Below are 111,790 nucleotides of genomic sequence, written 5' to 3'. Positions count from 1 at the left end.
GCCCATGACCTCTTCTCTTCAAACTGTCCTCACACATAATATTTGTCCCAGGTTCTGTCCAGACAGGCAGGACCAAGGGGTTTCACAATTAGCATTCCATCAACCACACAAAAGAGCTGATTGGGAACAGGTTTTCTTTGGGGTCCTTTGCTGGTTCATCCAGGAACCACCAATCTTCCTCCAATGTCGCACAATGCAACCAAGGGGGGATTTTTTTACCATGCCCCTTTTAGATTGTCTACTACTTATCTCCAAATAGGTTCTGGTTTGATACTGCCCAAATGCCAGCCACCAAAATTCATTGGCTCACCCTCTTCTGCTATAGTTGGGCAGAGGAGAGGGGAAAAAAATTAACAAAGGGCTGATGAGTTAGGTAAGCACTGGGAGGAAATCACTCCAAGGACAAAAGAGGTTCAAATTTCAAGTTTTAAAATAAATTTATTATTAACCGAGTCAGAGGAGGGTAATGAGAAGTAAGTCTTTAAACCACCTTTTTTTTCACTCCCAGCCTCTCCCTCTTATTCACTGATAGTGAATGGAGGCAGGGCATTTGGGTTTTGGTCAGTTCCTAACTCAAGATCTTCTGTTTGCTCAGGGACAGGAGTCTTTTCTCTGCTATGGCATGGGGTCCCTCCCACGGGCAAACAGTCTTCCCCAAACTGCTGTGGCACGGGTCACTCATCCATGGGGTGCAGTTTTCTAAGGATAGGCTGTTCTAGTTTGGAAGCAAGGGCTCTCTCCCTCTCTCTCTGGAAGCAGGAGCCCTCTTGCTGTATTTGGGTCTCCCACTGGATCACAGCTTTCTCCGGCATCCACCCGCTCCAGTGTGAGCCCTTTTCCTATGAGTTCCAGTGGATCTCTGCATCCACCGTGGACTTCATGGATTACAGGGGGACAGTTTGTTTCACCATGGTGCTTGCCATGGCTTGCAGAAGAATCTTGGCACCAATGCTTGAAGCATTTCCTCTCCCTCTTTTTTCCACTGACCTTGGTGCCACCATGTTGCTTTCCCTTGCATGTCCTCACTTCCTCCTCTTCTCTCACTAGTAGAACTGCTGCTTTTAGGTACCATTGCCAAAAAGTTCCAGCAATTCAAAGATTCCTAGAGGAGTGCTGAGAAGTCGATTCATCTACGATCTGCATGGGCAAGTTCCTCACCATGTTTTTGCCACCAGCCATGCAGCCCTGCCAACATGCTCTGAGTGCACCAGGCATTCTGTTAAAGAGATATTTTTATCATATGCACTGATTACATATCCGTTAGCTGGCCCAACACACTTGACTTATTTTACATAGTTGCCATCCTTTTCACATGTCCTTCTATACTTCTTGGGAGTCTGTCCTGAAGCCTGATGTCCTTCTTAGGTAGCTGGTGCTCCACTGCCACATTTTAGTCAGGCCAATATTGTTCTTTAGCAGAACTTCTGCTTTGTCAATCTTGCAGAACTGAGCTGCCCCCCTACATGCCATTTGCAGGACTTCTGTTTGCCTAATTTACATCCTTAAGGTATTTCCCCAAGACTGGGCTGTTCGTGGATACTCTTCTTATCAGAATGAAATGCTGTTCTTTATGACGGTCCTTTTCAACTTCCCTACCTCCACCCCCCAGACATGGCTAAACTCTTTTCCTCAAATGCCTCATTCTCTTTAAGAGAAACATTTTCCCAGAGCTCCTGGCGGAGGACAAAGGCCAGTGTGGCCACAGCACTCCTCCCAATCTGAGGAGACACCAGAAGCGTGTCACCTCAAAATTTCTTCATGATTCAGGAGCAATGACCGTGGGCAACAGCTGAGGGCCCCAAGGCTGCCTGGAGGTGGCAACACAGGCATGGCCTGGGTTTGGGATTGTCCTTGAGAGATGTGGGTGCTGTGGGCCTGTCCAGGCTCCTGCAGAGAAGCAACTGGGGGCTGAGTGTGTGTCAGTGGCTGGCACTGCTGGGCAGGGAAGGCCCTACAGGCCGTGCAATGGCTGGGCTGAGAGCTCAGCTCAGGCCCAGCTGTGCACACACAGCCAGGGCACTGACACACTGCCAGCCTGGCCAGGTGTGCTCAGAGATGAGCCCAGAGCACAGAGCCCAGCACACGGGCACAGGCACACGGCCAGGGCGCTGCACACAAGGGCCCTGCCCTGTGCACAACCATCCCCGTGCAGGCCAGAGGCTCTCAGGGGCTGTTCCCAGCAGGGCACAAGCACAGGCATGTGCAGACACTGGCACACACTGGGGCCACAGCCACACTGCCACACACATGTCTGTGGGGGAGCACATGGGGCAGAGGCCTGAGGAAGGGATGGGACTGAGGAGATGCTGGGGAGCTCCCAGCCAGAGCAGATTCTGGCAACACCAAGCAGGACAGAAGCTCAGGCAGCACTGCTACAGGAGTCTCATGCACTGTGTAGGATGAGGAGGAAGGCAAAGAGGTTTTACCTCAAATGCAAGGCATGAAGGAGAGCTGTTGGCTGATGAGCCAAAGACTGGAGGCCTGGGAGAAGATGAGGCACTTCCAGTCAGAAGGAACATGAAATATCCCAAAGAATGCCTCAGGCAGCCATCACCTCCTTCCTTGTGATCCTTTCTTCACCTAGTTCATGTCTCTTACCCACACGGACACATCCTTGGCCCCAGGAATCATGGAATCTTGCATACCAGCACTCAGAAGAAGTGTCCCTGAGGGATTGGGAATGAGGTAAGCCAGGAAATGCAAAGTCATTGTAGAGGGAAAATCCAACTCATGCCATTCCATTCCCAGAGATCTTTCCATTCATTTGGGATCATGCAGGAATATCGTCACCTACACAGCACAAACTGTGGGCCCTGAGGCACTGTGGGGCCAGGATAAAAGGCAGCCCAACTGGGGGCTCTCTCCACCTCTCCTGTCACCTCCTGCTCCTTGGGAACCAGGTGAGTTGGAAGCCCCTTTCTCCTGCACCCTGTGCATGGCAGCATTGACCTTTGTGGCCCTTGTTGCTGCTCCTTGTCCTTCTGGGGCTGTTCTGCAATGGTGCTGGTGGGGGCAGAGGGGAGAGCGTGTGTTCTGTGCAGAGGCTGAGGCTGGGCTGAGGTGCTGATTTTCCTCCAGGTTAGGCAGGAGCAGAGCTGGGCCTGGCTGAGCTGGGCAGGAGCGTGCTGGGCTGAGGCAAAGGATGCCCAGGTTGGGGCTGGCCAGGCTGGAGCTGTGCAGGCAGCAGGGGCCTTGTGCTGCTGGGGGTGCCTTGCGGGCTGTGTCTGAGGTGTGCGTGTGCTCTGCTTCCTCCCTGCCCTCTGTGCCAGGTGCAGCGCCAGGCTCCAGACATGTCCTGCTCTGAGAAGTGCCAGCGTTGCCGGCCCTGTGACCCTTGCTGCCAGCCCGGTGGCCCCTGCCCGCTGGCCAGCAGCTGCAATGAGTGCTGTGTCAGGCAGTGCCAGAGCTCCCACGTTGTCATTCAGCCGCCTGCTGTGCTGGTGACCCTGCCTGGGCCCATCCTCAGCTCCTCCCCCCAGAACACCGCCGTGGGATCCTCCACCTCTGCTGCTGTTGGCAGCATCCTCAGCTCTGAGGGAGTGCCCATCAGCTCTGGGGGCTTTGACATCTCCTGCATCACCAACTGCTATGGTGGCAGCAGGTGCTGTGGTCCCTGCTAAAGATGGTGCCGCCAATGTCCTCAGGCAAGAACCTCCAAGAGCTCGGATCATGGAAATGGACTGAGAAAGGAATTCTGGAATATTGCCCTTAAGGCTTTGGACTATTGTCTCCTTTTCTTCTCCTTTTTTTTTTTCCCTCTTCCTTTCCTTTCCTGTCACCACCACTCAATGCCAGCCAGTGGGACCTGCTGGCTTCCTTCCCTTGGCAGCCCAGGACATCAGACATCCCCACTTTATCATAGTGTCTTCCCTCAGGTGCTTTCTTTGAGCCTTCTCCTTCTCTACTTTTCACTCAATAAAGTTCCTTTTTTGCATTCAAACCTTGGCCTCTGATTTCTCCTTCTTTCTGTGACAACTCTTCCATTTTGCTCACTTGGAAATGGGTGGAGGAAGCACAGCTTTGCAATCCCTGCAGTGCCATTTAGTTTGTTCCTTTTCCCTTGAGGCTGACAAAGATGTCCCTCTATGTGAGGCTGTTGAGGCATTGTGATAAACTGCCCAGGAAGGGTTTTAGATTCCTCAACCCTGGAAGTGTGCCCGACCAGGATGGACACAGCTTGGAGCAAGCTGGTTTAGTGGGTGCCCACCTGTTGAGGAAGGGAAGAGTGGAAAGAAAAGGTCTTGAAGTTGCCTTCCAGACGAAACCATTTCCAATGAAATCTGCTTTCTCAGAGGCATCAGCAGTGGGACAAATGTGCTCAGTGCTGGGCAGCGCTGAGTGCCCTTTGGACACAGCTGGAGCTGACTCAGTCACAGCTGGCTGGAGCCACTGGACTCTTCTCACAGAGCCCATTCCTGCAGCCTTAGGTACAAAGTGTGCCATCAGGAGCAACCATGACACAGGAAGAAGCCCTGCTTCCTGGGAAATTACCAGCCATCACTTCCTGAGGGAAGGAGGCCATAAATTGATTTTCTTTCCCAGTGTACTTGTGCTTGCATAATCTTTCATTTTAGCTTTGGAAAACTGCCTTCTCTCATACTTAGTGTTGGTGTCAGTTTGGTTTTCGCTTGTCTTTCTGCCTGAGAAAGGGGATTGACAGAGCAGCTTGCTGGGCACCATCCATCCAGCCAAGGGCCACCGAGCACAGTTCGGAGTCCAGCCCAGGGCAAGAGCAGGAATGAGCTGCAGAAGCAGCCATGGAGTGCTGACCAAAGGGAGATGCAATAGAGAGGAAACAAGACCACAAAGAACACCTTCTGTCCCCTATCCATTCCCAAAATGGGCCAGGAAAATAGGCTACACGTGAAAACTCATGGGATGTCACAAAGGGATGCAGGAGAGATGGGCAGGGATAGAGGAAGAATGAGAGTGATGCCCTGAGAGCTTTGCCACAAAGAAACCCACAGGAATGACACAGGTTCAGGTCAGGTGCCTGCATGGAATGCCACCAGACCATGATCCAAGCATTCTGCCTCCTCTGACGTGTTCATATCCTGGAAGTTCTGGGATCTCTCATTGCTGGCACTAGAAGGATTCTTTAGATAGGAACGCACAGGGCAGAAGCCAGGAAATAGAGGCTGCAGTGCAGGAAATCAGGACACAGCCCCTACCATTAACTGGGATGGTGCACATTTGACATGAGCTGGTCACAAAATTATGGCTTCCACTAAGGTGCCTGTGGGCCTGAGGCAGGGCAGGACTGCTATAAAAGGCAGCCCAAGTCGCTGCTCTCTCAGCCACTTCTCTCACCTCCTTCTCCTCTTCAGGAATCAGGTGAGTTGGAAGCCTCTTCTCCTCCTCCTGCTGCTGCTTCAAGAGCAGCTCTTGCCTGCCTGGAGGTCTCAGTTGAGAGGGGCTACAATAGCCCAGGGCTGGGAGCTGCTTCTGCTAAAAGAGGGCAGGGGAGAGAAGATCTTGTGCAGACAGAAAGAGAGGCTGGGACTTGGCTGAGGTGGCTCCTGGGCTTTGAGCTGGGCAATGCAATGTGGGCCAGGAGATGCCTGGGCTGCAGGGTGTTTGGGTGCTGTGCTGCTTCTCACGTGTCCTCACTTTGTGCTTCTCCCTGCCCTCTGTGCCAGGTGCACCTGTGAGCCCCAGCCATGTCCTGCTGCAGGCCCTGTGACCCTTGCTGCCAGCCCGGTGGCCCCTGCCCGCTGGCCAGCAGCTGCAATGAGTGCTGTGTCAGGCAGTGCCAGAGCTCCCACGTTGTCATTGAACCCTCCCCTGTGCTGGTGACCCTGCCTGGCCCCATCCTCAGCTCCTTCCCCCAGAACACCGCCGTGGGATCCTCCACCTCTGCTGCTGTTGGCAACATCCTCAGCTGTGGCGGAGTGCCCATCAGCTCTGGGGGCTTTGACATCTCCTGCATCACCAACTGCTATGGCAGCAGTTGTTGTCGTCCCTGCTAAAGCTGCTGCAAACATCCTCAGGCAAGAACCTCCACAACCTCAGAACATGGAGCTGCACTGAAGATGGATCTTTGGAACAATGGATTTGTGCCCTTCACTTACTCCTGTTTCCTTCCACTCTCTTCCCTTCCTTTTCTGTCAGCACCACCCAATGCCAGCCTAGTGGGGCCTGTTTGCCTCCCTCCATCCCTCTGCAGGTCAGGCAAATGGACACCCCCACTGTGCCCCCATGTCTGCTCCTCTTGTCCTCTTTCAGCTACCTCCTTCTCTTCCTTTGACTCAATAAAGTTCTTTTGCATCCAAAGCTGGCTCTCAACTCTCTCCTTCCTTGTGTGGAAATTCTTCCTTTCAGCTCTGAGCAAAAGCTGGAGGAAGCCGAGGGTGGATACTCCCCAGTGGAGTCACTTTACTTTGTGCCTTTCCTTTTGGAGTTCCCAAACACATCCCTGGCTTCCCCAAAAGAGTGGTCATCAGGAGAAGATGTTGCCAAATGGTCACAGGAGTAGGAATGGGAAATAGCAATGCCTGAGGATATTCCACAACCTCCTCTCTTCAAACACCTCCCTCACATTTGCCTTCTGCCCTGCTTGTATCCTGACTGGAAGGGCTGTGTGTTGCCACATGATCAACTCTGTATGGGGACAGAACCAAAACCAAAACCATCCTCCCACCATGCTGGAGTCTGCCAGTGTTTCCCCTTCTGGATATGGGAGAGGAGAAACTCCCTCATCTTTCTGGCCTCAACTTCCCAGACATGTTCAAATGTTTTTCTCCACTTGACTCATTCTTTTTTGACAGCATCATTTTCCCATAGCTCCTGCCTCAGGACACAGGCCACTGTGGCCAGAGGACTCCCCCATCTCCACAGAGACAAAAGAACCCTGTCACCTCAAAGCCTTCACATGAGGCAGGAACAATGAACACTGAGGCAGGAAACACCTGAGGGCTGCAAGGCCCTGGAGGTGGCCCTGGAGGTGGCATGGCCTAGTGTCCTAGGTTGACTATATGATGCTTTCATCCTCAGTTGTCTTGTTCTGTTTATGGTGAATAAATTTTGCACCTTTAAGACTTTTTCTGGGAGTGAAGGAGGGAGAGAAGAAGCATGCAGTTTGTTTTCAGACACTGCACTCACTCCTCCACATTCCTGCTCCTGGACTGAGCTGTCCGCGGACGGACAGACAGCGGGACAGAGCTCTCCTTTGTTTTAGTTAGTGTTAGCTAGCTGAGGCAAAGAAGTTCCCTGGACGGTGGTTTATTCCTTCTTCCCTTTTCTTTGGACCTGTTCAAACCTGCTCTGGACTGAACACCCAGCAGAGCACCAGCAGCTCCACCTGTGGCCCACTGGGCTGGGCCTGGCCTGCGACGTTTCCAGCACCGGAAGGACTGAAAAGAGCCTGAGTGAGCTGAACTGCAGCCCGGGGAGGGGACTTTCTGAGTTTCTCATCTCTTTTGTAGCAACAAGGGGCTTTATTTTTTAATATTCTTTAGGTTTTATTGTTTAATAAACACTTTTTTCACTTTTCTCTAAGGAGGGATTTTCGCCCGAACCAGCTGGGGGAGGAACCAAACAAATCTGCTTTTTTAGAGGAAACCCTTTGGGAATTGTCTCCCAAATTTACCCTGAACCAAGACACTGGGATGGGATTATCCTTGAGAGATGTGGATGCCTTGGCCCTGTCCAGGCTCCTGCACAGAAGCAACTGGGGGCTGAGTGTGTGTCAGTGGCTGGCACTGCTGGGCAGGGAAGGCCCTACAGGCCGTGCAATGGCTGGGCTGAGAGCTCAGCTCAGGCCCAGCTGTGCACACACAGCCAGGGCACTGACACACTGCCAGCCTGGCCAGGTGTGCTCAGAGATGAGCCCAGAGCACAGAGCCCAGCACACGGGCACAGGCACACGGCCAGGGCGCTGCACACAAGGGCCCTGCCCTGTGCACAACCATCCCCGTGCAGGCCAGAGGCTCTCAGGGGCTGTTCCCAGCAGGGCACAAGCACAGGCATGTGCAGACACTGGCACACACTGGGGCCACACTGCCACACTGCCACACACATGTCTGTGGGGGAGCACATGGGGCAGAGGCCTGAGGAAGGGATGGGACTGAGGAGATGCTGGGGAGCTCCCAGCCAGAGCAGATTCTGGCAACACCAAGCAGGACAGAAGCTCAGGCAGCACGGCTACAGGTTGCTCTAGGATTTTGCAAGATGATGAGGGGAGCAAAAAGTTTCATTAAGTAGAGAAATCATGTGATGGGGTGATTGGTTCATGAGCAAAAGAAATGCAGGCTGAGAGCAGAGGAGGCCCCTCCAGGCAGCAGGGATTACAAAAATCTGGCAGCATTACAAAACTTCAGCAGAGTGCCCCAGGCTGGCATCACCTCCAATCCTCTGGATCCATTGTGTGCTTAGTTTATGTCTTATGACTACACTGACACATATTTGCCCCAGGAAACATGGAATCTCACATAACAGCACTAAGAAGAAATATTCGTGAGGTTCTGGGCTGAAATCAAGCATTGCTGATTCCCACTCACCCCCTTTCACCCCCCATTTCTGTCAAGTTTGGGAGACATCTTCCTCTCCTGGTAGTTTTAGTGGAGTACTGAGGGATGTGTTTGTGAGCTCCATGAGAAAAGGCACAAAGTAAAATCCACTCTAGGGAATCCCAAGCTCCGCTTGCTCCACCTTTTGCCCTGAGCTCACAAGAGAAGTTGACACAGATGAGAAGAGAATCAGAGGCCAAGTCTTGGATGCAAAACAACTTTATTGATTCTAAGAAAGAAAAAGGAGGGGGTTCCAGAGAGCACCAGGAGTATCCATTAAGATGCAGTGGGGGTGTCCATCTGCCTGGCCTCCAGAGATAGGGAGGGAGAGAAGCCAACAGGTCCTACTAGGCTGGCATTGAACGCAATTGACTAGAAAGGAACACAAGAGAGAGAAGAGAGGAGAAATAGGAAACAAAAGTCAGAGGCCCTACATACAGTCCCAAAGTTCTGTCTTCATTTCAGCTCCACGTTCTTGGAGGTTCTTCCCTAAGGATGTCACCAGCAGATTTAGCAGGGACGACAACAACTGCTGCCATAGCAGTTGGTGATGCAGGAGATGTCAAAGCCCCCAGAGCTGATGGGCACTCCCTGAGAGCTGAGGATGCTGCCAACAGCAGCAGAGGTGGAGGATCCCACGGCGGTGTTCTGTGGAGAGGAGCTGAGGATGGGCCCAGGCAGGGTCACCAGCACAGCAGGCGGCTGAATGACAACATGGGAGCTCTGGCACTGCCTGACACAGCACTCATTGCAGCTGCTGGCCAGCGGGCAGGGGCCACAGGGCTGGCAGCAAGGCTCACAGGGCTTGCAGCAGGACATGGCTGGGGCTCACAGGTGCACCTGGCACAGAGGGCAGGGAGAAGCACAAAGTGAGGACACGTGAGAAGCAGCACAGCACCCAAACAACCTGCAGCCAAGGAACCTCCTGGCCCACATTGCAGTGCCCAGCTCAAAGCCCAGGAGCCACCTCAGACAAGTCCCAGCCTCGCTCTCTGTCTGCACAAGACCTTCTCTCCCCTGCCCTCTCCCAGCACAAGCAGCTCCCAGCCATGGGCTCTTGTAGCCCCTCTCAGCTGAGACCTCCAGCCAGGCAAGAGCTGCTCTTGAAGCAGCAGCAGCAGCTGCAGCAGGAGAAGAGGCTTTCCACTCACCTGATTCCTGAGGAGGAGGAGGTGAGAGAAGTGGATGAGAGAGCAGAGACTTGGGCTGCCTTTTATAGCAGTCCTGCCCTGCCTCAGGCCCACAGGCAACTTAGTGGAAGCCGTAATTTTCTGACCAGCTCATGTCAAATGCAAACTATCCCAGTTAATGGTAGGGGCTATGTCCTGGTTTCCTGCATTTCTGCCTTTTCATTTCCTGGCTTCTGCCATGTGCATTCCCATTTCCTATCTGAAGAGTCATTTTAGTCTTGGGCCAGCATGAGAGGTCCAAGAGTCCTTGGGCCAGGATGAGAGGCCCAAGAATTTCCGGGATGTAAACAGTTCAGCACAGTCAGAATGCTTGGATCATGGTCTGGTGACATTCCACACAGGCACATGATGTTCCCCTGTGTCATCCCTGTAGCTTTCTTTGTAACAAAATTTTCAGTGCATCAACCTTTCTTTTCTTGTAGACATGCACAAGGGCAGCCATGTGAGATAAGAGGAAACATCCTTTTCTCCTTCTGTACCATCTCTCTCTGGCTTTGTTTCCCTTGCGTGAGCTTCTGCTTGCTGGGCTTTTTCTTCTTGCCATATTTACCGTATCTCAGGGAAATTGTGCTGGTCTCATTGACCTCACTCTATTTCTGTACACTCTCTGGGGCTCCTTTGGGAAGACAAAACCATTTCTGTAGCCAGGTTCCTTCACAGGTGCTTGAGTTCTCTTCTCTCAGAATTGTCCCCAACACCTCAACAGAGTTCTCACTTTTTGATGGTTTTATTTTACGAACGTTCAGATTCCAAGGTCCAAGGAGGTGCCTTCCTAAGTGCATATGTGTCAGTCTGTGCATGTGTGCATCATGAGGATGTAGAAATGTGCCCCCTGTTGATGCATGAACAAATTATCCTTTGTCTCCTTAAAAAGGAAAAAAGCCTAGAAGTTTCTCTCCTCAATTTGGTAAAAAAGACAGCTCATAAGACCTTGAAGATCTCACCTCAAACCTAAGGATACCCAATTGGACAGAAGCCAAAAAGTCCCACCTAAACAGTTCACTAGAAAAAGAAGAAAACAAAAGTACTCACTTTTGTAGGGTGTTTTTACCAGGAGCAAGAACCTCTTACCCCTAACTCAGTTTTTCCCTGTAAAGACCTTTTTTTATTTCGTCTTTTATTAAAACTTTTCTATTTCCAGCACTACCTCAAAAGCCATCCTACTAATTTTATGCCATCAAAGTAGCTAAGCTATCTGAAGTGTGTTATATTTCTCTAAGAACTCATAAGACCTGGCTCGAGGAGAAAATATAACATGAGGGCACATGAAGGTTCTCATTGTCAGTCCCCCTGTGGCATGTCCTTTAGTCCCACAGAGGCACTGGCTGCCCTGGAGAGGCAGAGCCAATGTACAGCTGAACAGTGCTGCTTTGACCTTGCAGAGAAGTGTCTGGAGAACTGAAATGCAAATTCTGCCTCCTCCACGTTCCACTTCTTGCTTTATGTTCATGGAGAAAACTCAGAAATTCTGCCAGCCTCTGCAGGCCTTCATCCCAAATGGATCCCCCTCTGCTGGAGTGTTGCTGGTGAGTGGATGTCATATCCCACTCGTAAGGGGAAGGGAACAGCCAGGATTTGTACATGCTGGTGGTTGAGAGGAAAGAACAAAGTCAGAGAGTCCACAGAAGATTTCATATTTTATTAATAAATTGCACACTTGGCATTGAAATGGAATAGGAACAGAAATAGGAACAGGAAAAGGAATAGAAAGAGGAATAGGAATAGGAATAGGAATAGGAATAGGAATAGGAATAGGAATAGGAATAGGAATAGGAATAGGAATAGGGAAGGGCAAGGCCAAGGCAAAGGCCAGGCCAAGGTGGACAGGGAAGAGAAAATAAGATGGGAAACAACTTGAGGCTTGAGGCAGTTGGCTAAAGCAAAAGTGTCCATAACGACCTTCTGTTGAAATTTTTATTCTTTTGATTGTGCTTCACACTGGTAGGACACTCTCCCTTAAGTAAAAGTGGTAAGGTTTAGTAGCTGGGGCAGAAAACTGTTGGAATGGGCTCTGGGACAAGAGTCCAGTGTCTCCCACCACATGTGCCTGAGCCAGCTCCAGTTGTGTCCAAAAGGGGCTCAGCACTACCCAACACTGAGCACATTTATCACACTGATAATGCCTTTGTTAAAGCAGATTTCACTAGAAATGGTTTGGGTTGGGAGAAAAGGGCTAAAAACAGAAGAATAAGGAGGATGAATGTAGGTTTGCTGAAATGACTTTGCAGCTGAGGATGCCAAAGCCTGGAGGATATCAACGTGGGAAAAACCATAAAGGATGCCTTCTGCTGTTTTATTCTATGTTTGGAGAAGCAGAATGTCTATGTAGACACAGTGCCGGTGTTTGGAGAGACTCGGAGGCCCTCTCATGGACATGCTTGAGCTCCCTGTTTTGAGAGAGAAAAATCAAAACTCAGAGATCACAAAAAGCACAGGGAGATCACAGCATTGGTGTAAAGAGGAGTCCTGCCAGCAAGGACTGATCTGAAGCAGGACAATGTTCCCAAATGTACATCCCTGCCTGAGTGCTGATCGGACCTCCTCTGCAGAGTGAGGTAAAGCGATAAATTTACTCTTTGCCTTTCCACCATGGTTTGTGGCTGTTCTATCTGCTCAACTGTGTTGACTGAAACACTTGGAATAGAAGGGAACTTAAACATTTCTTTGTTTGCAACACTCCACCCAGCCGACAAAACGTGGGCAAGAATAGCCCCCACCAAGCCAAGTGGCTCAAAGTCCTGAGCAACCATGCCTTGAAGATGTCCAAGAATGAGAAATCTACAATTTCTCTGGGCAACTTGTTCCAGTGCCTGATCACCTTCACTGTCAGGGTATCTTTGTCAGCTTCAGGGGAAAGGGTACAAGGAAAACCCATAGCAGTGAGTCAAGCTCTCTGCTTTACCACTTTACTTCTGAGGGAACTGGAAGAGTTCCCACACATAGAAGGAGAAAGAAGAGGCCGAGGTTTGAATGCAAAAAACTTTATTGAGTATAAAGAAAAAAATGGGTATGACAGAGACAGCACCAGGAGCAGCTACTAATATGAAGTGGGGGGCTCCAGAGGCCTGGCCAGCAGATAGAGGGGGAGAAGGGAGGGGGCAACTAAGATGACATTGGCTTGTGTCAACATAAAAGAAAGGGAAGAAAGAAGAGATAGCAGAAGAAGGAACTAATAGCTAAAAAGTCTAAATTCAAAGTTCCAAAATATTGTCTTCATTCCAGCTCCATATTCCGAGCTCGTTGAGGTTCTTGCCTGAGGACGCTGGCGGCACCATCTTTAGCAGGGACGACAGCATCTGCTGCCACCATAGCAGTTGGTGATGCAGGAGATGTCAAAGCCCCCAGAGCTGATGGGCACTCCCTCAGAGCTGAGGATGCTGCCAACAGCAGCAGAGGTGGAGGATCCCACGGCGGTGTTCTGGGGGGAGGAGCTGAGGATGGGCCCAGGCAGGGTCACCAGCACAGCAGGCGGCTGAATGACAACGTGGGAGCTCTGGCACTGCCTGACACAGCACTCATTGCAGCTGCTGGCCAGCGGGCAGGGGCCACCGGGCTGGCAGCAAGGCTCACAGGGCCGGCACTGCTGGCACTTCTCAGAGCAGGACATGTCTGGAGCCTGGCGCTGCACCTGGCACAGAGGGCAGGGAGGAAGCAGAGCACACGCACACCTCAGACACAGCCCGCAAGGCACCCCCAGCAGCACAAGGCCCCTGCTGCCTGCACAGCTCCAGCCTGGCCAGCCCCAACCTGGGCATCCTTTGCCTCAGCCCAGCACGCTCCTGCCCAGCTCAGCCAGGCCCAGCTCTGCTCCTGCCTAACCTGGAGGAAAATCAGCACCTCAGCCCAGCCTCAGCCTCTGCACAGAACACACGCTCTCCCCTCTGCCCCCACCAGCACCATTGCAGAACAGCCCCAGAAGGACAAGGAGCAGCAACAAGGGCCACAAAGGTCAATGCTGCCATGCACCGGGTGCAGGAGAAAGGGGCTTCCAACTCACCTGGTTCCCAAGGAGCAGGAGGTGACAGGAGTGGTGGAGAGAGCCCCCAGTTGGGCTGCCTTTTATCCTGGCCCCACAGTGCCTCAGGGGCCATGCAGCAGTCTATGCTGCATAAGTGACAATTTTCTTTCATGATCTCGATGAACGGAAACATGCCCCAGGAGGTTATGACATGAGTCGCTGCTTCCCTCTACCATGACTTTGCATTTCCTGGCCTATATCATTCCCATTCCCTCACGAACACTCAGGAGGTTATGGCATGAGTCGCTGCTTCCCTCTACCATGACTTTGCATTTCCTGGCCTATATCATTCCCATTCCCTCACGAACACTCAGGAGGTTATGGCATGAGTCGCTGCTTCCCTCTACCATGACTTTGCATTTCCTGGCCTATATCATTCCCATTCCCTCACGGACACTTCTTCTGAGTCATGTTATGTGAGATTCCATGATTCCTGGGGGCAAGGATGTGTCAGTAAGGACAGAAGACATGAACTATGTGCAGAAGGAATCCCAAGGAGGCAGGTGATACCAGCCTGGGGCACTCTGCTGGGGTTTTGTAATGCTGTCAGATTTTTGTAATCCTTGCTGACTGGATGGGTCCCATCTGCCCCCAGCACTCCAGTCTCTGTCTCTGCATCCAATGCCTCGCCTGACTACGGGCCCTGCACCCTCATTGAAACGTCTTTGCTCTCCTCATCATCCTGCACAATCCTTGAGACCCTTGTAGCACTGCTGCCTGAGCTTCTGCCCTGCTTGGTGTTTCCAGAATCTGTGGCCACACTGGCCTTTGTCCTGACCCAGCAGCTCTGGGAAAATGTTTCTGTCAAAGAGAATGATGCATGTGGGGAAACGAGTTTAACCATGTCTGGGTGGTGTAAGTAGGGAGGTTGAAAAGGACCGTCAAAAAGAATAGCATTTCATTCTGATAAGAACAGTATCCATGAACAGAGAAATACCTTAAGGATGTAACTTAGGCAAACAGAAGTCCTGCAAATGGCATGTAGGGGGGCAGTCTGAAGTCTGACAAAGCAGAAGTTCTGCTAAACAACAATATTGGCCTCACTAAAATGTGGCAGTGGAGCACCAGCTACCTAAGAAGGACATCAAGCTTCAGGACAGACCCCCAAGAAGTATAGAAGGACGTGTGATAAGGATGGCAACTATGTAAAATAAGTCAAGTGTGTTGGGCTAGCTAATGGATATGTAATCAGTGCATATGATAAAAAAATATCTCTTTAACTGAATGCCTGGTGCACTCAGAGCATGTTGGCAGGGCTGCATGGCTGGTGGCAAAAACATGGTGAGGAACTTGCCCATGCAGATCGTAGATGAATCGACTTCTCAGCACTCCTCTAGGAATCTTTGAATTGCTGGAACTTTTTGGCAATGGTACCTAAAAGCAGCAGTTCTACTAGTGAGAGAAGAGGAGGAAGTGAGGACATGTAAGGGAAAGCAACATGGTGGCACCAAGGTCAGTGGAAAAAAGAGGGAGAGGAAATGCTTCAAGCATTGGTGCCAAGATTCTTCTGCAAGCCATGGCAAGGACCATGGTGAAACAAACTGTCCCCCTGTAATCCATGAAGTCCACGGTGGATGCAGAGATCCACTGGAACTCATAGGAAAAGGGCTCACACTGGAGCGGGTGGATGCCGGAGAAAGCTGTGATCCAGTGGGAGACCCAAATACAGCAAGAGGGCTCCTGCTTCCAGAGAGAGAGGGAGAGAGCCCTTGCTTCCAAACTAGAACAGCCTATCCTTAGAAAACTGCACCCCATGGATGAGTGACCTGTGCCACAGCAGTTTGGGGAAGACTGTTTGCCCGTGGGAGGGACCCCATGGCATAGCAGAGAAAAGACTCCTGTCCCTGAGCAAACAGAAGATCTTGAGTTAGGAACTGACCAAAACCCAAATGCCCTGCCTCCATTCACTATCAGTGAATAAGAGGGAGAGGCTGGGAGTGAAAAAAAAGGTGGTTTAAAGACTTACTTCTCATTACCCTCCTCTGACTCGGTTAATAATAAATTTATTTTAAAACTTGAAATTTGAACCTCTTTTGTCCTTGGAGTGATTTCCTCCCAGTGCTTACCTAACTCATCAGCCCTTTGTTAATTTTTTTCCCCTCTCCTCTGCCCAACTATAGCAGAAGAGGGTGAGCCAATGAATTTTGGTGGCTGGCATTTGGGCAGTATCAAACCAGAACCTATTTGGAGATAAGTAGTAGACAATCTAAAAGGGGCATGGTAAAAAATCCCCCCTTGGTTGCATTGTGCGACATTGGAGGAAGATTGGTGGTTCCTGGATGAACCAGCAAAGGACCCCAAAGAAAACCTGTTCCCAATCAGCTCTTTTGTGTGGCTGATGGAATGCTAATTGTGAAACCCCTCGGTCCTGCCTGTCTGGACAGAACCTGGGATGAACATTAAATGTGAGAACAGTTGGAAGAGAAGAGGTCATGGGCTTTCCCCAGGCCCCCCTGGTTTCCATTCCCTGCCATCTTCACCCTGAGAGGCATTTCAGTTGAGGAGCCATGGATGTGTTTGATAGCTACCACGTAAAGGGCAAAAAGTCAAATCGACTGTAGGGAGTCCCACCCTCTACTTCTCAACATTTTCTCCTGAGCTCCCTGGAAGAACATGCCACAGATGAAAAGAAAATCAGAGGCCAAGGCTTGGATGCAAAACAATTTTATTAAGACTAAAGAAGAAAAGGAGGAGGCTCACGGAAGGCATCTGGAGCAGCCACTAAGGTGCAGTGGGGGTGTCCATTTGCCTGGCCTCCAGAGATAGGGAGGGAGAGAAGCCAACAGGTCCCACTAAGCTGACGTTGCATGGTGGTGACAGGAAAGGCATGCAAAAGAAAGGGAACAGAGTTGCAGAAGGCTACAGTAAGCTAAAGGATAAATTTAACATTCCAAAACATCCATCTTCATTCCAGCACCATGTTCTGAGGTCTTGGAGGTTCTTCCCTAAGGATGTCACCAGCAGATTTAGCAGGGACGACAACAACTGCTGCCATAGCAGTTGGTGATGCAGGAGATGTCAAAGCCCCCAGAGCTGATGGGCACTCCCTGAGAGCTGAGGATGCTGCCAACAGCAGCAGAGGTGGAGGATCCCACGGCGGTGTTCTGTGGAGAGGAGCTGAGGATGGGCCCAGGCAGGGTCACCAGCACAGCAGGTGGCTGAATGACAACGTGGGAGCTCTGGCACTGCCTGACACAGCACTCATTGCAGCTGCTGGCCAGCGGGCAGGGCCCACAGGGCTGGCAGCAAGGCTCACAGGGCCTGCAGCAGGACATGGCTGGGCCTCACAGGTGCACCTGGCACAGAGGGAAGGGAGAAGCACAAAGTGAGGACACGTGAGAAGCAGCACTGCACCACCCAAACACCCTGCAGCCAAGGCACCTCCTGGCCCACATTGCAGTGCCCAGCTCAAAGCCCAGAAGCCACCTCAGACAAGTCCCAGCCTCTCTCTGTCTGCACAAGACCTTCTCTCCCCTGCCCTCTCCCAGCACAAGCAGCTCCCAGCCCTGTGCTAAGACAGCCCCTCTCAGCTGAGACCTCCAGCCAGGCAAGAGCTGCTCTTGAAGCAGCAGGAGGAGGAGAAGAGGCTTCCCACTCACCTGATTCCTGAAGAGGAGAAGGAGGTGAGAGAAGGGGATGGGAGGGCAGAGACTTGGGCTGCCTTTTATAGCAGTCCTGCCCTGCCTCAGGCCCACAGGCACCTTAGTGGAAGCCATAATTTTGTGACCAGCTCATGTCAAATGTGCACCGTCCAGTTAATGGTTGGGGCTGTATCCTGATTTCCTGCATTTCTGCCTTTTCATTTCCTGGCTTCTGCCATGTGCGTTCCTATCTGAAGTTTTCTGTTAGGGCCGGGATGGGAGGTACAAGAATTTCTGGGGTATAAACACGTCAGCGTGGGCAGAATGCTTGGATCATGGTCTGATGGCATTTCATGCAGGCACGTGTTGCATTTTGATTCCTCTCTACTAGGTCAGCCTAATTGGTCAACAATCCTTGCTCGTTTCTCCACGTCATTCCTGCTCTTTTCTTGTGCTGTATTTTGTTCCTTTCCAGTAGCCACAGTAAGGACACTTCTCCCAGAAAAGTGCTGCCCTGCCTCCCTAGGGTCTCTTCTCCAGCCACATGCTGGTCTTTCTCACCACATGTTCTTACCAACAATCCTTGAGTGTTATTACCAGCTGTGCTGGGTTGACCTTGGCTGGACAGCAAGTGTCCTGCAGCCACTCTATGATTCTCCATTCTGAGGTGAACAGAGATGGGAAAATAAGTAGGAAATCATCTTGAATATTAAGATTTGAATGTTTGCCAAAACATGCTCAAAAGATTGTGCATGCAGTAGTAAACTGGAAGAAAACCCCACTTTTTATGCTCTACTTCCAATCAGAAAGTTCTATCTGGCCCCTTCCCAGGAAGCAGGGCTTGAGCACATGTAGTGGTGTGACTTGAAGGTAAACATTGCAAATTACAATTGCCCACCCTTGTGTCTCCTTTCCTTAGCTCTTGTGTCTGAGCTCATGTCATATGGCACAGAATATCCCTTTTACTCAGTTTGGGTCAAGTGTCTGAGTTTTGTCCACTCCCAGGATCTTGCCACCCCCCCCAGCTCCTGATGGGGAAGGGAATGTTGGAGAGACAGTGCTGGTGCTGTTTGAGCAGGGCTCAGCAGGAACCAAAGGACTGGAGTGTTACCAGCGCCTTTGTAACACCCAGTGCACAGCACAGCCCTGCCAGGGCTGCTGTGGGGAACATGAACAAACTCAACACACCCACAAGCCTTGGCTGGCCCCAGGGGCATCCAACTCTTCGTGTTTGAGACATACACATCAGTCCTTATGTCCTAGACTTGTCCCCTGGGATGGGACACAGTCTCATCCTCTCTAGGCCCAATGCTACCACTCAGACTGGTGAAGTGGGTGCCAAAACCTTACAACAAATGTGCAGATGGAATGGGAGCAATCAGAGTACAGATACTGTCTTGCTCTGAGATGTAGCATAGATGTTCTGGGTGGCACAGGGACAGTCAAAGAGCTGTGAACTCTCTTTAGTGTTCAAGCACCAGGATGTCCATATCTCCCAAAAATAGTGCTCCCAGCTATTTCCAGGATAGCAGTGATGTTATTCAGGACCAAAAGGCCAAAAACACAGCTTCTCTTTTAGGGGGAGGTCAGGAAAATTCCCTCTTTGCTGCAAAACCATTTATATAATTTTTCTTTAGGTTATGGAAAGTTACATTCATCCCTGTCTTAAGCCTGGACCACTGTGCGGCTGTTAAAAATTTTATTCATCCAATTGTTTTTCACACTGTAATGGATCTTCTCTCTTGTGCTGAAGTGGCAAAGTTTGGCAGCTGGGGAAGAAGGCTGCAGGAATGGGCTCTGGGACAACATTCCAGTAGTTCCTGCCACGTCTGACAGTCAGCTCCAACTGTGTCAAAAAAATCCCCCATTAATTATATCTTCTGCTGTTTTATCCTCACTTTGAAAAAGCAGAATCTGTATAGAAACCACGCTGGTGTTTAGAAAGACATGGAGGCCCTCTCACAGACATACTTGACCACTGATCAAAGGGGAGCCTTGCCAGGAAGGACTGAGCCTGCGCGGGACAATGTTCCCACTTGTGCATCTCTGCCCAAGCATTGTTTCGACCTCCTCCATGGAGTGTGGTATGGAAATACATTTACTCTTTGCCTTTCCACCATGGTTTTTGGGTGTTCGTTCTGCACAACTGTGTCAACTCAAGGGAACCTCAATAACATTTAATTTCATTTTCAAATCCACAGCAAACCCACAAAAGAGGCATTGACTGCATTCAACAAACCAAGTGGCTCAAAGTTCTGAGCAAGCATGCATTGAACATTTCCAGGAATGAGAAACCTGCAATTTCTCCAGGCAACTTGTTCCAATGCCTCATCACCCTCACTGTCCACAGATGTCTTTGTCAGCTCAAAGGGAAAAGGCACAAGGAAAATCCATAAGAGTGAGTCCCATTCTCTGCTTTTCCACTGTACTCCTTAGGACACTGGAAGAGTTGTCATAAAATGAAGGAGAAATCAGAGGCCGAGGTTTGAATGCAAAAAACTTTATTGAGACTAAAGAAGAAGAGCAGGTATGTAGGGGACAGAACCAGGAGCAACCGCAAAGATGCAATGGGGGTGTCCAGAGGCCTGGCCAGCGGATAGACGGAGGAAGGGAGGGGGGGAAGACAGTTCCACTAGGCTGGCATTGGATGGTGGTGAAAGGAAGGGAACGGAAAGGAAGGGAGGAGAGAGGAGAAGATGGAATTAATAGCAAAATCTAAATTCAAAGTTGCAAAATTCTGTCTTCATTCCAGCACCATGTTCTGAGGTCTTGGAGGTTGTTGGCCGAGGACGTTGGGAGCACCATCTTTAGCAGGGGCGACAACAACTGCTGCCATAGCAGTTGGTGATGCAGGAGATGTCAAAGCCCCCAGAGCTGATGGGCACTCCCTGAGAGCTGAGGATGCTGCCAACAGCAGCAGAGGTGGAGGATCCCACGGCGGTGTTCTGTGGGGAGGAGCTGAGGATGGGCCCAGGCAGGGTCACCAGCACAGCAGGTGGCTGAATAACAACGTGGGAGCTCTGGCACTGCCTGACACAGCACTCATTGCAGCTGCTGCCCAGCGGGCAGGGCCCACAGGGCTGGCAGCAAGGGTCACAGGGCCTGCAGCAGGACATGGCTGGGGCTCACAGGTGCACCTGGCACAGAGGGCAGGGAGAAGCACAAAGTGAGGACACGTGAGAAGCAGCACAGCACCCAAAAACCCTGCAGCCAAGGCACCTCCTGGCCCCCATTGCATTGCCCAGCTTAAAGCCCAGGAGCCACCTCAGACAAGTCCCAGCCTCTCTCTGTCTTCACAAGACCTTCTCTCCTCTGCCCTCTTCCAGCACAAGCAGCTCCCAGCCCTGGGCTCTTGTAGCCCCTCTCAGCTGAGACCTCCAGCCAGGCAAGAGCTGCTCTTGAAGCAGCAGCAGCAGCAGGAGGAGGAGAAGAGGCTTCCCACTCACCTGATTCCTGAAGAGGAGAAGGAGGTGAGAGAAGTGGATGAGAGAGCAGAGACTTGGGCTGCCTTTTATAGCCATCCTGCCCTGCCTCAGGCCCACAGGCACCTTAGTGGAAGTCATAATTTTCTGACCAGCTCATGTCAAATGTGCACCATCTAATGGTAGGGGCTGTGTTCGCATTTCCTGCATTGATGCCTTTTCATTTCCTGTCTAATTCCATCTGAATTCCTATCTGAAGACTTCTGTAAGTGCTGGGATGAGAGGCCCAAATATTTCCAGGATACAGACATGTCAGCTCAGGAAGAAGGCTCAGATGGTGGTATTCCATGTGGTCAGTTGATGTGAACCTGTGCCAAAAACTCTGTGTGGGTTTTTGTACTAGAATTGTCCGGAATGTACATTGCTCTCATTCCTGCATGCTCAGGACTGACATGTGAGGGTACATTAAGCATCCTTTCCTGTTTTTCTCCCTGATTCTGACAGTCAGTCATTGCTGCACTGACTCCATTGCTGCACAAACATTGCTCACAGGAAAATTCAGCTGGTCTCATTTGCCTCATCCTCTTACTGTGCAGTCTCTGTTGGTCACCTGTGAACACCAGCAGTGTGTCTGTGACCCGGTCTTTCCGAGTCCTCTCCCCCAGAGTTGCTCCCAACATGTCCTCAGCAGAGTTCTGAGTGGCTGGTATTTTTATGGCCTTTTATGAATATATAGAGTTTTGCTTAGCTCCATGCAGCCGTGCATGAGCACACATGAGTCAGTCAGTGTGTGGTGTGTGTGTGTGCATTTGTATGTGTGTGACCTTCATCGTGAGGGCACATGAAGATTCCCTCAGTCAGCCCTGCCCTTGGTGTGTCCTTCAGCACCACAGAGTAGCCAGGTATCATTGCCAGAAGAAGCCAATCTACAACTGAATGGTGCTTGCAGAGAAGTACCCACAGAACTGAAATGCAGCCTCTTCCTCCTTCATCCTCCGCCTCCTTCATCCTCCATTTCTTGCTATATGTTCAGGCAAAAAGGCCAAGAATGTCTTCCCACCTCTGCAGATTTTCATTCCTTAATTGAAAATTAAGGGATAAAAGGGACAATATCCAGCACTAGGGTGCCTGGCAAGCTGCCAGAAGCTTAAAACAATTTTCATATATACTTTTTCATTTAATTAGTTACATACATATTCATGATGATTATACATATTCAACCATTCCTGTGAGTTCTTTTACATGTTCTGGGAACTGTTTAGCTTTGTTCGACTCTTGATCTGTCATGCAATAGTGTAGATTTGATTTCTGGGAGTCATGTATATCATTTCTTCCCAATGTATATGCCATTTTCTCACAATATGTATGCCATATCCTCACGATGACAAACAGGAAATTATTGATCACCACAGGGTCATTGGCAGGAGTCTTTTCACATCCCTTCTTTCAATGTTATCTATGTGATTCCTTCTATGTTATCTAATCATACAGACAGTTTTAGCTATTTCCATAAACTTATCTGAGTTTTCTCACTATTGTCAGCTAATTACAAAGATAAAAACGTTCTGCAAGAGTTAATATTACAGTCTCTATTTTAATATTTTGCAAAAGCCAAAACTATAATATATTTATAACATTAATATATATAAACTACACATGGCCAGAGCATTGGCCACAATGACAAATTATACTATATCCAAAACCAGTAAAAAGTGATTGCAGATTGTACTACATCAAAATTGTTGTGATTAATAATAATCTTCAAAAACTAATACGTAACAGCAAAAGCCAACAACTCTCCAGTTATTTATAACACACCTAATTCTCCAAGGCTACATTATTCCATTAAATTGGTAAGAGCAAAATGCTGTTCTCTTCTGCTGTTCTTATAAGGCATTCAAACATTTGGCCTTGATTTCAGGGCCTCATGGCCTCAGGGAGTAGCGGGGGACTCCAGCATAAGCTGGCATCACCCTACAGGGAAACCACCCACTGTCTCTCCTCTTGAAGGGTTTTCATTAAAAGCAAGCTTCCTGGCAAAGTGGTTTGGCCTTTGGCAGATGCAGCCTTTCACCTGCAGAAGCTGCAGCTCCCTGCTCTGACTCCTGCCAAGTTCAGCTGTTTGCTATCAGTGTTCCCAGGCAACCTGCAGCTTTCCTTTCCCCAGAGGCTTACATTCCTGGAAAGGCCACTGCCCACATCTGAACACAGTCTCTAAGCCAATTCCTTCACTGTATTTGACCTTGAGCATTTTAGAACCCTGAGTATCGCCCTCTCCTTAATGAAGGCAAGGTGCCACCCCAAGTGTGCTCAACTTGATTGGCAGATGCGGATCCCAAATTCTGCATCACCTCAGCCCTGCATGTCTGGACAGCAGCTGGGTCCTGCCAGTGCTGAAGGACTCTATGAGGTACCAGTCTCATCTGCCTTTGACCACATGTGCTGCTCATGGGCCTAGACTGGGTAATGCAGGGGAGGAGAAGGAAGAGATGAGGCTGTGGGCTGGTCCCAGACATTGCTGTTTCCCTTCCCCATTCCTGCCACCCTTTGGAGCTGTCTTTTCCCTGTTTGACATTGGCTGTGGAGTAGCCAGGGGTTTTTTTTCATCAACTCCAATGGAAAAGGCAGAAAGGAAAATCCACTACAGGGAGTCCAACGCTCTGCCCATCCACCTTTTACCCTGAGCAGACTGGAACAGTTTCCATAGGAAAAAAAGAAGATTTGGAGGCCACGGCTTGGATGCAAAACAACTTTATTGAGCGTGAAGTGGGAAAGGAGGTGGCTCACAGAGGCCAAGAGGAGCAGCCACTAAGATGCAGTGGAGCTCATGCAGAGTGTGCACCTGCCTGCCCTGCCAAGGACAGCAGGGCAACATGTCCCCACTAGACTGCTCTGGGGAGACACAGACAGCAAACAGAGGAGAAAGAAAAGTAGAAGGGAATAATGGCTTGAAGAGGTAAATACAATGTCCCAAAGCTCTATCTTCAGCCCAGAACTAGGTTCTGAGGTCTTGGAGGTTCTTGCCCAAGGATGTTGCCAGTAGATTTAGCAGGGACGACAGCACCTGCTGCCACCATAGCAGTTGGTGATGCAGGAGATGTCAAAGCCCCCAGAGCTGATGGGCACTCCCTGAGAGCTGAGGATGTTGCCAACAGCAGCAGAGGTGGAGGATCCCACGGCGGTGTTCTGGGGGAAGGAGCTGAGGATGGGGCCAGGCAGGGTCACCAGCACAGGGGAGGGTTCAATGACAACGTGGGAGCTCTGGCACTGCCTGACACAGCACTCATTGCAGCTGCTGGCCAGCGGGCAAGGGCCACAGGGCTGGCAGCAAGGCTCACAGGGCTTGCAGCAGGACATGGCTCGGGCTCACAGGTGCACCTAGAATGGAAGACAAGGAGAGGGACAAAGCGAGGACACGTGAGAAGCAGCACTGCAACCAAACACGCTGAAAGCATGATAACTCCTGGCCCCCATTGCAGTGCCCAGCTCAAAGCCCAGGAGCCACCTCAGACAAGTCCCAGCCTCTCTCTGTCTGCACAAGACCTTCTCTCCCCTGCCCTCTCCCAGCACAAGCAGCTCTCAGCCCTGGGCTCTTGTAGCCCCTCTCAGCTGAGACCTCCAGCCAGGCAAGAGCTGCTCTTGAAGCAGCAGCAGCAGCTGCAGGAGGAGAAGAGGCTTCCCACTCACCTGATTCCTGAAGAGGAGAAGGAGGTGAGAGAAGTGGATGAGAGAGCAGAGACTTGGGCTGCCTTTTATAGCCATCCTGCCCTGCCTCAGGCCCAGAGGCAACTTAGTGGAAGTCATAATTTTCTGGCCAGCTCATTTCAAATATGCACCATCCCAGCTAATGGTAGAGGTTGTGTCCTGGTTTCCTGCACTGCATCCTTTTCATTTCCTGGCACATGCCATATTCTTTCCCCCTTGAGGACTTTTGTAAGTGCCAGGAGGATGAGCCCAAGGATTTCCGGGAGGTAAACACATCCACACCTGTTGAATGCTCAGATCAAGGGCTGTTGGCATTCCATGCATTCAGCTGATAGGCACCTGTGTCATTCTTGTGGGTTTGTTTGTGTCAAAGTTGGCAGGAAATGGGTACCACTTTAGTGCTTCTTGCCCAAGGACTTCCATGTGCGGGGACATGTTGTGTCAACAGAGACCCCAGGTGCTGACTTCCTCCTGTCCTCATATGAACACACATAATTTTGAGTTGTTCCAGGCAGACCACTGAACTGAAGTCCCTGAATGGATCTTCTTATGCTGGAGTGTTTCTGGTGACTGGGATGGGACACAGGTACCTCTCTCCAGACCTATGCTGGATGCACTTGTACAGCTCATCTCCCTGGTGCTGAGTGAGGAAGTGGTTGCATCTCACAGCAAATGGGTGTTGAACAGAATGGACTGGGACCTGAGTTGTGCTCTGCTGTGAGATGTAGAACAGACTCTCTTGTGTGGTACAGGGGAAGTCAAACATCTTTGAGTCAAACTCCTTTCATGTTCAAGGACCAGGACTTCCATAAAATTGCATGTCTAGCAACTGTGTCTGGAAGGGTAGGAAGGTGTGATTTTTTTTTAGGCTAACTCCCAAAATCCTGCTTCTTTTTCATGATCAGTTCTGTTGAAGTCAATCTTTCCCCAGAAAATAACTTGTGTTCTGACTGCAACCCCTCATTCTCTATCTTGCTGTGCTGCTTAAACATGAAGGAAATAGAAGAGAACCAGGGATGAAGAAGAGCAGTTGCATCACTGTAAAAGAGTTGGAGATGGAGTGAAGTTATTTTAGTGGTTTTTTGCACAGTCTTGCTTTGTTTTGTTTGTAAAGTGTACTATCAATGTTCCCCAAATCAAGCCTTGTTTTTTTCTCTTGGTGACTGATAAGAAATCCCTCTGTCTTTATCTCAACCCACAACATTTTCTCCTTACTTTTTTTCTGAGAGGGAAATACCTCTTTCTCTCAGATGAGTCAGATACTGCTCTTCCAGCACGGCCTTGCAGTGCCCTGTGCAGCTCCAGATGTTCATTGCACACATTTTCAGAGCTGAGGCATCTTGCAGACAGCACATTCACAACTCTCATCACACAGAGCACCTCTGGGAGAGGAAAGGTTATTCACATGGGCTGGCAAGGTGGCACGGACAAGCCACCACCAGTTCCTGCCATGGTCCTGGAAAGAGAGCACCAGTCAGAACAACTCTTGCTCTCTCACTGCAATTGCAATCCCATCATGGGACAGTTCCATGGCAGAAGCTCTTTCCTCCACCATTTACTTTTTCTTCAGGCAATAATCCCAGCCCCTCACAGCAAGAAGATCTTTTTCCCATCTCTGGCTGCGTGGGGAAAATTGGGATGCCAGGGGAGATCTGAGGCCCCTTCCTGCAGAGCTCAGCCTTGCACCAAAGTGTGCGGGGTCCTCCTGCCTGGATGCCAACACAGGAGAATTCTACTTTGTGTCTATCCCTCTCTCCGACCTCTCCTGAAGCGTGGAGCTCATAGGGAACACCCTTTAGTGCTCAAACCTCAGAAATCTGGGACCACAAAAGACAGTTGAGATCTTCTGAAAAGCCTGTCTGGAAAACATACAGAGTGGACTGGCCAGAAGAGAGAGTCAGTGAAGGATAGATGGTTGGGAAAAGGCAAAAATAGAGTTGAGTTGGGAAACATTTGTTTAAGACACTGACAATGAAAAATTAAAACAGGATATTGAGAAACAGCAGAAAAGAAAAAAAAGCAACCCCTTCTCCCCCAAAACAGCCCTTGAATTAAGTTCAGTGTCCTTGCCCATGGCAGGGGGGGTTTGGACTAGGTGATCTCTAAGGTCCCTCCCCACCCTTAACATTCTATGATTCTTTGATTGCATGATTCAGTTCATCCACACCATTTTCTTAAAGGTTCAACTTCCATCCTTCATTAATGAATCTTCTATTTGCTCCAGCCCTCCATGGCACTGTGGGCTGTGGAATGGAGGAGTTTTGGTCAGTGCACAACTGTTCTTTTCTGCCTCCGCACATTTTTGTCTGTGCCAGGATGAGCTCTCCCTATAGGCTGCAGTCCTTCAAGGTTGGCATGGATGCCAATACAGAACTCTACTTTGCAACTACAGCTTTGCCATATTTTTGTGTGAACAAACCCATGGAAATTACACAACTTTACAAGTGCCTGCATGGGATGCCACCAGCCCAGGACTTTGGGCATTCTGCCTGTTGTTATGATCCTGGAATTCTTGGGCCTCTCATCTCAGCACTTACAAAAGAATTCACATAGGAAAGCACGTGGCATGTGCCAGGAAATGAAAATGAGGCATTGTAGGAAAGCAGGACACATCCACCACCATTAACTGGGATGGTTCATATTTGACATGACCTGGTCAGAAAATTATGACTTCCACTAAGGTGCCTGTGGGCCTGAGGCAGGTCAGGACTGCTATAAAAGGCAGCCCAAGTCTCTGCCCTCCCATCCACTTCTCTCACCTCCTTTTCCTCTTCAGGAATCAGGTGAGTGGGAAGCCTCTTCTCCTCCTGCAGCTGCTGCTGCTGCTTCAAGAGCAGCTCTTGCCTGGCTGGAGGTCTCAGCTGAGAGGGGCTACAAGAGCCCATGGCTGGGAGCTGCTTGTGCTGGAAGAGGGCAGGGGAGAGAAGGTCTTGTGCAGACAGAGAGAGGCTGGGACTTGTCTGAGGTGGCTCCTGGGCTTTGAGCTGGGCACTGCAATGTGGGCCAGGAGTTATCACGTTTTCAGGGTTTTTGGGTGCAGTGCTGCTTCTCACGTGTCCTCACTTTGTCCCTCTCCTTGTCTTCCATTCTAGGTGCACCTGTGAGCCCAAGCCATGTCCTGCTGCAAGCCCTGTGAGCCTTGCTGCCAGCCCTGTGGCCCCTGCCCGCTGGCCAGCAGCTGCAATGAGTGCTGTGTCAGGCAGTGCCAGAGCTCCCATGTTGTCATCCAGCCGCCTGCTGTGCTGGTGACCCTGCCTGGGCCCATCCTCAGCTCCTTCCCCCAGAACACCGCCGTGGGATCCTCCACCTCTGCTGCTGTTGGCAGCATCCTCAGCTCTCAGGGAGTGCCCATCAGCTCTGGGGGCTTTGACATCTCCTGCATCACCAACTGCTATGGTGGCAGCAGGTGCTGTCGTCCCTGCTAAATCTACTGGCAACATCCTTGGGCAAGAACCTCCAAGACCTCAGAACCTTTTTCTGGGCTGAAGATAGAGCTTTGGGACATTGTATTTACCTCTTCAAGCCATTATTCCCTTCTACTTTTCTTTCTCCTCTGTTTGCTGTCTGTGTCTCCCCAGACCAGTCATATCGGGACATGTTGCCCTGCAGGGTGGGCAGATGCCCACTCTGCAGAAACTCCACTACTCCTTAGTGGCTGCTCCTGGTGCTCTCTGTGAGCCACCTCCTTCTCTTCTTTCAACTCAATAAAGTTGGTTTGCATCCAAGATTTGTCCTCTAAGTTCTCTTTCTTTCCATGGCAACTCTTCCAGTCTGCTCAGGGTAAAGGTGGAGAAGCAGAGGGTGGGAGTCCCCAGCAGTTGATTTTCCTTTCTGCCCTTTAATCTTGGAGCTGAGGAAAATGTACCTGGGTACTGCACAGTCAATGGCCATCAGGAACAGCCATTGGCTCCAAAGGGTAGCAGCAGTGGGTTGGTGTGTGAATTGATACATCCAAGTCACGAAACCACAGCTGAAATGCAAAGAGTAGATTTATTTCATTATCTCATTAACTCAAGGGTCCTAAGGCACTGCCAGGCTGCAGAGACACATAAGAGAGGAACAGCGGCACCATTAGGGTCAGTCCAATCCTGCATCAGAAAGCTGACGTTACTTTATTAGAGAGCTGGATGCATGGGGATGTCTCCTCTAAGTATGCCCACTAACCTAACAGACCAGGTTGTATTCCAAAAACCAATACATATTCATCCTTTTTTTTGAATAATGTGCATATTTTAATTATGTCCATGGACTTGTTTGGATATGATTCCAAATCTTCTGATGAATCTTTTCTTTTTGAGAGTATCCCAAATATGTGGTCAGGTCATAATCTACTTCTCTCATCATTCTTCACTCTGACACACAATCCTTGTTCTCATGTTGGGGTTTAGGATTTTTCCTTTTGCTTCTATCTCTCAAGGAATTTTCTCCCATCTATTGCCAAGAAACCATAAATACTGATACTTGAGAGAGACAAAAGAAATTGCCACAGGAAGGGTGCAGCAGGCTACTCTCTCAGCTGGGGAGTTTCTCTTGGAGGGGCAGAGATACGGCGAGATTTTGTCTTGGTCAAAGGGAGCTGGGTGCAGCTCCTAACTCTCGTACTCTCCTGGCATTGAGAGGAAAGCAGGCTATGATTGCTGTGTGGGGAGTTCACCAGAACGGTGAGGCTCCATGTCCTGCTGGCTTCTCCTACCATGTCTGAAGCTTTGCTTGTGGGGGTGGCCATTGCACTGGGACCTCCATCTCACTAGAGGGAGACCCTTTTCACCATCTGCTCACGTGCCTCAGGTAAAACTTGATCCCGGGCCCTTTTCTGGGCCCTTTCCCCCTCCAGGAAAGCCTCTCCTGGCTGTGTTTAGGAGCTGGGCTGCTGCTGCTGCTGAGTTTCTGCTGTGTCTCACTTGCTTCCCTGGTTGAGCCCGCCCTGCCGTTCCAGCCGCCATTCCGAGGTTCCTGCTGCAGCCCATTTCCCCATCCAGCCCCATTCCAAGGTTCCTGCTGCAGCCCATTTCCCCATCCAGCCCCGTTCCGACGTTCCTGCTGCAGCCCATTTCCCCATCCAGCCCCATTCCAAGGTTCCTGCTGCAGCCCATTTCCCCATCCAGCCCCATTCCAAGGTTCCTGCTGCAGCCCATTTCCCCATCCAGCCCCGTTCCGAGGTTCCTGCTGCAGCCCATTTCCCCATCCAGCCCCATTCCAAGGTTCCTGCTGCAGCCCATTTCCCCATCCAGCCCCGTTCTGACGTTCCTGCTGCAGCCCATTTCCCCATCCAGCCCCGTTCTGACGTTCCTGCTGCAGCCCATTTCCCCATCCAGCCCATCCACCATTATTACCATGTGAGGGAGCCGAGCTCGCGCCACAGCGCCCCCTGCTGGCGCGGGGGAATCACCGCACCCGCCCTGCCCGGCCGGGAGCCAGCAGCGCCCCTGCTGGCTGTGCCCGGAACTGCACCGAAGGGGAAAGCGCCTGCGGCCGAGAGAGGCCGGGCCTGGGTGTCTGGTTCTGTTTGGTGCTGTTGTTTGTTTGAGTTGTTATACATGTATTTATTAGTAAATGTTATATTTGCCCAATTTTCTCATCATCAAAAAAACCAAACAATATTAAAGGTAGCAGCGATTTTAATTGAATAGCTTAGAAAATGTATAAAATCGGATACACTTGAAATATTTACCATATAATTTGGTTAAAAAAAATAGGGGATAATTTGGTTTCAATAATAGCGCATAAGCAAAAGATAACCGTGCAGGGTACAGAGTGCAGGGTTCTGGTCCCTTGCCATCTCACGTACAAGCTTGCCAAGTGAAAATTCCCCCTCATATGCCATGTGTCAATGCCATCTCCTCCCATTTTCGATTCATCACACTTCTACCTCCGCCCTCATCACCGCCTTTACTGCGCATGCTCCACCACTCATTTTGGTGGTCGCACCACTTTTTGGGGGTCGTCCCTGATGAAGGCTCTCCTCTTCCTTGATGTCCTTCAACTCACTCTTGGGTTACACATGCACACCAAGCTAGTACAATGTAAGCCAAAACTAACATAATATTATATTTAAGCATGAAAGCAATAAATCTCTTATAACTGGCATTTTTCCTGGGAGCCAACCAAATTTTCCTTTCTTTCTATTAATTTTTAGTAACTGTTATCTTGTTATCTCTTGCTTTTTCCTGCCTTGAACATCTGCAGGAAAAGGTGGTGGGGGGGGGGGATGGAACTCGTCCTCTCCCTTTCTTTCTTGGCATTACACTTTTTAACTGTTTTATTATTTCCAAATATTAATTACTGTATCCTTATTGATTACTGTTTCAATTTTGTCAGTACGAATCATACCTATTTACCCCAGTAAATGACTGTTATTCCTTTTCCTACATCTTTGTCTGAAATCCCCTTACTTTCAAAGTTAACATAAGTCGGAGGGAAGGGTGTCATTCACAAATGTTACGCATTGCTTTTCTCTGCACAGCCTGGTTGTGGCAGACACTGATCCCAGCTTGTGAATCACCTCAAGCCCTGCATGTCTGGACAGCAGCTGGGCCCTACCAGTACTGAAGGATTGTACAGATATCATAAGGGTGTCATGTCTTTGATCACATGTGCTGCTCATGGACTGTCACTCGTGCACCAGGGTCGGGGCAGGAACAGGCGAGAGGCAGGATGATAGAAAAGGCAAAGAAGGCTTTGTTCAAAAGAACCACACGGTTTTTATAGAGTGGTACAATAGATTCTGTTCTATTGGCTAACTAACAGAAACATCTTTCTCACGCACTGTCCTTGAGAGGAACAGAAAAATAAAGTAGAAAAACACCACCTTCCAATTGTTTATAGTCAACAAGTTATCACATCTTTCCAGCTCCCTAAAACTTCTCACAAGCCGCTGTGAAAAATGCTTGCCGTTTCTGTGTCACATGGCATCCACAATGGACCAGGTAATGGAGAAGAGGAGAAGGAAGGGATGAGGTTGTGGGCTGTTATCCCCAAAGTGAAGATTGTTTCTCATGTTCACTGCTGCCACTCTTTGCATCCAGGATCTCCCTGATGGCCATTGGCTGCAGAGTAGCCAGAGATGTCTTCATCACCTGCAAGGGAAAAGACACAAAGTAAAATCTGCTACAGGGAAATCCCACTTAGAGCTTCTCCACCTTTTCTTCTGAGCAGACTGGAAGTGTTGCCACAAAACAAAAAGGATGAAAAAGAGTCCCAGTTAGGGATGCACAAATAATTTGGTGAGTCTAAGGAAGAAAAGGAGGTGGCTCACAGAAAGAACCAGGAGCAGCTGCTAAGATGCAGTGGAGCTCCTGCGGGGTGTCCATCTGCCTCTCATGCTGAGGGAGAGAGGGCAACACATCCCATCTAGAGTGGCCTGGAGAGACACAGACAGCAGGTGGAAAGAAGGAGATGAGTGGAAGAAGGAAAAAACATGCCAAACTTCTGTCATGTCCCCTCACGCTGCAGTTCTTGGGCATGTGACCAAGAAAAACAATACCAGAGCCCCTTTCCTGACAATTTTGCCACAAATTAACTACTCAGAAATTACACAAGAGAACATCACCTGCCTACAAAGGATGCTGCTGGCACTTGATCAGAGATTTCTGCCTGTGCTGACGTCTTTCTGCCCCGGAAATCCTTGGGTTTGTCCTGTCGGCACTTACAGAAGTGGCCTTTCATATAGGAAAGCAAGCGAAATTACCAGGAAATGAAAAGGCAGCAGTGCAGGAAACCAGGACACAGCCCCTACCATTAACTGGGATGGTGCATATTTGGCATGTACTGGTCAGAAAATTATGACTTCCACAAAGGAGCCTGTTGGCCTGAGGCAGGGCAGGACTGCTATAAAAGGCAGCCCAAGTCTCTGCCCTCCCATCCACTTCTCTCACCTCCTTCTCCTCTTCAGGAATCAGGTGAGTGGGAAGCCTCTTCTCCTCCTCCTGCTGCTGCTGCTGCTTCAAGAGCAGCTCTTGCCTGGCTGGAGGTCTCAGCTGAGAGGGGCTACAAGAGCCCAGGGCTGGGAGCTGCTTGTGCTGGGAGAGGGCAGGGGAGAGAAGGTCTTGTGCAGACAGAGAGAGGCTGAGACTTGTCTGAGGTGGCTCCTGGGCTTTGAGCTGGGCACTGCAATGTGGGCCAGGTGTTATCATGCTTTCAGCGTGTTTGGTTGCAGTGCTGCTTCTCACGTGTCCTCGCTTTGTCCCTCTCCTTGTCTTCCATTCTAGGTGCACCTGTGAGCCCGAGCCATGTCCTGCTGCAAGCCCTGTGACCCTTGCTGCCAGCCCTGTGGGCCCTGCCCGCTGGCCAGCAGCTGCAATGAGTGCTGTGTCAGGCAGTGCCAGAGCTCCCACGTTGTCATTGAACCCTCCCCTGTGCTGGTGACCCTGCCTGGCCCCATCCTCAGCTCCTTCCCCCAGAACACCGCCGTGGGATCCTCCACCTCTGCTGCTGTTGGCAACATCCTCAGCTCTGGCGGAGTGCCCATCAGCTCTGGGGGCTTTGACATCTCCTGCATCACCAACTGCTATGGTGGCAGCAGGTGCCGTCCCTGCTAAATCTGCTGGCAAGAACATCCAAGACCTCTGAACCTTGTTCTGGGCCAAAGATAGAGGTTCTGGACATTGTAGTTGGAATGTTGGACCATCGCTTCCTTGTTCTACTCTCCTTTTCTGTCCCTCACACCCCAAGGCTTGGGACATTCCCAGTGTGGACCTGCCATCCTTCCTACCTTTGCAGAGCAGTGCAAAGAACACCACATGGGAGCTCCATCTTAGTGGCTGCTCCTGGTGCTCTCTGTGAGCCATCTCGTTTTCTTCTTTCAACTTATTAAAACTGTGTTGCATTCAAGCCTTGGTCTCTGAGTTGTCTGTTTTTCTGGGGCAACTCCTCCAGTCTACTCAGGAAAAAGATGGAGAATGCAATGTTTGGGGCTTGCTGCAGTGGATTTTATTTTGTGCCCTTTTCCTTTGGAGCTGATGAAGAACATCCCTGGCTGCTTGGCAGCCAAAGCCATCATGGAGACTTTGGCTCCACAGGAGTGGGAATGGGAAACAACAATACCTGGGGACAGCCCACAGCTGATCTCTTCCTATCCTTCCTTCATTGCCTGGCCTAGGGCCTGTGGCCAGCACTCCTGGGAACAAGGAGATGAGATCCAAACCTCATACAGTCCCTCAGCACTCGGCAGGGCCCAGCTGCTGCCCAGACATGCAGAGCTAAGGGGATTGGTAAGGACTGGTAACACACTCAATCTGTGCAGTGGAGTCTCCATCAATGTGAATCCAACACCTCCAAAAGGATCTAATGTTTTGTTCCAGGTGTCCGTGTTCCCTGTCCAAATGACTTGTGGCTTCACTACTAATGCCAACATTTACGAATGTTTTCAGGTCTACTTGAAAATTTATGGTTAATCCTTGGCCTTTAGCTCCAGGCAATGGTCCAAATACCATCCCCTGGGTATTCATGTCCTCTTGGGTGCAGAAAATGAACTCCTGAAGGCTCTGCTGGGCCCAAATACCAGCTCGGGTTCACAGGTCTCTGTGATGTATGAAACCTTCCTCCCGTGCTCCTCCTGCCTGGATCTCCAGGCAGAGACAGAGGCTTTGTCCATCTGATGGGATATTGGCACACCTTGCTCTGTCCCAAAACCAAGGCTTCACCTGCTCCTATGAGACCTGCTGCCCAAGCACTGGTCTCAGTTGCCAGAACCAAACCATCTCCAGTTCCATTTCGCTCTGTGTGTGACCACCCACAGGCAACCCTTCCACATGGCTCCATTACCAAATCCTTCTGCCCTCTGAAATAATCCTTATAGCCAAACTGGGGAGATACAAGCTGGAGAAGTGGAGTTTAAGGTGGCTGAAAATTTCACCAGATGTCCGGGATCAGAGGATTCTCGCCATAGCTAAATACTGCATCTCCCACACAGGTACCTTGATCCACTAAATTTGCATCACCAGCATATCTTGATTTTACCAGAAACAAAGGACAAAGGCTCAGACAAAAGAATACAGAAAGAAATGCCACTGTCTTGAGAGTTGATTAAAATCCTCCTGTTTACCATCTCCTGTGCCAGTAAAAACAAACAAGGCAACAAAACTAGAAAAGCTCCCTAATTAACCACAAGGGAAGGATTTACCTTCCAGTTCTTAATGAGTGGTGAGAAACATTCCACACTTCATTAGGGCCAGGGCCATGTGATGCCTTTAGGGGGATCACAGGTTTTAAAACCATTGCAGGCAACCCAGGCAGCAAGAGCTCTGAGTCTGATGCTACTGTACAAAAATTGTTCCTCTGGGATCTCTAGATGGACCCATCCATGCCAAGGGGATTCATTTCTATGTAATATTTACTCAGGATTGCAGTGAACAGCACAGATTCAATACTCATATAACACCTAAGGGATGGATGAATAAAGAAGTAGGTAAAGGATGTTGTTGACTTCTTATGAGATTTAAAGATTATTTGCATGACTTTGTCAAATACTTCCCATCCTTGCTCAGTACCCCTCATTCATCACAAACATTTCCCTGGCAATCAAAACCAAATCTCCACCTGCAACACAAAGCCTGCAATCAGGTTTTCACACACAGGATGAGTTCTTTTCTACTCAGTTTTTTCCAGCTTGGGCCCTCACACCCTTACTTCATCCTGGAGCTCTGTAGTCACTCTAGAAACACTTTTGGACATTATCCCTGGAGCCCACATCAAAGAGCAGCAAATGGTGTTGCTCCAAAGGCAGGGCAAGCTCAGCAGCCTTCTTCTGCAACAAGAAACCTCTCGAGACATCAGGTCAGGCTAGGAGACTGCTGCTTAAGATTCCTAAGAGAGGGAGAGTCCTGAAGATGTCACAGATATTTTCTCCTTCAAGGAGGAAAAATTGTTTGAGCACAGGTCCCTCTGGCAAATTCCCAAATGTGTCTTTTTGTCCTCACCAGTGTGCAGGTGACAGCACCTGCTCTGAAGTTAAAGTCCACAGGGGAGCAGAAGCCTTTTTTCTATTGTCAAAACTCAGTTTTCAGCCTTCCTCTCCCTGACCTAGTTGGTCCTGGTCCCCATCTGCCCTGCCGTGCTTGCTGTGTGCAGCTGAAGCTCTTGGCTCCATGGGACAGGCACTGGAAACAGGTCCACTTAGGGCTTCCATGCACAAGCTGGGCAGGATTTCTTGGCATTTCTCCTAATGCTCTTTGATGCTTTTTAACATGGAGAATGCAAGAGGCAGCCCAGCCTGCAGGGCCAGGCTGTGGGGATGGCCATCACATCCTGTTGTGATGAGTGCCAGAAATGTACAAACTCATTTGAGCTCATCTGCAGAGCACTGCATGCAAATTTGTCCATGCCATGCATTCAAAGGAATTTATCATCCACCTAAGTGCATCCATCAAGCAAAAATGCCCTTATGTGACCACTGTGGGTTCAACAGGCACAACCCTGGCTGGGCTGGAGCACACCAAGGCACCTCATGGACCAAAGATGGATTGGCTGAGGATCTCCAGTCATGGCCTGAAGAGTGGAGGAAGCCAAACAACCTGGGAAATCTCTTCCAAGGCTGGTGAATGAAGGAAAAATATTGAAGTTCAGCAGTGTAGTTCAGCTGCCTGGAAGAGAAAGACCAGTTGCAATCAGGTGCTGGGAGGGAGAGAGGGAAAAGGACATGATGTGTCCTCACAAATGGGATCCATTTGGTGTCTAGACAAAGATTGCAGGGCTGAGAGGAGCTTGGCCTTTGGTCACTGTGATTGAAAACACCATCCCAGGACTATCCCAGGCCACTGGTCCTGGTCTGTAGAGAACTTTTCCAGCAATTGGTGTGAGTGTTCTGCCCACAATTACATGCTCCTGTCCCAGAAATTTTAGGAAATCTCATTTTAACCTCAAAACAAACATCCAGGAGGGAAATATCCTAGTGTAAACAAGGAAGTGAAAGGCACCAGGAACCTGGAACACAGCCTGTATCATCTGGGATGCCTTACATTTCAGAAGAGCATGTCAAAATTTTTTTCTGTCTGCTTGGGCAACCTCCCGAGCCTGGGGCAGCATAAAAGCCAATGCAGGTCCTTGGTCTCTCATCCACTTCACTCTCCTTTTTCTCCTTAAAAACAATGCGAGTCTGCAGGACCTTTTCCTTCTGTTACTCCCAGAGGATGAAGCCATTACTCAGTGGACTGTTATTCTTTTTCCCATCTCTTTGCCTGAAAGCCCCATAATTTCAAAGCTACAATAATTTGGAGGGAAGGGGCTCACATTTTCCATTCCAAGGGAGGTTCCCACCTTCCTTGGCAGACATCTTTCAAACCAGGATATTTTTTACTCCCCTTACCTCCATTCTGCAACAGATGAGATGGAACTCCTGTTTTCTTCCACCAGGATGTGGATTTGTGTGAATGGATCCAATGCTCTGGGCTCAACAGAATGTTCATGGGCTGTTATTTGCAGAGTGCTTGGGACCTAAAGGCAAGGATTATATTTGCCATCTTACATAAATGGGTCTTATATAAGAGCCCTGTGTGCCATCCCACTGCTGGGCATGTCTGTGTGTTCTGTTAGAGGTGCTGGCCCAGTTTGGTTTTGTTGGAATCTTTGCTACATCACTCTTGCAGTTTAGCCAACTGCATCACAGTGCAAGGTTTATCTGTCGTTGTTAGAGTGAGCTCTACCTCATAAATTAATTCAGTTTTTACAAATTGGCAGAGTTTAGGGTGAGGCTTTACTGCATCAAACTTTTCTGACAATGAACAGAGGATGGGGAGGTCATATTAAATGTAGTCTGCCTCCCAGTCTACCTCATTAGCAGGGCTGGAAAATTCCTCCTCATTCTCCAGCTCCCCACTGAGACAGGGAGTTTGAAAATTTAATTCTCTTTCTCTTTGGAGGAAGTCATACAGCTGGTCCTTCAAGTTTTCAGCCAATCTCTTTTTAGCATTCAATTCCCTTTCAGCCTTCTCTCCAAGGTGTTTGACTTCTAATTTGCAAAGCTTTAGTTAAGTAAAACAAAGACTAAATGCCTTGGATTTCATTGCTTGGAAACGTACTTTTCTCACCAAAATGGCAGTGTGTTTTTCCTTTTCTATTCCATGTCCCACATTTTCTTGACTAGATTGTGCCTCTGTGAATATTCTGTTTTGTCTGTTTCTCAAAATTTGCCATCCTGCCAACCCAAATTGTCACTGGTGGAGAGGGAGCTTCAGACAGAGTTTTTTAGAGAAGTCCTGCTGAGTTGAGAGGTGCAGAGAGGACACCCTGGCTTTCTAAATTCCTCCTCAAAGAGGAGTCTGGGTTAGACTGCATCCAATCTTAGCCCTAGACTGTGAGTGGTTTAAATCACTTTGTCCCACAGGATTAATAACGGAAAATTTTAGATACATATATGTACATATATATATATATATATATATATATATATAATTTGTATATAAAATATATATAATAAATTACTATGACAAATTATTAGACAAAATATATTAATCAGAATTATTTACTACACAGTATAAAACCTAAAACTATTAGTACTGTGCAGAATAGGATACTGCACTATATCAAAGCAATTATATTAAAGCAATTACATTAAAGCCAGCAAAAATAAAGAACTGTTGAAATAGATATTGGTGCAACTCATCATACCAATGCTCATGGGCAGATCTCTTTTACTTGATATAAAGGAGCAGTCTTGAAGTCATTTCCACTCCAAGGCAGGAAAGTTCATACACACATCCAAACAAGAAAATGTTAGAATAACCTATTGTCTAAAATTGGACTGTAAATCTATAGTGGAGAGGGATTGACTCTCAGTCACGTGTCTATCATTGCAGCAATGTAAGGATGTTGATTGGGGTTTGGTGAGCCAGACAGAGAGTCTCCAAGTTACTTGACCACCTTACAGGGCAGAATATCCTGCTATAGTGTCTCACCCTTCCATCACTCCAGGAAGACCAAGGGCTCTCATCTGTGCCTGCTAAACACCTCCAGAGCAAGACCTTTCTGTCTGGCAGCTGGAGACAACACAGGGAGAGAGAAGGACCACACAGAGGCACAGGCTGGGATGCAGCAAAACTTTAATGAGTTGGAAGAGGGAAGGGAAGCCCCCTGAGTGGGCACCATAGTGCAGGGAGCACCAGAGGGATGAAGGAGACTCTGTCCCTTGGCCACGGTGCGGTTCACACCTTGGATGAGGCTTAGTGAGTGATCACAGAGAAGAAAAAGAGAGAAAGAAGAGCGGGAGAAACAGGAAATTTAGTCAAGGTTTCAGAAAGCCCAGACACCCCACCTTCAATGCAGGTGGAGTCATGGATGTTCAGTGCCTCTGAAAGCAATGGTCAGGATCTCCACACTCAGTCCATTTCCATCTTCTGGGTTCTGGGGGTTCTTCTGTGGGGCAGTCACCAGCAGCTTCAGCAGACCCTGTTCCAGTGGCGCCTGGTAATGCAGGAAAGGTCAAAGCCCCCAGAGTTGATGGGCACTCCCTCAGAGCTGAGGATGCTGCCAACAGCAGCAGAGCTGGAGGATCCCACGGTGGTGTTCTGGGGGAAGGAGCTGAGGATGGGCCCAGGCAGGGTCACCACAACAGGGGAGGGTTCGATGATGATGGTGGAGTCCTGGCACTGCCTGACACAGGGCTCATTGCAGCTGCTGCCCAGCGGGGTGGGGCCACAGGGCTGGCACCAAGGGGTGCAGGGCTGGTAGCAGGACATGGCTCGGAGTCACAGATGCACCTGAGAGAGAAGAAAGAGACAAGATGGGGATGGTTGAGGAGCCACCTCTCCACCCACCACAAGGGAGCCAAGACACAGCCTGGCCTGGGAGATGCAGCCTGTGCAGGGAGGACCACACGATTCTTTGCCTACTCCCCACCACTGAGCAAGGACAGACAGGCCCACAAAAGCACTTTCTTAGTCAAGAGAACAAGAGTTCCCCCAGCCCAGACACAGCCCCTTTCCACACCAAAACCTCTCTCCACCTCCCCTCCCCAAACAGGCAGCCTCAAGCCCAGTATAGGACAGAGCCTCCAACTCACTTGCTTCCAAAGGAGAAGAAGAGCAGTGGAGTGGATGAGAGAGTGAAAAGCTGCAATGCCTTTTATACTGGTCCTGCACTGCCCCAGGCCCAGAGGAAGTCTCTCTGGAAACAATAATTTTCTGAGAAGCTCATTTCAAGTGCAAAACACTCCAATTACTGATATGAGCTGTGTTTTGTTTTCCTGCATGGCCGCGTTTCCATTGCCTTCTTTGGCCACACACGTTTCTCCCTGAAGGCTCCATTTTAGGGCTGATCGTGGAAGCCCATGGACCTGTGGGACAGCAGCTCATTGGTGCCAGCAGAAGATGAGTCTTGAGTGCCAGAGGCACCGCCTGCAGTCTGGGGACATTGGCTTGGGGCACTCCCATGGGCAGGAAGGGCCCTGAAGCTCCAAGCCCTGGAATGATTGCTCAGATGCTGAAGGGTTAGTGAACGTGTTGATGGGCCACATCCCTTCCTCCCACCCTCCAAAATCTCCGATTGACACTGGCCATGCCTTAGCAGTTTGGTCATCAGCACTGCTCTCTTGTCTCTCTTCCTCTAAATGTTGCTCTTAGGAGTCCTTGGTGCACTTGTTGTGCCTCATCCACCCTATGGAATCTCTCTGACAGTCCCCTACAAACACAAACAACCTCATCATGTCCTCATACACTCCATGGAATCTCTCTGATAGTTCCCTACAAACACAAACAACCTCATCATGTCCTCTCCCAGGATGGTCCAGCCCTGCCCACCCGAGAGGTTTCTCTGAGTCTCCTTTGCCACACAAGCCCAAAGCTGCTCAGGTGGAGGCTCTTTGGTCAGTGGTGTTTTCACCACATCAAGGCCTCTTCTGGTTCTCACACTGCCCCACCAGTTAGTGGGGCACAAGAACTAGGGAGGGGACAGCTGGGACAGCAAAGGCAATGGCCAGTGTCAACCAGAGATTTTGGAGGGTGGGAGGAAGGGATGTGGCCCATCAACACGTTCACTAACCCTTCAGCATCTGAGCAATCATTCCAGGGCTTGGAGCTTCAGGGCCCTTCCTGCCCATGGGAGTGCCCCAAGCCAATGTCCCCAGACTGCAGGCGGTGCCTCTGGCACTCAAGACTCATCTTCTGCTGGCACCAATGAGCTGCTGTCCCACAGGTCCATGGGCTTCCATGATCAGCCCTAAAATGGAGCCTTCAGGGAGAAACGTGTGTGGCCAAAGAAGGCAATGGAAACGCAGCCATGCAGGAAAACAAAACACAGCTCATATCAGTAATTGGAGTGTTTTGCACTTGAAATGAGCTTCTCAGAAAATTATTGTTTCCAGAGAGACTTCCTCTGGGCCTGGGGCAGTGCAGGACCAGTATAAAAGGCATTGCAGCTTTTCACTCTCTCATCCACTCCACTGCTCTTCTTCTCCTTTGGAAGCAAGTGAGTTGGAGGCTCTGTCCTATACTGGGCTTGAGGCTGCCTGTTTGGGGAGGGGAGGTGGAGAGAGGTTTTGGTGTGGAAAGGGGCTGTGTCTGGGCTGGGGGAACTCTTGTTCTCTTGACTAAGAAAGTGCTTTTGTGGGCCTGTCTGTCCTTGCTCAGTGGTGGGGAGTAGGCAAAGAATCGTGTGGTCCTCTGAGACAGAGTAGAAATTCTCCAGAGTAGAAATCCATTTTGATTTAGGTGAAATGTACATCTTTGAGTCTGTGGTTAGAAAACAGAGCCATGTAGCCTGACTGCAAAGCCTAGGCTTAGAGAAACTGCTTCAGTGAAGGACAGAGATAAGAGGGAAGGGAGGAAGGGGGTGGGGGGGGAGACAGAGGCTGATAAAGAGAGACAGACAGGCTGCTGTGAGAGCAGGCCAACCTGACCTAGGAATTCTTTCTGATAAAGAAGAACTAGTGGCAAATGTCACAGAAATTCGTAAAAATGAATATGTATGAACCTATTGTGAAATTGTATTCGTATGTATTTGAGAGGGGGATAAAAAGGGACCTGGAGTTCCCAGAGGTAGCATGTCTTTTAAAGAGAGTAATCTCCACATGGTCCAGCACTGTAATAAACATACCAGCTTTACAAATTTCACAAAGTTGTGGAATTTTGGGTTATCTCCGCAAAACACCTCCCTGCACAGGCTGCATCTCCTAGGCCAGGCTGTGTCTTGGCTCCCTTGTGGTGGGTGCAGAGGTGGCTCCTCAATCATCCCCGTCTTGTCTCTTTCTTCTCTCCCAGGTGCACGTGTGACTCCGAGCCATGTCCTGCTACCAGCCCTGCACCCCTTGCTACTGGCCCTGCAGCCCCTGTTTCCAGCCCTGCAGCCCCTGTTTCCAGCCCTGTGGCCCCACCCCGCTGGGCAGCAGCTGCAATGAGCCCTGTGTCAGGCAGTGCCAGGACTCCACCGTCTTCATCCAGCCCTCGCCCGTGGTGGTGACCCTGCCTGGGCCCATCCTCAGCTCCTTCCCCCAGAACACCACCGTGGGATCCTCCACCTCTGCTGCTGTTGGCAACATCCTCAGCTCTCAGGGAGTGCCCATCAGCTCCAGGGGACTTGACCTCTCCTGCATCACCAGGCGCCACTGGAACAGGGTCTGCTGAAGCTGCCCCACAGAAGGACCCCCCGGAACCCAGAAGATGGAAATGGACTGAATATGGTCATTTAGAGGCACTCAGCATCCATGGCATTTGGGAAGAGCTGTGCCTGGCCTCTCAAACCATGGCCTTTTGTCTAACTTGCCTGTTTCCCTCCTGTTCTTTTTTTGTCTTTGCCCTCATGTCCTCCTCTGGGCTGTGATCACTGGCTAAGCCCCATCCAAGCTGTGACTGCACCAAGGGACTCGTGGCCAAGTCTTCCACATCCCCCTGGTGCTCCCTGCACTATGGTGCCCACTCAGAGGGCTTGCTTTTCTTCTTAATTAAAGTTTTGCTGCATCCCAGCCTGTGCCTCTGTGTGGTCCTTGTCTCTCCCTAGCTGCCAGAGAGAAAGGTGGGCGTGGGTCTTCTGTTTCTCAGCAGGAGATTTAGTTTGGAAATCAGGAAAAGAGTCTTTCCCTAGAGAGTGGTCAGATATTGAACAGGCTCCCCAGGGAATGGTCATAGTCCCAAGGCTGCCAGAGCTCAAGGAACATTTGGACAATGCTCTGGGGCACAGGGTGGGATGGCTGTGGTGTCTGTGCAGGGCCAGGATTTGGACTCAGTGATCCTTGTGGGTGCCTTCCAGCTCAGGGTATGTCACTGTGATATTTTCTAAAAAATCCCTTTGCCAGGATTTCTTCTCCTGGGAAGATGAGAAGCCTCAGCTTCTCCATGTTTTGCTCCTCTGGAATGTGGTCTGGAGATTGTTTATCCAAACATGTGAATTGTTTTTAATTAATGGCCAGTCACAGCCAGCTGTGTTGGACTCTCCTCATCAGTCACGGGTTTTTATTATTCATTCTTGTTTAGCCTTCTGATGTCTCCTTTCTCTTTCTTTAGTATAGTTTTAGTAGATAATTTCTTTTAATATAATATCATAGAATAATAAATCAGCCTAGAAACATGGAGTCAAATTCTCGCCTCTCATCTCGTCCTGGGGACCTCACAACGCCACAAGGGTATTCAGTGATTCAATGAAGGCTGAGCTCTGGGTGAAGCTGCTATTTCACCTCCACAGCCAGACACGTCCAGTCAATGAACCTTCTTCTGACAGCAGCCACTCTTCAGAGGATGGACAAAGGGGTGAAAAGATTCTGTAGTGGAAATTTTATCTCTCCATGTCCCAAGACCACACATCCTTGTAGATTATACTTGCCTACATTGACCTGGTCTCACTGCTCTGTTCCAAGGGCTGAAAGAAACTGTTAAAGACTCCACTAAGTCCAACAATTCAGTGACAAAAACTTTTTTGTCTTTGCAGAGATTTTTATCCCACAAAAAAAAAAAAAAGGAGGGATTGCTGCCAGGTGGAGTGTTTAAGCATAAGTAAAGGGATTCTGGCATGCAGTTTTTGTGTGTAGTGACAAAGAAATGGAAATTTCATGGCATAGAAAGGATTGGCAGATATGGACCAAGTTATCCTGGTGCACTAGAGAAAGAGTGGTGCTCCATATGAACTTTCCATCCATAAAGATTAAAGCTGGCCCTGGATGCCATTAGCAATAAAATCCCTTTGGCATCTGCAATGTCATCATCCTGCAAGTTTTGCAAGATTTAGAAAGCAGAAATTAATCCAGTGTCTGACTAAGCAAACTTGATGCAAGCCTGTGTTACCAGTCACTTCAGAGCCATCCCCAAACACCTCCCAGAACAAAGACTGAGCAACATCTCTTTCCCTGGTTGTCTTGGGAGAGCATCTGCAGGAAAAATGACACAGAGGCAATGGCTCAAATGCAGCATAACTTTAATGAGTCAAGAGAGGGAAATTAGGTCATTTCAAGCGATGGTCATGGTGAAGTGAGCACGAGGGACAGATAAGAGATTGTGCCCCATGGCTGTGGCTGAGAACCCTCTAGAAGTCCGTCTGCCTGCCCTACAGAGGGAGCAGGGCCAGCAGGTGCTCCCCTGGCTGGATGTGGGGGGCTCACAGCCCCGGGGAGCACAAGGGAACAAGGACACAGGAGGGAAAGGAGAGAGTGGCAGGGGACAGAGGCAGGGCTGGGCTGTGCTTGCCAAGAGTCCTTCTGCAAGGGCTGCTGGGCTTGCTCAGCCCCTCAGGAAGCAACAAGCTGCCGCTCCATCCCCAGTGAAGAACCATCCTGCTGAGTCCTTAGGTTCGCACCCTGGAATCATCACCAGCACCTTTAGCAGGGGAAGCATCTCCTGCCACAGAGGCCACTGCCCAGGCCAGAGAGGCCAAAGCCCCCAGAGCTGATGGGCACTCCCTGAGAGCTGAGGATGCTGCCAACAGCAGCAGAGGTGGAGGATCCCACGGCGGTGTTCTGGGGGAAGGAGCTGAGGATGGGCCCAGGCAGGGTCACCACCACGGGCGAGGGCTGGATGGCCACAGTGGAGTCCTGGCACTGCCTGACACAGGGCTCATTGCAGCTGCTGCCCAGCGGGGTGGGGCCACAGGGCTGGCAGGGCTGGCACCGGGTGTAGCAGGACATGGCTTGGGGCTGCAGATGCACCTGAGAGAGAGAGAAGGGTGGTAGAAAAGCACAAGTGAGTAGAAGCCTGTAACACCATCACAAGGGAGAGAAGACAGCTCACACAAAAAGCTGGAAGGACCATAGGGAGGCCCACAAGCTTCTCCTTCTCTGTGGGGGTCCCAGTCATCCATTTTTCTGAGTCTGGACTGAACGCACTTGGGACAGTAGTTCATGTTCAGACTCAAGAGTTTATTATTTCTTATCAGTACAACAGTCTCACTGCTGTGATTTGGGCAGCTTTTCATTAGAAGGCACAAAATAGCCAACAATCTCTTGTTACAAGGTCTTTTAAGACTAAACTATCCAATTAAGAACTGACACCTGTGGATGCCATGGGACAGAGAGAGAGAAATGGCGAGCGTTTCTCACAGCGGCTTGTGAGAAGTTTTAGGGAGCTGGAAAGATGTGATAACTTGTTGACTATAAACAATTGGAAGGTGGTGTTTTTCTACTTTATTTTTCTGTTCCTCTCAAGGACAGTGCGTGAGAAAGATGTTTCTGTTAGTTAGCCAATAGAACAGAATCTATCATACCACTCTATAAAAACCATGCGGTTCTTTCAAATAAAACCTTCTTTGCCTTTTCTACCATCCTGCCTCTCGCCTGTTCCTGCCCCAATCCTGGTGCAAGAGTGACAGACATTTAGATTATTTTCCCTTTTAACCCAATAACTGACCCCAAAGAGCCCCCAGTGTGGACTCTTCTGCCCAATTACAAAATGCCACCCAAACCCATGAAGAAGAAGGAAGAAGAAGCATGAAGAAAAACCCAGGACGACACCCTGTGCCCTCCATCTTGCTTCCATCCACAACATACTAAAAATCCCAAAACCTCAATTTCTCACCAAGTGATACACCTACACTGCTCTCTATAATCTATTTCACACTTTTGTGGATTCCAGTCTATCTTGAAGTTTAGTTTTCTCCATGAATGAGGGTCAAAGTCAGTGCTCCCCTGGGGACCAGGGCACCCCAGAGCAGGCAGAGAAATATTGCCTGGGTGCCTTGGGTTTCTACAGTTCTCCAAAGCCCAAAATAGACCTGCAAAACACAACCAAGCTCTGGGAGATCCCTTTCCAGCCCACACCACAGGAGACACCTAACTGAGCTCCAGGCTCTCTCCATGTCACCCCTTTTGCGTGTTTCCCTGTCCCATAGAAAGCAAGGGAATGGTATAGAAAGCAAGGACCCCAGAATCAGGTATAGGACAAAGAGACAGCTTTGTGCTGAAAAACCTCATGGAAGCACAATGGTGAGAATGAATAAAAGAAGAATAAAGAGCTTCACACTTACCTTGTTCCCAAGGAGACTGGAGAGGAGTGGATGAGACAGTGGGGAGATGGAACAGCTTTTATACTGCTCCTGTGCTGCCCCAGGCCCCCAGTCACTGCATGAGGACAGTAATTTTCCAACAGACTCATCTTCAAAGCAAAACATCCCACCTAATGCCCCAGGTTGTGTTTTGTTTTCCATCACCATTGCCAGTGCATTTCCTCGTTTCTGACGTGCCCATTATGCTATGTAGGCTCCTTTCAAGTTCCAGGATGACAGCTCCAATGATTTCCCAAGATGGATCATGCCCCTGTCACCAGAAGATGTACCCTCAGGTGCAGGAGGGGTCTGTGCAGATGTAGGACATGGAACTGGGGAATCTGGTGATGTTCCTTTCAAACCCCATTACAGAAAGGTTTGACTCTCCCCCTGCCAGTGCAGGAGTCTGTCCTGGGTACCCAAAGGCTCCTGTGACTAATGACATGACTTATACTTCTCCCTCTATCCTTTACAGATTTACTTGGAAGAGTCATCCCCTCTCATGGCAGTTTCTGGGGGTCTCAAATCACTGCCTTCAGTCACCATGAAGAAAGCAAATGTCATCCTTCCTAAGGACCATGATTACAGTTCTGGTAGAGTCTCCCCTCACTACATGAGGGGTGTGTTGGGGCTTGGCACAGCACCTTGTTTGTCCCATTCTCCTCACAGTGCCATGAGCTTTGGCAGCATGCCTTAAACCCTGAGCAGCATGAGAGACTTTTGCAAAACATGTTGACTGTCCTGTGAGCCCCTGAAGCAGTGGGAGTGTTGGCAAGAAGCTCATGCTGTCAGCAATGGCTGTCGTGGCTGCCTGAAGCTCTGTACTTGGGTTCAGCCCAGTGCCTGCACCACCTTTCCTGGGTTATGGATGGATCTGCCCTTGCTGGAGGGCAGTCGTGTCCCTGCAAGGGACATGGGTCTGCAGACATCACACCCTCCTGCCTTGGCCTCACACCAAAAGGCTGACACACAGCCAACCCAAAATTAGAGCGTGACTTGCCACTGGTAGGGAGAGTCTCTCCCTGGAAATTTGCCTACTGAAGGCATTCCCTTGCCCTCTGGGATGCATCCCAGCTGCCTCCATGCCTGCAGGGCAGGGAAGTGCATCACTCCTTGATGTGGTTTGAGAGCAGGTTTTGTAGCCAGGGCTTTTCTGAGCACATCCCCTCCCTCAGTGTTCTGAGGTGCATGGCACTGCAGGGGTTGTCACTGACAGCTCCCATTTATTAGGGAGCTGGACAAGTTCCTGCTTCCCCAAGGGCTGCTGGGTTGCTCTCCAAGCAAGTCTTTTTGGGCATGGTAAACAAGGTGTGCTGAAGCACAGATGCCAAGAGAATTCTCAATGCACAGGAGGAATAGTTGCCTCCTCAAGCCAGGTCTCATAACCTCTTGGAGGTCTATTACTCACCCAGGATAGCTCAGCTACCTTTGGAGACATAAAATCAGCAGCGTGGCTTCTGTTGCAGTGTTGGAAACAAAAAGGTTTTATTAAAAGGCAAAATAACAAACTCCTTACAGAGAAAAACTGATCCATGTGCAAGAGGTTCTTGCTCCTGGAAAAACACCTCACAAAAGCCATAAGTTTCTTTGTGCTCTTCTTTTTCTAGTTAATTGCTTAGGTGGGACTTTTTGGCTCCTGTCCAATTGGCTATCCTTAAGTTTGAGGTGAAGTCCCCTAGGCCTATAAAATGTCTTTTTACCCAATTGAGAAGAGAAACTTCTGGGCTTCTTTCCTTTTTAAGGGACTAAAAGATAGTTTTGTCACTCCATCAACAGTGGGCACATTCCTACACATGGAACCATTGATGAGTCCCAACCAGTGAGGATATTTTTTTCTGCAACCCCTCCTATCCCTCCACAGAGCATTCAGGAGAGCTCCTCAACACAGCATGGTCTCTTTGGCCAGGAGGACGAGGCTTGTGCATCCACTGCACCCTCCAAGCCTCTCCCCAAGGCATCTCTCACAAGAGAAAAGAGAGCTGAGGCTCTAGGACTGTAGCATAGTTCAGTTTCCAGCCCATACTGCTGGAAGAGGTTTTTCATTTCCAAGTGCAGATCTTGCTGTTTGTTCTTCTTGAATGCCAGAGGGCCCCTGTGGCCCAGTTCTCCAGACAGTCAATAACTCACTTTACAGGAGCCATGACCCAGAATGCATTAGCAGGCTTTCGCTGGTTGACCCTTGTCAAACAGTCTTTTTGTTGACACCCATTCACTGCTGGGAAGGCTCTCCCACCTTCTCAGAACTCTTTTAGGGGATGCAGCAGCCTGGGAGATCTTGTAGGTAAAGACTGAGAGAGGCATTGTCTCCTCTTTCTCTACACTTCCATCATCTGAAAGACACCCTCTTCCTGAGCAGCCCAGGATATTGTCAGATGCCATTTCCTCAAGGGCCCAGGGCTGTCCCATGGTGCCCTCCAGAACCCCTGTCCTCTGCTGTGAAGCTCTTTGGCATCCAATCATCTCCAGCCTGTAGAGAGAAGGAGATTTTTCTTCCCCCAGTAGGACCTTGTGCAGGTAAACCTTTCCTGCTGGTGACTTTCCAAGGAGCCCAATCTCTTGACAGCAATTCCTGCCATTAAAACCAAGGCCAAGAATCCCTTGAGTACCTCCACCTTTCCTGTAACCCTCGTCCTCAATGAAGCTGCTCCAGTCAGCCTTTGCAGTTCTCATCTACCTGGAAGAATTTCTTGTGCCCATCATGTATTTTGCCTGGTTCAAACCCAGCCAGGCCTTGGTTGTCCCTAGTCCTGCATCCTCAGACAAACTGGCAAACATTCTCTCCAGAAAAAAAGCTCAATAATAGGAAGACAGATGAAAATTCTTGCTACAAGGGGAGCTGTATACCATTGCAATTCACTCCAAGCCAACATCCCCTGTGTTCATGGGACCCCACCAAACTTCAAACACATCTTCTGACTTCACTGACACAGCATCACCAAGAATATCCTTGGGTGCCTCATCTCAGCACATGAAAGCAGAGCAGGAATGTTGAAAATGAGGAAATTAAATGGCAGCACAGGTTGACAGAAACCAAAACACAACCTGCGCCACTAGGTAGAACATTTTGGTTTTGAGGTGAGTCTGTTGGAAAATTACTGTTGTCATGCAATGTCTGTGGGCCTGGGGCAGTGCAGGAGCAGTATAAAAGCAGGTCCTTCTCCTCACTCTCTCATCCACTCCTCTCGCCTCCATCTCCTTCAGTACAAGGTGAGTCTGAAGCTTTTTCTCCTCTTTCTCTTCCTATTCCTCCAATGCACCTCAGCTCATACCTGCCCCAGTCCTACATGGGGTTGTGAACTGCTGTCATGGGAGAGGGAAGGGGAGGAAGTTCTGTCATCATCAGAGGCTGAAACTTGGCTGTGTCTCATGGCAATGGGCTAGGAAGGAACCTCTTTGGGCTTGGTTGCTGTCCAGGGGGTTCTTTTGGGCAGAAAGGAATGGGATACCTGTGGAGCTCACTGCAAAGTTCCCAGCTCTTTTCTCCAACTTGTGACTTATCTCACTCTTAGTGGAGTGCAAGACTGCTCTTCATCCACAGTTTCTGTTCTGCCTCTCATTTCTCTGTCACAGGTGCACCTGCAGCCCCAAGCCATGTCCTGCTACACCCGGTGCCAGCCCTGCCAGCCCTGTGGCCCCACCCCGCTGGGCAGCAGCTGCAATGAGCCCTGTGTCAGGCAGTGCCAGGACTCCACTGTGGCCATCCAGCCCTCGCCCGTGGTGGTGACCCTGCCTGGGCCCATCCTCAGCTCCTTCCCCCAGAACACCGCCGTGGGATCCTCCACCTCTGCTGCTGTTGGCAGCATCCTCAGCTCTCAGGGAGTGCCCATCAGCTCTGGGGGCTTTGGCCTCTCTGGCCTGGGCAGTGGCCTCTGTGGCAGGAGATGCTTCCCCTGCTAAAGGTGCTGGTGATGATTCCAGGGTGCGAACCTAAGGACTCAGCAGGATGGTTCTTCACTGGGGATGGAGCGTCAGCTTGTTGCTTCCTGAGGGGCTGAGCAAGCCCAGCAGCCCTTGCAGAAGGACTCTTGGCAAGCACAGCCCAGCCCTGCCTCTGCCCTGTTCCCCTCTTTTGTCTCCCTCTCCTTGTTCCCTTGTGCTTCCTGGGGCTGTGAGCCCCACACATCCATCCTGGGGAGCACCTGCTGGCCCTGCTCCTCTCTGGATCAGGCAGATGGACATCTTCTGAGATCTCCACCACTGTTATTTGGTGAAGATTCCTGTCTGCCTCTGTTGCTCCTTTAACTCATAATTATGTAGTTTTCATCTTTTGACTCATTAAAGTTCTACTGCATTTGAGCCATTGCCTTTTGTCATCATTTCCCCTGCACATGCCCTCACAAAATGACATGGGGCGTTATTGGGTATGCTTGTATGGGGACCATTATCACAGGATAGCTTTGACTATGCTCAGAGGGTGATCCTCTGTTTTTCAAATTTCTCTATCTATCTAGGGCTGGATGGAATGATTCAATACAGTTCATTGGCTAGAGCTCCATCAGAGATGCTGTCCTGGGAAAAGGGGAGATTTCCTCAACCCTTAATGTTTAATTTGTCTGTCAGTGCCCCAGAAAAGCTGAGACCCTTGTGCCAGCCAACTCTTGGGACTTCTGCTGATCACAGTGACCCTGAGATGTGTCACAAAGTCTCTTTTCCCAGCCTGGCAGTCAAAGAAGGAGTCAGAACTCTTCAGTTCTCATTCTCAAGGTTGTTTATTATTTCTTATCTATAAAATTCTTTCTCTGGCCTGCCGAGGTCCGTTCAGCAGGTCAGACAGAGGCACACTGGTGTTATCTTTTTATACTAAAAACTACGTGTACATTATTTACGATCACTTTCCAATACCTATCACCTATGTTAGACAGTGAGCTTCTACTCTAAACCAATCCAAAAGTGCCACCATCACAGCAGAAGATGGAGGCCAAGAAGAAGAAGAAGGAGAAAGGCTGGACACGCCCAGATTCCCCATCTTGCCTCCTGAGCCCCCATTCTAAAAACCCTAAAAAATCTATTTTTCACCCCATGACAAACTAACTATTATTCTACTTAGACTTTAGTGGCTTGCAGATCCTCATATAAGGTTGGTAATTTTTTCCATGGGTCACAATCCAAGTCACAGGTGTCTTGGGCTCTGTGCCAAGGTCTCTCAGCCCCCTGGCAGGGGTTTGGGCAATCCAGGAGAGCCAGAGGGATGTCCTGAATTCCAACAGCCACTGAGCCAGTGTCCAGTTAGGGGGGGCCCTGCACTGAGCTGGATCAGAGGGCAGCTCTACTGACTCACTCAGGGAAACACCATCAGCCTCAGGGAGAGCCCTCAGCAGATCTTCCCACTTTTTGACCCCTAAGTGGATTTTCCACTGTATTCAAGTATGTTCCCTGCTGCCAGAGACTGCAAACACCACTGAAGGACTGACACTGACAGTTAATGGAAGAATACTCTGAATACCACAAAATCATGACAGGTTATGGTTCGAGGATTGCCAGTGTGCCAGGGAAGAAGAATCAAGTGGGAAAATCCTCCCACTGGTTCAGATGAATTGATGAAAGAGCTGTGCCATGCCACAGAACATGCTCAGCCAAAAACTGTAGGCAAGTCTCTCCAAAGTAGAGAGCATGGTGCAAGGTGGTGGCTGATTGCATTTGTACAGCTCATGGGTTTTTTCTCTTTTCTCCCCTTCACTCAGTTCACCAGTGCCATGGTCCCATTCACCTCCTTGTCCACAATTTTTTTCCACTACTGGGACAATTACCATAGGTGTTGTTTGGGTCCCTACCTCAGCCCTGGTGTTCTCATGTGTGATTTGGGTGTCTGCCTCCACTGCTGCGTTCTTAAATGTAGTTCAGATGCATGGTGACATTCTCAGAAGTGATTTGGACCCCTGTCCTCTGATAGTACTGGTCAAGCTCCAGAGTTGTGTTAAAAGCTGTCACCAGCCACCTCAGGATAAATTTCACTGTTGCCACAGCAAAAAATTCTCTCTTTTTACACCACCCTGACACCTTGAACACCACATTAAGTCAATAGAGTTAATTAGTATTTTTCAACACCTCACACTAAGATGAAAAAGGACTTTGTGAGCCCGCACAACAAAACAACCTGCATCACTCATGGATGAGAATGGAGAGGTTTAATTGCTCATCCCCTGCACAGTCTCATCTTTCCTGGCCCTCAGGTGCCCATCAAAATATTCAATCACTCCCTCTCCTCAAAGAGTATGGTGGGAGAAGATAAAATTAATATACTGTGTATGGAGATAAAGGTAGTTTAATGAAGAAAAGCAAGGAAACACTGCAAAAACACAGGAAAAAAAATAGTTTTATTATCATCTTCCATCAGCTGTCAATGTCCAGCCTCTCCTGGGAAGCAGGGACTAGTACACTTAGCAGTTTCTTCCTTGACAAACAATCCATTAATAAATGCTCCCCTGCCAGCCCCTTCCTTTCTCTCAGCATTTTTTGCTGACCATGATGTCTCATGGTATCAAAAATCCCTTTGGTCAGCATGGGTCAGGCAGCCTGGCTATGTCCTCTCCCAGCCTCTTGACCACATCCACCTCCATGACCTTATGCAGAGGAGGGTGGAGAGACAGGGTTGATGCTGGGCAAGCACTGCCCAGAAAAACCCAAAATATTTCAGTTATCAGCACCATTCTAGCTCCAACTGCAAAGAATTCATAGCAGGGTTAATTTGGTGAAATTGAACTCCATCTTGTGTAAAACCTACACAATGCTATTATCTGTAGCCATTATATTTTCTGAAAAATCCTTTCCTTAGGATTTTTTCTCCTGAGAAGCTGAGAGGCCTCAGGAACAAAATGTAAACATTGATTATCTGCTGCTGTGGAATGCAACAGGTGCATCTGGGATTGGGCTCATGTGGTTGTTTCTAATTAATGGCCAATCACAGTCAGCTGGCTTGGACTCTCTGTCTGAGACACAAGCCTTTGTTATTCATTCTTTCTTTTTCTATTCTTAGCCAGCCTTCTGATGAAATCCTTTCTTCTATTCTTTTAGTATAGTTTTAATATAATTTATGTCATAAAATAATAAATCAAGCCTTCTGTAACATGGAGTCAGATCCTTGTCTCTTCCCTCATCCTAAGACCCCGTGAACACAGTCACAATTATCCATCACTGCATATTCATCCCAAGCAAACCCCCACAAAAACAGCTCTTAAAAACATATTTTCCCCTGGGCATATTGAGAAAGAACCTGCAGAGGAAAGAATGACACAGACACATGGGCCGGGATGCAGCAGAAATTTAATGAGACAAAACACAGAAACAAGCTTGGTCCCTCTGGAGGTCCCAGTGCAGAGAGCATGAGGGACAGAAGGGAATCTGTGCCCCAGCAGGTTCCACCTGCCTGATCCAGAGAGGGAGCAGGGCCAGCAGGTGCTCCCCAGGATGGCTGAGTGGGACTCACAGCCCCAGGGAGCACAAGGGAAAAAGGACACAGGAGGGAAAGGAGAGAGTGGCAGGGGACAGAGGCAGGCCTGGGCTGTGCTTGCCAAGAGTCCTTCTGCAAGGGCTGCTGGGCTTGCTCAGCCCCTCAGGAAGCAACAAGCTGACGCTCCATCCCCAGTGAAGAACCATCCTGCTGAGTCCTTAGGTTCACACCCTGGAATCATCACCAGCACCTTTAGCAGGGGAAGCATCTCCTGCCACAGAGGCCACTGCCCAGGCCAGAGAGGCCAAAGCCCCCAGAGCTGATGGGCACTCCCTGAGAGCTGAGGATGCTGCCAACAGCAGCAGAGCTGGAGGATCCCACGGCGGTGTTCTGGGGGAAGGAGCTGAGGATGGGCCCGGGCAGGGTCACCACCACGGGCGAGGGCTGGATGGCCACAGTGGAGTCCTGGCACTGCCTGACACAGGGCTCATTGCAGCTGCTGCCCAGCGGGGTGGGGCCACAGGGCTGGCACCGGGTGTAGCAGGACATGGCTTGGGGCTGCAGATGCACCTGAGAGAGAGAGAAGAGAGGAGCAGAGCATGAGAGGTGTTTGAAGTGCAGCCTCACCACACCGTGGCTCCATCCAAGCTGGAGATGCAGGGATGCCCACGGGTTTTTCCTCACATTTCACAGAATTCACAGAATCAGCAGGTTGGAAGAGACCTTCAAGATCATCGAATCCAACCCAGCCCCAACACCTCAACTAAACCCTGGCCCCCAGTCCAACATCGAGGCTTTGTTAAACACATCCAGGGATGGTGACTCCACCACCTCCCCAGGCAGACTATTCCAGAACTTTATCATCCTTTGTGATAAAGGGTTTTCACTTTTGTGTGAAAAACTTTTCCTATTATCCAACCTATATTTCCCTTGATGAACCTTGAGACTGTGACCTCTCATTCTGTCAGTGCTGCCTGCAGAAAGAGCCCAACCCCACCTGAGCAGAGCTACCTTTCAGGAAATTTTAGAGAGTGATAAGGTTTAGCCCACAGGTCCCTGCCAAGAGCAACCAATCTCAGAATGTTCCTGCCCAGACTATCACTCACTTCAGCAAAGCCCCAGCCTCCCTCCATGCGACCCTCTCTCACATTCCACCTCTCACAGAGCAGCCCCATGATGCAGCAAAGGACCAAGTGACAGGTATGCACTGGAAAACAGGAGGAGGAGGAGGAAGGAGAGGAGAAAAGTGACCCAACTCACTTGATCCCAAGTGGACTGAGGCAAGAGGAGTGGATGAGAGAGTTAGGATGAGCTCTCTCTTATATTGCCCCTGCACTGCCCCAGGCCCACAGTCACTGCACAAAGGTAGTAATTTTCCTACAGACTCACCTCCAAAGCAAAATATCTTCCCTAACACCACAGGCTGTGCTTTTATTTCCATCAACACTGCCATTTGTTTGCCTCATTCCTGACGTGATCATTAGGCATCCAAGGATTCCTTTCAAGTATTGAGATGAAAGACTGAAGGATTTCCCAGGCAGGGATAGATCAGCACAGGCAGAAGATGTGCTGGAGGTGTCTCTGGAAGGAAGGGATCATGGGACCAGGGAAAAATGGTGATTTCCACCTTCTTTGGCAGACAGTAAGGTCCTGCTGAGGGCAAGGTGTGAGTGTGGCTGTTTGGAGTTCTGGGCTTGGCTGCAGCCCAGTATTGGAGATGTTTTCTCTTAGCACAGCAGGAGCTGCCCTTGCTGGAGGGGAACTCATCCTGGCCTGGAACAAAACCTGTAGACATCAAACCCTCCTGCCTTGGCCTTTCACCAAAAGGCTGACACACAGCCAACACAAAATTAGAGCATGACTCGCCACAGGTAGAGAGAGTCCCTCCCTGGAAATTTGCCTACTGAAGGCATTCTCTTGCCCTCCGGGATGCATCCCAGCTGCCTCCATGCCTGCAGGGCAGGGAAGTGCAGCACTCATTGATGTGGCCTGGTTTTGTACCTCTTGAGCACATCCCTTATGCTCAGAGCTCCGCTTGGCTTCCTGTGATTTTCCTGAACCTTTCTTAATCCTTGCCCACAGGATGCCTAAGCTGCTGCCAGCTTTTCTAACTTCTTTTACTCTTGAAAGGTGCCTCCATCCTGCCAGATGCCTGACTGGGTGTAAATCAAAGGCAACTCCGACAAAGGGGAGAGAAAATGATGTATCTGACTCCATTGATATCAGAAGACTAATTAATGACTTTATTATACTATACTATATACATTTCATCTAAACTGAATCTGCCAAGCACTCACTCTGCACACACTGCACAGAATCTTGTGACTGTCAGTGACAGTCCTGACACACACACACACACCTGGCCCAGACAGGCCAAGGAAACAAATCACCATCACTGTGGGTAAAAAATCTCCACATTGCATTCTACTTTTAAACAAACACAGGCACAGCAAGTGATAAGAATTGTGTTTTCCCTTTCTCTGAGGTTCAGAGAATGTGAATCTCAGAAACCCTTGGGAAGAATTGTGCCTTGCTTTTCTCTGTGAAGAGAAATGTGGCAGTAGGGCTGTCCCTGCAGAGGCAGCTGCCACCAGGGGCAAGGCACTGCCCTGGGCCAGCATCCCCTGCCTGCAGGGACCCTCCGGCCTGGGGGCACCTCCTGTGCCTGCAGGGACACCTCTGATCCCGGGGGTGCTCAGGCCTGGCCTGGCACACGTGGAAGGAGCTGCAGCACAGAGCAAGCATGTCAGAAATGAGGAAATGAAATGGCAGCCTGGATGGAAATCAAACCACAGCGTGTGGCGTTAGGGCGGATATTTTGCTTTGGAGGTGAATGTGTTGGAAAATTACTGTCCTAGTGCAGTGCCTGGGGGAATGGGGCACTGCAGGAGCTGTATAAAAGGGGGACCTTCTCCTTGCTCTCTCATTCACTCCTCTCACCTCCATCTCCTTGGGATCAAGGTGAGTCTGAAGCCCTTGCTTTTCTTCCTCCTTTGGGCTTTCTGATCACATTCTGTGCTTTAAATCCATGTGGGTTGCTGAGAACTCCTTACTATGGGAGAGTGAAGGGGCAGAAGTTGTTCATGGAAAGAGGTTGGGTTTTGACTGAACTGTCACTTGAGCTGTGGAGGAGCCCAGGCTTGGTCATCCTTAGGGGGATTCCTTAGAACTGAGGAGGAAGTGAGGCTGCTGGGCGTCTCTAAACAGCATCGCGCAGTTTTGCGCTTCTGGCTTTTCTCCAGATGATGGACGAACAGAGTCCTCTCACTCAGCCCTTGCTCTGCTTCCCCCTTCTGTCTCTCTCAGGTGCACCTGCAGCCCCAAGCCATGTCCTGCTACACCCGGTGCCAGCCCTGTGGCCCCACCCCGCTGGGCAGCAGCTGCAATGAGCCCTGTGTCAGGCAGTGCCAGGACTCCACCGTCTTCATCCAGCCCTCGCCCGTGGTGGTGACCCTGCCTGGGCCCATCCTCAGCTCCTTCCCCCAGAACACCGCCGTGGGATCCTCCAGCTCTGCTGCTGTTGGCAGCATCCTCAGCTCTCAGGGAGTGCCCATCAGCTCTGGGGGCTTTGGCCTCTCTGGCCTGGGCAGTGGCCTCTGTGGCCTCCCCTGCTGAAACTGCTGGAGGCTGGAAGCTTCCTTCCCTGGGGAAGGAATCCAGGGACTGCCAGGATGGAACCAGCCCAGGGATAGAGCATCAGTGCTCTATCTACCACTCAGAGTGACTTCTTTCTCACCTTTTGACTCATTAAAGCTCTGCTGCATCTCAGCCTGTGCCTCTGTGTCATCCTTTCCCCTGCACATGCTCACCCAACATGTCCAGCAAGAGAGGTGTTGCTGTGTGGTTCTGGGAGGGTGTTGTTGGAAGTGGTCCTGTCATGGTTGTCAAAATCACATTCATTGTGTTAACATAGGATTGATTACTCATATTTAGTGTCACCTTTCTAATTTACTCTGCCTGTCTCTATCTACAAGAATTACCCCACACAGTTCAATGACCACCAGTACTCCAAAAATACTTTTAGTTCTCCCAACAAATCTTTCAAGTTTTCTCCTGTTGTCAGCAAGCCTGTGTCCTCAGCCTCTCATCCACAAGTAAATGTCCCACTTCTCTCACCACCCTGGTCAATCTTCATGTATTTCACTTCTCCTGCTGGAGATCTTTTTGAGTTACAGTGCAGTAGGCAGCACAGCATGCTTGATGCCATCTGTGGAGTGCTGAGCAGAGTGGGATCTTTGCTCCCATTAATGTCCTGTTCACAGTTGTGCTCCAATAGCCCAGGATGTTGATAATAATCCTTGGTGTCCAGGAACACTCCTAGAAGTTCCACCTGTTTTGATGGTGTTACCACAAAAGCACCTCATCCTTTTCAGAGACTGAACTGTGGGGATTCACAGACATGAACTGATGCCAGCAGAGCAAAGCCAGCTAATTACACAAGCTCACCACTATTTGTAGGTCACTTCATTCGTACAAAATCTTCCACTCAGACCCCTTTGTCCCAGTTCCTTTAGAAACACAATCTTCTGGATTATCATTCTCACACTAGTAATGTCCTTGTTACCTCTTTCACCAGCAAAGTCCTTGTTAATCTTCCCTCATCAGAGTGGTCAGTGTCAGAGGGTCAGAGTGACCAGACATGATGTCTTCCCTTCTGTTCTTGCCTTGAGTTTATCTCTCCCTCAGTTTTCACTGTACCAGGGCCAAAAGGTTGGTGGCACTGCCCAGCTCAGCTTCTGTAGCTGTCTGATCTTCCACACTGAGCCATGTGTCAGGGTTGGCTGCTACAAAGACAACTTCATGTGGAAGGGGCTGACAGCTGGTCTGTTAGCCAGAGAGAGTTACTTAGCTGAAGAAGAGGAGCTGGTAACAGTCACCTCTGGCCCTGAAAGGAGTTCTAGCAAGGTCATTGACATAGAAATCAAGGAGAAGAAAAGATAAACAGGGCGGCCTTGCAGTTGGATATTGGTGGAAAACAGTGGTGGAGACCTCCCTGCACCAATGAACATTCTGTTGATTTATTGGAGCCAATTAATAGGTATAAACTTTGTGAGAAGGTATAAAAGACAGGAAGCTGTTAAAATAAATAGTGAGAAGCCTTCTGAAGTGCATGGTGTTCTCCTGTGTGTTGTGACCATCTCAACAGCAACAACTTTAAATCTGGACTCTCTGAGGGTGTGTGTCACAGTGCCCACCTGCATCCTGCAGCAGTTCAGCCATTCCCCTCCCTCAGCTGCTCCTGCACAGCCCTTGGAGACTCTCAGCCCACACCTGATGCCTCTCCCTGCCTCCCTGTCCCCAAAAACTCTCCCAGGAAAGTTGCATTCTGGAAATCCACAATATCAGAACAGCCTGGGAGAAGAAAGGACTGAGAGCAGACCTTTAAGGAAGGCATGGGGACACTGGAGATTGAAAAGTGGACATGAATCAGCAATGTGTGTTTGCAGATCAGAAATTCCATCAAGTTCAGGGTTGCACAAACAGAAACACGGCCAGCAGGTAAAAGGAGGAGATTCTCCTCTTTATCTGCTCTTCTTAAACCCCACCTGGAACTCTGAATCCAGTCCTGAGTCCTTAATTCAAAGTAGGCATGGACCTGTTAGAGCAGCTCCAGACAAGGGCTGCAGAAATGATCACAACAGATGCATTGCCCCTACCATGGAGAAAGGCTAAGGGACTTGAGTCTTTCAGGCAGGAGAAGAGCAGGCTCTGGGGACACCCTTTGATATGTAAAGGGGATGAATGAAGAAGTTGGAGAGAGATGTTTACTCAAGGCCTGTAGTTATTGGACAAAAAGCAAGAGTTTTAAATTGAAATAGGATAAATACAGAAGGGACATAAGGTAGAATTTTACTGTGATGAGTGTAATAAGAGACTTGGAAATGTTGCCTAGAAAATGATGGGGTGTCCCATCTTGGGAAGGGTTCAAGGTCAGGTTTGCTCCAACCTTATGTGACGCAGTGAAGGATGTTTGTGTCATGGCAAAAGAGTTGGACTACATAAACCTTAATGGTCTCTTCCACCCAGACGCATTCTGTGCTCCCATGATAACAGGGGTCTGTGAGAAGGCAGCCAAATGCCCTCTGTCCCTCTCTTTCAGAAACCTTTCAGATCCATGGGATCTGCTGGAGTCTGATGGGAATCCAGTACCTCTGTCTGGGCAGTAACACATTCACTGCCGAGTATTTGTGTCACGGTGTTGAGCTGAGAAAGGAAAAGAAGCGCAAACAAAGTGGATGTTTACCACCGGAAAAGGTAGAGAAATTCTATCCTCATCCAAAGAGGCAGAGAAACAGCACCCAGAGGGTCCCTCAGTCACACTGAGCACTCCCAATACCAGCCTGTGTTGACAGCCAGTGCAAAACCAGGCCCAACAACACCCCCAAAAACACCCCTGGGGCAACATCTCTGCCTTGGGCAAAGGATGACACAGAGGGACAGGCTGGGATGATGCAGAATTTAATGAGTCAAAAGAGGGAGGAGAGGGGGATCCAGGCGGAGGCCACAGTGCAGGGAGCAGCTTCAGCAGGGGAGGCTCCTCACGCCACAGAGGCCACTGCCCAGGCCAGAGAGGCCAAAGCCCCCAGAGCTGATGGGCACTCCCTGAGAGCTGAGGATGCTGCCAACAGCAGCAGAGCTGGAGGATCCCACGGCGGTGTTCTGGGGGAAGGAGCTGAGGATGGGCCCAGGCAGGGTCACCACCACGGGCGAGGGCTGGATGAAGACGGTGGAGTCCTGGCACTGCCTGACACAGGGCTCATTGCAGCTGCTGCCCAGCGGGGTGGGGCCACAGGGCTGGCACCGGGTGTAGCAGGACATGGCTTGGGGCTGCAGATGCACCTGAGAGAGAAGAGAGGAGCGGACCGTGAGGGGAGTTTTAAGAGCAGCCTCACCACACCAGGAGGGAGATCCTTTCTCTCAGCCCCTATGAGCACCACCATGAAGGCCAAAGCCAGGGACAACCCCTCCCAACCCACAGCTCAGGGGACACCTCAGTCTATATCCAGACTTTCTCCACAACACATCTCCCCTCTCCCAAGCAGCCTCAAGACACAGCAGGGAACAAGGACAGACATATCTGATCAGAAATCCCAGAGAATTACAAGGGGGAAGAGAAAAGGAAGGAGAAAGAGCACAAGGAGAACCCAGAGGAAGACAAGAAAGGGCTCAAAACTCACCTTGTTCCCAACAAGATGGAGCTGAAGGAGTGGATGGGAGAGTGAGGAGAAGATGCTGCTTTTATACTGCTCCTGCACCGCCCCAGGCCCACAGGCACTGCACAGGGCAGTAATTTTCCTACTCACTCATCTCCAAAGCAGACTGTCCTCCCAAATGCCCCAGGTTGTGCTCTGGTTTCTGTCAACGCTGCCATTTCATTTCCCCATTGCTGACATGGCCATTAGGCCACAGAGGATCTTTTGAAGTGTTGGCATGAGAGGCCTGAGGCTTTCCTGAGCACCATCACGTCAGTACAGGCAGAAGATGTGCCCCCACGTGCTCCAGAGGGCTGTGGCTGTGGGCAAGTATGTGGGGAGTGTTTTTACAAACTCCTGTGTGGAAACATGGTCGTTCCTTCCCACCAAACAATCCCCTCCTGAGCACCTGAAGTCTTCCCTCAGTGTGGGCGTGCTGCATCCCTGTCCCTTCTGCTGCCTCCCTGCTCAGGCCACAGCTCACTGGGCATTGCCTCTCTGGGCAGGTTTGGTGCATTGCTGGTTTCAAATGGCTTTGCCCAAGGAAATCTCCTTCAGGGAAGACATCTCCTGGTTGATTTGGCACAGTTGTCTCCTCTCATTGCCATCTCCGGGGGACCCCAGCCTGTGCTGTCCACAGGCTTGTGGAAGGAGGTTGTTGTCCTCCCTAATCCTGTGATTCCTGAAGAAGTTCTTTAGGGCTGGGCCTCACTGTCCTCTCTGTCAGAGGCGTCTGTTGGCAATTTCCTGCATGTTTTGTACCAAAATCTGCAGGACACACAAGCACAGGACACTTTTTCAAAACACATTGTCAATGCTGCAAGAATCCCTGACCTGTGAGGGAGCTGCTAAGCATCCCTTTTTCACTGAGCATTGCCTCTCTGGGAGGTTTGGTGCTGGTTTCAAATGGCTTTGCCCAAGGAAATCTTCTCCTTCAGGGAAGACTTCTCCTGGTTTATTTGGCAGAATTGTCTCTTCTCACTGCCATCTCTGGGGCACCCCAACCTGTGCTGTCAGCAGGCTTGTGGAAGGAGAGCACTGTCCTATCAAAAACCTCTTGATCACCCAACAAATCCTGTGGGCTCAGGTGCCTCAGCTCTCACCACCTCAGGGATATATTGGCTCTTGGGACATCACTCTCTTTCTCCCCTCTCCTCACCCCATGATGCATTTTGGCTGCACCCTGACCTGGGGGACGCACAAAATCCTCCCCACTTTTTCAAAACTCACTGTCAGTGCTGAGAACACCCCAGTGCTGCCAAGCTGGTCAGGCTGAGGGCAATGGCCTTTGGTGTGATGGTGTTCTCTGGGGTTTTTGAATGAGGGAAGAGAAGGAGATCTGACTCCATGTTACAGAAGGCTTGATTTATTATTTTATATATTACATTAAAACTATACTAGAAGAATAGAAGAAAAGGTTTCATCAGAAGGCTAGCTAAGCTAAGAATAGAAAAGGAATGATAACAAAGGTTTGTGTCTCGGACAGAGGGTCTGAGCCAGCTGGGCTGTGATTGGTCATTAATTACAAACAACCACATGAGCCAAATCCCAGATGCACCTGGTGCATTCCACAGCAGCAGATAACCATTGGTTACATTTTGTTCCTGAGGCCTCTCAGCTTCTCAGGAGGGAAAAATCCTAAGGAAAGGATTTTTCATAAGAAGATGTCTGTGACACTTTGGGGTTGCCTGCTGGGGTGTGGGGACAGGCCTGTGCTTGAAGATGGCTGTCCTGGAAAAGAAGTGGAGTTGCCCAAAGGATTGAGGCCTGGCAGGATCCTGAGGCCTGGCAGGACCCTGCAGTGCCACATGCCTGGGGATGCTCAGGGAGGGGATGTGCTCAGAAAAGCCCTGGCTACAAAACCTGCTCTCAAAATACACCATGGACTGATGCACTGCCCTGCCCTGCAGACATGGAGGCAGCTGGGATGCATCCCAGAGGGCAAGGGAATGCCTTCAGTAGGCAAATTTCCAGGGAGAGACTCTCCCTACCAGTGGCAAGTCATGCTCTAATTTTGGGTTGGCTGTGTGTCAGCCTTTTGGTGTGAGGCCAAGGCAGGAGGGTGTGATGTCTGCAGGGCTGTCCAAGGCAGGGCTGAGTCCCCCTCCAGCAGGGGCAGCTCCATCCTAGCCCAGGGAAAAGGGATGCTTGGCAGCTCCCTCACAGGTCAGAGATTCTTGCAGGATTGACAATGTGTATTGAAAAGGTGGCCTGTGCTTGTGTGTCCTGCAGATTTTGGTACAAAACATGCAGGAAATTGTGTTGTGGGGTGAGGAGAGAGGGAAGAACATGGTGATATCTTGGGAGCCAACAAACCCCTCTGACAGAGAGGACAGTGAGGCCCAACCCTAAAGAACTTCTTCAGGAATCACAGGATTAGGGAGGACAACAACCTCCTTCCACAAGCCTGTGGACAGCACAGGCTGGGGTCCCCCGGAGATGGCAATGAGAGGAGACAACTGTGCCAAATCAACCAGGAGATGTCTTCCCTGAAGGAGATTTCCTTGGGCAAAGCCATTTGAAACCAGCAATGCACCAAACCTGCCCAGAGAGGCAATGCCCAGTGAGCTGTGGCCTGAGCAGGGAGGCAGCAGAAGGGACAGGGATGCAGCACGCCCACACTGAGGGAAGACTTCAGGTGCTCAGGAGGGGATTGTTTGGTGGGAAGGAACGACCATGTTTCCACACAGGAGTTTGTAAAAACACTCCCCACATACTTGCCCACAGCCACAGCCCTCTGGAGCACGTGGGGGCACATCTTCTGCCTGTACTGACGTGATGGTGCTCGGGAAAGCCTCAGGCCTCTCATGCCAACACTTCAAAAGATCCTCTGTGGCCTAATGGCCATGTCAGCAATGGGGAAATGAAATGGCAGCGTTGACAGAAACCAGAGCACAACCTGGGGCATTTGGGAGGACAGTCTGCTTTGGAGATGAGTGAGTAGGAAAATTACTGCCCTGTGCAGTGCCTGTGGGCCTGGGGCGGTGCAGGAGCAGTATAAAAGCAGCATCTTCTCCTCACTCTCCCATCCACTCCTTCAGCTCCATCTTGTTGGGAACAAGGTGAGTTTTGAGCCCTTTCTTGTCTTCCTCTGGGTTCTCCTTGTGCTCTTTCTCCTTCCTTTTCTCTTCCCCCTTGTAATTCTCTGGGATTTCTGATCAGATATGTCTGTCCTTGTTCCCTGCTGTGTCTTGAGGCTGCTTGGGAGAGGGGAGATGTGTTGTGGAGAAAGTCTGGATATAGACTGAGGTGTCCCCTGAGCTGTGGGTTGGGAGGGGTTGTCCCTGGCTTTGGCCTTCATGGTGGTGCTCATAGGGGCTGAGAGAAAGGATCTCCCTCCTGGTGTGGTGAGGCTGCTCTTAAAACTCCCCTCACGGTCCGCTCCTCGCTTCTCTCTCAGGTGCATCTGCAGCCCCAAGCCATGTCCTGCTACACCCGGTGCCAGCCCTGTGGCCCCACCCCGCTGGGCAGCAGCTGCAATGAGCCCTGTGTCAGGCAGTGCCAGGACTCCACCGTCTTCATCCAGCCCTCGCCCGTGGTGGTGACCCTGCCTGGGCCCATCCTCAGCTCCTTCCCCCAGAACACCGCCGTGGGATCCTCCAGCTCTGCTGCTGTTGGCAGCATCCTCAGCTCTCAGGGAGTGCCCATCAGCTCTGGGGGCTTTGGCCTCTCTGGCCTGGGCAGTGGCCTCTGTGGCGTGAGGAGCCTCCCCTGCTAAAGCTGCTGGAAAGTGGAAGCTTCCTTCCCTGGGGAAGGAATCCAGGGACTCCCAGGTGGTACAAGCCCAGGGATTGAGCATCAGTGCTCTGTCTACCACTCAGAGTGACTTCTTGTGCTCCCTGGGCTGTGTGTCCCACACAGCCATCCTGGGGAGCACCCGCTGGCCCTGCTCCCTCTGTGCATCAGGCAGGTGGAACCTGCTGGGATCTCTGCCACAGCCATGTGATTGAGATTCTGAGCTGCCCCTGCTGCTCTCTGCACTGAGGCCTCCACTCAGCGTGACCTTGTTCTCATCTTTTGACTCATTAAATTTCTTTTGCATCCCAGCCCATGCCTCTGTGTCATCTTTTCCCTGTTGTCATTCTCCCAAGATTCCCAAGGATGAGGTGTTGCTCGGGGATGGTTCTGTGTGACAGATTTAGGAGGTGTTTGGATGCCTTTTAAGACAGGAGAATTAAATCTGCTTTATTATGGTATTGCTGCTTTCTATCCTTCTTGCTATGCTTGGAGCTGGTAGAATGAACCAATCCTCTTCTCTGGCCCTGTCTACTCCAAGGACGATTTCCTGTGTCCTGCAGCAGTCCAGCCCTCCCTCAGCTGCTTCTGGACAGCCCTTTGAGTCACTCAGCCCACACCTGCTGTCTCTCTTCCTTCCCACTGTCTTTTCCTGCCACCATCTCTCCAAAAACTTTCCTAGGAAGCCCTGGGCAGAGACAAGGAAGGAGCAGGGCAAAGAGGACAAGCACTGCAGGTGGGTCCTTGTGGTGTTATGAGCAGCACTAAGCACTGAGCAGTGTCCTCATCATCTGCTGACCCAGTGGGAAGGGGGGAAATTGGAAAAGCAAGAGCGCGACACACCCTGGTGTCAAGAGCAGGACATTCTGTGCAGCAATGGGAGAAAAAAGAGAAAACCAAGTGGTTCCAAGGCAATCATGTGGCTGCAGCAGATCAATGCCTAAGCAGTGTCCAAAGAATGGCTACTCTGGGAAGACTGTCCATAGATTTATTGCTAAGCATATTGCTATATGTGCCCAGTGCTGTGGTGGAATCACCATCCCTGGACGTATTTAAACGATATTTAGTTGTGACACTTGGGGACATGGTTTAGTGTTGGGCTTGGAAGAGCTGGGTTAATGGTTGGACCCCTTAATCTTAAAGGTCTTTTCATACCTAAGTGATTCTATGATTCTACATGACCAGGAACAGCCCTTTTGTCAGCTGAGGTCATTTGTCCTTCTGCAGAATGGGCTCCAAGGCCAGGAGGGAGGTTTGGGCAAAGCTGGATCTGATGGTCAGAGGATCAGTTGGGGAGTCATGGCTTCCTTCCTCATCTGCAAGTCACAGAGAGACATTTTCAAGAGAATTCTGGGAGCATCCAAGGATTTATACTCATGGGCTCAATGTCCAAGTGGAAACCAGTGATGAGTGGTGTCCATCAGGGATCAGTACAGGGACCAATATTTGTTAACATGGTCATCAATAACATAGATAGTGGGACTGAGTGGACACTCAACAAGTGAATGTCACCAAGCTGAGGCTTGAGGAAAGTGTTTCAATTCAGAGGGATCTTGGCAGATTTGAGAATGGTCCCATGTGAAACTCAGGAACTTCAACAAGGCCAGCACTGGAAGAGAAATGGTTTAGACCAGCCCTGCAGAGAAGGAACCAGAAATCACGGAGGTAGAAAAATTGGACATGGGCCAGCAATGTGTTCTTGACATGCAGAAATTCAGTCATGTCTTGGTCTGCACAAACAGAAACACAGCCAGCAGGTCAGCTCTTGTTAGACCCTTCCTGGAACCCTGAATCCAGTCTGGAGTCCTCAATTCAAAATAGGCATGGACCTGTTAGAGCAGCTCCAGACAAGGGCTGCAGAAATGATCACACAGATGCATTGTCCCTGCCATGGAGAAAGGCTGAGGGACTTGAGTTTTTTCAGGCAGGCTCTGGGGAGACCTTATTGCAGCATTTCAATATGTAAAGGGGAGAGAAAAGGAAGCTGGAGAGAGATATTATATCAAGGCCTGCAGTGACTGGGCAAGGAGCAACACTTTTAAACTGAAATAGGGTAGATGTAGGTGGGACATAAGGAAGAAGTTAATGATGCGGTGGGAAATGGAAAATGGCATGTCCCATCATGGGAAGTGTTCAGGGTGAGTTTTAGTGGAACTTTGAGTGACTGGTACAGTGGCACAGTACTGATAGGAAGGGTTTGCCTGGCACCTGATGGGAACCTGGAAGCTGTGTCCTTGCAGCAACACATTCACTGCTTGGTACCTCCAATGCAGCGCTGAGCTGACTGAGAGACAATGAGAAAGTGTGTGAAGTACAAGGTAGCCACTGAACTCTTTACAGAAATTCCATTCTGATGCAAAGAGGCAGAGAAACTCAAAACCCAGAGGGTCACTCAGTGCACACTGAGCACTCAGGAAAAGATTTCGGCTGATGTAATTGTGGTCTTGCAGTACCTGAAGGGAATCCACAGTCAAGATGGAGAGAGACTATTTACAAGAATATGTGTAGTGACAGGACAAGGGGAATGGCTTCACACTAACAGAAAGTAAATTTAGACTGTATATCAAGAAGCAATCCTTTATAACAAGGGTGGGGAGGACCTGGCACAGGGTGCCCAGAGAAGCTGTGGCTGCCCCTGGATCTCTGGAGGCGTTCAAGGCCAGGCTGAGATGGGGCTTGCAGCAATCTGGGATAGTGTAAGTTGTCCCTGACCATGAGAGGGGATGGAACTGGATGAGCTTTGAGGTCCTTTCCAAGCCAACCCATCCTGGGATTTTACCATTCTTTTCAGATCCATTGAGACAAGGAAACTCAGAACCCAGAGGGTCCCTCAGTGCACACTGAGCACTCCCAATGCCAGCCTGTGTTGACAGCCAGTGCAAAACCAGCCCCAACAACACCCCCCAAAAACATCCCTGGGGCAACATCTCTGCCTTGGGAGAGTGTCTGCAGGGCAAAGGATGACACAGAGGCACAGGCTGGGATGCAGCAGAGCTTTAATGGGTCAAAAGAGGGAGGAGAGGGGGATCCAGGTGGAGACTCCCAGGTGGAGCAGTTTCAGCAGGGGAGGCCACAGAGGCCACTGCCCAGGCCAGAGAGGCCAAAGCCCCCAGAGCTGATGGGCACTCCCTGAGAGCTGAGGATGCTGCCAACAGCAGCAGAGCTGGAGGATCCCACGGCGGTGTTCTGGGGGAAGGAGCTGAGGATGGGCCCAGGCAGGGTCACCACCACGGGCGAGGGCTGGATGAAGACGGTGGAGTCCTGGCACTGCCTGACACAGGGCTCATTGCAGCTGCTGCCCAGCGGGGTGGGGCCACAGGGCTGGCACCGGGTGAAGCAGGACATGGCTGTGGGCTGCAGATGCACCTGGGAGAGAGGGAAAGAAAAAGTCATGAGGGGTTTTTGAAGAGCAACTCATCACCCCACCATGCAGCTACACTCTCAAGCCAAGATGGGAACAAGAGCTGGAGGTGTTGTATTGATGCCCACCGGCTTCTTCTTCCATTTAGCCAAAGAAGTTCCCAGCCAAGAGCAACCAAGCCCAGGGTAATCCCACCTATCCCATCCCTCACTTCAGCTGTGTCCCAAACTCTCCCTGTGCACACTTTCTGTTCCTGTCCCTCTCCCACCATAAGCAGCCCTGTGACCTGGCATAGAACAAAGGGGCAGGTACATCCAGAAAACAGGAGGGAGAATAGAAGGAGTGAGAGGAGAAAAATCTTCAACCTTACCTTGTTCTCAATAAGATGGAGACAGAGACAAGAGGATTGGATGTGAGAGTGAGGAGAAGGTGCTGCTTTTATACTGATCCTGCACTGCCCCTGGCCCACAGTCACTTCAGTAAGGCAGTAATTTTCCTACAGACTCATCACCAAAGCAAAATATCCTCCCTAATGCCACAGGTTGTGCTTTTGTTTCTGTCAACGCTGCCATTTCATTTCCTCATTGCTGACATTCCTGCTCTGCCTTGCATGATCCTTTCATGTGCCACAACTTGAAGATACCCCATGAAGAGTCATGCCAGTGAGTGCAGAGGTACAGGAGGGGTCCTGGGCAGGCAGATGTTGGCTTGGGACAGTGAAGTTCTGTTTGTAATTGCAGTGAGTGAGCTCCAAGTCAAGGATAGCCTGAGAAAAGCCAACCCATACAAGCAGAGGGTAGAAGGGAGGCACTGGCCTCATCTTCATGGCCTGAGGCTTCTCTCAGGCTGTGGTGGGGAGGCTCTCCTGAATGTTTTACAGAGCTAAAGGTTTGTGGAAAACATCTCCCCACCATCTGGGACACATCCCTTGGCTTTACATGACATAACTTCTGCCATTAGTGCTTCTTCATGCTTCGTTTCCCCTGACCCAAAGGCTGCCTCAGCCTGGAGCACAAATCAGCACCTGGGCATGTTTCACCTTTCAGAGAAGTTGAATCATGCCCAGCTCCCGAGTGAGTGAGAGCTGGAAGGACCCTGTGGTACCGCATGCCTGGGGATGCTCAGGGAGGGGATGTGCTCAGAAGGGCCCAGCTCTCAAACCACATCAAGCAGGGCTGCACTTCCCTGCCCTGCAGACATGGAGGCAGCTGGGGAGCATCGCAGGAGGGCAAGGGAATGCCTTGAGTAGGCAAATTTCCAGGGGGAGACTCTCTCTACCTGTGGGGAGTCACAGTGTAATTTTGGGTTGGCCTTGTGATGTGCTGTGGGCAGCCCATGAGCCAACACTGCTGAATTCCCCTCCAGCAAGGGCAGCTCCATCCACACCTCAGCCAAACCATCTTCAGTCACTGGGCTGTTCCTTGTACAGAGCTCCAGGCAGCTCAAACAGAAATTGCCCTCAGCATGAACTTGTTACCATCACTCCCACAGCTCAGGGGGCTCTCAGGACAATTAGCTTGGTTTGGAAAAGCATCCTTGGCTAGTATGGGGCCAAAGTGTAGGGTGATCTGGGGAAAATGGGAAGAGCAAGGTATTTTCTGAACCTCCACACACCTCTATGAGAGTGAAAAGGGACCCAGCTCCATGAGGCATCTCAAGGAATCCTGGTGTTCAGGAGAGCAAAGTTATTTTCCCTCACAACTGCTGGTGGCACACATTGGTAACCCCACAATGCAGGCATGAGAGGGGACAGCCTTGCCAAACAAACTGACACAAGAGGAGAAGACAGGGAGGGGATGTTCAGCTGCCTGCAAAGAGGGTAGAAAACAACCAGAGCATATTTCCTAAATAGGTGTCAACTGTCTGCACAGACCCCTCCAGCATGTGCAACTCATCTTCTGCACGTCCTGATGTGTCACTGCCCAGAAAAACCTTGGGTCTTTCATCTCAGTGCTTGAAATAATCCTTGGAGGCCAATTAGTCACGTAAGAAATGAGGAAATTAAAATGGCAGAGCTGATGGAAACAAAAGCACAACCTGTGGCATCAGGGAAGATATTTTCCTTGGGAGGCAGGTCTGTAGGAAAATTACTGTCCTTGTGCAGTGACAGAGGGCCTGGGGCGGTGCAGGAGCAGTATAAAAGCAGCACCTTCTCCTCACTCTCTCATCCACTCCTTCAGCTCCATCTTGTTGGGAACAAGGTGAGTTTTGAAGACTTTCTTCTTGTCCTCCTTTTCTAGCTCTTATGGGGTGTCTCTGCAAATACCTCTCTGTCATATTCTGGGGCTCCAAGAATGCTTACTCTGGGAGAGGAAAGGATGAAGAAAATGGGGAGAGGAAAAGGTTCAGACTTTGCAGAGACGTCTCTGGAGCAGTGGGGTATGTGGGGTCCTCCCTGGGCCTGCAATTCCTGTTGTGCTCTTCTGAGGGAAAGGAGATGCCTCTGGGATCCTGGTGAAGTCTTTATGGATGAGGAAAAGGGACTCCCTCATGCAGGGGGGTGACACATTCCATTTGAAACATCCCTCATGCCTTGATTTTCCCTTCCCTCTCTCCCAGGTGCATCTGCAGCCCCAAGCCATGTCCTGCTACACCCGGTGCCAGCCCTGTGGCCCCACCCCGCTGGGCAGCAGCTGCAATGAGCCCTGTGTCAGGCAGTGCCAGGACTCCACCGTCTTCATCCAGCCCTCGCCCGTGGTGGTGACCCTGCCTGGGCCCATCCTCAGCTCCTTCCCCCAGAACACCGCCGTGGGATCCTCCACCTCTGCTGCTGTTGGCAGCATCCTCAGCTCTCAGGGAGTGCCCATCAGCTCTGGGGGCTTTGGCCTCTCTGGCCTGGGCAGTGGCCTCTGTGGCCTCCCCTGCTGAAACTGCTCCACCTGGGAGTCTCCACCTGGATCCCCCTCTCCTCCCTCTTTTGACCCATTAAAGCTCTGCTGCATCCCAGCCTGTGCCTCTGTGTCATCCTTTGCCCTGCAGACACTCTCCCAAGGCAGAGATGTTGCCCCAGGGATGTTTTTGGGGGGTGTTGTTGGGGCTGGTTTTGCACTGGCTGTCAACACAGGCTGGCATTGGGAGTGCTCAGTGTGCACTGAGGGGTCCTCTGGGTTCTGAGTTTCCTTGTCTCAATGGATCTGAAAAGAATGGTAAAATCCCAGGATGGGTTGTGTTGGAAAGGACCTTAAAGCTCATCCAGTTCCATCCCCTCTCATGGTCAGGGACAATTTACACGATCCCAGATTGCTGCAAGCCCCATCTCAGCCTGGCCTTGAACGCCTCCAGGGATCCAGGGGCAGCCACAGCTTCTCTGGGCACCCTGTGCCAGGTCCTCCCCACCCTTGTTATAAAGGATTGCTTCTTGATATACAGTCTAAATTTACTTTCTGTTAGTGTGAAGCCATTCCCCTTGTCCTGTCACTACACATATTTTTGTAAATAGTCTCTCTCCATCTTGACTGTAAATTCCCTTCAGGTACTGCAAGACCACAATTACATCACCCCAAAGCTTTTTCTCTCCAGGCTGAGCAACCCCAATTCTCCCAGCCCTTCCTCACAGCAGAGCTGCTCCATCCCTCTGACAATCTCAGATTCCTCTGGACTCGCTCCAACAGCTCCACGTCCTTCCTGTGCTGGGACCCCTGAGTTGGAGGCAGCTCTGCAGGTGGGATCTCACCTGTTCATGGCAGAATCCCCTCCCTTGTCCTGCTGTCCAAGCTGGTTTGGATGCAGCCCAGGACACAGTTGGCTCTCTGGGCTGCCAGAGCACAGTTCTGGTTTGTGGCAGGCCTATCATCCCATAGGCACCCCAAAGTTCTTCTTGGATAGAATAGAATAGAATAGAATAGAATAGAATAGAATAGAATAGAATAGAATAGAATAGAATAGAATAGAATAACCCTAGAACTTAATAAAATTATCCTGCATAGTCCAGGGACAACCATGCACCTCTGTCCTCTTTAAGCTGAATGTTTGACACATGTACTCAGCAGTGAATGAGTTACACACAAGACAAAGGACCAGTTTCCCATCAGGCTCCAGGAGGTCCCATCCTAACCACAGGATTCCCAAAAGGAGGGACACAGTGCAGTGGGCTGCCTTCTCACAGACTGTGTTCCCATGGAATCACAGATTGGGTTTGGTTGTGTTGCCCAGAAAATCAGATTTGTGACCCACTCCACAACAACTCAATAGTCACACACAGCACAGACATTGATTATTTATGTTAGAGATGCACAAGCCTGGGTGCTTGGTGGAATTCCTCAAATCAAGCATACCCACCAGACTTTTCATGCCATTATTTGTACTCAGAAATTCAGAGTTAGAAGCTTTCCAAGTACAGCTCTCTATTGGGATTGGGTGCTGAGTTCCATACAAGAGACACAACCCCAGCTCAGGAGAAGGCTCTTCACCTGGCCACAGGGTCTTTTTGACCTGTAGGTGTGACTTTCAGTATTGCAATGAACAGAATTCAGCTATAGGATACATGGACCTTGAATATTCTGTCAGGTTAGCAATGTATGCATAGGCACACATCAACATCTTCATTTACTACATCCTTAAAAACTTCTTTTTCCATGGATGTCCCAGAGTAAGAGATGCTAACTGCAATCTGCTCCACTGGCACACAACATCTTGATTTGTTACTGTTGTGCTTTAGGGATGGTATTCTCCAATTTAGTAGTCTTGCTAAAAAAAAATCCACACCAACACTGGCTTCCCCTTCCCTTCCAGCTGGAAGCACAAAAGTCAAAGATCAAAGGTTGAGATAAGAACAATTTACTGGAAACAGCAATGAGACAAGAAAACAAACAGTAACAGCTACAATATTAATACCAAAAGCTATGAGACTAAGAAATTATTTACAGGAAAGTGAAACAATTTCAGGTGGTTTCACCCTTCTTCAGGGTTTTTCCCACTGGGAGGAACAGCCTTCTTCCTGGAAGCAAGAGAATAAATATGGAAAGGACATGAGCTGGAATGATAACATGGAGGTCTTGCCCATGCCCCCTCCTGCTCACCTGGGCCAAACCAGGACAATTACATCTTTAAGGTTTTTATTCCCTGATGTCCTTGATTAGGGGAGGCAGCTGCTGCCTGTTCTGCTGGTTAGGGCTCCTTTTTTACTGAATTAGGCTGGAAAGTACAGTAAGATCTTTGTTGTGGCTTGACCATGGTATTCTCCATTTAATGTTTCAAATAAAGCCATGTGCTGCTCTCACCCCTTCCCCTCCTTCTGTGGAGGGCTGTGGAGGAGAATTGTAGGCACAAAAACCAAAGATCACAGGCTTAGATAAGTACAATTTACTGGAAGCAGCAATTAGATGTCAGTAGAGAAAATTAGAAAATGGAGTTTCCTATTGCATCATTAAGAATATTTAAAGTGAGCCTGTGTTAACACCCTGTGAACAACCATCCCCCACAATCCCTTCCCACAACCAGCACCGAGCAACACCTCTCATTTTGGGCATGTTGGGAGAGGATCTGCAGGGGAATAAATGAGAGGGAAACATGGACTGCGATGCAAAAGAACTTTATTGAGTCAAACCAGGAAAATTAGGTCAATCCAAGGTGAGGGGCCAATGCAGAGAGCACCAGGGGCAAACAACAGTCTGTTGTGTTTTGCAAGCAGGTGCCCACAAAGGAGTGCAGAGCCAGCAGTGCTCCCCAGGATGGCTGAGTGGGACTCACAGCCCCGGGGAGCACAAGGGAACAAGGACACAGGAGGGAAAGGAGAGAGTGGCAGGGGACAGAGGCAGGCCTGGGCTGTGCTTGCCAAGAGCCCAGGCTGGCCCTGTCCCTCTGCAAGGGCTGCAGGGCTTGCTCAGCCCCTCAGGAAGCACCAAGGCCATGCTGCGTGCCCAGGGCGGTTCCATCCTGGAGTGCCTGGGTTCCTTCCCCAGCAGCTTCAGCAGGGGAGGCCACAGAGGCCACTGCCCAGGCCAGAGAGGCCAAAGCCCCCAGAGCTGATGGGCACTCCCTGAGAGCTGAGGATGCTGCCAACAGCAGCAGAGCTGGAGGATCCCACGGCGGTGTTCTGGGGGAAGGAGCTGAGGATGGGCCCAGGCAGGGTCACCACCACGGGCGAGGGCTGGATGAAGACGGTGGAGTCCTGGCACTGCCTGACACAGGGCTCATTGCAGCTGCTGCCCAGCGGGGTGGGGCCACAGGGCTGGCACCGGGTGTAGCAGGACATGGCTTGGGGCTGCAGGTGCACCTGGGAGATAAAGAAGGGGGAAGCAGAGTTGACTGCACTATGTCAGTGCAGTCTGTTGGCACACCATGATGGAGAATAGCAAAGAGATGGAGAAGACAGCAGGAGGATGCTTAGAGAGACCCAACCCCTTCACTGTTTGCTCAGGCTCCCAAGAATCTCCTTAAGAGTGACCAAGTGCAGGGACTTCCACACCTAGGCCAGAACTCACGAGAAATCACAGACAAAACCCAGCCTCTCCCCATGCACAACAGCTCAGGAAACAGCTCATCCAAAACCCAACCTCTTTCCATGAACAACTTCTGCCCCTTCCCTCTCCCATAGTAAGGAGTTCTCAACAACCCACATGGATTTAAAGCACAGAATGTGATCAGAAAGCCCAAAGGAGGAAGAAAAGCAAGGGCTTCAGACTCACCTTGATCCCAAGGAGATGGAGGTGAGAGGAGTGAATGAGAGAGCAAGGAGAAGGTCCCCCTTTTATACAGCTCCTGCAGTGCCCCATTCCCCCAGGCACTGCACTAGGACAGTAATTTTCCAACACATTCACCTCCAAAGCAAAATATCCGCCCTAACGCCACACGCTGTGGTTTGATTTCCATCCAGGCTGCCATTTCATTTCCTCATTTCTGACATGCTTGCTCTGTGCTGCAGCTCCTTCCACGTGTGCCAGGCCAGGCCTGAGCACCCCCGGGATCAGAGGTGTCCCTGCAGGCACAGGAGGTGCCCCCAGGCCGGAGGGTCCCTGCAGGCAGGGGATGCTGGCCCAGGGCAGTGCCTTGCCCCTGGTGGCAGCTGCCTCTGCACGGACAGCCCTACTGCCACATTTCTCTTCACAGAGAAAAGCAAGGCACAATTCTTCCAAGGGTTACAGGAAAGGGGAAGGTTCTTAAAGGCTTCTGGGTCTTGGACTTCATTTTAGTATCCCAAGAAAAAACCTCCTGATATTGCTCAGAAAGTGGGGTAGGGAAAACCTCCCCTCCTGAGGAGGAGGATCAGCTGTGGGTGCATTTAAACAGAGTGGAGCAATGTAAGTGTGTGAGCTGGTGATGGGCACAGGAGTGTTGGTGTCAAAGAAAGCACCTCCGAGCCCCCTTTGGGAGGTGCCAGCAGTCAGGGAACGCTTCAAGTCAGGGTTAGGTCAGGGATGATTTGAGTACCAATGTACAGACCCTGGACTTCAAACATGCCAACTCTTCCACTCACATCTGGCAGGTCAGATGTGCCTTCACAGGCACCTGTGGAGAGATCAGACAAGCTGGCAGCATCTTATGGGGCACCTCGTGGATCAAAAAGACATGAAAAGTCAAGGCAAAACACAGGAAAACAGGAGGAGATGCTGATGGAAGGAGAGAATGGACACAAGGACTCATCTTCCTGGTGAAAAGACACCGGGCTGTGGAGGGGAGCTCTCCTGGAGGCTCAGGAGCTGAAAGAAGGGGTTTCAGAAAACACTGCCCCACTGCTGTGGGGTCAAAGCTTTTGACATCCTGAGGTCCAAAGCTCTGTAGCTTCTGCAGGGAATTGGGACTTTCTAATGCTCCAAATGCCTCCTCAGTATACAGAAAAACCCAGCTCCACTGGAAAGGGAAGGAAACCTCCTCCATTTCCCCACATGTGAGAGCTTTGGGGAAACTGCAGTGCCACATGCCTGGGGATGCTCAGGGAGGGGATGTGCTCAGAAAAGCCCTGGCTACAAAACCTGCTCTCAAAATACACCATGGACTGATGCACTGCCCTGCCCTGCAGACATGGAGGCAGCTGGGATGCATCCCAGAGGGCAAGGGAATGCCTTCAGTAGGCAAATTTCCAGGGGGAGACTCTCCCTACCAGTGGCAAGTCATGCTCTAATTTTGGGTTGGCTGTGTGTCAGCCTTTTGGTGTGAGGCCAAGGCAGGAGGGTGTGATGTCTGCAGGGCTGTCCAAGGCAGGGCTGAGTCTCCCTCCAGCAAGGGTGTCATACACATCTTTTATGAAAAATCCTTTCCTTAGGATTTTTTCTCCTGAGAAGCTGAGAGGCCTCAGGAACAAAAGGTAAACAATGGTTATCTGCTGCTGTGGAATGCAACAGGTGCAGCTGGGATTGGTCTCATGTGGTTGTTTCTAATTAATGGCCAATCACAGTCAGCTGGCTCAGACTCTCTGTCAGAGACACAAGCCTTTGTTATCATTCTTTGCTATTCTATTCTTAGCTAACCTTCTGATGAAATCCTTTCTTCTATTCTTTTAGTATAGTTTTAATATAGTATATATCATAAAATAATAAATCAGCCTTGTGAAACATGCAGTCAGATCCTCATCTCTCCCCTCATCCTAAGACCCCTGTGAACACGGTCACACAAGGGCAGCTCCATCCTGGCCCAGGGAAATGGGATGCTTGGCAGCTCCCTCACACATCACACGTGTTCTCAGTACTGACAGCATGTATTGGAAAAGTGGCCTGTGCTTGTTGTGTCATCCAGGTCAGGCTCCACATTGTGCAGCCAAAGGGCATCGTGGGTGAGGAGAGAGGGAGAACAAGGAATGGTCCAGACACCCAACACCTCCCTCACACATTGAGGAGCAACCCAATGGGTAAACCCAGAGATCTCTTTGAGACTTGATTCCTGCCAATGATCAGAGAATTAATGAATCACAGAATCAGAAGGATTGGTAAAGTGTGACGGTGTTCACAGGGGTCCGAGGATGAGGGAAGAGATGAGGATCCGACTCCATGTTTCAGGAGGCTTGAAAGACCTCCAAGATCATTGACTCCAGCCATTACTCATGTGTTCCTGCAAGAAAAATCGTTTGGCTCTCATGCCTTAACATGAAAGGGATCTTCATGACCCAGTGGGGATGTCAGAAACGTGGAAATTAAATTATAGCATTGATGTAAACCAAAACACACCCTGTGGCATTAGGAAGGATATTTTGCTTTGGAGATGAGTCTGTAGGAAAATTGTTGCCCTGTGCACTTACTGTGAGCCTGGGGCAGTGCAGGAGCAGTATAAAAGGGGCTCATTCTCCTCACTCCCTCATCCACTCTTCCTCTCTCCATCTCCTTGAGAACAAGGTGAGTCTGAAGCTTTTTCTCATCCTTCTCCTCCTCTCGTGGGATTTCTCAGTCTATAAATGCTTTTTTTATCTTATATGGATTCTTGCCATGGGTGAGGGAAGGAGGCAGAAGGTGTAACATGGGGAAAGGCTGGGGCTTGTCTGAGGTGCTTCCAGAGCTATGGACCAGACAGGGATCTTCCTTGGGTAGCTCTTAGCAGGGCTCTTCTGAAGAAAGGAGAAGCCTGTGGGTCTCTCTATACAGCCCCTGGGCTTGTCTCCAGTTCATGCCTTTGGTCCCTCATGCTGGGGTGCCAGGCTGATCCTCACCCACTCCTTGTGCTCTGCTTCCCCCTTCTTTATCTCCCAGGTGCATCTGCAGCCCACAGCCATGTCCTGCTACACCCGGTGCCAGCCCTGTGGCCCCACCCCGCTGGGCAGCAGCTGCAATGAGCCCTGTGTCAGGCAGTGCCAGGACTCCACCGTCTTCATCCAGCCCTCGCCCGTGGTGGTGACCCTGCCTGGGCCCATCCTCAGCTCCTTCCCCCAGAACACCGCCGTGGGATCCTCCAGCTCTGCTGCTGTTGGCAGCATCCTCAGCTCTCAGGGAGTGCCCATCAGCTCTGGGGACTTTGGCCTCTCTGGCCTGGGCAGTGGCCTCTGTGGCCTCCCCTGCTGAAGCTGCTGGGGAAGGAACCCAGGCACTCCAGGATGGAACCGCCCTGGGCACGCAGCATGGCCTTGGTGCTTCCTGAGGGGCTGAGCAAGCCCTGCAGCCCTTGCAGAGGGACAGGGCCAGCCTGGGCTCTTGGCAAGCACAGCCCAGGCCTGCCTCTGTCCCCTGCCACTCTCTCCTTTCCCTCCTGTGTCCTTGTTCCCTTGTGCTCCCCGGGGCTGTGAGTCCCACTCAGCCATCCTGGGGAGCACTGCTGGCTCTGCACTCCTTTGTGGGCACCTGCTTGCAAAACACAACAGACTGTTGTTTGCCCCTGGTGCTCTCTGCATTGGCCCCTCACCTTGGATTGACCTAATTTTCCTGGTTTGACTCAATAAAGTTCTTTTGCATCGCAGTCCATGTTTCCCTCTCATTTATTCCCCTGCTCAAAAGAGGAGCAAGACTAATCGACAAGAAGAGAGATTTAATCTGTGAAATAGAGAGCAGCCAGCAAACTGTATAAGTCACATCCAGGTGTTAGAAAGACAACTTGCTCCTGGAATTGCCTTGTTAAGGTTTAGGCTGGACATGCTTCATTGATCTCAGAGCTAGGGAGAGGTTAACAAAGCTTATGAAGGAGGGCAAAACACTGTACAGGACACCAGGAATGTAGAATTTACAGCTTTCAAGGACATCTGACAGAACTCCCAAGATAAGGAAGAAACTAACAAAGCCAACTCAAGAACAGTGTTGAAATCAGTTCCAAGTGGGTAAAAGATAATTCCAGCAGGAGCAGGTCACAGCCACCAACACACAGACCACTGACCCAAGAAACCCCCTGACCTAGAAGAAGAGAAAGACTGAGTATGGGGACTAAATAACATGAGAAATTAGAGAGTCATTAGCCAACAGAAGAGAGAATACTAATTAATAAAAGAGCTATGTTACGTGTAGCCAATGAACACTAATTCCTTTGTTGGCTAAAATGTATAAATAGTAAAAACTTTTCATATTCGGCATGCTTGATTTGTGGAATTTCTCTGAGTACCCAGGCTTGTGCAATTCTGACATAAATAATCAATATTTCCCTAGAGTGTGTAATTGTTGGCTTCTTACACGCCAGGTAATCAATGCAATTTTTGTGGGCAACATTATCAGTGTTTTTCCCATACTAAAGTCAAAGCACAGCACTGTGCCAGCTACTGTGCAATCACAGGCTGAATCAACTCCATTCCAGCCAAAATAATTTGTCTTATGTGGTGTGGTGATTGGCTTTGGCAGATGAGGAATGGATATTATGTCTCTTAAAAGAAGCTTTATAAATGTTTAAAGTTCTTTTGATGTGTGACTTTTTGTCCTCCCTTTATTCCTCTCTTCTCCCCTCTGTGTTGTTGCCACCAGACAATCCTGTGTTATAGATACATATTATAATATTCGCTTTTTACAAATATTAAAATGGATTTTTTACGTATGGTGTTAAAGTTACTTTGTTATAAAGATTGTTTTTATTTCTGTTGTTGATGAAGCTTAGACACAGTAGTGAAATAGCTGACATCAGTGTGCTTGTGTTAAAATGCCTGCTTGGATGGGGTAACACTCAATGAACACAGGATGAGGACACCTGTACAGATCTGCCAACCATCAGCACTCACTGTCTGAAGACAGAGTGGACCAAGGCCCAAAAACTGGAGATGATGATAAAAAAGGACTAAAACCAGCACCCAAAAATACACATGATCTGAAAAGGTGAATCCAAGGAGCAGCCAAGCTAAACAATAATTGGAACATATAAACTAGTTTGGGGGAAAAGTTTACTCTGCATGATTGTTTATTAATATGGCACAGGCTGATGTAATTAAAAGGTGTTTAAGGGGTATCTCCAAAGATAACAGGGTGCTCTTAGCTGAATGCCAAGCACCCAGCCATTTTTAACCCTTTGCTTTATTTGTCTCCTACTGTCTTTTTATTAAACTTTTAAAATTTTCACAGGAGAGTGAAGGTGTTTTTCACACCTGGGACATGTGCAGGGAGGGTAGCACATGCCCCTTGCACCAGGCAGCTGGGAATGGGGCAAGCCTGTCACTGGGGGGACTTGGCATTGATATAAAATTTCAATTTTATATCTTTTATTGTAAAGAAAGAATCAAGCAACACTGGGTGGCCAGGGAATCACTGCTCTACTCACAGCACACACCACTTTCAAGTTCAGCAAAGTATATATACTGGTTTTAAGCCTACAAAGCATTTTCCAATGTGAAAAATGCTAATCACCTGTTTTTAAAATTTTAAAAGTTTAATAGTAATAAAATGGTTATAAAAATAGTAATACCATTAGAGTAATAATAATTTGGACGAATTGAACTAGGACAATATGAGACAATAAATACAAAGAGTTACAGACAGTCCGGGTACCTTTTCTGGGCAGCAGGAACCCGAAAAAGGACCCCCGTTAACAAAGGATTAACCCTTAAAAGCAACAGCCTGTTGCATATTCATACACCTCATACATGATGCATAAATTCCATTCAAATACAGGATTCTGTCTGGTCATCATCAGCTTCTTCCTCTGAATCCTGACAGCGCCTTCGAGGTGGGAAGAAGTTTGCATCTTCTGATAAAAGGGCAATAAATTCTTTTTCTCTGAAAGATTCAGGTGTCCTGTGGCTGCTATATCGCTGCGAGTCCTTTCTTTAAAAAAAGTATCCTACATAGCTTCGTTTCTATTTTAACAATTTTTATAACCTAAAACTATATTTAAAACAGTACTTAAAAGAGAATTAATACAGTATCACTTTCTAACACAACACATATAATATCCATTTTAATATTTGCAAAAAACCAATCATAAAATACATGCATTTTTCACACCAATGTGCTTGGTTAGTACAAATCAGCAAATACCAATAAGCTGGTGTTATAAATAATCAACAAGAAAGCCAAATTAATAATGATAGCAAAAGATTTTATTTTTGTGACCGAAAACGCGGTCCTCGATAGCCACAATCAAAGAGACAGTGTCGAGTTCGGGATTGGCGCTGGGTAAACCTCGATCCGACCTCTATGGCATCGAATCCCCTCTGTGCACAAATGCCATCTCCAGCAGGGCTCTTTTATACAGTTTTTTCTGCCTGAGGCAGAGATGCCCCCATTTCTTTTGTCACTCCGCATATGCATGAAGTCTCTTTTCTCTATGCAGGGCTGGACAACTCTTTCTGGGAGGTGGCAAGTGTTGATGTGAGTTATGGAACTCTGTATTCAGATGCATGTTCCTGACATTACTTCAGTTATCTTGACTGAAGATATTTATCAAGTGTTGATCGCTCTTGGGTGTTCCCAGGATAGTCTGAGAAAGGCCAATCTCCGCACTGGCCACGTCCTTTTGCTTTCTAATTAGGCTTTCTTTCCTTGCTGCCATCTGGAGTTTCACAATTTCGATGTGGCAATCTCTCTCCTGAGTGTCAGTGGTCTTAGGCTTTTGGATTTTTGTTACAACTTTATTTTATACATATTTCATATAAGCACGAACTACCTCACACTACATATTACAATAACCAGCGCCTAAGGCTGCAGCAGTCCCAGTTAAAAACATCAGGGTTGAGTCTAAGCCTAGACTCATCATAAGCCTAGACTCGTTCTATCTAAATGGGCTCATTTCTGTGCCGAGCATTCCCCAACATTGATTTCTGTGCCGAGCATTCCCCAACACTGATTTCTGTGCCGAACATTCCCCAACACCTCGGGGCGGTTCCAGGGTCCCGGCCCGGGTTGGGGCCCAGCGGCGGCTCCAGGCCCGGCCGCCCTCGATGGCGCCGCGCGCGCGGCGTTGCCCCGGCAACCGCGGCTGGGCGGGACAGGCGAGAGCGGCCCCACAGCCGGACCCCACAACCGACCCCGAGGCGGACTCGGATCCACAACCGACTCCGAGTCGTGTTCGGACCCACAGCCAGCCCCACAACCAACCCCGAGGTGGACTCGGATCCACAACCACCCCCACAGCCAACCCCGAGGTGGACTCGGACCCACAGCCGGCCCCACACCCACCCCCGTAGCCAGCCTTGAGGCGGGCTCAAACCCAAAGCCGACTCCGCACCCGCCCCCGCAGCCGGCCCGGAGACAGCCTCGGACCCAGAGGCGACTCCACACTCCGCCCCCACAACCAAGCCCGAGGCAGACTCGGCCCCCACAGCCGACTCCACGCTTCGCCCCAGAGCGGACCCAGCCCCAGAGCGGACCCCAGCCGGCCCCGCCATGGAGCTCGAGGAGGACTTCGGTGAGGCTCGAGGCTTGGCTGGGGAGGGACGGGGAAAGCGCCCGTCGGTCGGTGCGGGCATGGCCGGGACACCACCGGCGTCACTGGGGTCTGTTCCCCCTGGGGCCGGGTTTGTCCCCCACCCCGGGCCATGTCTGTCCCCTCTCGGCCCGAGTCCGTCCCCATGCCCTGTGCCCGAGCCGGGCGGGCTCTCTCCCGGTGATTCCAGCTCGGGTCGCCCCACCAGGTGCAGCTGGTGCGGGTGCAGAATTTGACTGAATAAAGCGACTTTGTTGTGTCTGGTTCGAGCGTGGCTTGCCCCGGTGTCTCCCGGCTCAGCCGCTCCAGGCGGTTTTGGGATCCGTTTCAATGCAGGCGCAAGGATCTCCCAGCACGTGGCATTGCTGTGGTGCTGCCTTTGGTGGTTTCAGCCGTGTATAAATTACGGCTGCTTGGCTGCCTGAGCTGCTCCTGTGCTGCCGAGGGCTCTGCTCTTCCTCTGCTGCTCCTCTCTGCCCCCTTTCCCTTCACTGGCAACGCACTTGGTCTTGTGGGGCGCCAGTTCAGAGAGAGAAACTATTGGAAAAATCTGTAACAAGTAGTGTTTAGCCTTGTGAATTCCTTAAACAGACAGTGCTTAATCCTGTATTTCCATATATCGGTGATTAACATGCACTAGTGGGTATCTTAGCTGTGAGAATAAGGACTGTGTGCCTGATAAAGGGTGTAACTTGGCCAGACCCCATAGCTGGAATGCGTTCAAGGAGAAGAAACCCTCCTCAGAAGGGAGCAGGGGATGTTTGCAGGAACATCCCCCACGTAGCCAGTGCTGAAAAAAATGAATGCTGCTTTCTCATACTGAAATAACAGTGTTAAGAGTGTTTAATTTTTCACGTTTTCGGTGACAAAGCCACTTGTGATTGCTCTTCCAGGGGCAGCTGGGCCAATGCAAAGCCAGGTGCTGTAATTCCCCCGAGTGGGCTCTTGAGGTGAGAGGTGCTCAGAGGCAGCAGCACTGCACAGCCTGTCTGTCCCTTCTTTTTCCAAGTTCCTCTTAGCCTGAATTCTGCTCGTTGGGACTTCTGGAACAGCATTTTAATAGCTGCCAGGCTGGGGCCTGATGGAGCCACGTGTGTGAGAGAGAAGAGCAGAGGCAGTGCCCAGAGCTGGGTTAGCTCCTGCATAATGAAATCCTAAATGTGCTGAAAGCTCCTGCAGCAAGAGTGGCAGAGCAGAAAGGATGGGAGCAGCCCAGGCTGCTTGGTGTGTACCCCACAGGCAGTACTGGGGCCTTGTGTCTCCTCCTGGCTGCCTCTCTTCCTCACTGAGATTATGCATATTTATTAATATTTATATTTTAATTTATTTTACAGACAATTATGTATGCATGCATTCACGCTGCTTCATATTCAACGTTTGTTCCTCAGTGTTTTTGCTGCTTTAGTAAGGTCTCAACTCCTAAATAATTACATGATTAAAAGCTTCAGAGTCACATGGACCATGTTAGGCACACTGCTACCTCCAGAATGTAACTCAGTTCCTTCACATTCTGCCTCCAGCAAAACAAGCTGTTGATGTAAAAAAGATTTGGTTTAGCTGCTGGAGGTGCTGGTGGATGTGCCATGATCCCACTGATCCTCCTCCAGGAGAGCTGGGAAGTGCTGCTGGTTTTTCCTTGGAGTAAGGGTGGTTGCCTCCCTATTAAGGTAACCTAAAGAGTTATTACACTCACTGGTGCTGACTCTCCTCTGTTTTAACTAATGTCCCACTTATGAGAGCTTCAAGTTTAATTAATTTGGTTATGCAAAGCAGGTGCCTGCCTTAATGAATGGTTTCAAACTAAGAGCAACTGGTTGAACTCCCTCAGACCACAGCCCTGATGTGGTGCTGTGGGGTTTTCCCCAGTGTGTGAGTGATTCTCATCTTCCTAACCAGATGCTCTTCCCTGTTCTCTGTTCCACCAGATATGCTGGATCCAGAGAGGTTAATCCAGTGCCCTTTGGTTAAACACCATTGGATCAGAGCACGGAGGTTTCCCTATCACCTGGTGAAGTGTAAGGAGGTGAGTTGGACAGGCAGTGACTGAGTGACTCTGTGCTTCCCTGGGTTCCTGCCTTTCCTGACAGTAGCCCTGTTTAACTTTTATTTCATAGAACTTGAGGATTTGATTAGTGACAGCTTCAGGCACACAGGAATTCACCTGGGACCGTGTTCACAGGGGTCTGAGGATGAGGGGAGAGACGAGGATCTGACTCCATGTTTCACAAGGCTGATTTATTATTTTATGATATATATTCTATTAAAACTATACTAAAAGAATAGAAGAAAGGATTTCATCAGAAGGCTGGCTAAGAATAGAAAAAGAAGGAATGATAACAAAGGTTTGTGTCTCAGACAGAGAGTCCGAGCCAGCTGACTGTGATTGGCCATTAATTAGAAACAACCACATGAGACCAATCCCAGATGCACCTGTTGCATTCCACAGCAGCAGATAACCATTGCTTACATTTTGTTCCTGAAGCTTCTCATCTTCCCAGGAGGAAAAATCCTAAGGAAAGGATTTTTCATAAAAGATGTGTGTGACATTCACCCATTCACAGTCTGGCTCTGTTGGAAGGAGACAGAGATCCTTCATGGTTAGGTCAGGGAGGAGACTCTGGTCTCTTCCAGCAGCTCACAGGGAGGCCATATTCTTTTTTCCACTTTCAGGATGAGGTGGGACAGTGATCATCAAGCAGATAAAGCCAGTGTCTAAGTAATTAGCAGAAGAGCTTGGGGATTGTCACTGGTCCCTCTGAAGATGCCACAGTGTGTTATTTGCAGTGGCAGGGGTGGAGATTGTCCCTCTTGCTTGGGACAAGTTTGTTGAGTTTCCTTTGCATCCCTTATGCATAAAATCCAATTAACACTTCCACCCAGCTCAGTGCTCTGTACAGAACACAGCCCTGACCCAAATGGGGACACTGCAAGCAGAACAAGTTGGATTTCTTGGCTGGAACTGTTTAAGAATCATGGAATCACAGGATGGTTTGGGTTGCAAGGGACCTGAAAGCCACCCCTGCCATGGCAGGGACTGCCCCAGGCTGCTCCAAGCCCCGTCCCACCTGGCCTTTGGCACTTCCAGGGATCCAGGGGCAGCCCCAGCTGCTCTGGGCACCCTGTGCCAGGGCCTGATCACCCTCCCAGGGAGGAATTTCTTCCCAATATCCCACCTAACCCTGCCCCCTGGCAGAGGGCAACCCCTCACTCGTGCCAGGTGACAGCAGGGATGGACACCTATGGACATGGCAGCCCTGGCTGTACCAGGCAGGGAGTGCCAGGGGCCCTGGGTGTGCTGAGGGCAGGGATCAGCAGTGGTGCAGCCTTGGGTGTGGGTCTAATCCCTGCCCAGCAGAGCCAGGCAAGCACTGGTCCAGTGCCAGAGCTGGGGTTTTCCCAGTGAGGCTCTGTCCCTTGCAGGAGATCATTTACTGTAGTGACAGCTGAGCTCTGCCACTAGAACTGGTGCCTGCCATCATGGAAATGCAGGTGGAGTGCTGCCAGCTCCCTGGTTCTTCTAAAAGGCTCACAGCATTTCTCTGCCTGTGTGCCCAGTTAGTTAAAATACACCTGAAGGGTTTGGATTTGCCTGATGTCCCTCCCTTACTGGTTTTAAAATGGTTTCATTTGTGCTTTAAGCCATGCAGTCAGTATCACCTGCACTGCAGGGAACTGTAGGGAGTTTGCTGAAGGTCTGTTCCATTTCAGTCAGGATGGCTCAGTTTCTGGGAATGGAAGAAAATTCTTTTTCATTTCCCCTTTTGTATTTAGTGAGTGTCTAACCAATACATTGCAATTTCTTGTTCATTTTTGTATTTTTCAAAGCAACACCACGAACATCCCAGTCTTTTTTTCCTATGTATCAACAAGAGGTAAGTGAATTTGACAGATGTGGCACATAATTTTGGTTTTCCCTTGTCCAGAGCAACCCTGAAATTGCAAAGAAATTGGCCACATGTCCCTTCAACGCTCGTCACCTGGTTCCTCAGGCTGACCTCAGCAACCACATCATGAAGTGCAATGACAAAGCCTTTGTGGAGCAAGATGTGGGTAAGAGACCCCCTGTGCACCCTGGGGACTGAGGTGTCCTCATGGAATAACCCAAAAGTGGGAGGCAAATGGTTGTCTGTAGTTTTATGTGACACAGCAGCTTTGGGGAAACTTGATCTTATTTGCTTGGCTTTATGGGGCAATTTCTTGGGGATATGGCAGCTGCTCTGGGTAGGCTTTGCATGTATTTTGTTACCAGGCTTGTTGAATGGGAAGGTTTTACCCAAAACCATGCAGGAAATGTCTCTGGAAGGAGGAGTGGGATGCATTAATGCCACAAGGATGGGCTGCTCCTCTTGCAGAGCTGATCTCCCTTTGACTCTTGCACACCACAGGGCACAGTTTTCTGTCTTCTGAAGAGATGCACAGGCAGTGATGCCTGCATCCATGTCAGCAGGTTTCCTCTTCACTCCAGAATTCCTGCTCAGAGTTCCAGGGAGCAGAGTCTTCTTCTCTTTTTCATTAAAAAAAAAACAAATTTGAAGTTGCTGCATTTCAGCTGTCCCCAATCTATTTGCTTTGGATGGGGCTTGCTCTAAAGCCCAGAGGTGTTTTACAGGTTTAGCCAAAGTGTTTAATGGATTTAAGGGTCACTGTGTTTTCTCTCTTCCTGAAGTGTGCCGGTCCTCTGAGTCCTCACAGGAGCAGCTGAATAATGGGAGCACATGGCAGGCACCTCCAAGTGCTGAAGACTGGGAAACAGGTGAGGAACTTGCCCCTCTGCTGCCTCTCCCTGGACAGAGTGAGCCCAGCAGTGCTCAGGGCTGCCTTGTAGGACACTTTGCTTATGCTCCTTCCTATGAACATGGATCTCTGCACCCAGCAGGGTTGGCTTGCTATAGGGAGCAATCCAAAATGCCTTCCAGAAGAGATTTCCAAGCATCCCTTGCTCCCATAAGAGCTTTTGTGCCTTATGTGTGGTGATAGCAATGGAAACATGTTCCTCAGTGAAGCAGACACATTCCTCATAGGTCAACTTTGCCTCCCTCTTGAACATGTGAAAATATGAGTGAGATATTCCTGATCACCCAATCCCTGAATGGTTTGGCTTGGATGGCACCTTAAAGCTGATCTCATTCCATGGCCTGGGACACCTTCCACTGTCCCAGGCTGCTCCAAGTCCCATCCAGCCTGGCCTTGGGCACTTCCAGGGATCCAGGGGCAGCCCCAGCTGCTCTGGGACCCTATGCCAGGGCCTGCCCACCCTGCCAGGGAACAATTGCTGCCCAAAATCCCATCCAGCCCTGCCCTCTGGCAGTGGGAAGCCATTTAAGGCACTGATCTGATGGTGGTTTTTGGGGTTTCTTAGTTCTGAGCCACAACATCTGCTCTCTTTCACAGACTTGCTGGAGGGATCTGAGTCTACTTTTGTGTGGGGTGTGATCAACTCTGCCATGAACAGGTAGGGAATGCAAGTCTGATTCTTACATCAGTTTTGTTGATACAAATATTGCAGCTGTCTCCCAGCCTCACCTTGATGGAGCTGCCTTTGCTGCTGTAGAGCCCTGGGAGGAAATGCTGCTGGTTCAGTGTGTCCTCCTTCCTCACATGGCCTGGATCAGAGCAGGAAACCCTCAGGAGCACTGATACTGCTCCTGCATGCCTGTGGCAGGCTGCTCTTCCTGCCCATGGCCTGTGTTCAGGGACTGATGGATGGCTGGGCAATGTGCAGGGAGAAAGGTTGTCCCTTTGAGTCCTTGGGAGATCCCTTGTGAGCTCCTTCCTCCTGGGGCCTGGTAGATGTGCTGGAGTTGGGCTCTGTGTCAGTAGAATCCTCCCCTTGTGGCCTTTCCAAAGTGTGGCCAGAGTTTGGGGCAGGGGGAACAAGGAGCTCAGGAACAGGAAGGGGCTGCCCTGGCTGGCAAAGTGCTTTAAGGTTTATTTAATAGGTTTATTTAACAGGTTCATTTACAGTCCAGCAATAATCCTGCCCCAGCAGCTCTGAGTTCTGTGGGAGCTCTTCCAGAGGGGCTGACAGCAGCACTGCCTGGTTCCACCTGAGAGACTCCTTACAAAACCTTTGAGTGTTCAGAGCTCTCCAGCTCTCCTCAGCACCACCAGCAGGGTGGCACAGAGTAATGGTTGCCTCCTCATGCCAGCTCTCACCAGATCTATTTCACACCCAAGATAGCTCAGCTACCTTAGAAAACATAAAATCAGCAGGATGGCTTCTGTGGTAGTGTTGGAAACAAAAAGGTTTTAATAAAAGGCAAAATAACAAAACTCTTTGCAGAGAAAAACTGATCCAGGTGCAAGAGGTTCTTGCTCCTGGTAAAACACCTCACAGAAGCAATTTAGTTCCTTGGTTCTCTTCTTTTTCTAGTGAATTACTTAGGTGGGACTTCTTGGCTCCTGTCAATTGGCTCTCCTTCAGTTGGAGGTGAAGTCCCCCAGGTCTTTGAGGTGTCTTTTTCACCTAATTGAAGAGAGAAACTTCTGGGCTTTTTTCCTTTTTAAGGGGACAAAGGATAGTTTTGTCACTCCATCAAGAGGAAACACATTCCTGTAGCACAGCACCATCCCCCAGGGCCTTGCTGCAGTAAAATGCATGAATGTGAGCCAGAAGTAACCAAATTCACTCAATTCCAGCCCCATCAGTGACCAGAACAACTCATTGCCCTCCCGGATGCGGCCCCCCGAGACCCTCCCATACAGTGTGTCTGCAGGCCTGTGAGTACTGAGCTCCTGAAACCTCTGTGGCAGCACTTGGTGGAGGGGAACAGAGCAGCTGCTGAGGGAATTGCTGCTCAGATCATCCTCTGTGTCCTTCTTTGAGGCATCCTCTCTGTTTCCTTGCTCCATTCCTGTGGCCCAGGTTAGGCAGAGCTGTTTCCTGGCCACGTTGGCTCTGCCTCTCCAAACACAGCATCCCCATTATCCCCTTTCACCCCCACCCTGCCCTGACTTAAACTAAATTGTTCCTTTGCTTTGTGCTCTGGTTACTGTCAGGCCCAGCTAAGTCAGAGCTGAGGTGAAACTGGGTCCTTAAACCAGCACCAGTGGGGGAAAAACGTACCAAATTCCATCTGGGGGAGGGAGAGAAGGAGCTCTAATGCTGAAATCAAAGATTTTAATTTGCCTTTAGCAGCAAAGCAACAGCTTTGAGGAATGATTGTTCTGGTTCCCACTGGGAGCAACTAAACCTGGTGCTCTCAGGGCACTGCAGGCACAGCTCCTGCACAGCCAGGGACTGCAATTCCACAGTGTTGGGCTGAGTCTGGCAAACCAAACTGAAATGTCCCTTTTAGACAAGCCTTGTTGCCAAGGGAGCAAGTGCTGCCTCTGCAGAGGCCACTGTCCCTTGGGGGAGTGGGGGAAGTTGTTGTATCTTTGTCCATCTGATGCAAAAATTGAATTTTGTCCTTTCCAGAATTCGGAGTATTAGTTCCTCCCCTTGGAGTGTAGTTTTGCCCCAGCAGTGAGTGTCTCCCTGGTTTGGACAGAAGAGCTCCTGCAGAAGACAGACATGCTCTGGACCTGATGGCAGGACTCTCTACACCTGGCTTTTGTTGCCTGATATATTTCTTGTAATATTTGAATATGTGGAACTGTCCTTGGTTAGCAGATGTTTCCCCCAATTTGTTTTAAAAGTTACCCTCACCTTTATTTGGTGAATTTTGTTACTGTTTTTGAAAAAAATAGACTGATAAATGTACACAGAAACCTTCCTAGCCCAAGCCTGGGTCATGGTGGCTCCTGTGAACAGGAAAAACATCACAATTGCCAAGTCTCTGTTTTTTGTAACAAGAAAACTTAAAAGTATTTTACTGTGCATGCACATCTTGTTTTTATTTTGTTGGGGTCTGAGTTTGTCCACTCAGGGTATGACAAGCATTCAGGTTGGGTTTTAAACTGTGTTGTCATTTGCAGAGACTGCTTTGAGAGCATCCTGACCTTGACTTTTGCACCTTCACACCTTCAGCTTTGCCTTTGTCCCCTTGGGCCTTACCTTTGTCTCTTGTGTGTGAGGGACTTCCCCAGGCAGACCTTAACAGAGAATCCTCTGCAAAGTCCTTGCATTACACACAACTCCAAACAGGGGAAGTTTCAGGAGGACACTGAGGTGCTTTTTCCAGTTTCCATTCGAGTTCTGCAGTTTTCTAATGCTTGAAACGTGTTTGAGAGCTCTCAGATACCTGTTCTGTATTGGGGGAGGAAGGGAGTAGGAATGGTTTAAATCAGTAAAAATGCATGTTTGGGACTGAAAATGTTCAGATCAAGCAGTCTATTTCTAAACATGCAAAGTACAATATGGGATCTGAATATACAACCATAAAGAATTAAGAACCAGACATGATGTTTGTCTAGAAAGAGATTAATGCCTTCATAAAGACTGGATTTCCACCATCTGTATACTACCACTAGAAAATAACACACATTGACTTGAATGTGCAAAATTAATATTCTTGTAAGTTCTGTCAACTTATGTCAAGGTTCTTGTTAGCAATTTAGAATAAAAATGTTTTAAATTCCCTGCAGCTGCTTTTCTTTGGAGTCAGTAAGTGCTGACATGGGAAGCTCTTGGTGAGACCAATCCCAGCTCCACCTGTTGCATTCCACAGCAGCAGATAACCATTGGTTACATTTCATTTCTGAGGCCTCTCAGCTTCTCAGGAGAAAATAATCCAAGCAAAAGGATTTTTCATGAAACAGGTCTGTGACAGTGCCCTCTCCTTGGCCATTCTGTGCTGACCTCTATCCTTACCATGTCCTGTTCCATCTGTGCCTTGGCTTTCCTGACCCCATCCCCACACACCCAATGCAGACATCCCATAATGACCCAACGCAGCAGCTCCTTTTTGCTGTGTCCAGCACAGCCAAGGGCTCTGGCAATATTCCTGCCCTGTATTTGCAGCTCCAGGGTAATTTCCAGTCCTGCTGGGCTTTAATTTCTGCTGCCCCTTTCCAGAACATGCATAGGACTCTGATCCCTCTGCTCCCCTTCCTTTCTCTTGGCCCTTCCCCTCCCCAAGCCAAGGCACAAAGATTTCCAAGAGGGGTGGAACAGGAGCCCAACAATGCTGGGGGCGAAGAGGGAATCTCCATGCCAGGATTTTCTGGGACTGGGACATCTCCATGCCAGAATTCCCTGGGATTGGGGAATCTCCATGCCAGGATTCCCTGGGACTGGGGAATCTCCATGCCAGGATTCTCTGGGACTGGGGAATCTCCATGCCAGGATTCTCCTGGACTGGGGAATCTCCATGCCAGGATTCCCTGGGACTGGGGAATCTCCATGCCAGGATTCCCTGGGACTGGAACATCTCCATGCCAGGATTCTCTGGGATTGGGACATCTCCATGCCAGGAATCTCCATGCCAGGATTCTCTGGGACTGGGTTATCTCCATGCCAGGGAGCCCCATACCAGAATTCCCTGGGATTGGGGAATCTCCATGCCAGGATTCCCTGGGACTGGGGAATCTCCATGCCAGGATTCCCTGGGACTGGGGAATCTCCATGCCAGGATTCTCTGGGACTGGGGAATCTCCATGCCAGGATTCTCCTGGACTGGGGAATCTCCATGCCAGGATTCCCTGGGACTGGAACATCTCCATGCCAGGATTCCCTGGGACTGGAACATCTCCATGCCAGGATTCTCTGGGATTGGGACATCTCCATGCCAGGATTCTCTGGGACTGGGTTATCTCCATGCCAGGGAGCCCCATGCCAGAATTCCCTGGGATTGGGGAATCTCCATGCCAGGATTCCTTGGGACTGGGACATCTCCATGCCAGGAATCTCCATGCCAGGATTCTCTGGGACTGGGACATCTCCATGCCAGGGAGCCCCATGCCAGGATTCCCTGGGATTGGGGAATCTCCATGCCAGGATTCCCTGGGATTGGGGAATCTCCATGCCAGGATTCCCTGGGACTGGGGAATCTCCATGCCAGGATTCCCTGGGACTGGGGAATCTCCATGCCAGGATTCTCCTGGACTGGGGAATCTCCATGCCAGGATTCCCGGGACTGGGGAATCTCCATGCCAGGATTCTCTGGGATTGGGACATCTCCATGCCAGGAATCTCCATGCCAGGATTCTCTGGGACTGGGACATCTCCATGCCAGGGTGCCCCATGCCAGGATTCCCTGGGATTGGGGAATCTCCATGCCAGGATTCCCTGGGACTGGGACATCTCCATGCCAGGAATTTCCATGCCAGGATTCCCCTGGGGTACAGAGCTCATCACCCACGGACCTTGTGGAGAGAAAGTGAGGCAGGAGCAGGGAGCTGACAGAGCTTTTCCCTTTACCCACAACACCTTCACCTTTTATGGCCTGGGAAGAGATATTTTCCTCCTCCAGCTGAGAATTCCAGCCCTGGGCAGTGTCACCATGGGCTTCTAAAGGAGGTTGATTTTTAACACATCCCCTTGAGCTCGGACATTCCAGGGTTAACCTGGGGAAGAGTGAACAGGGAGAGGCAGACACAGAGCAGGCTTTGGGCCAAGTACAAACATCCTCTGGTACTTACCTACACTATCTTCCTTCTAAATTAATTCTGTCCCACCCAATCATCATCTCTTATCACTCATTATCTCCCCCTCTATTCTGCACATACCTTACCCCCATTTCACTGGGTTTAAGTGCTCAAATGCTGGTTTTAAGTGCTCAAATACTGAGTTGTTTCGTCTGTTTAAAAACATTTCCCTCTCGGATTTAACCCCAGCCAGCAACTAAACATCACAGCTCACTGCCCCCCACACAGGGAGATGGGGGAATTGGGGGGAAAGGAGTAAAACTCACAGGTTGAGCTAAGAACATATTAATAATAATAAAAAATAATGAGAGAGGGGGAGATATAAAACCCAAGACAGACGAGTGCTGGCCAGTACAGTTGTTCAGCACCCTCTGACCCCTCCCAGCCCATCATTCCCAGTTTATACACTCAGAATGACTCTCTGTGGTGTGGAATATCCCTCTGGCCAGTTCAGGTCACCTGTCCTGGCCCTGCCCCCTGCCAGCTTCTCGAGCCTCTGCTCACTGGCAGAGCCTGGGAAACTGAAAAATCCTTAATTTAAACACAAACCATTGCTGTGTTATCAACATTACTCCCATACTAAATCCCAAACACAGCCCTGGGAGCAGCTGCTGGGGAGGAAATTAACTCAATCCCAGGTGAAACTAGGGAGTAAAACCTTCCCTGGATTTATTCCACATGCCCAGTCCCACTCTCACACACTCCTGGAGCTCCTGCCCCATTTCCAGGCTGCTCAGGGAATCAAAGCCCCTCAGGGGCCCACCCTGGCCAGGACCCAGTGCAGCCCCATCCCAGCACTGCCACCTCTCCATCAAGCTCACACAGACAGCACTGACAACTTTCTGCATTTTTTGCTGGTATTTTCTGATTTAATAAGTGTTTTGTAGCTGTGGGGATTGGAATTACTTCAAACAGACCTGAAGAGCAAGAGGAAGACAATCCAACCCCTTGATCTCACATTTTAAATCCACAATCTCTTTATCAACAGCCACATTTTGCTCTCCAAGCTCTTCCTTCACTTCTCCTTTTTAGAACCCACTCACCTGCATCACTGGCAGGTAGAGAGGACATCACCCACCCATTTCCAGCTCCCTTTCACCACCAGCTCTGGGGCTGTCCCACCTGGAACATCCCACATCCAGTCTGACCAGTGAGGCCCAGTGTGAAAAATACGTATTTTATGATTGGTTTTTGGCAAATATTCAAATGAATATTGTATGTGTTGTGTTAGAAAGTGATGCTGTATTAATTCTCTTAAGTACTGTGTTAAATATAGTTTTAGGTTATTAAAAAAATGTTAAAATAGAAACGATGCTATGTAAGATACTTTTTTTAAAGAAGGGACTCACAGTGAGATAGCAGCCACAGGACACCTGAATCTTTCTGAGAAAAAGAATTTATTGCTCCATTATCAGGAGAAATGAACTTCTTGTTAGGATTCAGAGGAAGAAGTTGACACTGACCAGACAGAATCCTGTATTTGAATGGAATTTATGCATCATGCATGAGGTGTATGAATATACAACAGGTTATTGCTTTTAAGGGTTAATCCTTTGTTAACGTGGGTCCTTTTTTGGTGCTGCCCAGAGAAAGGTACCTGAACTGTCCATAACTCTTTCTATTGTCTCACATTGTCCTAATTCAAATTGTCCAAATTATTATTACTCTAATTGAATTACTATTTTTATAACCATTTTATTACTATTAAACTCTAAAATTTTAAAAACGAGTGATTGGCGTTTTTCACACCCAGCACAGGCTCCTGCTCCTTCCACCCCCAGTGCAGTGGGGCCATTTCCTACTGTGACCCAAAGGGGAGCCCCCCACAGCAGCCCCATGCCCCCCTCTCCTACCCACAGTGAACCAGGAGCTGGTCCTGCTTGTTTATTGTGGCCCCAATATGTTGGCTAAGGTAAAAAATAAAAATTTATTTTGGTTGAAAAAAATCTTTATTCACAGAACATCACATGAATCACATCCCACCCTCATTCCTTTATGTATAAAATACTGGTAAAATAAAAAGTTTTATTCCAGAGGCAAGTGAATTCCCACAGAGTCCCCTCCTGAGACCAGCTCACCCCAGAGCTGGACCTTGTGCCACAGTTTGGAAGCAGAAGTGAGTGAGGTGTTGGCTGAGGAAGGAAACACCACCAAGCTGCAGCAGCAAAGCTCCAGGGCTCCAGCTCCAGCTCATTTCCTTTGGCAGGGACCACAATCCCAGCAGGCTCCAGCTCATTCCCACTGCAGCCAAAGGGGAGATGTGGGGCTTGAAGGAACCACCCATGTCCCACTGCCATGGAGGCTTTTGGGTTTCACACAATCACCTGAGATGCCCCTGGAAATCTTTTAGGATTTACAGGCACCTCAAATGTTCCTGATGTCCCATGTCCCCAGATCCAGCTCTCCAGGTGGCTCCTTCAAGCCCCAAGTGTCACCTTTGGATGTCATGGGTAGCAAGGACACTTGGCTCACCAAGGGGAAATCAGCCTGTGCAGGGACAAGGAGAGTCCAGAAGGCAAAATAAATCAACAGGAAAATATCGATGAAAATGGCAAGCTAGGCTCAGAAACAGAAGAAAAATCCAGTTCCAAGTATCTTATGGCTCCTACCACAGCCCAAAAGGAAGGAGATTGGCCAGAGTCCACCTTGGTGTAAGACAAACCCTGCTACACCAGGTCACAGCTCCAGAAAGCTCAAACAGTGACAGCCTTAAACCCCACCACTGTCAAATCCAGTGGAACTGCATCAGTTCATCAGAACTGAGATTTGCCAGGGACCCCTTGCAAGTGCTCAGCTGCCCTCTCAAGGGCTGAATCCATCAGATTCCATATCCAAAATAAATTTCAGGCAAATTTGGATTTATGATTTCTGTTACACAACCAGGCAGATGCTCCATCACTGCAGATTCCCTCTTTCCCTTTTAATTCCTTACTTCCTTGGGCCCAAATGAAAACCAGCTCCATGCTTGCTTTGCTGCAGTATTTCCTTGGAAAACCTGGACAAATGGGGAACTCCAAGAGCAGGAAACACTTGGAGAATAGCAGAAAAGTATCAAACACATGGAGAAGCCCATGAACAGGGGCCACTGGTCACTCCAGCTCTGGTCACCAGCATGGCCCTGTCCCATATTCCCTAAAATTCCTTCTACCATTTTTTCAGTAATTAAAACCCTTTCTCCCAGTGTGCCACAGACCACATAATGAAAGCAAAGCTCAGGGCAGTCAGCAGAATGTAGAACTTGTGATTAGTTACTAATCCAGAGAACCACAACCATTCCAGACAGGAAACAGGGGAGGAATTGCCAGCATGAGGCCTCATCATGTGGATATGACCCCTCTGTGCCACTGTCAGACACCAGGGAATGCTCCAGACTTGCCACACGTGGGGATGGGAATGGATCTGCAGGTGATTGAAATGGTGATGCCCAAAATGCCAGGATGGCCCCTCCTGGGCATCAGACACCCCCAGGCTGCAGGGGAAGCAGTGGCAGGCTCAAACAAGGATCCCACAGCTCCAATGTTTCACTGGGACAGGGAATGATCCCAAGGGGACCAATGTGAGCCAGCACCACCCCCAGGAGGTGACACAGCTGAGTGTCCTTCACAGGAACTCCACAGGTGCAAAGGTAGCACAGGAATGTCCTTCCCAGGGGTGGGGACATCTCCATGCCAAGGCACAGACCTGAGGAAACTCTCCTGACCAAGCTGATGTTCAGTGCCAGGGCCTGCTGTGCTGATCCCACCATTCCTCTGGTGTGAAGAACCTGCTCCAGCTCTGTGACCAATCCCACACCTCCAGGGAGTACAAGGGGACTCATCTGCTCCATCCACTCACAAGTTCCAGCTCCAGAGCCCCAACCCCAACCAGCACCTCAGGAATGAACATAGCTCCCCAAAGCTCTGTGCTGCAGCATCAGCAATGTCCTTTTGGAGGCTGGATTTGGAGGAGGCCCAGGGAAATGCCACAGGCCTGATGTGCATTCCAGTGGAAGCAGGAGGGAGCAGGAGGGGCACTCAGCACCCTCTAGGAAGCAGCAGGGCAGAGAGAGGCACCAGAACATCCCTCAGAGGAGCAGAGCAGCATTTCAGCCTAAATCAGAGAGATGTGTGCTGTAATACTGTGTGTGAAGTTAACTGAGGTCATAACCGTGTTCTAAGACTCTTCCCCACACATCCTCCTCCTCCTCCAGGCAGATGGGAGCCCTTCACTTCCCAGCTCTTTCTGCACACTCAGTCCCACAGGCTGAACTCAGGCCCATGAACACTGTGAAATTCTCTGTGCCATTCTTGCAATGCAAAATGCAGAGGGTCAGGTCAGTGCTGGTCAGCACAGGAAAGGCCTGCAGCATCCTAGGCCGTGCCTCTGCATCCTCCCATCCCTGTGTGCCCGAAGGGACACTCCTGCCTTGCTAGAGCTGGGCACAATATTCACTTCTGCTTCCTATTAACCTGCAGGCTTGAGGGGAGAGCAGTAAAGGCCAGGGGTTGTTTTCACAGGGCCATTCTCAAGCACAGGGTCCCATTTCCTGACACATCCATTTCCCAACGTGCCTTCCACGTGACGCTGTCCCAGCGAGATTTGTAAACTCTCAAGTCCACGGGAAGGGCTCATCCAAAGCAGCACCCAGAGGAAATTCAGTTCTGGAGGCAGTCCTCTTGCAGGAGGCCAGCAGCTCATGTCAGGTACTGCACAACAAGGAACATGATGAGGCAGGTGACAGCCATGCCCCCCAGCATGAGGAACTTGTCCTGGAAGGCGCGCTTCTCGATCAGCCGCATCACCGTGTTGGACAGCCCCAGCATGTTGGCAACGTCCAGGATCTTCTTGTGGGTGCCCTGAGGACAACAAAACAGCAAACACACAATCACCCTCGTGCTCTGAGACTTCTTATTCCACAGTGCAAGAGTGTTTCATCATGGGGGGGGAGTGATGGGTGTCACAGACATGTTTTATGAAAAATCCTTTCCGTAGGATTTTTTCTCCTGAGAAGCTGAGAGGCCTCAGGAACAAAATGTAAGCAATGGTTATCTGCTGCTGTGGAATGCAACAGGTGCAGCTGGGATTGGGCTCACGTGGTTGTTGTGGGAATCTACAAAATTAGAGGGTTTTGGGAAAGCTGCAAGATGCAGGCCTCAGATACAGCAGAACTGTGAGTAGAGCTAAAGCAACAGCCATGAGATAGATCAGCAGAAAAAGTATTTAAACTGTAGAAAAGCAAGGGTAAATAGAGTAATGGTCTGTGTATTAATGATTGTGAAAATAGCTCTTTAAGCTACAGAAAGTTTATCTAGCAAGATATTAGGAAGGTTAAAGCTTCATAATGGAGCTCTGTGCGTTGTGTTTTGAGGCTTACAAGCAGGTATTGTATTCGAAATAAGCAAGCACTGTTTTAACTAAAGCCATGTGTGCTTATGGTGATTGGATAGAACTACTGTCAATGTGCTTTTGCTTTGTGTGATTGCTCAAGAAGTTTATAAAGTGAGCTGTAACATTAAGTTTTTTGGTCTGCTGCCTGGAGTGTGAGCTGCTGGCATCTTCCCACTGTCATACCCATGGAATGAGACTGATGCTGGAAATAAACCAGCTCGAGGTGCATCCCACAGCAGCCCCATCTCATTCATGTCTGTAAATACCCAGGCAGTTCAGGCCCTTCCCTGAAGTCGGGTTGTGTCTCTGCCAGTCCCATTTTCTCCAGTTCCCACAGCTCCTATTGACCCCCTGCACACTGCCCTCAGGCTCAGCACCTCCCTGTCTCTGCAGAATCCTTTCACAGTGCTTCAGAACAAAACCAAACCTTGCTGGGAAAACAGAAACCAAATATGAAGCTTTAAAATGAAACCAAACAACAGAAAGGAAAAAATCTTCAATTCTTGCAGTCATGCAACAGTGGAATTGTACAACTGGATCAGTTAAGAGGGACAATCTAGGAATATTCATTCCATACCTGTCTGTTTATACCCAATATACACAAAGTTACAGGGAATAAGTGCAAAGGAGGGAGCTGAGGGTGGGGAAGGGTCTGGCAGGGCCACAGGAGGAGCAGCTGAGGTCACTTGTTCAGCTGGAGCAGAGTGAGGGCAGAGCTCAGTGGGGCTGCAGCTCCCATCTCTGCTCTGGGACAGGGACAGGAGCCAGGGAATGGCTGGAGCTAGGCATGGAGAGGGCTGGGTTGGATATCAGGAAAATCATCTTCCTGCAGTGGGTGCTGGGCACTGCCCAGGCTCCCCAGGCAATGGTCACTCCTGGAGGCTGCCAGAGCTCCAGGAGCATTTGGACAACACTCCCAGGGATGCTGGGGTGTCTGCAGGGCCAGGAGTTGGACTGGATGATCCTTGGGAGGCCCTTCCACCATGGGATGTTCCATGATTCCACATTAACCCATTTCTCTTTGCAAGCTGTCTCTACACCAGCTGCTTCTGCCAGATGTTCTCAGGCAACAAAGTCTGGGTCAGTGTAAGAAAAGCTGAGTTAAGGGGAAAAGGAACATGAACACACATTTCCTCACCTGCAAGGGAGAAGCAACATCCCCCTGAACAGCCAGGAATGTGATGGCCCTGAAAGCACAGCCTGTGTGTGCCAGCAGCCATGGACAGACACACAGCAACTCCCTGCCCAGAGCAAAGGCTGGAGGAGAGCCAGGAGGCCCAGGGAGAGCCAGCAGGGACCAGGCACTCACTGCCAGCCAGCAGAAGCAGCCACACAGGACCGGTGCTGCCACAAGAAACAGCATTTCCCATCCCTGAGGGCACCAGGTCCTGCCAGGGCTCCTCTGTGGCTCAGGAACCCTCCAGAATCCATGGGCTTCATCCAGTCCCTCATGAGAGATCACCTTGGATCAGTGATTTCCCAGCTTGGAGAATCAACTCCAATTCCCTGTGTGCAGCACAGGGACACTCATGATGGATGCTTCCAGGCCAATGTGATCAGCCACCAAAGCAACCCAGTGCTGCACACAGTGGCCAAATGTCTACAATCCTCTCAGGGATGCAGGGACTTCAAGGAAGGTGCTCTTTCCAAAAAGCATTCACAACCCAAATCTTCTCCAGGCACTACTAATGAGTCCTTCTAGCCTTCTCCTCATGAGCTGGCAGCAGAACCTCTCCCTCTCCCCACCACTCCTATGGCCAGACTGCTCAGGAACACCAAAAAAACCTTGTGGAAAACATCAGTGAGTGGTTCAGTGTTCATTGCAGAGGAATGAACACTGAACCACTCACTGAGTTTTCTTCAAGGTTTTTCTAGTAATGAACTTTGTCTTAAAACAAATCTATACTCACCAGGTCAGTGAACAAGTGACCTGAACCAGAAGCTAAAACTCATCTTGGAAAGAATTCAGCTTCAAACTCTGCTTTAATGTCTCTGTGTAACATCTGTGGGGTCAGGGCCTGGTCACCAGAGCAGGGAGCAGAGGAGGAGCTGCAGCCCTGGTTTGGAGCTGTGCTGGTCTGTGCAGGGCTCAGGGAACAGCAGAGAGCCTGGAACCCAGCTCAGCTCCCCGAGTGCAGGCCAGGCTTGCACTGCCTGCCACACCATGGAGCTGCAGGTGGGACAGACCTGACCAAACCTGGCATTTATGGCATTAAAAATACCTAAATCTGGCAAATGCATCCCAAAACAGAGCACAAAACTGAGAACAGCAGTTAGCCCCATCTGAAGATGAGTACAACAGGCATTTCCCTACATTTTTCACAAGTCCAGTTTCTCCCCACACACTTCTTATTAAAAAGTTTTTTGTATCCTTGAGCTTTTCACTCAGAATTGAACTCATCACTTTGAACAGTCTGTAAAATAAAAGGCAAATATTTGCTATGAAGAGACTTGCAGAAATGCAGCTGTTTTCAGCAGGGAAGGAGGGATTGCTGAGGTGCATTATCTTTATTATTAATCTTGATCACAGGTGCTCTACAGCAGCTTTGTGGCTGCTCTGAGTGATGCTAATCTGAACCAACATCTCCCTGCCAGCCACTTACTGCCCCTCCTGAACCTCCTGAACAAACAACAATCAACCAAAGAAAAATAAACATTCAGCACTCCAGATGCTGCCCTGCAGGTGAAGGCCAGCCAGCCCCAAGAGATCTTAAAGGTATTCCTAACAGGATGGTAAAATGTAAAGATTTCAAATTGTTTAAACGAAATTTGGGCCTTTCCAGCATCCTCAGCTCGGAGCAATGTACTGAAACAACACATATATTGATTTTACTTAGCCTGATCAGCTTGAAGACAGAAAAATGTGGGGTCTTTGTGGTAAAAAATGCTGCCCCCACCTTTAATGTGACTCTCTGGTCCCTCAGCCCCGCCAGGATGTTGGTGCCACTGCCAATAAGCTCATCCATGCCTCGGTGGGCACTCTGCAGGGATTCATTAAACTGCAAGGTTTCGTCGATCGGGATGGTGGTGTCAGAGTCCTGTGGGGAAAGCAGGGACTCAGTTACCTGCTCACTCAGAAAAACACAAAATGCACCAGCAGCCAGCCAGAACCCAACAGGACTGCCAGGACTGTGCTTAGATTTAATTTTTTTTATAATGATTTTAAATCCAACATTGATGTTTGAGTGAAAAGAGTCATTTAGAGAAGAGGAAGGCAAAAGGCAAAGCTGAGCAGCTGCTCAACTGTAATGAGGTGTCAAGGATGAAAAGAGCAAAAGCAGAGAATTTCTGTAATCTCAGTAGGAAATGGTACTGCAGGAGAGAACATCAAATCTAACAGAAGGTGTTAAACACCAGGAAGGTGCTTACTCATTGATCACTGCAAGTGAAAGATTTGTGGAAGATTTCACACTACATTTCTGAGCAACAAAAAATGAAAACAAAATGTTTGGAGATGACATTCTACAGAAATTTCTGGCAGTGAGGGCAAACAGACATGGGTCTGGTTCCCTGAGCTCTGGCTCACTCATCACCCAAGGCCCTATTTAAAAAAAATATTAAAAATTAGTATTTTTCATGGTTTTTCCAGTAAAGATGCATTCACTCAACTAGGAACTGGGAATCTTGAAATGTTAATAACAGGGTAAAACTCTAATCTGCACAGGAGGGCAGGGATGGGATCACCCCTGTCTGCCAAAGGCCTCCAGGTCTCTGTTTCTGACACCATTCCATCCTGAGGGGCAAGGAAATGCCTCACACCCCACAGGGCTTAGAGCAGGAACTGGGGACTGGAAGGGACAAGCTGGGAACAGAGATCACCTGCTCCAGGGGCTCAGAACAAGAACCAAAGGCAGAATTCCCAGTCATGTGAACTGTCTAAGCAGAAGCACTTGGATTTTCATGGGAATGGCTCTTATTGCAGATATTTAACAACCTTCTAACCAGCAGATTTCATTTCTGTACAAGGTTTTTTTGTCCACTATAAGGCAGCAATAAAAATAGAGGAGTAGATTTGTGACCCCCACAAGGAAAGGGGATGGCACCAGAGCTCTGTTTTGATGCTTGGGATTTTCTCCAGGTACAAGGAAAGGCTTTAAAAATAAATACCAATTTTAACTCTTGAATTAAGCAAACTTCTACATCTGTGTTCCAAAAGCTGTTCTGGATTTTCCAGTGATTTACTCACAAACTCAGCTGACATCTCTGATAGAACAGGGGAGTGTATGAATAGGAACTGTGGAAAAATGTAACCAAGAGAGGCTGATAACTGATAAATAAATCATCATTTGCCTATTAAAGGATCATTTGAAAGCCATATTTTTGTAGCAAGCTTAAAAGAAATACAAAGCAATTGTGTATTTTTTTCATCTACCATGCCTTTCAACATCTGAAGGAGAAAATAACCCATCTGCTCTATATTTTGCATCTGTAAGCCTGTTGTTCCTGAACAGCAAATTTTCCTGTAGGAAAACTTGTCCCTACTTGCAGGGAAACACCACAATGTTTAATAACAGCAAATTGCAGTCATTCCTTCAAGCCTTGTTTACAGTTTTGAAATAGCCAGCAGAATACCAGACATTAACTTTGTGGCAGGCTTTGAGAAATGCATCAAACTGCCGAAATCTCAATTTATTAGGATTGCTCACATTCTTTCTTTCTTGTCCTGACAATGAATAACAAAATGTTAGGTGAGATGCCTTTAATGAAGAAAGGAAATAAAGAGGGAAATCAAACAAAAATGTAAAAATAGTATTAAAAAAAAACAAATCAAAACAAAACCTTAACAAAAACAAATAAACAAAATTTTAAAAAACCAATAAAACCCAAGATTAACTTTTCAGTTGCAGAAAAGTGAAACCTGAAAGCAAGCCTACATTATTGAGAACAAAATTCCCCCAGAAACTTGCACTAGGGGGACTTCCCAATGGAGGAACTAACAAGAACAGCTGGACACCATTGATGTTATTACCAACTTTTGACTCATTTCTAGGCAAAAAGCAAGGGCCTTGTCCCAGCTGTGTGATTTGTGTTTGGCCACACTGAAGTTTGCTGACACCTGCTGCCAGCAGGGTGTGTAAAGCCAGGCTTTTCACAGATCTCAGGATCTGGGAAACATCTGACACAAATGCAAGTGCAATGTACAGTTTAGTACCTACCTCACTGACCTTTTACAACTGCAGGTGGATTGCACTGGATAAAAGAGGAGCAGCAGCTTCTGGAGCCTTTTCCTGTTAAGAGCCCAGCTTTTCTACAACTGCTGTGTAAATCCAGGTGGATTGCACTGGATAAAAGAGGAGCAGCAGCTTCTGGAGCCTTTTCCTGCCCAGCTTTTCTACAACTGCAGGTGGATTGCACTGGATAAAACGGGAGCAGCAGTTTCTGGAGTCTTTTCCTGTTACCTTAAGAGCCCAGCTTTTCCTCACAAGAGCTCCCCACATATTTTCATTCCTCTCCACCTTTACTCACACTCCCAGCAGCTCCCAACAATCCTGTTTACAATCTCCCTGCCTACCCCTGCTGGAGGGAGGCTTTTCACAGATCTCAGGATCTGGCAGGCAGCTGACACAAATCCAAGTGAACTGTACAGTTTAGTACCTACCTCACTGACCTTTTACAACTGGTATGTAAATCCAGGTGGATTGCACTGGATAAAAGAGGAGCAGCAGCTTCTGGAGCCTCTCCCTGTTAAGAGCCCAGCTTTTCTACAACTGCTGTGTAAATCCAGGTGGAACTGCACTGGATAAAAGAGTTTCTGGAGCCTTTTCCTGTTACCTTAAGAGCCCAGCTTTTCTACAACTGCTATGGTGGAACTGCACTGGATGAAAGAGGAGCAGCAGTTTCTAGAGTCTTTTCCTGTTACCTTAAGAGCCCAGCTTTTCCTCACGAGAGCTTCCCACATATTTTGATTCCTCTCCACCTTTACTCACACTCCCAGCAGCTCCCAACAATCCTGTTTACAATCTCCCTGCCTCCCCCTGCTGGATTTGAGCTGCTGGAGCACAGAGAACCCCAGCAGGGATATTTACGTTGGTGGTGAAGGTGCGGGCCAGCAGCTCCTCCCGCTGCCTCTCCTGCTGCTCCCGCAGGTACCGGCGGTGCTGGAAGTTCCTCAGGGCTGTCTGCAGGTGCTGCACGTCGTATTTCAGCTGGTCCACTCGCCTGCAAAGGAGCAGCAGCACAAAAACACTCTGCTTTGTGGGAATCTATAAAAGGGGTTTGGGAAAGCTGCAGAAGGCAGGCCCCAGAGACAGCAGAATTGTGATTAGAGCTAAGCAGTAGCCATGAGATAGGTCAGCAGAAAAATTCTGTAAGAAGTAGAAAAGTAAGGACAAATAGAACAATGGTGTGTGTATTAATCCTTGGCTAGAATAACTCCCTAAGCTTGCACTGCCTGCCACACCATGGAGCTGCAGGTGTGACAGAATCCTGACCAAATCTGGGATTTATGGCATTAAAAATGCCTAAATCTGACAAATACATCCCAAAACAAAGCAGTGTCACAAAACTCACAGAAAGTTTATCTAGCAAGATATAAGGAAGTTTTAAGGTTAATGATGGAGCTCTGTGCATTGTGTTTTAAGGCTTACAAGCAGGTACTGTATTTAAAATAAGCAAGCATTGTTCTAACCACAGGTATGTGTGTTTATAGTGGTTGGATAGAACTACTGTCAATGTGCTTTTGCTTTGTGTGATCAGTCAAAAAAGTTTTGAAGTGAGCTGTAACATTAAGTTCTTTGTTTGCTGTCTGGGATGTGAGCTGCTGGCATCTTCCCATTGTCATACCCATGGAACGAGACTGATGCTGGAAAATCAAACAGCTCAAGGCACATTCCCAGCAGTCCCCTCCTGCTCTGTGATCTGTACACAGCCCCCAGCTGGCAATATGCTTTTCTGGTGCTTTTTGTACCAGCAAAGGAGCATTGTAAATTAACAGCAATGAATAACAAGGAATGATGGGTTCTACTTCTCTACAAGATGCAGGACATCCAATGCTAGGCTGAAATTCCACACCTACATCCACCCTGTCTCATTCTTCTGCTATCTAGGTGATTACTTCACAGGTGATTATTCATTTTAATCAATTATTTAGGCTCCAGGCTAATGACAGAATGTGAAACAGAACTCCTGAGCTGTCTTGGACATCCTATCCCATGGATTGTCTCTTCAGGTGTTATAATCTCTCATTTAACACAGATTTGGGAGGATGGTAGGATTTGTACAGGTTCTATTTTATGACCCTCCCCCTTCACATAAAAGATGATGCTTTCCAGTTTCCTTAATTAGCATCATGTTCTGAACTTTGAAGTTTTATTCCAGTTTCTTTAATTAGCATCATGTTCTGAAGTTTGAGGTTTTATTAAAAGGAGCTCCAAAGTCAGTGGGTAATACAGGAGGCACCTCAGACATCTCCACTGGGCTGAAACAAATCATGTCCAGAAGTCCACTGGCCCTGATTAAATGATTGATAAAATTTAATGTTTGATCACCAGACTATCCTTGTCTAGTGGAAGGTGTCCCTGCCCATGGCAGGGGTTGGAAATTATCTTTAAGGCCCCTTCCAACCCAAACCATTCCAGGATTCTACAAAGAAATCCATGACTATTTCAGATACTGGCTTCTTTCTTTAATACAGGTGACATGAAACCCACCCCTACTATCTACAAGGGCATTTCTGGACTGATTAATAACTGAGTCACAGAATTAATTAAGAACAGCAAATCCTGCTGTATGTGGTCCAACCTCCTGCTCAAACCATTGCTCACTTTAGAAACCTCTTTATTTCAGTCACCAACAGCTTGGGAAATGGCTCAGGAAAATGACAGCAAATGAAGGAATTTGACTCTCTACCTCCAAAATGCCATTAAAAGCAAGGGACAGAGAGCATCCAAGAGAACAGAGAACATCATCTGAGAACAGAGCCATGAATCCAGCTGCATCACCAGTCTGGACCTGATGATCTCTGAGGCCTTTTCCAGCTTTAATGATTCTCATGATCCTGGGCTTAAATGTAAAAAAGTGATTTTGCCTCTGTGCCTCAATTTTTCTACTGTAGAGCACAGAGATCAGTCATGCAAAGTATAAAGATTTCACACAAATCAAAAGCAAACAGCTTCAGTAAATTTAATTAAAATAATTACAAAGACTACCCTGCACAATCACAGCAAAGCAGTGAACTCACAGTTTGGCACTCTGCCTCTTGTTGGGAGGTTCTTTGCTGGACAGGATTTCCAGACGTTCCAAGTTGCTGAATATGTTGTCTATTCTTGCCTGAATCTCATTTTCTACCACTACAAGGAAATAAAAACAGGATTTGACTTGAATTAGGCAAATGCTCAAAAGCATTCAAAGCACTATGTAAAAACTGATAGATTCAAATCTTTACTGGATGGAAATAATCAGGTAACTGAGAACTATAAATCCAATGAAATGTCACTTCTTTAGCTCAGTAATTTGACACTCTCACCTTTCCCTCCTCCTCTGAGAAGGCAGCCAGGAAAGCCCCTGCTTGTTCCAGACATCTGAGCCTCTTTCCCCATCAGAATTAGGATTTCAAGCCCACACATTCCCCCTGCAGCCCCTTCCTGCTCCCTCAGCAGGATTTGCTGTCACAAGAGCGCAGAGAAGCATCATCAACCACGGGCCAACTCCTCCACACACCAGGAGTGCCCAGAAAAGCCCTCTGAGCAGCACCCAGAGAAGCAAAGAGCACAACCAACCTCATCTCTGCCCCTGGACCCACACAGCCAGGGAGTGACTGACTCACATCCTGAGACAAATCAATGAAATTGTGCTAATCCAGCTCCCCCCATCATTTACTGCAGCTGAATTCAACACAGGAGAGCTGACAAACACTTACAGCAACTTTGGTCAGACCAAAATCCACCACTGCACATTTTTTCTGAGCAGGAAGGGACAATTTGTGCTCAAAGTTGGAAAAGGCAAACTGCAAGTTTGATTTCCTGGCCCCTATTCCTGCTCTTCAACCATGGATAATCCTGTTCTCCATAAATTCTGAAATACACACTGGTAAATTTATAGAGAGAGAAATAGATACATATATTTATTCATTTATTAACTCTGTAAACTGGTGAACTGACTGTAAACTATGTAAACTACATAATCCTATCTCTTGAAATGGTCTCAAGTAATAGAAGCAAAATGGCAAATTATTCTAATTTTCAGGACTTTCAAAATCACCCCCAGTGAACAGCAGTCTGGGAAATATGGCATTGCAGAAGGAGTAATACAACCACCACAAAAACCACAACCAGAATTAGTCATTCTATTTTTTTGGAATAATATAATATAATATAATATAATATAATATAATATAATATAATATAATATAATATAATATAATATAATATAATATAATATAATATAATATAATATAATATAATATAATATAATATAATATAATATAATATAATATAATATAATATAATATAATATAACATAACATAACATAACACAATATAACACAATATAACACAATATAACACATTATAACACAATATAATACATTATATCACATCATATTATATTACATTATTATATGATCTATAATATAAAATAATGATGATAATGATAATGATAATGATAATGATAATAATAATAATAATAATAATAATAATAATAATAATAATAACTCTATTAGTAATTGCTATTTTTTGATATCAAAATTATCACAGCCCTTCCTAGAGCCCAGTCATGTTTCACAGATGTGTTTAAGGTAAGAAAAGTCAGTGAACATGTGCAGAAATGCATGCAGCCAATGCAGTGTCCTTTCAGCTCAGAAGTTCCTGATAAAACCCATCACTAGTGACTCATGCAGGAATTAAGGGTTCAAACACAGGTCCAAAATACATGTGCCAGTTGTGCACTGGGGTAAAAAGTCCTGCCACACATATCAGAGCATCTCATTATTACAGTCATTTATGAGCACAGGGTTATAGTCCAGATTTACTGAGGCAATTTCAGACCCAGGGGTTCTACCCAGTTCCCACAAGCAGGTGGAATCACAGGTTCTGACTCTGATGGAGCAGGAATGTCAGGAGCATCCTGCACACAAAATCAGTGCATCTTACCCAAAACTGCACTGAGCATCTTTAGGGGAAAGCTGCCAGTTGGTGGATGCTGAGGGAATAACACCACAGCAGGGCAGGCTCAGTCACACCTCAGCTTTCTGACAAAGCAGCCCAGAGATGCTCCCAGTCTGCAGCTCTGTCCACACCAAGGTGTTCATTAGCTCCAGGTGCTCAAAAACATCCAGGAGGGCATCACTGTGGGGGTTTTGATCTGTTTATTCTGAAGGCTGCACAGACACCCTGACCATGAGCTCCAAAATCTAACAGCACCTAAAGAAGCAGCCACAGCAAGCCCTCTCTGTCAGTTAAAGGATGATAACAGGAAGATGAAGCAAATTCTTGTCCTGTCTTTTCTGCTCTGTCCTCATACAAAATATCATCTTATTGAGGTTAAACAGCAACACGATTTCAATGATTTCTGAACTGGTGATGTCTCAGCAGCTGATCACTGTGGCTCAGGAGCTAAATCTGTTCCAGTAATGATTGTAAATTTAACAAGAAGCACACAAGGTTAAAGATGCAAACTCAGTCAATCCCACTCATCACTTACAGTGCACTGACTCCTTGTCTGAAGTCTCCAGGTGCCCCATGTAAGACTGGACCTCATGGACCTGCCTGTCAGGACATAAAGAGAAAATGAACAGAAAAGTCAGCTAACAGACACAAAATCATTTCTCAGCACCTCACTTTTCAGCTTTTTTGACTGAAATGCACTTTTTAGAAGAGCACAGGAATCAGCAACACAGTGTCAGAGCAGACAGCCCAGCCCTGACCACCAACCCAGGTCCTCAGCAGGAAGCAAGTTGTGCTCTCACCTCATATGCACCTACAAAGTAACTTTATTTAAAAACAGAAATCAAGGTGAAGGTTATGAAAAACACAGATCAGCTTTTCTACAAGAAACAGCTGTTCAGCTTGGTCTGGAGATGACAGTGGGAATGATTTTCGTGGTCTCACAACCTGTGAATTCACAGGCATCAACTGAAATTAAAAGCTTGTAATTTTAAGAAAAAGATATTGTGGCTGGACAAGCAGTGGCATAGAAATATAAAATAAAAAAAATATTAATGGTTGTTAAATTCTTCTGGAACTAGATGGGCTTTAAGGTCCCTTCCAACCTGAGCCACTCACTGATCACAAAATGAGGCAGTACAGAAATGGGAACAGGAAAACACCAGTGCCCATATCCATAACAGCTGCTGTGACATTCCTGCATTTGCAGATCTCCAGCAGGATGTCCTGCTCTCCCTGCAGGGTCACTCTGGATCGTTATTCAGAGAAATGAGGATTCAACACAAGATTCAAGTCTCTCACCACCCACCCTCCCTTAACAGAGCCCCACAAAATGCAAATTACCACGGAAATTTGGAATATTGGCTTAACTGTGTCCTTTGGCCCCTTTCCCCTGAGCTACTCCACATGGATTACCAACAGAACCACGAGATTTTTTGCCTTATTTTGCAATTCCCACACCACTCCTCCCTCTGCGGACATTATCTGTGAAATGTGGGGTTTATCCTCAAGCAGCCCCACGCCTCCAGAGGTGCTTTAAACTGCGGCAGTCCCTCAAACCCTGCTGCAAAATTCCTTATAAACGAGCGTGCTTTCGTGCTTTAAATAAACCGGCAGCGATGAGCGGCGATCCCCGCTCGCGGTGCCCCGGGCCGGCCGAGCCCGCGGGGCTGACGTGGCACACGCGGTTCTGCCCCCTCCGGGATGCGGTTTTTTAATGGGGAAACGCTTTTTAAGGGTGCTGAGATCTGTGGGGTGTCGGCCCCGGGATCCCGCACACCCGGCCCGGCCCCTCACACACTCGGTTTGTGGGTCTGCCCCCGATCCTCCAGACAAGCGCTGGTCTGACGGGACGGACATCACACACCTCAACCCCCCAGACACTCCTCAATCCCTCAGACCCCTCTCAATCCCTCAGACCCCTCGGTCCCTCACACAGCCCCCGAGCCCTCACACACCCCTCATTCCCTCACATCCCTCTCAATCTGTCACACAGCCCGCAATCCCTCACACACCACTCAATCCCTCACAAACCCCTCAATCCCTCACAAACCCCTCAATCCCTCACAAACCCCTCAATCCCTCACAAACCCCTCAATCCCTCACAAACCCCTCAGTCCCTCACAAACCCCTCAGTCCCTCACATCCCTCTCAATCTGTCACACCGCCCGCAATCCCTCACACACCCCTCAGTCCCTCACAAACCCCTCAGTCCCTCACAAACCCCTCAATCCCTCACACACCCCTCAATCCCTCACACACCCCTCAATCCCTCACACACCCTTCATTCCCTCATGCACCCCTCGATCCCTCACGCACCCCCCCAGTCCCTCACGCACCCCCCAGTCCCTCACGCACTTGTTGGTTTGCCGGTACAGCCCTCACACATCCCTCAGTCCTTCACACACCCCTCACACACCCATTGGTTTGCCGGTACAGCCCCTCACACAGCCCCCAGTCCCTCACACACTGTCGGGTTGCTGGCATAGCCCTCACACATCCCTCAACCCCTCATATCCTCCTCAGTATATCATGCACTTGTTGGTTTGCTGGTACAGCCCCTCACACACCCCTCAATCCCTCACACCCCCCTCAATCCCTCACTCACTTGCTGGTTTGCCGGTACAGCCCCTCACACACTCTCTTCAATCCCTCACACACACCCCGAGCCCTCCTCACACCGCCTTCAGCCCCTCACGCACTTGTTGGTGAGTGTACAGCCCTCACGCACCCCTCAATCCTCACACACATCCCTCAGTCCCTCACGCACTTGTTAATCTGCTGGTACAGCCCCTCACACACCCCCCGAGCCCTCACGCACTTGTTGATTTGATAGCACAGCCCCTCACATCCCCCCAGTCCCTCACGCACTTGTTGGTTTGCTGGTACAGCCCCTCCATCCCGCACCGGCTCCGCTCCGCACACGTCACCTCCCGCCACTTCCGGCCCCGCCGCCTCCCGCTGCTTCCGCTTCCGGCTTCCCCCGGGCCGCGCTCCCGCCCCTGCAGCGCCCCGCGGGGCCGCCAGGGGGCGCTGCAGGACCGGCGTGAAGAGCGAGGGGCGGGAACGGGAGGGACCGGGAGGGATCGGGCGGGGCCGTGAGGGACCGGGAGGGGCCGGGAGGGGCGTGAGGGACCGGGAGAGACCGGGAGGGGCCGGGAGGGGCCGGGCGGGGCGTGAGGGACCGGGATGGGCCGTGAGCGACCGGGCGGGGCCGTGAGGGGCGTGAGGGACGGGGAAGGGCCGGGCGGGGCATAGGTACAGGTAGAAACACTGATTGATTAAAAAGCTCAAATTAGGACCATAACTCTGTCTTGTCACTGTGGTTTAATGGAATATAGCTCTTGTCAACAAATGTAATTTCACGCTAATAAAAGCTTGATTGAGAAAAATTGGGAAAGGCTTGTATTCTGTAAAGCGTTCAAGTCCATACACTAGATCAATAATTGAAAAGTCTGTAGCCTCTGTCCTCATGGTCCGGACAAGCACTCAGCTCTCTCCTTCACTATTTTTTCCTTCTATTAAATGTTGTCATTTTATACTTGTTCCTCAGGCTTTGAATGCCCCCTGATGCTGAGCCCTTTTCTGGGTTTGTGCTGCCTGTCCCACCTGTGATGTGAAGGGAAACCTGCTTTATCAACAATAATAATGTCTTAAACTGGGTCCATCCAGATAAAACGTTCGAATACTATTGAATAAAATACACTGATTTAAATCCTAAACTTCCTTCAGCACCCTCAGCCTTGTACTGCACTCGACTTAGGCAAAACCAAAATAACTGTACAGCAAAAATTCAAGCTACTGAAAGATGACAAACGTTGGAGGGAAAGTGAGAAAATATTTTCAGAGGTGGGGAAGCTGAAGGCAGACACCTCCTGATGTGAGACTGGGCAAATTGGGAAACCTGGGGGCTGGAACAGCCTCCAAAGTGTTGGGTTGTTTCTGTTGTTGCTCATTTGCAGTTCAGGGTGAGCACCTGAAGAATGCAGCCTTGTCACAGGAGAACACATCCCTGAGCACCACACAGCTCGAAAAGAGGGAAACAACAACACATCTTTAATTAATGAGAGATTCTGTCCCTGTGGGTCCATCTCTTGTGTCTCAGATGATGCATCAAGCT

General features: G+C 49.3%; 12 protein-coding genes and 7 pseudogenes across 15 annotated transcripts; 9 read left to right on the top strand and 10 right to left on the bottom strand.

Moving 5' to 3' along the window:
- Positions 1–5,198: 5,198 nt before the first annotated feature.
- Positions 5,199–5,969, top strand: LOC136567399 (feather keratin Cos1-2-like; annotated as a pseudogene).
- A 3,048-nt stretch (positions 5,970–9,017) lies between these two features.
- LOC136567373 (feather keratin Cos2-2-like) lies at positions 9,018–9,791 on the bottom strand (annotated as a pseudogene).
- A 10,312-nt stretch (positions 9,792–20,103) lies between these two features.
- LOC136567434 (feather keratin Cos2-2-like) lies at positions 20,104–20,878 on the bottom strand (annotated as a pseudogene).
- Positions 20,879–23,763: 2,885 nt separating this feature from the next.
- On the bottom strand, positions 23,764–24,541 carry LOC136567351 (feather keratin Cos1-2-like; annotated as a pseudogene).
- Positions 24,542–27,070: 2,529 nt separating this feature from the next.
- On the top strand, positions 27,071–27,848 carry LOC136567242 (feather keratin Cos2-2-like; annotated as a pseudogene).
- Positions 27,849–32,185: 4,337 nt separating this feature from the next.
- On the top strand, positions 32,186–32,960 carry LOC136567243 (feather keratin Cos1-2-like; annotated as a pseudogene).
- A 5,832-nt stretch (positions 32,961–38,792) lies between these two features.
- On the bottom strand, positions 38,793–39,549 carry LOC136567470 (feather keratin Cos1-1/Cos1-3/Cos2-1-like; annotated as a pseudogene).
- A 4,603-nt stretch (positions 39,550–44,152) lies between these two features.
- Positions 44,153–44,458, bottom strand: LOC136567474 (feather keratin 1-like). The gene has a single exon (XM_066567101.1). It carries the CDS (start codon positions 44,456–44,458, stop codon positions 44,153–44,155), a length of 306 nt encoding a protein of 101 aa, XP_066423198.1.
- A 4,460-nt stretch (positions 44,459–48,918) lies between these two features.
- On the top strand, positions 48,919–49,707 carry LOC136567471 (feather keratin 1-like). 2 transcript variants are annotated; one of them, XM_066567097.1, is made up of 2 exons: positions 48,919–49,017; positions 49,381–49,707. In XM_066567097.1, the coding sequence occupies exons 1-2, from the start codon at positions 48,919–48,921 to the stop codon at positions 49,705–49,707; spliced, it is 426 nt and encodes a 141-aa protein (XP_066423194.1). The 2 variants fall into 2 exon arrangements, with proteins under 2 accessions (XP_066423194.1, XP_066423195.1); XM_066567098.1 differs by having other exon boundaries at positions 48,945–49,010; positions 49,393–49,707.
- A 3,742-nt stretch (positions 49,708–53,449) lies between these two features.
- LOC136567475 (feather keratin 1-like) lies at positions 53,450–53,746 on the bottom strand. Its single transcript, XM_066567102.1, has one exon. It carries the CDS (start codon positions 53,744–53,746, stop codon positions 53,450–53,452), a length of 297 nt encoding a protein of 98 aa, XP_066423199.1.
- Positions 53,747–56,524: 2,778 nt separating this feature from the next.
- On the top strand, positions 56,525–56,812 carry LOC136567151 (feather keratin 2-like). The gene has a single exon (XM_066566657.1). It carries the CDS (start codon positions 56,525–56,527, stop codon positions 56,810–56,812), a length of 288 nt encoding a protein of 95 aa, XP_066422754.1.
- A 2,907-nt stretch (positions 56,813–59,719) lies between these two features.
- LOC136567476 (feather keratin 2-like) lies at positions 59,720–60,419 on the bottom strand. Its single transcript, XM_066567103.1, has 2 exons — positions 60,376–60,419; positions 59,720–60,037 (listed from the first exon to the last, which is right to left on the bottom strand). Exon 2 carries the CDS (start codon positions 60,014–60,016, stop codon positions 59,720–59,722), a length of 297 nt encoding a protein of 98 aa, XP_066423200.1. The 5' UTR covers positions 60,017–60,037; positions 60,376–60,419.
- A 2,989-nt stretch (positions 60,420–63,408) lies between these two features.
- On the top strand, positions 63,409–64,108 carry LOC136567433 (feather keratin 2-like). The gene is made up of 2 exons (XM_066567052.1): positions 63,409–63,452; positions 63,791–64,108. The coding sequence occupies exon 2, from the start codon at positions 63,812–63,814 to the stop codon at positions 64,106–64,108; it is 297 nt and encodes a 98-aa protein (XP_066423149.1). The 5' UTR covers positions 63,409–63,452; positions 63,791–63,811.
- Positions 64,109–67,182: 3,074 nt separating this feature from the next.
- Positions 67,183–67,470, bottom strand: LOC136567150 (feather keratin 1-like). Its single transcript, XM_066566655.1, has one exon. The coding sequence runs from the start codon at positions 67,468–67,470 to the stop codon at positions 67,183–67,185; it is 288 nt and encodes a 95-aa protein (XP_066422752.1).
- Positions 67,471–70,066: 2,596 nt separating this feature from the next.
- Positions 70,067–70,354, top strand: LOC136567149 (feather keratin 2-like). Its single transcript, XM_066566654.1, has one exon. The coding sequence runs from the start codon at positions 70,067–70,069 to the stop codon at positions 70,352–70,354; it is 288 nt and encodes a 95-aa protein (XP_066422751.1).
- Positions 70,355–73,391: 3,037 nt separating this feature from the next.
- LOC136567473 (feather keratin 1-like) lies at positions 73,392–77,123 on the bottom strand. Its single transcript, XM_066567100.1, has 3 exons — positions 77,099–77,123; positions 74,113–74,150; positions 73,392–73,700 (listed from the first exon to the last, which is right to left on the bottom strand). The coding sequence occupies exons 1-3, from the start codon at positions 77,121–77,123 to the stop codon at positions 73,392–73,394; spliced, it is 372 nt and encodes a 123-aa protein (XP_066423197.1).
- LOC136567472 (feather keratin 1-like) lies at positions 73,678–77,409 on the top strand. The gene is made up of 3 exons (XM_066567099.1): positions 73,678–73,702; positions 76,712–76,749; positions 77,101–77,409. The coding sequence occupies exons 1-3, from the start codon at positions 73,678–73,680 to the stop codon at positions 77,407–77,409; spliced, it is 372 nt and encodes a 123-aa protein (XP_066423196.1).
- A 3,861-nt stretch (positions 77,410–81,270) lies between these two features.
- On the top strand, positions 81,271–90,164 carry LOC136567430 (gametocyte-specific factor 1-like). Its single transcript, XM_066567048.1, has 7 exons — positions 81,271–81,655; positions 83,599–83,696; positions 85,597–85,723; positions 86,340–86,426; positions 87,065–87,125; positions 88,313–88,393; positions 89,094–90,164. The coding sequence occupies exons 1-7, from the start codon at positions 81,634–81,636 to the stop codon at positions 89,143–89,145; spliced, it is 528 nt and encodes a 175-aa protein (XP_066423145.1). The 5' UTR covers positions 81,271–81,633; the 3' UTR covers positions 89,146–90,164.
- Positions 90,165–93,581: 3,417 nt separating this feature from the next.
- Positions 93,582–110,609, bottom strand: GOSR2 (golgi SNAP receptor complex member 2). 3 transcript variants are annotated; one of them, XM_066567058.1, is made up of 6 exons: positions 110,542–110,609; positions 108,209–108,273; positions 105,750–105,858; positions 103,597–103,729; positions 100,468–100,608; positions 93,582–97,038 (listed from the first exon to the last, which is right to left on the bottom strand). In XM_066567058.1, the coding sequence occupies exons 1-6, from the start codon at positions 110,568–110,570 to the stop codon at positions 96,877–96,879; spliced, it is 639 nt and encodes a 212-aa protein (XP_066423155.1). In that variant the 5' UTR covers positions 110,571–110,609; the 3' UTR covers positions 93,582–96,876. The 3 variants fall into 3 exon arrangements, with proteins under 3 accessions (XP_066423155.1, XP_066423156.1, XP_066423157.1); XM_066567059.1 differs by lacking the exon at positions 110,542–110,609 and adding an exon at positions 110,209–110,228; XM_066567060.1 differs by lacking the exon at positions 100,468–100,608.
- Positions 110,610–111,790: the final 1,181 nt, after the last annotated feature.

Source organism: Molothrus aeneus, chromosome 28 (assembly GCF_037042795.1).
Source record: "Molothrus aeneus isolate 106 chromosome 28, BPBGC_Maene_1.0, whole genome shotgun sequence".
In the NCBI taxonomy this organism is placed as follows: Eukaryota; Metazoa; Chordata; class Aves; order Passeriformes; family Icteridae; genus Molothrus; species Molothrus aeneus.
Note: the sequence above shows the minus strand (reverse complement) of the source record. Positions and strands in the feature narration are given on the sequence as shown.

Bases quoted from the DNA above. Each gene is read 5' to 3' on its own strand.
- LOC136567472 (XM_066567099.1), top strand. From the start codon at position 73,678: ATGGCTTGGGGCTGCAGGTGCACCT. The intron at 73,703-76,711 runs GGGAGATAAAGA...CTCCTCACTCCC, and splicing joins TTGGGGCTGCAGGTGCACCT to TCATCCACTCTTCCTCTCTC. The intron at 76,750-77,100 runs GTGAGTCTGAAG...TTTATCTCCCAG, and splicing joins TCCATCTCCTTGAGAACAAG to GTGCATCTGCAGCCCACAGC.
- LOC136567150 (XM_066566655.1), bottom strand. From the start codon at position 67,470: ATGTCCTGCTTCACCCGGTGCCAGCCCTGTGGCCCCACCCCGCTGGGC.
- LOC136567475 (XM_066567102.1), bottom strand. From the start codon at position 53,746: ATGTCCTGCTACACCCGGTGCCAGCCCTGTGGCCCCACCCCGCTGGGC.
- LOC136567476 (XM_066567103.1), bottom strand. From the start codon at position 60,016: ATGTCCTGCTACACCCGGTGCCAGCCCTGTGGCCCCACCCCGCTGGGC.
- LOC136567474 (XM_066567101.1), bottom strand. From the start codon at position 44,458: ATGTCCTGCTACACCCGGTGCCAGCCCTGCCAGCCCTGTGGCCCCACC.
- LOC136567473 (XM_066567100.1), bottom strand. From the start codon at position 77,123: ATGGCTGTGGGCTGCAGATGCACCT. The intron at 74,151-77,098 runs GGGAGATAAAGA...CTCCTTGCTCTC, and splicing joins TGTGGGCTGCAGATGCACCT to TCATTCACTCCTCTCACCTC. The intron at 73,701-74,112 runs GTGAGTCTGAAG...TTTATCTCCCAG, and splicing joins TCCATCTCCTTGGGATCAAG to GTGCACCTGCAGCCCCAAGC.
- LOC136567151 (XM_066566657.1), top strand. From the start codon at position 56,525: ATGTCCTGCTACACCCGGTGCCAGCCCTGTGGCCCCACCCCGCTGGGC.
- LOC136567433 (XM_066567052.1), top strand. From the start codon at position 63,812: ATGTCCTGCTACACCCGGTGCCAGCCCTGTGGCCCCACCCCGCTGGGC.
- GOSR2 (XM_066567058.1), bottom strand. From the start codon at position 110,570: ATGGAGGGGCTGTACCAGCAAACCAACAA. The intron at 103,730-105,749 runs GTGAGTTCACTG...GCTCCTTTGCAG, and splicing joins AAGAGGCAGAGTGCCAAACT to GCGAGTGGACCAGCTGAAAT. The intron at 97,039-100,467 runs GTGGGGGCAGCA...TGTTGTCCTCAG, and splicing joins ACCAGAGAGTCACATTAAAG to GGCACCCACAAGAAGATCCT.
- LOC136567471 (XM_066567097.1), top strand. From the start codon at position 48,919: ATGTCTGTGGGCCTGGGGCAGTGCAGGAGCAGTATAAAAGCAGGTCCT. The intron at 49,018-49,380 runs GTGAGTCTGAAG...TCTCTGTCACAG, and splicing joins TCCATCTCCTTCAGTACAAG to GTGCACCTGCAGCCCCAAGC.
- LOC136567430 (XM_066567048.1), top strand. From the start codon at position 81,634: ATGGAGCTCGAGGAGGACTTCG. The intron at 83,697-85,596 runs GTGAGTTGGACA...TCCCTTGTCCAG, and splicing joins ACCTGGTGAAGTGTAAGGAG to AGCAACCCTGAAATTGCAAA. The intron at 87,126-88,312 runs GTAGGGAATGCA...ACTCAATTCCAG, and splicing joins ATCAACTCTGCCATGAACAG to CCCCATCAGTGACCAGAACA.
- LOC136567149 (XM_066566654.1), top strand. From the start codon at position 70,067: ATGTCCTGCTACACCCGGTGCCAGCCCTGTGGCCCCACCCCGCTGGGC.